Source organism: Zingiber officinale, chromosome 1A (assembly GCF_018446385.1).
Source record: "Zingiber officinale cultivar Zhangliang chromosome 1A, Zo_v1.1, whole genome shotgun sequence".
NCBI classification, from domain to species: Eukaryota; Viridiplantae; Streptophyta; class Magnoliopsida; order Zingiberales; family Zingiberaceae; genus Zingiber; species Zingiber officinale.
In genome coordinates, this window is record NC_055987.1 from 8,207,261 (window position 1) to 8,326,103 (window position 118,843).

Consider the following 118,843-nt stretch of genomic DNA (forward strand, 5'->3'; position numbering starts at 1 on the left):
AAACTCCTGCACACTTAGACACAGGGATCAAAACTAAACAGGACTGAACCTAACTTGGTTAATCATATCAAAACAACTACGGGATTCAACAACTATATCATTTTGCAAGACGAGATGCGGCGATTTTTGGTTTAAAATAAATTCACGATTCCGATAAAATTGGGATTCGAAGCAAATTATTTTCCTGTGTATTCACACGCTCCAGATCCTCTATTCAGATTGGAGTCACAATTTGACTAATTAATTGCAATCCTTATCGTGACATGGCCTATTCCCTCTTCCAAATTATCTTCTTCTTCTTCGGTGACGCTTGAGTTAGCAGAGATCACACATCAGAGAGCATCGAATATAATTAATTGTATAAGAAGGACAGGGAGAGTGCATCTACATCTACAGTAGAGATGGCAGACTGGGGGTTGGTGGCGGTAGTGATGCTACTCTTCGTGTTGCTGTCGTCGGGCGTCCTGTTTCAGTTGCCCGAGAATGAGCGGGCAGTGGAGTTCGGCAATCTCAAGACCAACGACTTCACCATCATCACCCACGTCATCATCTACTTCGCTCTCCTCACCATCCTCCTCATCGCCATAGGCCTCCACATACACATCCATTAGAAATATGTAGTAGTGATGAATGGTCGATTAAAGCTGTTATTTATTATATGGAAATCAATATGTTTGGTCATCTCTTTTGTGCACTGTAATTCATACTTTTTTTTAGAAAAATAAAAAATAATGAATCATCCGACCTTCATCCAACTCAGATTTCGAACAGGATCAATGGGTATTTAAACTGTTGACCCCGTTATGGGTCGGGGCCGAATCCAATCATGGTCAGTTATTGTTTTAAGTCATCAAAGTATTGTTTAACAAAACAATAATAAAAAACTAAAGTATCAAAATCAAAGAGAGTTTATTTTTAATAATCAAGTGTTTTCTGTTGGACCCCATGGTTATTTTGATATGATCAACCAAGGTAGGTTAGGTCCTATTTATTATTTGATCCCTGTATCTAAGTGTGCAGGAGCTTATGAGCGCAGGAAGTCGAGCAGAAGACGCAGCTAGCGAGAAGGACGGCACGGGAAGGGAGCCGACGGGCTCGGTGTGTCCGAAGGACGAAGGAGCTGCGAAAAAGTATACCGGTGGACGAGAAGAACGTGCACGACGTTCGAGGGACGAGAAACCAGGTTGGAAGCCTACTCGAGGAGAAAGCCGGAAATTGGGTTCGGATGAGCCATATTTTGGTTGGTCGCAATCACCCAAGCAATCGGAACTTCGGAAGGAAAAAGGAAGATGAAGACAAGCTGAAGAAGCTATTCGAGGCGCCCTCAACATTGAAAGCGCCCTCAACATTTAAGGCGCCCTCAACATTTAAGGCGCCCTCAATGTTGTTGAGGGCGCCCTCAACCTGGTCAATATGATCGTTTGCAATCGGATAGAGTTTTATCCGGTCAAACCCCTTGGAGGCTCCCTCAACCCCTTTGGAGGCGCCTTCAAGACTCGAGATAGAATTTCCAAGAGCTATATAAAGGCTCCTGAAGTTAGGAAATTATTCAATTAACTCTGTAATCAATTCCTAGTAACTTGTGAGCTTTCTTAATGTGTAAAAAGACTTCTCCGCCTACAGTGAAGGAGACTTTCTTAATGCGTTTTCCAACTGCATTGGATTAACAACCTTCTTGGTTGTAACAATGCCAACTCGCTGAGTCTTCCTACTTTTCTGTTATTTTGTTTTAATTTTATTATTGCTATTTTAGAGTTAAAAGTTTTGAGGAGGATATTTTTATTTTACAGGCAATTCATCCCTCCTCTCTTGTTGGCCTCGCTGCACCAACATTTTCTCCCCCTCAATATATCTAGAGTATTTAATATTATTATATACTTCAGGATATAGACAGTGGACGTATGTCATCTTTAGTGTAATAGTCAGGGGTTGAATTTTAGGAACTGACGATATTAGGTATGTACCTTATAGTTACAATTCTCATTATAAGCATCCATATCAGTTATCTTATTCAAAAATTTTATTTTAAATTTTGGATAGGATAATGAAATCTATTCCTTAAGTATTATAGAGGAGAGAGTGAAAATTAAATATCTAAATTTTAAAAATAAAATTTATTCCATAAATATTATAGCGGAGAGAGAAAAAATAAAAAAAAAATGAGTGTATTATGTAATAAAATATGAATATTTAAATTTAATAAACTAACTTTTTTTTGTTTTTTATCATAAATTGTACTTTATATAAGGTGGTTAGTGACGATATTTTCAGATAAAAAACAATTGATAGCTACAATATTTACTTATCTTGTTCAATATAAGACTGTAGTCCTAGCTATACTAGGATAGTAACTGCGAAACGGTAATACTACTGTTTCATAGTGAATGTAGCAAGAAGATAATAATATCTATACTTATGCACACAGCTATATCATTTCACAAGACAATGATGGGATGGAGAGATTTTTTATTTAAAATAAATTCATTTGTCCGATAAAATTGGGATTCGAAGCCCATGATTTTACAGTGTCCACTTCCTCTTCGCTGACTTCACCAGCCATATCTACACGCTCCCGCTATTCTTCGGCTCGGAGTCGCCATCCAATTAATGGCAATCCTTATCGTGACATGGTCCATTCCGTCTTCCAAATTAAGGCAGAACCTCTTATCATCTTCCAGTCTTCCGCTTGAGTCATAGAGATCACAGATCAGAGCATCCATCGAATATAATTAAGTATAAAAACAGAGCAGGGAGAGTGCACCTATAATAGAGGAGATGGCGGACTGGGGGCCTGTGGCGGTAGCAGTTCTACTCTTCGTGTTGCTGTCGCCAGGCGTCCTGTTTCAGTTGCCTGGAAACGACCGGGCAGTGGAGTTCGGCAACCTAAAGACCAACGGGTCAATGGCCTCTATTGGCCCGGCCCGATCCATTAGATCGAAAACCCACAAACCCGTTGGCTGGTTTCATCCTCGACTCGTGCCCGTTCTACGCCGGTCTGTTTTGTGTCGCCCCCTTTCCCTCTCCTCCCTTCTCTAGATTGGAAATGGCGGCGTCGCTTGCTCGTCTCTCGCGAAGAACCCTTGCTGCTCCAACCCCCATCCTGCCCCTCCTACGTTCCCTTTCCACTGAAGCCGTGCCATCTCCGTCTGTTTCGCCGGTGGCGCCGCCGCCGCCTGCTGTGTCGGATCGCGTGAGGTGGGACTATCGAGGGCAGCGACGGATCATTCCCTTGGGGCAGTGGCTGCCCAAGATTGCTGTCGACGCTTACGTCGCGCCAAACGTCGTTCTCGCCGGGCAGGTCACTGTCTACGACGGCGCCTCTGTTTGGAACGGCTCCGTCCTCCGAGGCGACCTTAACAAGATCACAATCGGATTTTGCTCCAACATCCAGGAACGGTGCGTCCTCCACGCTGCCTGGAATATTCCCACAGGTTCCCTCGTTCCTCTGACCTTGATTGACTAGTTTTAGTTTTAATTCTTTGGCGGAATTTTAATTTGATTTGGAACTCTGCGCTTGTATTCATATGTTCTCTATGACACATTCTTCTTTTCTTCCCAATTCGGCTCCCTCCGTGAGAACTGGCGCCTGCCAATTTAATAACCATGAAATATCCCAATCAAGATTTGATTTTTTGGAGATTTTTGAGACAATTATTCGAGAATTTTAACCAACAATGCTCGAAACTATAATCAAATAATTTTAGTGTCTAATACTGAACATTATAAAGATAGCCACTTGGATCTATGTTTGGGTGTTCAGTGAGCTACTGCTGATTGGTAAGATGCAGATGTCCATTAGATTTCCACCCATGAGCTATCCTCACAAAAGAAGAGGATATCACCATAGTGCAAGGATCTTGAATTTCAAATTATTGTCTGAAATTGGATGACTGCAACTCTCGTTTGGTATTTTTCTGAATTTTTGATTGATTTCTCATATGAAATTCTTATCGATTTAAGTAATATCTTTTGAATGTGCTAGCTTTCCAGAATCATTCAGGTTAATGTTTATGTTTTCCCTATTAAAGGACGAATTTTGTGTTGAATAGGATGATTGGTTTGGGACTTTCACCTTCTTTTAGCGTGGCCACTCCTCATTTATATTGTTGCTACTTGTAAATAATTCTAGCAACATGTCCAATGGACAACACATAGCCCAAGAGAAATATAGATGGTTAATATATGCACATGAAATATGAACCAAATTACTGCATCCGTTGTATAACCCAAAATAACTGTTATACTAAGAATGTGGTCAATAGATTCATAAATTTTGTTAACTATAGGAGGGATCACATTCTGCAAAGGAACTATACATGTATTGAACAATATTTTCCATGATTTTCCTTCAAGTTAATTCCTTTTTCCTTATTTGAGATTCATAAAATTGTTAATTCTAGAGCAGTCAAGATAAGGTTTGTGCATGAAGTTGAGGGGACATAGCTATGCCCTAATTATGGTGTGAGCATCATAATACATCTCTCAATGAGAGGCTGGATACTATAGCCAAACCTGATTGAAATCTTTAAAATTTTGCTACAAGTCTTGGATTATAGAATCAATTTAATTGATTGAGGAGCCAAAATTGGGTTTTTGAATAGCTATTTCTGTCTTGTTACAGAATAATACCCATGATCATACATAACATTTTTTAAGAATTTAAGATTAAAAGAGAACTGATCTTCATGTAGATTTAGTAGACACTAGTATGAGATCAAATTAAATAAATGTTTGTTGGCATTAAAGAAGAATTAAGAAGAATGGAAATTCATATATAAATCTTTCAGATCCTTGTAATGTTTGCTTATGCTGATTGTGAAGTGTTTTAATGGTTATTTGCTATAATCTATTGGTATTCAGTGATTGATGAAGCCAGGATATCTACATTGAGGAGCTTGGGGTTTGTGAAATTAAACTCAAAGAAAAGTTTCCTTGGGGTTCAGAATTTTTTAGCTGTGTTATATTACAATTTTGTTAGATTGTTGTTTGCTCAAAAAACACAATTACTAAGTGTAATGCACAAACATAATCTGGTCATGTCTAGATTGATAAGATGATTTTGTTAACTATAATTTTCATCATTCGAAATAGTTAAGATGGATAAAAAAAAGTTTTAGGTAGATCCAATTGCAAAAACACAGTTTAGTGATGTCAAGCTTGCTAAGAGTAGTCCCCACGGGACGGGCAGACGGTCATTGCATGGGGTGTTGCCACCAAGAGGTCTAGAGGTCAATTCCTAGCGGCCAGGGCGATCCTGTCCTCCCCCATGCAATGGTCATTGTTCAAAAGGCCAAAAAAAGTCACCCGTGGTTTACCTCTCTACAAATGACTATGGGACCGATTGCGTGGGCTGTCTAGGGTCAACATATGACTTTTTGCCACAAAGGCTGCTAAAAGTATTTTGTGAAACATAATTTTCATCATTTAGAATAGTTGAGATCAATGGACATTAGATCCTTGTAAGAGTTTTAGGTATCTCAAATATTAATGATAATATAATTAATAGGACAAAGAATGGGTGATCAAAGTTAGAGAGAAGCTTATGCAGTTTGTTTGATCATTGTGTCCCCCTTTGGCTAAAAAGAGTATTTTATAAGATGTAGTATGATCCATCATATTTATGGATAGAGTATTGGATTATGTAACAATATGTACAGAGAGTTAATGAAGCAGATTCATGAATGTTAAAATAGTTGTGTGCATTTAGTAAAAAAAGGTTAAAATAAAAAATATTCATGTTTAAAGAAATTAGGTACATCTCCAATAAATTAGAAAAAATGAGACAATAGATTGAAACGAAATAGACATATTGAAAGATGACCATAGATTCTTTAGTTAGAAGATGTAAGGGCTACAGGAAAACCAAAGAAAACATTATGTTTTAATTAATTTGAATGTTATTAATGATTTGCCCTGCTTAGAGTTGGTAGGATGGATGAAATTCGTTTAGCCAAACCCTAAATAGTTTGGTTATGACTTGATGAAGATGATGATAATTTTCATCATTTCCTGTACATGGACTTTGTTGGGCCCTACATAGCTATCATGTCAGTTAGATGAACAAAACATATACTTGTTTGTTAATGACAAATGTTCCAATACACAGTATGAGATCCTCTCACTCATAGGTTTTTAGAGAGGAATAGCACAACTGAATTTCTAATGGATTGTCTACCTGAAGATTGTTTGTTTTTCTCTTTCTTTAGATATGCTATTTCTAGATGTAACTGGATTCTGCTGATAGGACTTCAAGTGTTGTGATAATTTTATATTATCTTTTGTTGAATTTCTACTCCATTCTAACCAAGAGCGGATGTAGTTCATTTCTATTTCACCGATGAACATGTTGACTATATTCAACGGGCTCATCTCCGATATGTTTGTGTGGCAGGACTCCCAGCTGAAACATCAGTTGACCGTTATGTAACGGTCGGTGCTTACAGTCTCCTGCGCTCGTGCACAATTGAGCCAGAATGCATAATCGGTCAGCACTCCGTTCTCATGGAAGGTTCGCTAGTGGAGACTAATTCAATCCTCGAAGCTGGGTCTGTCCTCCCCCCTAACCGTAGGATTCCAACTGGTGAACTTTGGGCGGGCAATCCAGCTCGGTTTGTTCGAAAGTTAACCCATGAAGAAATAGTCGAGATTCCCAAACTAGCCGTGGCAGTTAATGACCTCATGCAAAGCCACTTCTCGGAGTTCCTTCCATATTCTACAGCTTATTTGGAAGTGGAGAAGTTGAAAAAGACCCTAAACATTTCTCTTTGAAAGAACAGCTTCAGTTCGAGTCCGAAGAATAAGCTTTTGGCAGCACTTTCTCTCTTTGCCATCTAAAAGCCAAATGTATAACGAGTGAATGTATCTATTCATACGGCTGAATTTGTAGCCTTGCCTTCTACCATTTGTTTCAGTGGCTTGTAGCTATTCCACCATTGGACATGGTACTTCAAGTTTTATTGTTCTGAGCAAGTGAAACTATTTTCCAAATAACTAGTAATGGAACTGATTTTGCTGTTCTAAGGGTTTTTCTTTTCTCAAGTAATTTCCCAATCAGTTTACTAATAACCCTGCTTAGAAATTTTTCCATTAATTTACCTACTTTATTTGCTTTCAAACTTAATTCCCCTTGCAACTCTTTGTCAACTTAGCATTTTTATATTATATAACATTTCAGAATTTTTTTTTTCATATTTGTTTAAAATTTAAATGGCTCTGCTAAAATATTCAATTATTTTATGAAGATTATTGATTGATTTTTATTATCTCAGGTAAAGAATGTACAGGTTGCAATTGATTTTAAATGACTCGGATGATTTCTGGTTCTTATTTGGCATTGAACCAGAGTGACTCGAAACTTTGTTTTTTGTTCTATTCGATTTTTAGTCTGCTATTAGGATAAATATCCTGAGCTAGGGATTCCCTTACTATTTGCCTTTCTACTAAGGCCTCTCCCCCCTCGCTCGACCTTGGGAGAAGCCATCTATGGACGCCTTGAGGGTTTGGAGAGTTTCATCGCATTTCGTTAGCTTCGCGTCCAGGGTGGCTGCTTCCTCTAGGGAGAAGGTTAGGGTTCGTGTCCGTTGTTGCTCCTCATCCGCAGCCGTTGCCGCCTCTGCGTCAACAGACTCACCTTCTTCAACCGCTGCCCCGACGAACTCTGACCGACGCCGCCGGAGCTCCTCCACAACCTCCGACCGGGAATCCATCCGTGCCATCCGTCTTAAAAAGGTGTTTTTTTTGCTGTCTTTGGAACTCTTCTATTGCTGTTTGTAAACCAAGGTTTTAAGTGCTGGCATCCAGAAAGTACATGGGTCGGTTTTCTACGAGACAGAAGGAACATTTCCATGTGAATATGTACACATGACATGCTGATGAACTGTTTGATCAGGTTGAGGAATTAAGAAGCAAGGGCCATGAACCATATGCATATAAATGGAGTAGAAGCCACACAGCATCTCAACTACAAGATATGTATAGGCACTTGGCGGAAGGTGAAGAACGCAAGGAGGATTTTGTGTCCATTGCGGGAAGGATTATTGCTCGTAGGGCATTTGGTAAATTGGCTTTCCTGACTTTACGAGATGATTCTGGGACAATTCAGGTTTGTTAGTTATATCATTATTGGATTACTTTAGTCACGCAAGCAAGCTCTATGTATATCTTTGTTCATATGTACAATGCTAAATTCAGATTTAGATTTGAATTTATTAGTTAATGTTTTTTTCCCATATCAAGGCCATCTGAAGCTCAATGGTGAATGTTCTTGTTAATGCAATAGACCTTTGAGTATTTGGTTGGATTAATGGCCTAATTCTCATCTTGACTACATTACTTATTTTTCCATAATACAATTTTGGTGATGCTAGATCTGAATTAGATGATCAATTTGAAATAGACCAGGTGTCTGAGATTCTACCTATAATCAAACATGGACACAGTCCTCAATGTGTTCACCATTAGCTTTACTCTTTTCTAGGTGTTGCTTTACTTTATAATTTTTTGCATTGGGTATGCATGTGGCTTCCTTTTAATTCTTGCGCCTGGTTCAGCTTTATTGTGAGAAAGAATGCCTACAAGATCAGTTTGAGCAGCTGAAGACAATTGTTGATATTGGTGATATTGTTGGAGTGAAAGGATTCATAAAGAAGACAGAAAAAGGTTAGATTATCTTGCTTTTATATCGAAAAATGTTGTTGGCTTTTTGCCTGAAAAACAAGCTGCACATCTTATAATCCATATTTTTCTTTGAACTTTCTGTCGGCAAGATTGATCTTACATGTTATTATGGCAATCTTTATTATATTTGTGGAAAAATGATTCTGAACCCAATCATAAGTCTAAAATATAGCCTTCTCATTCTTAAATTCTCACGTTAATTTTTTTCTCTTTTCAGGAGAATTGTCTATTTATGTAAAGGATTTTTATATTCTTACAAAGTCTCTCTTGCCTCTACCTGATAAATATCATGGTCTAACTGATGTGGATAAGCGATACCGTCAACGGTGAGCTTCTTTGTGTTGTGTTTAAAATCTACATGCTTGTTTAAAAATTGTTCTATGTAATAAATTCCAACATATAATAATGTTTCGAAGGGTTTCATGGACTGAATCCAGATTCTCCTTCTAAATTCCAACATATAATAATTTTTTGATAGGTTTCATGAACTTTCCAGATTCTCCTTCTGATTAATTTAGATAAGCCCTAGCTTCAGAATTAATATAAATCACAAAACATATTGGCGCTGTTTGAGCAAAATATTATTTTATTTTATTTTATTTTTTCAAGTAGTTTGGAAATGGCTATCCATTTCAGTAGATGAGATATATGTGATGAGTAACTTTCAGTTTTTTGCTATAACAACAATTTGATATTCCTTACACAGTCGTGTTATGTTTTCTTGGCAATTACTTGAACATTTTATTGCTATACACTAGAGTCTAGGATATAATCATAACACTGACACCAAGCTCGATTGTAAAAGGTTGAGGGCCTCATTAATCTTGGCAGCCAATGTAATAATATAAAAATCTTATGAGCATATGTAACAGACAATTTACTCAAAAACATCAAGGTATGGTCTGCTTTAACTGATCTGCAATAGTAGGTCTTGGTTTTGTCCCATGGTGGAATTTGAATTCAAGAACAGAAGCTTCCCTAATGATCAGCCAGTTGCTCCACCCCGAGCACTCGCTTAATTGTCGAGTACTTAACATGAAGAAGCCAACACCTTCCAACAAAAGATGCCTCTTTTTATAGTACATATTAAATTCATTTTACACCCATGGCCAGCTTTCTTTCTCCCTTTTGTGTGTATTTTGCTTTATTTCTTCCACTACATTGTAGAAGGACTAGGTCACAACAGCATATTTCATTACTTATCTGTTATATATCAATGGAGGGATACTATTTAAGTAGCCAGCCCCAAACACACTTATTTTTCTGGCTCTAGTTTTTGCGATTAAATTGTATTTTGGTGATTTCAAATGCCTTAATGAGTTAATGCTAACTTGACTTAAATTGTTTCTCGTGACTGTTCTGTAACTTTAACTTTTGTTCCAGGTATGTGGATATGATTGCCAATCCCGAGGTTGCTGAAATTTTTAAACTACGATCTAAGGTGCTAATTTTGCAATTTTTTCTTCTTATTGAGATTAATATGTTTAGAAATGATTTGTTGTAAGTGACAATGAACTAGAGATTTTAATTGCTCCTTTGTTGATTTTCTTAAAGACCATTTCTTTTGTTTCTATCATCCTTCTTGAACAATGTGAAGGATGTCTGCCTATGATAATATCGTATTTTATACTTCTATCACACTATAATTGGTCAAATTTATTGTGCAATTATTGATTTTTTTGTGTGCATTAATTGCAACAACAATGATGTTATGGTGAATTTTCCATCACTAGTTATTTGCAAACATCTTTTTAGCATGCTAAACTTTCGATGCCACTTTCAATTAGATCTATTTTATTGGAAATCTTTCTCCTCCTTTGTCTCTCTCACTTACAATTCAAATAGATTGGACTTGTCTATTTACCCAATTTATCAATTTTTGGGCACAATCATATCATATTTGATCTATTTTCTTGCATTTTATCATCTTAAGGTTGCTCCTAACTTCTGGAAAACTGCATCTTCCTTTGATCTTTTCTCTTAGAAGCTCCACACGATAGTCTGAACATTCTCATCTTTATTACACTAGTGTATTTTGCTTGTTTTATTTGAAATTAGAAAATTAGTCATTGGTGCTTTATGTTCCTTTTTTTTTCATTTGTTTGATATTAGAAAATTAACTATTAGTGTTGTGCTTGAATCTACCGTTCCATCTTTTGCATAATGGTTTCACCATCAATGTTTTCAAATAGCTTGTACAAATTACTTATGGAGAATCAGTATCTAGAAACCTTTTTTCCATTTGTTGTTGTAATTTTACCATATCAAAATTGAAAATTTTCAATAAAACTTGAGTTTAGATGGGTACAAATAATTTGATTGACCTTTTTGTTCCCTGTTGAGTTACTTTCTCACTGAATTTCTACCATGAGAATGCAGATTGTTTCTCAGATCCGCAAAACAATGGAATCTTTAGGCTTCATTGAAGTTGAGACTCCTGTATTACAGGTATTGCATAACACCAATTATTTTGCTTGTTAATTGTCAGCTTGTTTCTCAAGCATTATCATTTTGAAATATAGTTCAGCAAATTCCCTCAAGCTTTTGCCAATTCATTTTTTGTTGCACATAGCAATCGTATCACTAGCATGTAGCACTTGATCGTACTTATTTTTGATAGAATGTGAATTTTCTCATAAAATGCTTCACTGTTGTTTTCTTAATTAGCCATGTGTCAGATCATCTCCTGTCTTAATGAACTATTAGATAGTTGCTCATATCATGTTCTTTTTTTAATAAATCTGTACTTAATAATTTCTTATCCTTTCTTGAGGGACTATTTGATTGCTCTCATATTTGAAAATCTTGAATAGGGAGAAGTTGGGGGTGCTGAAGCTAGACCATTTGTTACATACCATAATTCACTTGGTAGAAATCTTTATTTGAGAATTGCAACGGAGCTTCATTTAAAGAGAATGCTGGTGAGTTTATGATGCATTCTTATTCTCAATTGTTTATTCTAGTTCTTGAAACTGAGCTTTCTTTTGTAATTTCCTCCACATGTTTTCATTGACACTTTAGTTTTATGGTTTTTGCTCTATGGAGTTGCAGGCTCTTAAATGTTTCTAGAACATAGCTGACTGTTAGTAAAACCCATTTAAGTACTTCTAATGCCTTAATAAACAATTACACTAATTATTTTATTTTAGTAAAATTTCAAAAGGAGACCTGATGATTCAGGAGAGAGGGAGAGGCGGGATTCTTGGGATAAAGTACAGTGATCATCAGTGCATAAGTGTTCAGACAATGTGCATAATTGCAGATCAACACTGTGCTAGTTGCAGTAGTTTATACAGGTTGATCTTGTGCTAGTGGTGATCTGTGATGGCACTTCAGCTTCATATCCTTTATACCTGCTGTGAATGGTGGGTTAGGACTGCACTTGATGGTTTCCTAGACTGATGAAGGTGGTTTTCTGTTTTCTGTTGGCTGTTAGTAACGGGTGTTGCATGACCTAGAAAGATTTCACTTCACACTTCCCTGTTCTATGCATGAACATCTGTCTAAAATTATAGTTGAAGGTATTGATGTTCTGAATTCTAATGTTGAAAAGACTTGAGTTAGTCCCTTTAAAGGTTGTTTTCAACAAATTTCTTCTTTGGTGATCTGAAATGTAAATTCTTTGTAATTATATTCTTTTCATGTTTAAGCTAATTAACATTTCTGTTCATGGAAAATACCTCCAGGTAGGGGGGCTTGAGAAGGTGTTCGAGATAGGGAGAATATTCAGAAATGAAGGCATCTCAACTCGTCACAATCCTGAATTCACCACTATTGAGGTCATACAGTTAAAATGAGGATGTTCTTATTAAGCTTGCTACATTTCTTTAAGAAATTCTGTTTTACTGGTGCTAGCTTCTTATAGATGTGTTATGCGTAAAGCATTTTTAGCTCGTCATATATTAATTTGTGCAAACAGTGAGTTTTCTTGACACTAGCTTTTTGTGGTAGATGTATGAAGCATATTCTGACTACCAAAGCATGATGAACATGGCTGAAGAAATTGTTACTCAGTGTGCTCTTGTGGTTCATGGGAAGCTTGACATTGATTATCAGGTAAACTTGTCATAGATGCATTCTTCATGACAATTCTTGCCTCATAGAGAAAGTAGGCACAAGCAGATATAATGTAACTGTAAGACTATGACTATGTCTTCACTTCAGGATTATCAGGTGAACACAAGCATGCTGCTCTCTGGAATTCTTATACTGTGAAAATGAAATAGCTACTGTTGTGCATGATGCATATACCTTGGCTGATGTGTCTGTGTCCCATGTTATGCTGCTCCCTTAAAATATATACTAAGTTTGTTATAGTGCAATCATTTCCGCAGCCTCCTACTTTGGTTGGTATGTTGCCTTATGTGGTTGAGATCAAGGATTAAAAATCCATGCATGTCAGTTGGCACTAGAGAAATATTTTGTTCAGCCCGCTACTCACTCATGGAACTTGTTTGGAATGATGAAACTCTTTAGTCACTTCGTGAATAAAAAAAAAATTGTGCTTTGTTTGTGCTACTCTGTACATATTCAACTTTACTGTCCCACGATACTTGACAGACAATGGAAAATATTTGTTCTTACTCTGCCATAAGATGCTCTCACTATTGGTTATCTCTGATTGATAGCAGAAAGAAAATTGTTTATCTTCCTATCATGATGTCTAATGTTTGATTAAGTTATATCTAATGTCTCAAAATATGTATCCTGATAGACTGTACTATTCATACGATATAGTTGGTATGGGTTCATCATAACTTATCACCATTTTTTGTTCGAATGTTCAGTAGTAATCATCTTATGATGCTATATACAAAGTTTTTCCAGCAAAATGTAGAAATTTATGGAATTTGGATATAGTTTCTAGTTTCAGGAGGTTGATATCTAAATGAATTTGTATAAAATTGTGTTCTTAGATCTGGTCATATTTCTTCTTTCATAATTCTGTATACTTCCTATTCGCAGCAGCTGGCATTTTGTACCAGTAAACAAGTCATAAAGTTTGTCTGGTGCTATACAGGGAATTCTAATATCTCTGCAGCGGCCATGGAGGAGGGAAACTATGCATAATCTAGTGAAACAAGCCACTGGTATTGACTTCTATGAATATGAGAACAACCTAGATGCTGCAAAAAAAATTGCAAGAGAAATATTAGAGAGCAGAACGGAAAGCAAGGATGGCCATCTGATTGAAACATGTCCATCTGTTGGACATGTTCTCAATGAGGTAGTGCCTATGTTTTCAGTTTTCACATACACTACAAAATGTTTAGCATCTCTTTCTTCATCTTTTGATCACTGTAATAGCTGGTTTTGAATGTTTAAGAATGGAGTCTACCAATTGATGTAGTTTTTGGCTCATTTCACCAGTGTCGATCTTAACCAATAATGCTTGGATTATAAGACTTTTATGTTAGTTTCTGTTCACCTATTAATTATATCATTATTTTTATTCGAAAAATGCCCTGTTTATCTTTTTAAAGGTAGCTATAATGATTATGTGAACTTTATCGGATTTGTTTTATGCTAAATTTCAGTTTCCTATAGATTAGCATGTCTCCATCACCAACAAATTTATTCATTTCTTCATTTGAAATATAATCATGATTACGAGCAACTTTGAAGGATTGTAGTTTCTTTTTGCTTTGGTAATTAACATTTTATTTCTATTGATAAGTATGACTTCATCAAATAAAATATTTATAGGGATCAATGTAGAAAAATCGTAAAAGGCTCTGTACTTAAATTAAACTCTTTTGCTGGCCTGGTTGAAGATTTTTGTACATCAATTACAGTGAGCACTGCTACAGATTTCTTAATCTTGAAAGAACACCTTGGGCACTACTGGGATAGATCCCACCTCTTATTAACAAAGACTGCACCTCAACTGCCATGGTGGTATATTGTGGTGAGGCTCATTAGTCGCACTCATGTATGATAAAGCATCTAAAACTACTTAGAATAGGTTCTACAAAGTCGTAGTTTAGTGTTATTTCAAGACTTATCTTACATCGTTTCCTTCTTATGTTTTGGCTATAGAAATATTCAGTAAACCATTTAAATTTAGTAATGATATAGGTTAACATGATCATTATTTTAGTAACAAATGACTTTTCTGAATTTGTTTTAATTGACATAGCAGATGATAATGCATTAATGGTAATAACAAATATTGGTTATACTTGGAAGTTGAGAGTGAGAAGCTGTGAGCTTAAATCTACTGATGTTAAATCAGTGTAATAGTGGAGTTGACACAAGTTAGGGCACTGGCAGGAAAATGTTCATGTTAGAGAGTGCATTCCCAATAACCTTAGATGGTGATAATGGGCTTACGATGGAGCTAAAATGAGATGAACTTTACTTGAGAAACTTATCTTTTAAAAAAATGAATGTGTAATATTCTTGAGAAACCTATATTGATCTCTTTTTGTGTTTAAACATGTAAATATTCTGCAGATAACATTTTCATATTGATTCAGATTTTTGAGACAATTGTTGAGCCAACTCTTGTACAGCCAACATTTGTACTTGACTATCCAATTGAAATATCACCATTGGCTAAACCACATAGAAGGTATAGATTCTAACTTTTCTCAAGGTATAATATTCTTTATGCCATTTTTATATGCTATTTAAATGTGGAATATTTTATCTTCTGGTTGTCTTCCTCACTAAATATATTTATTTCTGCTATTGGTTTATTGATGTATTTGTCATTCTGATTTTAATGATATTTGTTGTACGAAACATCTTGCTTATGTGTTTCTTTCCAGTTTGTTTCCCCGTTTTAGTAGTTGAGACAATCACCGTAGATCTTCTAAATTTGACTATTGCCTTAAGATTAGCATAAGTGATCTTTTGACATGGCTGCAACCAAGGTTTAAAATTTCGGTCCAGATCAGAATGATACGGTTTTAGTTTCGTATCGTGCTATGCCGATACCGTTTTGGTATTTTTTTATTTATATATAGTAATTATTATATAAATATGTTTATTGTGTATAATTTTAAAATAAGTTGTATATTGATTTTATATAAATTCTCAATTATTGGACAACTTAATATGGTTAGAAAAAATTATTAAATATAGTTTTCTTTAAAGAAAGTTAACATATCAATAAGACAATAACTTGAATTAAAATTGATACATTATAATACTAATACCAAAAGGAGTGATCAGTGACGTGAATTAGATGGAAGTATTGGTTCTTGTAACATTCTGCTTAGGTCAACATCATAGCTCTCCGATACCCAGATTAAATAATTATCCCATAACATGCAATATTGATATTTGATTTTTTCCACATGCCCATCAAGGTGTCTCGATTTTTCACTAGAAGTTGGATTTGAATTGACACCACTAAAATCGAAACTGGTATAGGCACAGGATAAGCATACGCCCCCGAACTCTAGTATGATGGATCACCATATGATGCATCAGAGTTATAATAAGAAGGTTGGAATCAATCTTTAAACTCTCCTGCATATCTTGATAATTATGGGCTTTATTTTGTTTGTCACCCTAATATTGACGTTGATATTGAATAGTTCTATTTCTAACTCCATGATCATAATCTTGAGTTGCATGTGTGTAATCTGTCTCACATGTCCATGGCTCCGGTGCTAGAGTAGGGGGAACATAATTTTTACCACAAGATGCATCATTACTATCATCACTTCCATGAGTACTTGTACTGCTATTAACATCACTATCCTCATTTCGAACTTCTTGTCGGACTTTAGTGTCAGAAGGTGATGATGTTATGTCATCATGTTCTTACTCATCAATTGCATTGATTGAATTTTCACTAATTCTCAATTTACTCCTCGTAAAAGCAGGAGGCTTGCCTTTTTCTTTCTTTTTAGCAAAAATTGTAGGAGCTTTACCTTTGCTTTTGTCTTTATCTATAGACTTTGGTTGGATTTGAGGTTGGGATGTTTGAGAACATCAAGACTGAGATCCAGAAAATCGAAATTCTTAATCAAAAGCTTCATCATCATCTTCTTCCTCACAGATATCTCTTCTAACTTGTATTTTTTCAATGAGTAAGAAATTGAGATGGTCATGGTAGGTCTCCTATTTCATCAAGTAATAAATTTTCAGCCTCAATGACGCTCCACCAATCCATCATTGGATCATTATTAGTTTGGACAAATGAGTTTAAATCACCACTTTTAGTTGAAGACGCATATTATAATAAACGTAGATCATCTTCTCCAAGTGACGATAAGAAAGGCGATTTCATACTTTTGTATGAATGAGGGAGAACATTAACCAATTTGTTTTACAACCACTTGAAGATGTTTGTGAGAGAATTCATATTGTAATCTTTTTCAAATTTAGAGCTAATCCGCCATATTGTAACCTCCACTTAACTATAAGATAAATAAGAATAAAATTAAAATAGTATTTATATTTGTTGACAATAATTAGTAATAATCTTTACTATATTTACCTGCATCCATTTTATATCTACGTAACACTGCAGTAGGATCACTAAAAGAACCATATGCCTCTTGAAAGAATCAATTTTCATTAATGGTTTCAGCAATTGATTCTCTATTTATTTGTAGTCTTGATATTACATGTCTGATGGTCACTAATAAATCATCATCTGTGTCAAGATTATAACGGTATTGATATGCCGGATTAAGATAATAACTTACAATAATTAAACATATACTTATTAATAACAATATTAAAAATTCTTTATCATTAAAAAATACGTAATTGTCAAATAAATATATTTTTCCATTAATCGTCCCATCTTGTAGTGACTATATCAATGTAATATAGATATTGATTATAAAAGTCTCTTAATTTCCTCTTTTCTTCATGAATTAGGTGGTAAACGTTGTACATCTATGACTTCTTGTCCATATCGACTTTTTGTAGAATAATGTACAAGGGTTCTACTGTTATAAGAATATCGATAGTCCCAAAATTTAATAGATATAATAATTTTTTGCACCTCTTTACCTTCGGTCGTGTTAGAATATCGAGAGACTTCCCAATCTTCAGATGAGAAGAACATGACCTTCAATCTGATTTTTTTCTGATTCAATGATTTTAACATGAAAAAGTGAGTGACAAACCTAGGCACAAAATCTTCCCATCAATAAATTTTTTCATTAATCTATGAACCCAATGATGATTATAAAGGAATGTTAAAGTTTGACATATTTCGCTACCGTCTTTATTATATCGAATTTACCGATATCTGCCATCATTAAATTAATGCAGTGTGCTACGCATGTTGTCCAAAATAATGTTTGATACTTTTACTCCAATAACTCTCCAGTCCTCTTAAAGTTGGCACATCACTATGTGTTTTGCACCTATCTCTTAAACTACACTATCCATCAAACGATATATGTAGGGTGCATCATGATAGTCTGTAGTTGCATCAATAGATTTATGAAATATCACCTTTCTATTGTAATATAGTAGAAAGTTGATAATGCTCATTCGTGTAGGTTCTGTCTAGCTATCACACATTTGCGTAATCCCATATAAGCTCTATTACTTCTTACATGATAGGATTCAAGTTTTGATCATCTCCACGTGTTCATCTAAATCTGGATTTGACAATTTCATATGTAGTCGGAGGTTGAATACCATGACCAGATTTTTGGATGTTCGACACCATGCTACACTAGTATGCGTTGTTTGCTGCATTAGGGGGAATATGATTAAAATAAAAAAATTTAGCAATATTTTGACCGATTTATTTCTTCTCTTTTGTATATGCATCATCAATCCTAGTTTGTTTGCTAGCTTGGTGTAGGAATGTTAGTGGATCAATATCAGCAATATCAACTGCACGTCTTTGTCCCATAGAAGGAAAAAACGACGAATACCACATTGTGTTGAAGTAATATGAACATTTGCACTCCTTCCCAATGTTGTTGTAGTAGTTGAGCCACTTCCACCAACATTAGCGCCACTTCTATGTCACATATTTTGCTCATAGTCATATTGAGTTCGAGAGGAACTGAGAGCTACTAAAATATTTTCGTCATTTGTAACTTCACCACTACTTTCAAATTCATCATAGATTGGTTCTTTAGAGCTTCAACTATCGAGAGGTTCATGTTGTCGTTGTTGTTTATACTTTAATGTTTTTTTGTCATTAAGTTCCTCTTTCATTGCTCGACAAACTTCTTAAGAAATTTTTGAACAATTAGAAACATCCGGATATCCACTAGCAAGATGTTTTAGACGTGTTACCCCACTACTGCATCCAATCATATTGCAATGCAAACATTGCCAATGGAATCAATTTTCTAATCAACGTGCGTGTCTCCAAGCAAGATCATGAGATTGTTGTTTTGGTACCATTACCTATGTATTATAAAAAATTAAAAATAATAATAACATCAAGAATGCCTTTATCATTGTAAAGTTACAAATTAAGTATATAAAAAGTAACTTCGTGAAAGCAATCTTCTATAACACATTTTTATAAAGTAAACGTGAAACAATCTTCTAAAAATATTAATTCAATTTTCTCAAAGTGCACACGATTATAAGTGTTTTATTAGGAATCATAAACTCGATAGCATACCTTTATCAAAATTTTTGAAATAAAGAACATATGATATTTCCTAGGAGACATTCTAAGACAAAAATATATATTTCATATGTTTTGAAAGCAAGAATCCTAAAAGTAAAAAACAGGTTAAATATTTTAATATTTATGGATCTAAATTTCAAATTGATTCTAAGACAAAAAAAAAATATTATCTATAATAAGTATATAAATTAATACAAAAATGCTACTTTATATATAATAATTATATAAATTAACTATTTATTTATTTCTTAGAATCAATTTGAAATTTGGATCCATGAATATTAAGATATTTAGTTATTTTTTTTACTTTTAGGATTCTTACTTCTAAAACATATGAAATATATATTTTTGTTTTAGAATGTTTCTACCTGATCTGCCTAGGAAATATTATTTGTTCTTTATTTCAAAATTTTTGATAAAGGTATACTGTCAAGTTTATGATTCCTAATAAAACACTTATAATCTTGTGTGCAGTTCTGATCATTCTAAATTGAAAAAGTTGAATTAATATTCTTAGGAGATTGTTTCAAATTACTTTATAAAAATGTGTTATAGAAGGTTACTTTTATGAAGTTGCTTTTTATATACTTAATTTGTAAGTTTACAATGATAGAGACATTCTTGATGTTATTATTATTCTTAATTTTTTATAATGCATAGGTAATGACACTAAAACAACAATCTCATGATCAAGCTTGGAGACATGCATGTTGATTAGAAAATCGATTCCATTGGCAATGTTTGCATTGTGATATGATTGAACGCGGCGGTGGGGTCACATGCCTAAAATAATATCTTGCTAGTGGATATCCGGATGTTTCTAATTGTTCAAAAGTTTATCGAGAAGTTTGTCATGCAATGAAAGAGGAACTTGATGTCAAAAAAAAATATTAAAGTATAAACGACAAACATAAATTTGTTGATAGCCGAAGCTCTAAAGAACCACAATCTATGATGAATTTGAAGGTTGAAGTTCCAAATGACGAAGATTTTTTAGTAGTGCCTCTCGAACTCAATATGACTATGAACAAAATATGCGACATAGAAGTGGCGCTGGTGCGGTGGAAGTGGCTCAACTACTGCAACAACATTGGGAAGGAGTGCAAATATTTGTTTTACTTCAACACAAGGTGGTATTGGTTGTCTTTTTTCTTTCTATGGGACGAAGATGTGCAATTGATATTGATCCACTGGCATTCCTACACTAAGCTAGCAAACAAACTAGGATTGATGATCGGTCAAAATATTATTAAATTTTTTTATTTTAATCATGCCCCCCTAATGCAACAAACAATACATACTACCGTAGCATGGTGTCGAACATTTAAAAATCTGGTCCTGATATTTAACCTCATTGCTTATGAAATTATTGATCTATATTTAGATGAACAAGTGAAGGAGATCAAGACTTGGATCCTATCATGCAAGAAGTAATGGAGCTTATATGAGATTACGTTAATGTGTGATGGTTGGACAGGACCTACTATATAATGAGCATTATTAACTTTCTACTATATTGCAATAGAAATGTGATATTTCATATAGACTATAATGATGCACCCTACATATATCGTTTGATGGATAGTGTAGTTCAAGAGATAGGTGCAGAACACATAGTGCAAGTGAACTTTCAGAGGGCTAGAGAGTTATTGGAGCAAAAGTATCAAACATTATTTTGAACACCATGCGCAACACACTGCATCGATTTGATGATGGCAGACATTGGTAAACTCGATATAATAAAGAAGGTAGTGAAAATGTCAAACTTTAACAAAATTCCTCTATAATCATCATTGGGTTCATGGATTAATAAGAAAATTTAATGATGGGAGATTTTGTGACTAGGTTTGCCACTCACTTTTTCCTGTTAAAATTATTGAATTAGAAAAAAAGTCGAATTGGAGGCCATGTTCTCATCTGAGGATTGCAACCATAGGTAAGGAGGTGTAAAAAATTATTATATTTGTTAGATTTTGGGACTATTGATATTCTTATAGCAACAGAACCCTTGTACATTGTTCTACATAAAGTTGATATGGATAAGAAGCCACAGATGTGCAATGTTTATTACCTAATTCATGAAGCAAAAGAGGAAATTAAGAGACTTTTACAATCACCACCAATTATCTACATTACATTGATATAATCACTACAAGATGAGACGATTAATGGGAAAGTATATTCATTTGACAGTTACGTATTTTTTAATGATAAAGAATTTTTAACATTGTTATTAATAATTATTGTAAATTATTATCTTAATCCGGCATATCAATATTATTATAATTTTGGCATAGATAATGATTTATTAGTGACCCTCAGACATGTAATATCAAGACTATAAACAAATAGAGAATCAATTGCTGAGACTATTAATAAAAGTCAATTATTTCGAGAGGCATATGGTTCTTTTAGCGATCTTATTGCAGTGTCATGCAGATATAAAATTGATGTAAGTAAATAAAATAAAAATTATTACTAATTATTGTCAATAAATATAAATACTATTTTATTTTTATTTATCTTACATCTAAGTGGTGGTTACAATATGACGAATTAGCTCCAAATTTGAAAAAGATTACAATGCGAATTCTTTCATAAACGTCTTCAAGTGGTTGTAAAAGAAATTAGTCAGTTTTCTCCCTCATTCATACAAAAGTACGAAAGCGTCACTTGGAGGATGATCTGCGTATATTATAATATGCGTCTTCAACTAAGAGTAATAATAGAAGAGAATGAAGAATAAGAGTGGTGATGTAAACCCATTTGATATTGAATTTGTCCAAACTAAGAATGATGGATTGGTGGAGTGCTGTTGAGACTGAGAATCTATTACTTGATGAAGTAGGAGACCCACCACGACCATCTCAATTTCATACTCATTGAAAAAATACAATCTATGAGGAAGAAGATGATGATGAAGCTTTTGATTAAGAATTTTGATTTTCTAGATCTCGGTCTAGACGTTCTCAAACATCCCAAACCCAACCAAAATCTATAGATAAAGGGAAAGCTCCTGCAATTTTTACTAAAAAGAAAGAAAAAGGCAAATCTCATGCTTTTACAAGAAGGGGTTAATTGAGAATTAGTGAAATCGATGCAACTAATGAGCAAGAACATGATGACAGTGATGAAACATCACCACCTTCTGACACTGTAATCCGACGAGAAGTTCGAAATGAGGATAGTGATGTCGATAGTAGTGCAAGTACTCATGAAAGTGATGATAGCGGTGATGCATTTGATGGTAAAAATTATATTCTCCCTACTCTAGTACCAGAGCCATGGACATGTGAGACAAATTACACACAAACAACTCAAGATTATGTTCATGGAGCTAGAAGTTGAACTATTCAATAAAAGAAAGTTCATAATTATCAAGATATGCAAGAGAGTTTAGCTAAGATTGATTCTGGTCGAAGTTCATTATACTCGCAGCCTTCTTATTATAACTCTGATGCATCATATGGTGATCCATCATACTTAGAGCTCAAGGATGTATGCTTATCCTATGTCTTACCCATTTCTATTTCAGTGGTGTCAGTTTAATTCCAACTTCCAGTGATGAATTGAGACACGTTGATGGACATGTAGAGAAATCAATATTGCATGTCATGGGATGCTTATTTAATCTGAGCGTTGGAAAATTATAGAGTTGACCTAAGAGAATGTTGTAAGAACCAATGCTTCTATTTGATTCATGTCACTCCTTTTGGTATTAGTAAGGTAACATATTATGATATATCACTCTTAATTTAAGTTATCGATAGATTAATTTTCTTTAAAGAAAATTATATTTAATTTTTTTTAAAACCATATTAAGTTGTCTAATAATTGAGAATTTATATAAAATTTATTTTTAAATTATACACAATTGACATATTTATATAATAATTATTATATATAAATTAAAAAAATACTAAAATCGTATCAGCACGGATCGAGATTTTAAACTTTGGTTGTAGTTAATAGGTCAAGTGATTTTGAGAACGAAATGTCTTTAGGATTCACTAGTTATAACAAGGATATCATGTTCAGAAATGCATGGAAGAAAGACCTGATTCTTTACTCGATGTTGCTTTAATTGAGTTGATAGACTGACGATGCTATTTATAGACAAGAAGTTGATACATTATAACAAGCATATTATGTTCAGAATCAAAGGAAATAAGAACCTGATTGTTCACATGATGTTGCTTTAACGTTAAGCCTATAGAGTATGCAAAGTTATCTTGTGTATCATTTAGTAGCTTGACAATGCTATTCTAAGCAGGATTAAAATCTTGAGCCGTAGTAGTCGGTATGAGTTAAAAATTTTCATTATGCTCGTTGCTTGACACATTAGAAGCTACAAAATCCATGGTATGCGAGTGGAAGTTAATGGTTGCCTTTGTGAGTTTATTGTGAGATGCTTTGTTTATCAGCATCTTCCACCTTCCATGAGAAGCTCTGGCATCTCTGAATAGTTTGCTGCATCAAAATGCACAATCTAGAGCTCATTTGAGAAGCTGCAAATTGTTCCTTCGTCACATCGCGCGAAGCTCCCCCTGATTTATCCTCCGCATTAGAAGTCACGTCACAAGAAGCTTCGTGCTAGCTCCTCCTTTGCACTGAAACCTTCGCTTCCTTGAATTCTAGCTTGTTGGTTTTACTCACATTTCTCCATCGTTGTATCGTGTGTTGTGGCTCACGTTTAGCCAATTGCCAGTGATGACTCTCAACTCCAAGTAAGCTTCTTTGTCTACTACTCTTTTTTGTCCTCTTCTTCTTTCGCTTCCTGTTCCTCCTTATTGGGGTGACTGGCACTATATTTGTTGGCATGGACCAAAATGGCAACAAACAATTTCATTTCCATCAGGGACCAAAACCATGACTCAGATCACAATTTTAAACCTTGATTCATAGACAAGAAGTTGATACAGTGTGGGATACCTGAACCAACATAATTCATTTCCTAGAGGCATCTTCTCAGCAGAGTAATTTTATCAAATTTGTTTTTCGCTCCTTGAAACTTCCTCTTTAATTGGACTTTTCTAATTATTGCGAGATTGTAAACTATTTACTTTGCCCTAGGAATGTGTGTAATCAGTGGGGAATAAACATGGGAAGTATGGAAAAGACTTGCCTTTTTATCATCTAAAACAATTATTCGTCTTGGTCATTGAGTGCTTTCAAGTTACAAACAAGCTCACAATTCCAGCAAAAATTGAGGAAGAATTTTGAAGAATCCAAAAAAATGATTCTTTCAGGAGCTCATTTCCTTTGGCTTAGTGCACTGGGAACTTAGTGGCTTGCAGTTGGGAGAAAACATCTCCCACCGGGAACGCTAACTGTGGACCTACCGCTGCTATACTAGGAGAGATCATACTGCATTATAGACTTGCTTTCCAGGTTATAATAGAATCCCTGACTCTTTGAAAAAATTGCTAGATTAGTTCACTCTTCCATTGTTGATAGTGTCAAAATATCTACTTTCACTTTAGGATATTGAATCCACCATTTGTTTGGTGATAGATTACAGAATATATGTTTTTTATATAGTCTTATGACAAGGTTAATCTTTGATAACTGTTTTAGTACCCTATTGCCGACGTATAGTGTAGGTGTCAAATTGGAGAGGAAAGAAAAATAAATATAACTATATACTGAACTTTGAACTTTATATTCCATCTAGAATGCTTAATTTTGATGTTACATTGTACAAACCGAAAATATGATAAATAAATAAATAAAAAATTTCAGCACATCTCGTATCATGCTAAAGGGGTGTTAAATATTGGCATGATACGATACTCATTGACATAATTGACATGACACAAGATACATTACGTATCTTGAGTAGCATCAAGATTAAAACATGTATCTGAACAATATATTTTGACCGTACTACCTCACATGGTACTAGTTTTCAAATAATGTGGCAAAAAGACGATTCGCTCGCTCCCAGTGCCCCCGCCAACCCGTCCTTAGGCCAACACGGAGGAGGTAAATCACGGGTGGCTACTAGCCATTAGTGCAGGTGGCAAGGCATGGGACACTAGTTTTCAAATAATGCTTCATGATATTACATCATAAGATCAGAAAATAATGGTTATGTGAATTTGTAATATTTTGCACTAAATATGCAATGCATTTTTTATGCTGATGCAGTCACAAAGGGTTGACTGAGCGGTTTGAACTTTATGTTTGTGGCCGTGAAATTGCTAATGCTTTCTCCGAACTTACAGATCCTGTGGATCAGGTAATTTAATCAATGTTTTTCTTTTTGATTCTTTCGAATCTCTACTTCTGTATTTAATCAAAGATTATTTCCAGTAAAAATGGTTTCTTATGGTGTTTGGTTAGCATAAAAGGCTAGGCAACGGAAATACATTCTAAAACATAGTTTAAATTTGGAAAAATGAGCTTTCCTTTCCAAAAATGGAAAATTATTTTCTGGAACAGAGAACCATCATCCTTAATCCTTTGAACAAATTGTATATTTATGAACATACCAATTTCATCCTTTTATGTCAATTATGACATCATAGGATGCCATATAGATATAATGATAAAATAGATTAATGGTCAGCCAGTAATAAACATATTTTATATTTAGAAAAAAAATTAATAAATATCAGGGAGGAGAAATAGATATTCAAATAATTTTGCATGGTTGATTTATCAAGAACAGGAAAAGTCGCTATTGCTTAGCTTATGCCTGTCAAAGCTTAGATAAGAAATTGGTTTTTTGTGATTCTCATGTTTTGATGATCAAGATAATTTTGTGGGTGACTGCTAAGGAACCAATCTTTCTGTATGCTTATAAACAAAGTAGTCTTAGCTCAAATCAGTTTATCAAATTTCTCAAGTGAGAATACGTCGCTTATCATCCCTTGCTAATTCACTGCAGCAGTTATTCACAGACTGTTTTTGGTTGAAAAACTGTTATGTTTATTGCTAAATGTCTAAATTCTGTGTGCAAATGGAGCAGAGGATTCGCTTTGAAGAGCAGATAAAGCAGCATAACAACAAGCGAGCAGCAATTGGTGCAAAATCTGTTGAAGGTCAAATAGATAATGATGATTACTCTTATGAAGTTGCACTTGATGAAGACTTCATAACTTCTTTAGAATTTGGCATGCCCCCAGCTTCAGGAATGGTATGACGATCTTTCCTATTTTCAAGTTATTCTATAAAATCCTTTTGCTAACATAATTAGCATGGCACATAGTTCTCATTTTCCATCAAATAATCTTAACGAACTTGGAACACAACTTTGTTTTTTTTTCCTGTGTGTAATAATTTTGATGCTTTAGTTGGAAAATACACTGAGGATGTACTCATGCACCCCTAGAAACACTTCCAAACACATGCTAACTTTATGAAAAACAAAAAATGAATTTGAAGATTAGTTGAATAGAATTAGATTGATGAAATTCATTAAGTAAATTTGCTATTGTTTCCAGTAAGTTAGAATTTTTGTCACGGTGCTTCTATCGAATTGGATCCTGGAGGTTTGATTTTGTTAAGTGTACTTGGACCTTATAATCTATGATCAGCAAGTCGTTCCTATCATGTTGCAGGGGCTTGGAATCGACAGGCTAGTGATGCTCCTAACAAACTCTGCCAGTATAAGAGATGTCATTCCCTTTCCTGTCTTGAAGATACAGAGCTAAGTCAACTCGAGGAGCAATGGTGAAATGTAAATTTGAGACCAGCAATTCTGTTGGGTGTGGAACTACTGCTCTTACCTGCCAGCAATTTTCCTGTTTATTTAATTTATGATGATCTTTGTTATAAAGTTAAGAAATAAGAAGTCAGATCCCTTTTTTTTTTTCTTATTTGGGGAATTTTAAATTTCTTACTGCAGAAAAATGTGAAAAAACAATAATGCATTAGCTGATTCCCTCGGATTGGGTGGTACTAGTCCAGCCGAGTCAAATTTTGTGGTGTTTAAACTTGCTTGGTAAGTTAACCGAGCCAAGTTGAATCTAAAATAAATCAAATTATTAAAATTATTGTTCAAGCTTGATTTAATTTTTTTTTATGAGTTTGAGTTTGGTTTGAATTTGGCTTGAGCTGGATCGTTTAAATATTATTTACGCTCTCAATTTATGATTGTTGGATTGTTTAAAAATTTTAATTTTAAGTTTATTCAGTCTGTGGTAATTTAAATTTATTTATTTATTTATTTTAAATTATTTATTTTTTTATTTATTTAACATCTCGATAAGAATTTTATTGATGAACATAGTTTATGGATATTATTTATGAATTTTATTTGTGAATATTGTTCAGGAATATTAATGAGTTAAATATGTATTTGAGTTTTTTTTTTATTTATTATACCATCCGGAATTGATTTTAAATTTTAATATATATATATTATATACCATGTGAGCACATATAATATTTTTAGTTTTAATTTTTTTTTAACTACATTATAATTTAGTCTCTAAATGCTAAATACAAAATCTAATTGGTTTAACTTGAGAGTTAAATAAAAATAAAAAAATTGCTTATTTAAGGTGTCTGGATCAATTCTTAACGTCCAGCAATATATATACTTGGACTAGAACAAGCGGATTTGCAGGAGCTAATGATGATTATTGCTTACAATTCTTTTTATGGCTATTTCATGAAAAGTACTTATTTATCATTTTAAATTCAAGCCAAACCATTTATTTTCGAAGCGGTTCCTCTTGAAATTCTTTTACTACTGTCATACATTCTGCATCCAGGCACTTTATTGGTAGTTCCTTCATCTTGCAATTGGTAGAAACAAATTCAAACTAAAGTTTATTTCCTGAGAAGGCCAAATTTAAAATCTTACCTCTTGAGCAATACACAGCATAAATTCACAACGAACAACTCTAAAAGGCGTGTATATTATCGAATTGGAGCAAAACAACAAATTAACAAATGGATTTACATTTTTTTAATTAATTAAGCAATGCCTATCAAACCCTTTGGTAAAAAAACATAGACAGAATGAGCATGTGTCAACGACAAAGTTCGATGCATAACTCATCTATCTGAATCTCAGTTGCATTAGGGAGGACGAAGCTTTGTGTTATTTGGGATCCTTCACATTTTAAGTTCAAAGAGATCCCATCTTGAGATGACTGCAAATAACCATAAATTGATGAGTTTTAGATTATAATTGATTGCATTCAACTTTTTTTTTAATCTTAGTATCTTCGTTAGGCAATTTTTTCTACAAAGTCAAAAAGGAAAAAAAAAAAATCCAATAAGATTGAGTGAGATATGAAACTGTCGTTAGCATGATTAAATATAGAGGGGGAAAATTACAGAAATCATACCAAGCAAGAAATGGTTGTTTCCGTACAACTCGACATTCGTGTGGGCACGCAATGTATATAATGGCACCAAGAACAATATTCATTTGCATCAATCCCACGAAACAACATCACAAGGCCTAATGTGAACCTGCATGATTCATTTATTAACTCTGCAGATCTTGATAGACGCAACAGTTCAATTGAGAAAAAAAGCCACAAGAACTACAAATTGCCAAGCAATGGATAGTGTGGGAAGGACAAAGAGGACCTAGAGTTAGGTGCATTAGTATGCTGTGGGACAAATACTTTCTAATACAATAAAATGGATGCGCACATGTGTCTTTGAATTGGATTTCATGAATCCCAATTTAACTGAAAATTGAGTAAGAATGTTTTCAAAGATGTAAAAAGCACATATACGTCTATAATTTACTGGATGATCAATAAGTCTAAGTGGATCGGTGGCAGAGGTACGTGATAGATTACTGAAAGTAGGAGGTCTTATTTCCTAGGGCTCAACTCTCCTCTTTCCCTCCTGTCAATGTATATCATTATGGCTTCTATGCTGCCTTACATTCATATTACATTCTCAGAGTATATGGATTCTCTTCCAGCTTTAAGTCTTAGTTGGAGAGATACCCTCACTTCTGTATCCCTGGTCTCTAATTTTCCAACCATAGCTTCAAGTTGAACCTCTAACGTTGGCAGGGATGGCGCACATGTTGATATGTTAGAATGGTCTAAACTGCAAGAGCTCCTTGTAGTATGTTAGGAATAGCCTCTCAAAATTCATCCAAAGCTTGAACTAGTCATGAAAAATTAGGCAAAAGCCTTCAAAGTGACAATTTGGTGGAGTGATCTGCAGTGTCTCTGTGAGCAATAAAATCCTTGTGGACATTATACAACTCTATTTCTAATGGCAATTGGTTAGCTGAATTGTGTATGGCTATAGTCATATTGATCCATCTTTGACTTCAGAAAAAGCGCTCATTATAATGCTAATGATGAAGTAACTACATGTCAATCAGTTCAATGAGGCTAGGTAAAGGTGGAAGCTTGAATCAGATGGCAAGTTCAATGAGGCTACGTAAAGGTGCAGCAGTGCTATCCTTACAATAATTCGTTAAAAAATTAAAAAAAAAATAAAGAATGGTAACCTAATAAATAAATGGCATGTTCAGACCTGGAGCAGCTGAACAGGGTGGCAGCTAAAATTTGGTTTCAGGTCGCTACATCCTTATGCATATGTAAGAAGATGTCTACTGTATCCTTGTTCAAGGCTGCTGCTTGTGGTCTGGAGGGCCCAATTATTTGTGTGTGTGTGTGTGTGTGTGTATAGATAAACCTAAAACCTATTTGGTCCACTAATCGTTTTCTAAAAAAATGTCATGTCGCATGAAGATTTTTTAGTTCTATAGGTGTCGAACTCAAAATGTAATAACCAAATGTTAACAGGTACATCCATCAAATCTATGAGTCAAACTTTGCAATAAGTGGATCCTTTAAGTGAAATTATCATTATTGAGTAGCTGATGTGGAGTTCCAATGTGGTTTCTAACTGGATTCTTGAGACTGGTTAAATGTCCAATCACCCTCAAAAGTAATAGAAAAAGGAGTTAATCATTTTGGGTCATCACTGCAAGTGGATTATCATTACGTTGGAACATCTAAATGTACTTCAACACACATCAGGAGGTACTTGAGTCTTCCGAGAAGGAGAGAACCTACTTAACCTCATAATGTTTAATAAAAGGTAACCCAATGAGATTTGGAATTCCAAACTTTTATGGGCAGCTCACAACATAACCTTGTTACTTTGTTTCAAAGCAACAACAGGCTAAGGTAATCATTTTGTCTTCATGCAACTACCGCACTTGCACCTACAGCTACAATCAGAGTTCAACTAGAAACTGCCAGATTGGACATCAACTGCTCAACGATGACGAGCAAATTAAATTGTAAACAACCCATTTAATTCAAAGATCTAACCAACAGAAGCTTCTGTGGAATGCACCCGCTAAGAATCACCTACCTAGTCGGCCACTATATCCCAACTATGGCTCTTATAGATACTTCAGCTCTCTTTTTGACAACAAATTTTCTTCCAAGTCCAAACTATCATTTATTCTCCTGCGTGAATATTCTACTGAATCAATCGCTATATTAAGACTCCATTGGGCACATGGCTTGCATTTTGCCATTTTTGGCTGTCAAGAATTCTGAACCCAAGCTAAAATACTAGGGTTCCATTTGCTCGAAGGTTGATATAACCAGATTCAAAATGCTACTACTTCATCCCATTTCACTTTGAGTCAAATTGGAAGCTCATATTGAGAAGTAACAATAACTGATAAAAACCAATAATTACCAACTGATAAACTACTGAAAACAATAGTTCAATACTAAATTAAGGAAAACACTAATTATACTAAAAGATCGTCCTAGTTTTCTCTATTTTAACCTTAATTTTTAATTATGTATGGTAAATAATCAATAGTAAGTCATAACTTTATTGCTTACCCAAATATTAGAAGCATGGTAGCAAAAATCCACAATACATACTGATAAGCAGTATACTTGGATTTCAATTTAGTTGCAATATATCCATGTGGAACCTTCTTTTTGTTGACCCAGCCAAATTGGGGTCGAATTAAGAGCACAAATCCAAGAAAAAATCCAGATATAAATCCACCAATATGAGCAAAATTGTCCACATGTGGGAGGATTCCAACAGCCAAGTTAAGTACAATAATCACCACAAGAGTGAACAATGCTGTTAACTGAAAAAGAAAATCAGAATTTTTAAAATAAGCTAGGACAGTATAGGTACCCAGACAATATTACCAGCAGAACTTATTTTAATTAAATACTAAATCTCTGAGATTACCTTATTTGTGTAGATTGTCCAATTGGTTAATAGTTCAGAAAGCATGGCACCCAGCAAACCAAACAGTGCACCAGAGGCACCTACAGAGACATTTGATTTGAGGAAGAGAGCAGATAACAAACTTCCACCAAATCCTGACAAAATGTATAGCACACCAATTTTTGCTGCACAGAAAGAAGAAAAAATTGAGATTCATATCCAACATTCTGTAGCAGATTATAGGTCTAAGAAATTGGTCCCAAACTCAATAGAGGATGAAGAAACATTTGACAATGATATAAAAGCATAAGCAACTAAAAATGAAGGAGATCGGGTTCTGTGTGAGATTTCTTCTGATATCCTCTACTAAGCTACAATGGAATAATGTTTTATGCAAAAAATCAAGATTCACCATCATTTGGTAGACTATTATTGGCCTATTAGAAAGAAAATACAAAATGCTAGTAGGTTACTTCGTACCAAATCCGAATTCTTGCTCAAGTCGTATTCCTATTAAGATAAGGCTCAACATATTAGCAAGCACATGAACAAGTCCAGCGTGTAGCCAAATGCATACAAGTAGGCGCCATCCTTGGTGCTCCTGGACCACTTTCTGCACATCTAAAGCCCCCATCTTCTTCAACCTGATAATTTCAAGTTTATTAAATATGTTAAAAAGAAGTATGAAATAACAAGCATTCATTTGTTTTCAACTAGGCACATTATGGTAAAAAGAAGTAAATAATTCATAATTGGCAACTATTTTAACCCATTTCAGCAAATAATTAAAAGTTAAAATATTGAACGCTTCTTCACTTATTTCTTGGTTGAAGAGGCTTTAGGAGTTGCTGTCTAGCAGATGTATCTACAAACAAAAGGTGCAAACTAAAATTAAGACGAGAATACTAGAGAATAAATGGAACTAATATGAGAATGTTCCCCTGCTAAAATCTACTAGCCATCCATATATTGCAGTCATTCAAAACAAATTACAAGGATCTCAAATGAGAAGCACAAGTATGACCTTTGCTAAACAATAACATCAGGACTAGAACTGGATTAAAACTAAAAAACCAATTGCCAGAATGCTTCAAATGTAGGAAATTGGATAGTCAAAATGATTTTACATTTTGAAAAAGGCATAACTATTGAATGTTAGTTTGTAGCAGTTTAAAATAAATAGATAATTTCTCATTCACATTATGAAGGAGTAACAACTTCATGCACAAAAGAAAAGAACCTTAAAGAGTTGAGGAACCAAGACAACATTAGTGACCTGATTTCATGTTATAGACTAGAATGTACTTCCAATCAGGATTAATTCACATTTCTGAGAATCATAAGTCACCATGTACTGTCAAAAAATTGCAATTCGAAATAGCTCAAAAGGTCAATCTTTTATCCTATTTTCCAAGATTAAGCAGGCAACAAATGCGACAAAAACTAACAATATGAAAATATAACGTAATTTATACAACTTAAGAAGGAGAAGAGGGCAACCTACGTGAAGGACGATGGCCCCAACAAGGGATTCTCCTTAATGGATTGAAAGGCGAACCTGCCGAGAAATAAGCCAACACAAAGCCCGGGGGTATTCTCGGGACAGTCGTTCACGTACATTATGACACCGAACACGGCGATGTTAGCCAGGACGATAGTCGGCGCCAACCAGGGAGTCCACCGCCGAAATGGCAGGCTGTCGGCCGGGAGCGAGCGACGCTGATCTGACAGCTGCGGCGGAGGGACCGGCGAAGAGGCCCAGCTGTGCTCGAAGTCCCCTGGCCGCATCTGGATCTTAACCTCGAACTGCGACGCGGCGGGCTCTTTCCCCATGCCCCTCCCGCAGGATTGGAAATATCAACGATACTGTCTAACAAATCCAGCAAACAAAAACAAAATTAAAAAGCAAACATCGATAAATCGAGGGATCAAAGGGAGGACGAGGAGATCGAGAGCAAGGAATGAGGGATTACTTGCCGCATCGCAATTTGAAGATGAGGCAATACCAAGGACAGCACGGAGGGAAAAGGGAAAAAACACGACGATGCCAGTTATTAGAATTCGTTTCTTGATTCCTACACCGCGCAAAACTTGGCTTTTCTCGTTTGCGGTGGAAACGCTCGGTATACCCGCACTTTGCGCAAATGTATTTATTATTATTATTATTTAAATAATAATAATAATAATAATAAGGACACTAGTAAACCTTGACTCGCTTACCTTAATTTTTTTTAAAAATGTTTTAAATAATATCCCATCGTGATCTTAAACTTACTATATATATATATTATTTATTAATTTAATAAAATTGTGGATTCAACGGTTCAACCGCTCAGCCGTGATCGGGTCAATATTTTTCTATTATTTTCTTTTCGCGACGGGTTGGTGATCCGTGTCGCCCCGGTCCGTACTTCTGCACTTTACGCTGGAGCCGCAAAGCCAACCTGCCAACCTCGTAACGTATCACCGCCAGGTCCCACCCGGTGACGCACGCCGCTGTCTCCACGTTGTCCCACCAATGTCCTCACGCCACCTCGGACATTATTTCGTCATCCGGCATGCCTTTTTCTGGAAGCTTTGGCTTGCCCATGTCCCTCTCACTTGATCCCCTCCCCGGAGTCTCTCAGATCCCGATCTGCCGTCTCTCTTCCACTCTAGAGCACCACGCCTCCGCCGTCTCTTCTCCCCCACCCATTATCCTAACCCTAAATCATGGAGTCGCCCTTCGTGTCGGGGCCTTCCGGCCCGAGGCCGGGCTCCTCCCCCTCCGCCAACCCCAACGTTGTCGCCGTCGCCGCCGCCACCGCCGCCGCCGCCCAGTTCGCAGGGCCACTGATGCCTTTTACAGCACCGAGCGCCTCCGTGCCGCGACCGTTTTCCGCTCCTCCCCCAGCGTCCTCCCACCGGGGGCCTCCTCCAGCCTTAGCGTCTCGACCGCCGCCATCGGCGGCTTTTGCGGCTGCGATCGCGGACAGTAACGGGCATTCGTTTGACAACCTGGATGCGCCTCGGATTTCCCAAACCACTCCGGCGCAGCGAACTCCGCCAGAGAACGCCCCGACGTTGGCCACGGCGCCTCCTTCTGTCGTCCTTCCTCGTGTTCATTCGATTGGAAGGAGCACGAATGCAGCTGCCGCGCCTGTGTCTGCGCCGTTGTCGCTTCCGTTTGCTAGGCCACAGACTTTGCAGACGCCCTTATCTGGGCCGCGGCCGACGCAGCCACCTTTTGCTAGACCGCCACCATCGCAGCGACCCATTTCCGTACCGCCGACCTCGCAGCCCCCTCTTTCCCGGCCATCTATTCCTCAACAGCCTGCCGCAGGACCGCCAACCTCACAGTCATTTGGAGGATCGTCGAGTTTGCAGCCCTTCAGTGCGTCGTCGACCTTGCAGCCGCCCTTAGCTGGAATCCCGCCTTCACAGCCCACCTTTGCCCGGTCGACCGTGCAGCCGCCTTTAGCTGGAATCCTGCCTTCACAACTCACCTTAGTCGGGCCGACAGCATCACAACCAACCTTCGCCGGATCATCAACCTCGCAACCACTTGGTAGGCCACCGATCCCACAGCCGTACATGGGAATCCCAACCTCTCAGCCATATGCTGGAAGGCCTTCTTCGCCACTGTATGAAGGTCCATTACCTACACGGCCATTCTCAGGGCCTCCGACCACAGGTGCTCCTTTTGAGGCGCCAGCTTGGTCATCACAACCACAGGAGGTTGGTGAATTTGATTTCTGAATAAATAAGTTATCCGCCTACAAATACATTAGCAGGAAGTTATTTTGTTTCTTTCTCTTACTGGTCATAAGCATCAATTTAACTTGATGCTCTTCCTTCTATGTCGTTTTGGTTAGCACCATGCAATTTTGTGGTTCGCAGTCGGTAGCAATATGTACTGAATTAATAGAATAAGAGTTGATGCCATGATAATCCTTAAATTTGGTGTTAGATGGCTGCTTCCGTGCCTGGTTTTGGTCAAACACCTCCTAGAATGTTCAGCATGCCACCTCGTGCACCAGGCCAAACTCTACCTTCTGTTCCTTCTGCTATGGGGCACTTATCTCTTGCAGGCTCACGAGTATCAATGTCACAAAAGATCAATCCTAACCAAGTTCCACGACCCCTGCCTAGTTCATCAATCATATACTATGAGACTCGACAAGGAAATCAAGCAAACTTTCCTCCGGTAGACACTCATCTGCTATCTTTACTTGTAAAGCATATGTCTACTTTTGTCTTATTCTCCTTACATCTGCTTACTAGATCTCCTATCTTCGTTAATGCATTTCCTCAAATGATTTCTGACTTTTCTGATTGTAGCCTGCCAATAGCAATTTTATTGCTAATGACACTGGTAATTGCAGTCCTCGTTTAATGAGGTGCACCATGAACAAGGTATGGTTTCTAGACATATTCTTTATGCAGGTTGCTCAGAATAAGTTCCTTTAAGCTTAACCAAGCTCATTATTTGATAGATACCATGCACGGGAGATCTTCTATCTACATCTAGCATGCCTTTAGCTTTACTAGTTCAACCATTGGCACTACTGCATCCATCTGAGGAGCCTATTGAAGTAACGTATCTCTCTTTTTTGGTCACGATGAGCATTTGTTGGTTATTACTAATGCAGCAACTACAAGTTGTAGCCTTGACATTACCATCATCTCTTGCAAAACTTAATCAATCAAGAACCAACCATTTATACAATAGAAGTTCCATGGTTCATTGTAAACTTGTGCTAAAAGCTCGAGCAGTTAGCAAAGCTACTAATTCATATAATGGGCCACCACATTGTCCATATAGGGGATTAATGGACGTGAAGCATTTCTGTTTCAACAAGATCAAAGTAGACTCATAAGATGAATAATATATGAGAATGAATGCATAACAAAGTAACTGTACACAAACATACTTTGACAAATTATATGATCTACTAATCATTAGTTCCATCTGTCAATACCATGATGTGAATGCAAACCCCCAATACTAATGAAGTAGAATCCACCTTGCTCTTCCAGGAATGGTATCCACACCTATTGAGGGCATGACACTAACAAAGACTGATCCACAATCATCTTTGTCAACTTGTTAATCCCATCGTTAGAGGAATTAAAACAAGTTTCAGGTTCAAAGACATGGAGACATTCCTTGATAACTGTTGTTGCATCCCATCAACGAAAAAATCCTGACCATCAACAACTACCAAACTTGGAGGGAAAATGAGTATAAGAAAAGTACTTCAACACTTAGAAGATAAGAACACTGCTGGATACTGCCATTGCTGATATAGTTGCAACTGATCAGTTTTTGTAAGGGAACAGGAAGAAATAAGGAATGGGTGAAGTATCACAAAACTGCTACAATAAAATGACTTGTAATTAGTGTCACCATTTGCTAAGTATGGACTTTGACATTGTTTTCCTTCAGATTTATAGTTAGACCATGAGCCGTAGGATCACCATGAGGTTGCTCCCTAAAACAACCTCTTCACTGTAGACTTCCTCCATGATATTATATTACCATCAGGCATTGATCATTTACTCTTTCATTAGCATTTGATTGTAAAGGCATTAAAAACAGGAAGAAACTCATAACTAAACTATATATCTTATTATCTAATAAATTACAGAAATATATATTTATAGTTATATGTTTACAAGAGATAAAGATAAGCTAGAGATAAAATAGGAAGATAAGCTAGCGATAAAATAGGAGATAAAATAGGAAGATAAGCTAGAGATAAAATATGAGATCACATAGGAAGATAAGATAAGATATTCTACACTCCCCCTCAAGCTGGATGGTATATGTTATACATCCCAAGCTTGTCTATTAACCGGTCAAACATAGGCTTAAAGAGAGCCTTTGTAAGATTGTCTGCAACTGTGATAGGTACATAGGAAATTTCAATAATGCCTTCATCAATTTTCTTAATGAAATGTAGGTCAATCTCAACATGCTTCGTTTTCTCATGATGGACATGGTTGTGTGAAATTGAGATCGTAGCTTTGTTGTCACACCAAATAATTATGGAACTTTGCTTCGGTATGTGTAGTTCTTCAAGGAGTTGTTTCAGCCAAAGGGCTTCACATATACCAAGAGTAGTGGAACAAAGCTCGGCCTCGTCACTACTTCTTGCTACAATAGACTACTTCTTACTTCGCCAAGTGACCAGATTTTCGAACACAAAAGAACAATAAAATGAAGTGGATCTCCGATCATTCGGACACCTTGCCCAATTAGCATCAACAAATACTTCAACATTTCTTGTGACATTCTTTCTTAACATCAACCCTCTACCAAGAGTTCCCTTTAGATACTTTAAAATTATGTTTGTAGCATTCAAGTGACATTGATACGGTGAGTGCATAAATTGACTAATACAGGTCTAGTGTGTGCAAGATAAATCAATCTACTAGCAAGTCATTAAAATATGCCTCGGTCTACTGGTGAATCTTCTGAATGAGTCTCAAGTTTTACATTTGGATCCATCGGTGTATCAACGGGTTTACATCCCATTAACCTGGTGTCTCTTAGTAAGTCGAGAATATATTTTCGTTGTGAGATGAATATTCCTTCCATGCTTTGAGCAACTTCCATTCTAAGGAAAAATCTAAGTTTTCCAAGATCCTTCATTTTAAATGTTGTTGCAAGATGTTTCTTTATCCTTTCCATCTCTTCAAGGTTATTACTGGTGATTATAATGTCATCTTCATAAACAATCAGTATGACAATCTTATCCTTTACTCTATGGTGAAATAGAGTATGGTCGGTGTGAGCTTGCTTGTAACCAAGTTGCTGAACCGTCTTGGCAAACCTGTCAAACCAAGCCTTAGGGGATTACTTTAGACAGTAGAGAGTCTTCTTTAGACATCAAACTGAGGCTTCTTTATTCTTGTTGAACTCAGATCCATGTACACCTCTTCTGCTAGATCATCGTTGAAAAAGACATTCTTGACGTCTAGTTGGTGAAGTGGCCAATCTAAGTTTGTTGCAAGAGATAGCAATACCCGAATAGTGTTGATATTTGCCACAACAGCAAAACTCTCTTGGTAGTCAATTCCATAAATTTGAGTGTACCCCTTGGCCACGAGACGGGCTTTGTATCTTTCAATCGAACCATTGCTTTTGCACTTAATCGTGAAGACCCCACCTGCAGCCAACCGGGTTCTTTCCTATTGGTCGATTGACTATGTCCCATGTATCGTTGTTTTCCAAAGCTTTGATCTCTTCATAGACTATTGTACACCAATATTTGTGTTTAAGAGCCTCGTCAATATTAGCTAGTATTGCTGTTTCTGAGAGATTTATTACCAAAGCACGCATATGTCTAGATAAATGAGAGTATCCTAAAAAATTTGAGATAGGATGTTGAGTACACATACGAGTACCTTTACAAAGTGTGATTGACATATCCAATTGTGGCAGCTTAGTATCATCAGGACCAAAACTTAAGCCAGGAGTGAGGCGATGGAGATATCAAATCAGACTTGGTTTCTATGTGCTTACTTCTGTTGTAGTACTAGTGTGATACGGGAAGATATTTGAGGTGATTATGGATTTTCGTGACTTGGAATTTCTAGATTTGCAGAAGGAGGGTAATCTTGAATTTCTGAATTTTGAATTTTTGGGTCTTGTGGAAGTAAGATAGATTCCTTATTTTATCGAGTTAAGATCTCCCCTGAGCTCGATTAGGAGGTGAATTTGTTTCCCAAAAATATTCTCAATTAGTTAGAGAAATATGTGATAGGGACAAATTTTTAATCAGAGACTCCCTTGGTAGAAGGCTTTGAATAAAAGGATTGATGTTTAAAAAAGGTGATGTCTCTAGAGATAAAATGTTTTCTCTTTGAAGGAGAATAACATCTATAACCTTTTTTAGTGGAAGAGTACCCAACAAAAACGAACTTGTGACTTTTAGGATCTAACTTAGACCTAATTTGATTATCAGTATTCTAAATGGCTGTTGAGGCGGCCGCCTAAGCGGGAGGCGGGCATCAACTGCACCGCCTTAGGCTGAGGCGGTGCTTTAGGCAGTAACTCACGTTTTTCCACCACCGCCATGCTTGGAGTCGCCACTATTGCCGTTTCTCCACTGCGATACGTCCGGATGCATGTCTTGGGCCCGACGACGAGTTTGGATGGGTTACGCAAGCCTGGACGCGGTGTCCGGGCCCTGCAACGCATTCGGACTCATCGCGACCCATCGCTCGAGCTCGGCAACGGACCCGGAGGCGTCCCACGAACCCGGCGATAGGCTTCGACATTGCTCGGACCCAATGACACGTCCGAACTCATTGCACGGTCTTTGTGATGTGTCAAACTTGTCGCCCGACTGAAACAGAGTACGCGGGTAAATTGTAAGTTAGGATTTAATTAAATTATTTTATGTTAAGAATTTTAATCAACTCCTAACTATGATTGAGATAATTTAAATAGAATTAATTAAAACCTAATAAAATTATCCTATTAATTTAATATATATAATTATTTTTAAATATTTAGATCAAATATTTAATTTTAAATTAATATAATTGATTAAAAGTAAATATTATAAAGAATAATGATTATTTATAATATTATGTATAAAAAAAGTAAAAAAATTCAACCGCCTAGGCGGCCGAGGCAGTAGGCGGTCACTGCCGCCATTTACAACACTGTTGATTATGAATATGAACGAAAATCGAGCATCCAAATATACGTAAAGGAAGATCAGAAAATATATGAGATTTTGGAAACCATTCTTAAAGAGTGGAAATTGGGGTTTTAAATTTTAACACCCTAGATCGTAACCGATTTATCAAATAGCAAGCAGTTAAAATAGCATCCCAAAAATATTTATTTAGATTGCTAGTAAAAAGTAGTATACGAGCAACTTCTAGAAGATGATGATGTTTTCTTTCAGATACACCATTTTGTTGTGGTGTATTGACATATGAGCTTTGATGAATAATAACCCTTTTTGAAGAAAAATCATTTAGTGAGGAATTAATAAATTTGGTTCCATTATTAGTTCGAAGAATTTGGATACGAGAGTTAAATTACGTGAGAATCATGTTATAAAATTACTCAAATATATGAACAACTTTTAGATTTTTCATGTAAAAGAAATATCCAACAAATCTGAGAATGGTCATTAATGAAGGAAATAAGCCACCTTTTATTTGAAATTGAAGAAATACGTGAAGGACCCCATAGGTCACTATGAACAGGGGAAAAAAATTTCGAAGCATGATATGAATGAATTGAAAAAGGAACCCTAGTGTGTTTAGCTAATTGATAGATTTCACACACAAAGTGATCTGAAGGAAGAAACAATGAAGGAAATAAGCGATGCATATAAGAGAAGCTAGGATGGCCAAGGCGATGATGGAGTAACTTTATTTGGTGGTGGCGGTGAGAAGAGACCAAACTACGAACAACTTAACAACAGGAATTTTCAGAGTTAGCACATAGAAAGTAGTGCAATCCAGCCACTTCAGCAGCACACCCAATCGTCTTTCCTGAGTTCCAATCCTAAAAAACACATGAGTTTTGGAAAAAATTAGCCACAATATCTGAACCCCGAGTTAGTTTGCTAATTGAGAGTAAGTTATATGACAACTTGGGAACAAATAAAATTTTATGCAGCAAAAGATTAAGACTAAGAGTCACAGTTCCAATTCCCGCTACTAGTAAATCAGATCTATCAGCCAAAGTAACAGTACGAGTACTAGAATATCGACTGTATGAAGAAAAAATAGTGCGAGTACCTGACATATGCTCAGAAGAACCAAAATCAATAATCCAAGACTCACCCGATGTGGCTGACTCATTCATAGTAGAGGAGGAAATACCATGAGTCATCAAGGATATAAAGGATGAGAACATTTGACCAATCTGAATGAGTTGGGCCTGGGTGAAGGTCAAAGATGATAAGATGCTGCATCGGATTTGGCTGCAACCGGAGGCATGGATCTGTCAAAGTCGTGGTGGTGTTGTTCTTCACGACGGACCTCTAAAAAAATAGAATCAAGACTCGGGAGCAGTTTAATGCTTAGGATGCTACCATGAACATAATCGAGAATAGGATTGAGTCCGGTCAAAAAATCATAGGTCCGTTCTTTTGCAAGTAATTTGCGATAGATTTCGTTGTTGGTAGTGACAGTCTAGGCTAACTGAGTAAAGAGATCAAGTTCCTACTAGAGTTTGGTTAGAGAATTGAAATATTGAGTGACTGTACAGTCATCTTGACGTAGATTTCTGAAACGATGTCGCAGATCGAACATTTGTGAAGAGTCCTCTAAATTTGAATAGGCTACGTTGACTGCGTCCCATATTGCTTTCGCCGTCGAATAGAGGAAATAAATCTCAGCTATGGTGTCGTCCATCAAGAGTAGGAGCCATGCCATTACCATGGAGTTCTGGATGTCCCAATTAGCAAAGGAAGGGTTGGTTGAAGATGACTTGGGAATAGAACCATCAAGATAGCTGAAACGTCCCTTCCCTCGTTGAACGGATCTGGACCATTGAAGATAATTCCGGCCAAAGAGCTTAAAGCTAGTGACTTGAAGGGTAAAGAATTATCAAAATTAGTGGGAGTAATTATGGGGTTTGATTGGCCAATGTCCTAAGACACATCGGAATCATTCATCCTGCTCACTTCTAAAAATTGAGTTTCCTCAAAAAATATTTTTTATTGCTCTGATACCATTAAAGAGCAATAAGTTGTTGCTTTGTTACCAAAAGGTCACGGGTTCGAATCCTAGAAATAGCCTCTTGTAAAAAGTAGGGTAAGGCTACGTACAATGGATCCTTCCCGGGGACCTCGCATAGCGGGAGCTTCGTGCACTGGGCTGCCTTTTTTTTATATCATTAAAGAACTAAAAATAGGAAGAAACTCAGAACTAAACTATATATCTTATTATCTAATGAATTACAAGACATATATTTATAGTTATATGTTTACAAGAGATAAAGATAAGCTAGCGATAAAATAGGAAGATAAGATAAGATATTCTACAGACTACTTTCTAGTATGTTTTTAAATATAAGCGAGATGATTGAAATGGAGGAAAGCATCAGGTATTTTTTTGTGATCGTAAAGTACCTTTAAAACTTAAAGGAAAGTTTTACAAATATGACGGTTAGACCTGATATGTTATATGGAGTTGAATGTTAAGTTATGATGTGAGCACATGAGCGGAAGATGAGCATTGCAGAGATGAGGATGTTAAGGTGGATGTGCGAACATTCAAGGATGGACAAGAAAAAGAAATGAAAATATTAGAGAGAAAGTCGGGGTTGCACCTATTGAGGGAAAACTCCGGGAGACACATTTAAGATGGTACAGATATGCATTTAGACGACCAATAATGTTCCAATTAGATGATGTGAAACTATGACAAATGTTCATATCAAATGAGGAAAAACAAGACCTAAAAAGACTTAACAATAAAATAAGATAAAATTCCAATGGCGTAGAATGATCCATATAGCCAACCCCACCTAATGGGATAAGGCTTGATTGTTGTTGTTTCTCATCTTGATGTAACATTTGGTGTCTATGATGAAATGTTGGATTGTGGCTATTGATTCGCATATGTACTATTGTCAATCTAAATATATTATTTGTCATGAACAAAAGGTTGATGCTTAGCCTTATTTTTGTAATTGAAATGTTTAACATACAAGCTTAAATTGACTATCTTTCATTCATACACAAGTTAAAATGATTATTGTCATGATTAAATTGATTTTTAGCCTTATTTGTCATGATTATTTAAATTGACTATCTTAATTGTTATTAATCTGCTATGTTTTCTCATAGATGTAGCTTGTACCATCTACCCTCTTCTTATGCCTTTTCTTTGGAGAAATATAGATTGTGGACTTTGGTGAAAATGGGCCTATCCGGTGTTCGGGGTGCGGGGGTTACATAAACCCTTTTTTTAAATTTATTGACCATGGGGAAAAGTTCATCTGCAACTTATGTGGTAAGTTTTAACATTTGGCTATGACACATAACTCTAGTCTATTTCTTTGGGTTTTGCTTTTTCATTTCCATTTATATAGAAGTTATGCAACTCAATCTTCTTACTGAGAATGTGCTCATCAATTTTACTCTTAGGAGGTTTCTGAAGCATTGACTACTTGCAGTACACCTTCATTAATTTTTTTTTGAGGTTTCTAACTTCTAGATATGGATATCTTTTAGGTTCTACCAATGTCACGCCACAGGACTACTATTCTAATCTTGGGCAAAATGGAAGGAGACACAATGCTGACAAAAGGCCTGAACTGTGTAGAGGAACAGTTGAATTTGTTGCTACTAGGCAATATATGGTGAGTCTCTTTTGGCTGTCTCTGATCTAATTCTAGATTTCTTAGTGCTCATTTAACTATTGACAAAGGTGCAAATGCAAATAGAATAATTTAATGAAAAGATAATTCCTGTGAAATAAGTATTATTCCACAAAGGTTGTTCTCTGGTGCACCATTTTGGATATCCGGTAAATATATTCTTTGCTTGCATCCGAACGATTGACTAACACAATGTTAGTAGATTGTGATTTAAGTAGGTTGAAACACTTTTTATATCTTGTGTAAGTGAAATCTTCTCTAAGCCATATGATTTAGTTCCTTGGAAGAGGAGTCTTGATGAGTTCCACAGTGGTGAATTAGCTCATCATTGATTGAGGGATAGGGACATTTCCTCCATGCACTGTTTAACCTCTATTACCTCTCTGATGCACTTTTTTTCCTTCTTATTTATTTAATTTCTCTTTTGAAAAAAAATAATACACAACCCTTCTCAGTTAGGCTTTTTATCCACCAGCATCACCACAACAACATTCACAAAATGACAAGAATTCTAGTGGTTTTCAACCTCCTTTATCTGGAAGAACTTAATCTCACAATCTTAATTAGCAAGAATGGACATAAACTTTGCATGGGAGGGAAAGCGAAAACGGAAGTGAATGAAAGAGAATGAAAGAATAAGAAAACCACGATTGAATGTAAATTCAGTTATGTTAATCCACAAAATCTTTTCCGAAAACATTAGTTCTCTTGTTTTGTTTCTCAATGAGAACCTTTGGGGAACAGTTCTTTTGTTGTCACACTTTTATTTTTGTAAGAAATTCTAGTCTTCATGGGTGTCAATCACAAGATAAAAGAATGATCATTTCAAACTCAATGCTCATTAAGCTATCATATGGTCTTTTGAGTTATGCTAATTTCTGTATTATCACCTTGTGTCAGGTCCGTGATCCCATGCCTGCTGTCTTTTTCTTCCTTGTTGATGTTTCAGTGAATGCTGTACAAACAGGTGCAACTGCTGCAGCTTGTAGTGCAATTAGTCAGTCTCTTGCTGATCTTCCTGTAAGTTTCTTCTTTTCTGCTGTTTATTTGTGGAGCCTCAATTAGCTCTTAGCTGCATTATTGCAACACACACCCAGTGAGGAAATACAAAGAATATATCCAAGTAGCAAGCAGATAAACTAATGTTATATTTGCATGGGCATGTTTATTTATGCACCTTAGATATTTGTTTCCAACAGAATGTTAATTGGCCAGATTTGGACAGTAACTTAATTATTTAACTGCATGTGACTATACCAATATGTTTTCTTGGTTCATATCATCTGCTTCACCAGAAGGCATACTCATCTGAGCCCAAATTGACATTAGAGTGTTGGTACAAGTATTTATCCATGCACATGAGCACATGAGCAAGTTTAGGATAGAATATTGGGATATAGTGTGTCCTGGAGCATGAAGCTTCTTGGTATGCTCATAAAGTTAATTAGAATCTCCTTATTCCTGCATGTAAATAACTTGACACTTAAAGAACCCTCCTCTAACCTACTCTTTCCCATATTTAATTTTTTTAACTTGATCATTTGCCATTTAGTTTAGATGGTTGAAATTTATACTGTTTTTCTTAACTAGTTGGGTATTTCAATTGTCTCCTGCATTAAAAAGACATCTTTTTTGCAGGATGGCCCTCGAACAATGGTTGGTATTGCCACTTTTGATTGCACTGTTCATTTCTACAATTTAACGAGATCCTCACAACAGGTATTCAACTAAAGTATCATGTTGTCAAGCATTTGATCAATGTGTTTCTCAGCTAAGAGTCAAAGCTTTTTAATTCTTAATGCCTGTGCATATCTTACCTAAAGTACTTGTATTCAAATTAAATTATTTGAATATTAAGTTTAAAACATAAAATTAATATGCAAAATTTGACAAGTTTGAAAACAAAGAAGAGTTATCTTGAAGAGGAGATATTGATTATCTTATTTAATCAATATCAAACATAAGAAATACAATCGAACTGAAATATATAGCATTGTAGTTTTTATTTCTGAACTGCTTAGATGAGATAACTAAACCACCAACTATTTGACTCACAATTGATGCAACATACTTAAATTCAAGCCTACTTATCTAAGCTTATAAGCTTTTTTATTAGTCCACAACTCATAATGTGGTACTACACTAGAGTATCACTACCATAATCTATGCTTTAGACTTGACATCCCTTCAAGACCCAAAGTCAAACTCACTGCTCGAATTCTTCCCTAGTAGGTGGCATGTGAAGCTCTATGGTGGTTACACCATCACACATGCCTTTTTGAATGCCACAATGTGTCTATAATTAAGTCTGTTTAATGCTAGTTGTCATGACTCGCTTAAATAAAACAACTAACCTAATAACTTGTTAAGCCGAACCACTAACCCAAATCCTTAAGCCTAAATTATTAGTAGATGACACCTCTAAGTTTATAACACTTTATTAGCTCACCATATGTAGTACTAAAATATGGTGCCACTATTTGAGTCTCGCCATAAATTAACTATATATGCTCATTAGAGAACAACTCTTTATACCATTTTAGGATGAGGTTTAGCTGATCACAACAGATTCTCAAATATTTTGTTAATCATCAAAATGACCCAATGTTTTCTCAGTACTTAATCTATAGATGTTACATTTGGATTACAAAGTGCATAAAAATATAGAAGAATATTTCTATTCAAATAAAAGTCCAAGACTGTTTTTTGTACTTTTGAATACTTTTGTTTGAGGATTTGTCTAGTTTATCTATATTTTATATTGCATGTAAGCTTTTTCAAGAAATGTTAGTGTACTTGATGACTTTTTCTTTATTCACTCCACCATGCATTTCTGACATAAGATAATTTGATGAGTAATCTATGCATTAGTCTTCAAGACTAACAGTGATCTGCATATTGCATTACAGCCTCTAATGCTCATTGTTCCCGACATAGATGATGTTTATACACCTCTCCACATGGATATAATTGTGCAGCTTACTGAGGTTAGTTGTCTTTGCCCTTTTGTTAAGATTACAAAGATGTAAATAACCACCCTTTTGTCTTTTTACTTAAAATCTTTCATGTTTCTGAGATTTCAGTGCCGCCAAAGTTTAGAACAGTTGCTAGAGAACATTCCAGGGATGTTTGGCAGCAACAAAATTGCTGGATCTGCATTTGGTGCCGCTATCAAGGTGATAATTATGTACTAGTATAAAAGTAGTGGTATCTCATTTTCTTTTCCTTTCTTGAATTGGGAACTATGAGTACACTACAAAAATTTTTTATTTCTTAAGAACTATTTTCTGCACTAAATCAGTCAAGAATTTGAGGGTCCTTGCAGCGATGAATTAAGGGTAATTTCATTTGTTTGCAGGCTGGGTTTCTGGCTCTGAAACCAACAGGGGGAAAGCTACTTGTATTTCAATCAGGTAACCAGCAAAACTCTTGAGAACTATAATCCCAACCAATCAAAGTAGCAGTCCTTTACTCCTTTACACACACGATCAACCTCTATGTACTAGCATATCTGAGATTGACACCAAATTATATGATTATAATGATAAATACTAGTCAATAATTAATCATATTAACATGCTTTTAAATCCCTGATCCTAATACCGGTGTAGAATTTTGGCTCTCATTTCAATTGTTTGTTTGATTATGTTTCTGCAGTAGAGGAACCATGAGTGTAGGTTTGGCTGCTCTTTTTTTAGATCCACATTGAAGTGAGGCCAGATGGAAGTTTTGAGGTGCAGGTAGAATCAACATGAGAGCATTCCTTGTTGTAGGTGGACTTGAATTGGTTTATTGAAGAACAATTTTTTTTCTGCATCAAGAATTGTCACACTCAATGACAGTGTTGTGTACATACTACATACTATGTGATATATTTCTTCATATCCTTTTCTTGTTCAAATTGGGATTCTACCTAACTCATCTAAATGTCAACAATTCTAGGTTATTGATGAATCATAAGCTCATATAAGGCATAGATTGAAGAATGGATCATCCCCATTGATTCCTTATGGAAAACAACTTTTTGTAGTGCCAAAATTGTTGAGAACATTGTAAACTGTACTCAGCTCATATTACTTGAATAGGCACAAGTTCAAGTCAACTGTCCACAAACTAAATTAATTTCTTGTGTTCCTTCTACCTAATTCATATAGGATCCTTTAGTTTTGCTGATATGATACTTGTATTGTGCAAGAATTTTACTTTTCTTCATTTTGCAGTCCTGCCATCAGTTGGTATCGGGTCTCTTTCTTCCAGAGAAGCTGAAGGAAGAACCAATGTCCCTGCTAGTGACAAGGTATGGGCACCCTTTGTATCCTTTGTTTCCCTGTCAAGATGATTTCTCGTTGTTAGTGTCATGCAACTTGTTTGGGAAGTGGTAGAATTATTTAGCAGAAACAAAAATAATTTGTTCAGTAAAAACAATTCCGCTCAATATTTGAATTTTGACAATGATTAATACCTTTTTATTAAGTGATGTGTGCCTTCATTTTTGTATTTGCTTGACACTGTTGTTGATGGTTTTTATTTATTTTCTCCAGTTAAGTTGCCAATATATAACAATGCCCCTGTGATGACTTTTGTATATAACTTCTTGAAGTTTGTATGAGTTTTCTGCTACTTGATTTGACATATAATATATAGTCAATGATTAGGTGTCAATTGAGGTTTTTGAAAATGTCTTATCTATAATTTTTCAATCTGATATCATGTGATTCCAGAAGGCTCATAAGTTGCTTCAGCCAGCAGACAAGACACTTAAAACCATGGCCATAGAGTTTGCTGAGCACCAGGCAAGTCACTTGGGTTCTTTCTTGTGTGTTATCCATCAATAAAGTGGAAAGTAAGTTTTTTGTCGTTCTTCAGGTGTGTGTGGATATATTTGTCACTACCCAGACTTTTGTTGACATTGCTTCCATTTCTATTATTCCAAGAACTACAGGAGGGCAGGTATTGCTTTTATCCTAATGCTATAATAGGAACTGGCTCACAAATTATACTAATGCAAATTGCTTTACACTAGAAGTTCTCAAATACAGCTCCAGTTAATATTAGTTAACCTAAATTCCTTATTAGAATCTCTCATATAATAGACAGTTGTTTTATCATTGCCCAGATGCACGATGAATTGATGGTTTATATTTAAAGAAATTCAAATGCTATCATAACTTTACTATCTTAGAGAAGTTAGATTTAGTCCAGCAGATGATAAGATGAGTAAGTAACAAAGGTTAAGATAGAATGAACAAGTTCAAAGATGAGCAGTATCTAGTCATACAAGATGAAAGCATTGGAACTCAAAGGTCTTAAGGGATTTAAGGAAGCCATATACGGATATAACTAATAATATACCTTCACATAGAGTTCAATAGAAAGATAAAGTCCATATAACTGGCCCCATATATAGATGGGGCTACATTATTTAATGATAATGATTTCTTTGGTCTCCCTACTGTAATCAGTGTGGTGATTGTATAACCAACTATTGCACTACATTATCTTTATTGGATTTTTTTATTATTCTTAGCAGATCCTGATTTTGAGTTTGATTTTATCTATAATGTTTTTGACTCAGTGGTAGTAGTCTCCTTTAAATACAAATCATAAAATCTACATTTCAAAGACAACTAATAAGAACTCTACCAAGGCAGAGAAAGTATCTTCTATTTTTCAGAAAATGGTCTTATATAAAATGCTTCAACTTCAACCTTCACTGGCATTGCTTTCAGAAAGAATCTTTTGCATCAAAACCTTCTGTCATTAATTTTATTGTTACAATTTGTGCATATTACATGATTTTCAGGCAGTAGGGTTATAGATTTACAGCTGCTGTTGTTCCTTTGTTATTAGGCATCAGCACATTGCAATGTTCAATGGTCATGAGTACTTTCTTTTTGCAAAATAATAAACTATTTACCTTGAGAAACCTTGTTCCTTGATGCTGGAGCTTGTGTCTCAATTTTCACTTGCATTGTTGCAGGTCTATTATTATTATCCATTTTCTGCTCTTTCCGATCCGGGTAAACTCTACAATGATCTTAAATGGAACATTAGTAGACCGCAAGGTTTTGAAGCAGTGATGCGTGTTAGATGTAGCCGGGTAAACTTGATTCTGCATTTAAAACTTCCTTACAACCTGTACCATGTTTGCTAGAAAATTTCCATAACCAGAACTATTGCCTAAATGTTTTATTTAATAGGGTCTTGAAGTTCAAGAATACTCTGGAAATTTTTGCAAAAGTGTTCCCAGTGATATTGATCTTCCTGGTGTAAGTAGCTACTTAATATTATCTTTCTAACTGATGTTAGCTAATTTATATTGTTTGATTACTTTAATAATTCTCCTAAAGCTACAACAACATCAAGTTAAATTCTGCTTTTGAGCATGATGATAAAGGTACTAGATTTGTTTCTAGAAACAATATGGTATGCACATGGAATAACTACTATTTCTTATGAAGAATGCATGTATAAAGCTCTGAACCATTTTGCAATAGTCTGTTGGACATTTATCTGTTCTATTCTTCTTTTTCATCAGTATTAACAAAACAGAAGAAGCTATAACTGCAATAGTTAAACCAGAGTTCCCAAAACATTGAAAAAAAAACTATAATGTTATAAATTTTTTATGCCCATATCAAATAACTGCATTAGATGTGTGCCCAACTATGTTACCACCACAATTCGTGCTTGTTAAGCATGCAGTTTTAAATGCCAAATTGATAGTGAGGAATCCTTCCATATTTTTGTCACATTGCAATTCAAGAATTGATAAGCTCTATGTTTGATAGCTAGACTTGGGTACGAGTGTCAAATATGTGTGTAGATCATTGTGTCTGATAAGACTATTGTTAGAAACTTTTATATGTAATCAAGGGTATCGAGTGTCCGCTCAAAAGTGTTGATATCCAACATGGGTATTGGAGGACCAGATGAAGGGTATAAATGTCAGAGTCCTATGTAGTGCACTTACTCTCTCACATCTGGGAAAAACAGAGGAAAAGTACCAACGCATTCTTATGAGACCTAGTGAAGATTATTGCATGGCAGTATGTAAGCAACTATGCAAGCTTTTCCTTGGGCTAACTTGCTGCATAGGCTCTCCAAAAGTTCTTGAAATCTCAGCATAACTGATGAATAAAATAGACAAAAATGTGTGGCGTGAATCATCTAGTTAGCTTTAACCTTAATGTCACTTCAAAGTTCAAACATATATGTAACTTGCAAACCGACCTTGATTGTGGTGCCATCAAGATGCACCTGGATGTTTGTGCTTACGCAATCAGTTTTTTACTCTCTTTTTTGACACCTTTGTGTGTCTATTGGATTCATGTAAAGGTTAATGTGATTTATCCTAACACCATTTCTGGTAGAATTCCAATATATATATATATAATTGGAGTATCTTATATTGACTATCTTAACGTTCCATGCATTAATTATTTTATTTCAGAGTATTTTTCATTCCTCTAATCAAGTCTTTCTTATCCAGATTGACAGTGACAAAACCATAATGGTCACATTTAAACATGAGGGCAAGCTCCAGGTGAATTCAGAATGTACATTTCAGGTTTGTGGTGGAACCTACATGAATACTGGGATTAATTAGTGTATCTCCCATGTCCTGACCTACTTTTGTTAATGATGTCCTGCTACTAAAGACATGATAACTTTGCAAGTCACATTTTTCCTTTGTCTAATATTTATAGTATCACTCGGTCATGCTATTTCTGCAGTGTGCACTTCTTTATACCACTGTGTATGGGCAACGAAGGATTCGAGTTATTAATCTCTCCCTTACTTGCACTGATAATATCAGCAGTTTGTGCCAATCCGCTGATTTGGATGCTCAATTTACTTGTTTGCTCAAGCAAGGTAAAGTTCTACTTCTACTATCTATTATCTTCACGAGTGCCTTCTGCTTACTGGAATTCTGCAATATAACATACTACAGTTTTGTTAATTCTGAAGCTTATAAGTGTATGTTTTTGCTTGTTTAGTTTTGAAAGTGCAAGTGTGCTGAATAAACTATAATATTTAATTCAGATTTAGCTAAATGTTTTGCATTTGTCTATGCTTGCAGCTGCAAGCAGCATCCCTATGAGCCCTCTTTCTCAAGTAAGGCAGCAAATCACTGATCTCTGTATCAACATCCTACATTCCCACAGAAAATATTGTGCAACAGTATCATCATTCAGACAATCTCCAGAGACCCTCGAACTATTGCCTCTATATACTCTAGGTATGTTTCTATGCATGACAAAGATTGGAGCATTTATTGTGTCATTGGTGTCATTGGTGTTCTTACTCTTTTCTACTTCAGCTTTGTCTAAAAGCGTTGGTTTGCGGAACGATGGAAGTGTCGATGATCGTTCATATTGGGTCAGCCGTGTTGCATCTCTTTCTGTACCATTAGCTATCCCATTAGTATATCCTAGGATGATATCACTTCATGATCTTGCTACCAAGGTCTGTATGGTTGGTTTCCATTTTTAATTTTTCCTCAAACAGACTATTGATATCCAATAATTAGCCTTGACTCATGATAATTCAAATGACGCAGGAAGAGAATGGGTCCCTTTTAGCATCTACTATTTTTCTCTCTAGTGAGCACATAAAAGATGATGGGATTTATCTTCTTGAAAATGGTGAAGATGGTTTAATTTATATCGGAAACATGGCCAACCAAGACACTCTTCAACAGCTATTTGGAGTTTCTTCTGTGGAAGGCCTTCCATCTCAGGTACCTTCATTTCTCTTGGATTTCTACTTATCATTGGCCTCTACTTCATTTTCCTTCTTGGCAATCTTCTTTCAATCAAGAATATTTGTGATGATTACTGATGCAACTAATACATATGCAAACTTGTCAATAATTTAATACCTGGCAAATTTTCCACTATTACAGCTCCAACAGTTCTAAACCATCAGTAGATTTAAGTTCTGTTAACCAGGCACATGTATAAGCAAACTTTAGGTTCTGTTATCCACTCACATGCATAAGCAAAACATCTTTATCTTGATCATGAGTGTTCATGGGCCTCAGAGTTCGTGAGTTGTGACGACACAAATCATGAGAATCCTAGCAGCGTTTTGGAACCAATTTTTGTGTAAAAGAATTTCAATTCTATACCATAAAAGAATTCTTAAGAATCATAATTTCAATTGTTATTTTGGATTTATGTTTGGAATCGAGTGAAAAAAATGAGAATTTGAATTCCATTTCCTTTTCCCTTTTGTTTAGAATCACAAGACTTGTTTATCTTAATATCTGAGGTTCCTTTGCTCATGTTTTTTTTGAAGGAATTCTCAAAGCAGATTTGACCAATTAGTATTTTCAATCTCTATTCTTTAGAAAATTGAATTCTATTCTTATTTCTTACTTTTCTTTGTCGAGTAAACCAGCAATCTGATACAATACCAAAACTAGAGTTATAATTTTATAGAACACCAAAAATAGGGTTGACTTGCTGGATATCCCTCTCTTTCACTTATCTATTAAATTTAAAACAACTTTGCAAGATGCAGCTTTAGCCGTGTGCAATTGTTAGCCATAGATTTTTTTAGACGTAGGCTAGTTACTGATGAGATGAGTTCTTTTATCAATGTAGCTTGCATTGCAACAATTTGACAATCCTCTGTCAAAGAAACTTAATGATGTACTTAATGAGATAAGACAACAAAGATGCTCGTATCTACGGTATGGCTGTTATTTGGCTTTTCTCATTCAGTAAAATAATAGTTCTATAGTTTTATAACAACAAAATTTTAAAATCCAATGCAGTTTGTGGGTTTGCAGAAAGGGAGCTCCTTCAGGTTAGTAAAAGTTTCAATCTCATAAATCAACATTTAGTTTGTTCAAGTATTTTGGCCTTTGTTGTTGTTTGCTTGCCACGGAACCTTTTTTGCTGCCGAAACAATCTGCCATCTTATTGTAGTATCACTTTTGGGCAGGCTTGCAATTCCTTTCATATATGGTTGACGACAAAACCCCTGGTGAACTCTCCTACGTTGAGTTCTATATGCACGTGCAGCAGCAAATCAAAACATTTTAATTTTGATCCGAATGTATGCTTATACAAAGACAATTTTGGTTATTGGCATTTTTTTGTTTTTCTGGCACCAAATTTACTGAGAGACAAGAACAAGAGGAGCATCAAATGTTTCTCGGTGCTCATGCTGAGTTCCGTCAGGTGAGTGGCCACAATTACTGATTCGAATGTTTTCAACTTAAATTCATGTACCATTTGATTTCAATGTCCATATACAGGACTATTATTTCAAAATAAGTCACCACAATGATAAAATTTTCCTTGCAATATTAGAGAATGGTTCATTCTATTTGACTAGTTTGGCTTGCTTGTTCAATCCAATCCATTTTTTTTCTCAGCTCTTCCCTTTTGAAGCTCACACAAACCTCTCAGTTCCTCTAGTTGCTTGGCCTGTCTGACTCGCTTGAGTCATTTTTGAATCATCCAATCTATTCTCGGCTTGCTTGATATTATTCTTTTTTTAATGCGAAATTAACATTAAACTAAGTAAAGATTAACCTAATGAATGAATTGGAATGTTAGATAAATCTATTAAGTCAATCCATTCAATCACATTGACTAGATCAATTAAACCGATTGGGGAAAACTAGGTTAGACCAATTGAATCATTATACAAATCAATCATCAAGTTAAGCAAGTTGAGAAAATAAATCGATGTTAATAAGGAAAATTGTAGATATTAAACATATCAAGCATCTTTAAAAAAATAAATTATCTAAAGAAAATTGGTTAATTAATTTTAAATTCAATTTGGCTTACTTCAGTTGCTTCATTAAAAAAAAAATTGAACAACACGATTTAATCCAGCATGACTCGCCTACTCCCTACCCTTATTACCTATTTTATTGATAAAATTATTAAAAGGACAATTTATATTGTTATCAAAAGATATCCTATTTTAAAAATATTAAAAGTTAATAATTGCAGTCAACTGCTCAAAACTACCAAGTGATTATAGAAAAAAATATTTTAATATTAATCAAATTATTAAAAAATATTAAGTAAAAGTAATTTAATTTAATCAAAATTTATTAAATATTACTGGAACAGTCATAATTGAAATACTTTTGATCCAAAATTTTAATCAAAATTACTATCATAAAATAATGGACTAGCATTACCTATCACCTCGTCTCATCCCTAAACACGTGCTGGGCACGTGTCTTCTGCAAAGTGGCTGTTAGCGGTGGGTGAGCTTGCGCATGCACTCACTCAATCAATCCCTATTAAAAACAATTCCACGCATCCAATTTTTATCGAAATATAATTATAAAAATTAAAAAAGGGGGGAAGTTGCCGTTCTTGGCTGTTGCGAAACTTTTCTCAAAAAAAAAAAAAAAAGTATTTTCCATTTTTCACCCAAAAAAGAAAATAGTGGGGAACGTTACAAATCCAACCTGTAATTTTCAATCCGCTTCAACCTTCCAATTCCTAATCCAGGACCAGCTCCGCGCCGCCGGCACCACCCTCCAACGGGGCTTCGTCGGCCATAATGCCGGCGTCCAACCATTGATTGATAGGTGTGCACTCAGCTTTGTGCGAGTACTTCCAGTGCGTCGCCTGGCACGCCCTCGAGCAGTACCTGGCGAGGCCGCAGGCCGAGCACATAGAGAACTCATGGCGGCGCGTCTCCGGCCGGCCGCATCCGCCGTTGGAGCACGTCCCGAGCCCCTCCCCGTTCTCATCTCCGCTCCTCGTCGCAAACCACTCCACCAAGAAACGGTTCGCCGGGTGAGGCTCCGGCGGCGGCGTGGTACGCCATAAGTCTAACCCTTCGGAGAGAGAGCGAAGGCGCCGGGTATGGCGGAGTGGTGAGGAGGGGGAGTAGTGCAGGAAGGCGGAGAACTCACGGGCGTTGGCCAGGAGGAGATAGTCGTTACCCTCAGAGACGTCGCGGTGAACTCCATGACCGTCGAGGAAGCAGTAGCCGAGGAGGCGCATAGCGTCCACGTAACAGAGGGACGCGGCCCGGGTGCAGAGGAGGACGCCGACCTTGGGATTTCTGTCGCTCTTCAATTTTCCGCTGCCGTTAAAATGGATGACCGCCAGGGAGAAGAGCGCCGCCGCGTGGTTCTTGAGGGCCGCCATAGCCATGAGCCAGACGCCACCCTCTCGATTCCTTAAGCAGTAGAATAGGATCTGCAAATGCAACAAAAGAAAATAATCATCGGTCTTTCCATTTCCACCAAATTAAAGAAGCCAAGAACCCTACCATGCCCAACATGTAACAAGCTTCCGGGCTTCCGGCATCGGCGCAGCGTTGCAAGAATCTGTTAGAGGAAACGGACCATCTGTTGGCTCTCACCGCGAGCAAATCCGCCGACGCCTTCGACAGAACCGCGGGATCGAGTCCCAAACGATTCAGCCTCTTACACCTGCGACAAATCCAAGAAAGAAACCCTGATTTTCCTCAATCGTGGAGCAAAAACAACACACAAATCGCCCCGAGAACCGAAGATGGGGAAGAAAAGGCACACTGTCAAGACGGAGATCAGATCGGATGGTCTCTCGGCGGAGGCACTCAGCTTGCAGAGGATGGATACTACAAGCTCGTCCGGAAGGCCATCAAAGAAGTCGCCGCTCTCCGCCGCACGGGGCCTCTTTCGGCCGGAACAACCTCCTTCTCCTCCGGATGCCCCTCTCCCATGCGTCAGTCCATTCTCTTTTCCCACCTCCATCACCACCGAAGCTCAATCGCCGGCGACTCTTGGCGGAGCATCAACGGGAGGGCTCTTCCGGATTCAAGGGCTCAAATTCTCTCCCTCATTTCCTCGTACGAGACAAAGCAGCTCCCTTTTATGTTAAGCAATAGAGCGATGCTGAGGGGAAAAAACACTAAAACGAACGACAATAAACTCAAACAATACACAGGTAATCTGAACCATTGGTAATTGATCTCATCGATCTCATACGACGGGTATGCATTGGGTAGACTAATAAGGACGGATTTATGCTTACTTTCTAATGGCAGGATAGAGAACTGATTTATGATCTCATCCGCACAATTTCGAAATTGTACTCTTTTTTTTACCTTATTTACGTTCATTATTATTATTTTAAAAATAAAATTACATTAATCCTCTTATTCTTACATTATTATAATAACAATTATAACATAATTACTATATATATATATATATATATAAACTATTGTCTCAAAGTACAAGGTAAAATAAAAAAATTCAAAAAAAAATGAAGTTAGGTTGGATTCAATATGATGCCTGTTCTCTACGTTTTTAGTGCCAGCTTTTGGATCCTTCTCAACACAAACCATTACTTCTAAATAACGGCAATTTTTTATTATCCGGAGGAAACGTTTTTTTTGTGGTTATTCTGCGAATAGATATTTCGTTTTAAAAATGAATCCGATCCGTTAATATAATCGAAGTCTACGGAAAAATATTAGAATAGGATTGGGAGTTTTTCTATTCGTGTCAGAGATTTTTTGATTTGGGTTGATTTAGAACCGAATTGCCTCGGCTTTAATTAAATTTTATTTTAAAAATTAAAGTGCTTTAGGTAAAAACTTATTGTACATGTAATATAATGAACGTGTTGTATATGTAATATAAGGAATGAATGAGTGCGTCAGACTCATGTAGTTATGTAATGCTAAGAATCTTAGTAACAAATTACTATAATAAACTCTTCCTCATAAAAAAAAATTTATATCAGATATTAAATTGATAAAAATATATATTAGATGTTAATCAAAGGCCAAGAAAGGTATACTATTTAATGTCGTCTGCTCAAGATATTTATGAAAAAAATTTCAACAGTGTTGTCAATCCTAATATGTGGGATTAAAAAGAACTGTCTATATTTTTAATTAAATAGTAAAATAATAACAGAAGGTTAATATGATAATTACGAAGTATTGAGATAAAAGTAAAAAATTTATAGAAAAAATAGTAAAAAAAAAATTAAAATCGAGTTGGTTCAAGTTATTTAGATTTGAGTTTAGAATTTTCAAATTGTGCTAAGATTCGAATTAAATTCGAGTTAAAATATTTTTATAATATATTTATTTTGATCCGATCCTAACCCATCTGATGTATCCGAATTAACACTAGCTGTTCGGAATTCGGATGAACGTTGAACCAACCGGTCCGAGTTGGTCAATTTTACTCGAGGGCAATATGGAAGCCCAATAATGTCGATCCGGAGGCCCAATTTGAGATGATCAGTTTTAAATGATATATATAATGAATTATGATTTATTTTTATTAACAGAAATTGTAGAATGAGAATGTCAGTGAATCGTCAACAATTTTGACTTCATAATTCTCCTACTTCGAACATTGAATCCTCCCTAATACGTATGAAATATTTAATTAGATTAATAATTCTAAACTTCGTCCTCCTAAACATTTGAATTCCCATTCTAAAGTATTCTTTTTTTATATGTTCTCACGTGTTCTCGTTTGTCTTCATCTAAAATGTCCGTGAAGTTGATTTTTCAATATTCAATTTTAAATACTGCTAATTCAAAAAAAAAATATTATATGAAATGCCGTCGGATTTAGATGAAATGTTATCCTATTTTTTTAGGATAATATTTAAATGGTGAGTTTCAAAGAAGATATATGCTTCATATTTGGTCACGTGTTCAAATATTGACAGAACTAGGAATTTAATACGAACAGACGGTTCCAATTTGACGAGTCTAATGAGTTAGGTCAGGAATAACGATGGATGGAGACCGGATCCTCGTCCATGTTTTTTTGAACGGATAGTCCACAATCTAATTACAGTTAAACTGTAAGTTCATTTTTTTCATATAGTTGCGATCGATTAGGGATGAGTATTCGATTAATTCGATCTATAAATTAATCGAAAATTGATTTAATATTAACTAATCGAATTAAATCAAAATTTTATTAAAATTGAATTAATCAAATTAATTATTTTAATTAACATCAAATTAATTAAATTTATTTAAAATAATAATAAAATTTTTTTTTATAAAATTAATATCAAATTAACTGAATTAACCGAATATTTATCTCTAATTACGATTAATCCGGTCGTCTTCCCACCATGACAACCTCCGAACGACCTCCATTGTCATATGTTCTGAAGTAAATTATAATCTAGAGGAAAAAATAAATCATAAAAATCACAATCAATTATAACCGGATAACATTATAACCACTATACCCTACCATAATTAAATTGTGCATCCACGTGGATCACCTCTTATCTTCTGCCCTGTCATTGTTTTATTTGTCCTTAATTAATTGTTTATTTTATTTTTCTTCCAAAAATAAAATAAATAAAATCGCATATATATATATATCCACGAAAGCTGATAAACTAATTACTTGCCGTTCACGTTCACGCCTCTCTTTTTTATCTGCAGCAATTTCCCACATTTTCCCTGCATCTTCCTCTCCTCGCAGAGATTGATTGATCGAATGGAGGGATACGCTCCAGTAGTGGCGCCGCCGCCGCCGCCGCCGTCATCTTCCTCGCCCTCGCCTCGCCATCAGCTGTCCTTATCATCTGCCGCTGGCGCCTCGTCGAAAGGCGAGCTAGCGAAGGCCGGCGGGGCCAAGAAGAAGGAGAAGACAGCGAGGAGGCACCGGTTCGCCTTCCAGACGCGGAGCCAGGTGGATATTCTCGACGACGGCTATCGCTGGCGCAAGTACGGCCAGAAAGCCGTCAAGAACAACAAGTTCCCCAGGTTATTAATTTAATTTAATTTAATTTAATTACCAATGCATTTATTCTTCTTCTTTAAATTTTTTTTTTCAAAATGAAAATTGTTGTTCATAAAAGATAATCAATCAACAGGCTGAATATCATTAAGCCGCATGCATAGCTGTAATTAATTAATTAAAGAGAAATAGAATAATTAAGCATGAGAATTAATTAATTTAGCTGCTGGTTTAATATATATGGAATCAAGCAGAAGCTATTACAGATGCACTTATCAAGGGTGCAACGTGAAGAAGCAAGTGCAGAGGCTGTCCAAGGACGAAGGCGTAGTGGTGACGACGTACGAGGGAGTGCACAGTCACCCCATCGACAAACCCAACGATAACTTCGAGCACATACTCAAGCAAATGCAGGTCTATGCCCAATTCTAGCTTGTTAAATAAGTAATTAATTAATTTCGTTAGTAAATTAATTAATTAGAAACTGGATCTTGTTTTGTAAATTAATGGAAGGTTAATTGATCGATTAAGTTCCCATGGAGTTTATGTTGTAGCTCCCTAATCATGATACTTTGGTACATTACGGTGCCGTAATTTCTGTTTTAGGATGTGAGGCAGCGTTTAATTATGCCTTTCATGAAAAGGTGCTCTTTACTTTTTTTTTTTTAAGGGTTAAAAGTAAATAGTACTGTAACATATGATAAAATTGTTCTAATTTAATTAAAATTATTATATATGAATTGCCCTTTTAGCAAATTATGTCATGAATTATAAATTATTTGAATTCAACTAAAATTATTTTAATTCGATCAAAATTACTTTGAAAATTATTGAAGTAGGTTCAGGAGTCATGTAAAATTGTAAGCAAAATCATTTTTATAATATAATTCTTTATACTAGAGCTCTTCTTTTCTTCCTATAATTAAAGTACTTTTATCTCCGTATACATGCAACAACTATAAAATTCTTATTTCTCTCTCATCTTATTGCATGCAATAATTACTGTGTTGCAAATTTTTAAAGGTGATATAGATGCTACAATATTGTAGCAGCTACTACATAATAGCCGTTACATGTTGTAGCAGCTTCTGTAGAGTAGCTGGCATAATGTGTAGTTACTATGTTGTAGCAGCTACTATACCGTTGTAGCAGCTTCTGCACCGTTGTAGCAGTTTTTGCACCGTTGTAGCAGCTTTTGCACCATGAGCGAAATTCGACGTGAGCTATCTGATGCGACCAAAATCTAATTTTTTTAAATCTCTCTCTCATATGCATGCAACAACTTTTCTCTCTCATCTGCATGCAACAACTATAAAATTCTCATTTCTCTCTCATCTGATTGCATGCAATAATTACTGTGCTACTAAATTTTAAAGGTGATGTAGCTGCTATAACGTATATCAGTGTTATTGTGTAGCTACTATGTTATAGCAGCTTCTGCATCGTTGTAACAGCTACTGCACCGTTGTAACAACTATTTCACTATTGTAGCATCTACTGTACTGTTGTAGCAGCACTGTTGTACAACTACTGCATACTAACTACTATAAGTTGTAGTAGCTATTGCATAGTAGCTGCTACGACGTTGTATCATCCCTACCACAATAATATTTTGCATATAATAATAGGAGAGAGAAGATAACATTTCATTTTTATTTAAAAAGAAAGTGAGAAAAGTTTTTGCATGTAGATGAGAGCAAGATTAAAAAAAATAGATTTTGGCTGTAACCCATGTCGGATTTCTCTCTAATAATTTTGGTCAAATTAAATTTTTAAAATTTGAGTTAATTTATTTTGACATATTATAGTTGTTATTCTAAGATACTATATATAATAACTTAGAGTAAAGATAATTTTAAAATTAGAAATATATTGAGACTCTGTTTTAACTTAGTAAAGGTAAAGAATGTTTTTTTAATGAAAAAAATAATTAAGAATGTTCTTTTAAGGTTTTATAGAATGTAATAAGATGATAGGCATTGAAATTTTTTCTTAATATTCAATATATTGAAGTATAGTATTGGTCTAATGGTCAAGGTTAACTAGTTTAAGTAAGCTTGGGTTGACTCGAACTTGAGTTTCATTGATGTGAAATAGAAATCAAGTAGGTTAAATAGAATCATATACTTGGCTTGGGAAGTCCAACGAGAAGTGGACAACAAAAAATTCAAGTAAGTCATAAAGAACCAAATACTTGGTGATTGGAAGTCTAACATGAAGTTGACAAAGAAAAAGTCCAAGTGGGTCGTGAAGAACCAAACACTTAATAATCAGAAGTCCAATGTAAAATTGTCAAGGAAAAAGTTTAAGTGAGTCACAGAGGACTAGACACTTCGTGATTGGAAGTCCAATGGGGATTTAGCGAGAGGAAAATTCGAGTGGATCATGGAGGACTGAAAACTTAGCACGAGATGAGAAAGTCTAAGTGGGTCAAAGTTGACCAAACACTTGGAGAAGAAGTCCTAACATGTTAAGGTTTGTTAGTATTAGCTCTAAGTGTCAATTATGAGATGATTGACACATCCTGATTAAACTCATTGAGTTACACTCAAGTGAATTCAACCATATGGATTCAGTATAATCCAAATTAGACTAGAATTAGACTCAACTGAATTCATTCATTAAAGAGGATTAATGGAGATTAATGAAATATTAAAAGAGTTAATTTTGAAATTGATTATTTATTCAATTTTGAAAATTGAATTCAAGAATGAAGAATTCAAAAATGATCTTAATGGAGTGTTAATGCTCATTAAGTGAATTAATGTTCATTAAGTATTTTCATTAGATGAAATACAAAAGTATATTTTTCTCTCATTTTCAAAATGGGGATTCATTCTTCTTCTTCTCTTCTCTTCCTTTAGCCAAAACTTACTAGAGGGTTGCTAGCACAACCTTAATTGTTGGTATTCTGCATTTTCTTGTGTTAGTGTGGATACTAGAAGAGGCACGGACACATGATCATGCTAAGATCCTTGTTGTCGGGAGATTGTGTTCATGCTTCGAAGGTAAAACTCTTTCTCATAAAACTTAGTATATGTTTTTGTTTTTCCTTCACATGGATCATCTGAAAGGATCTAGTAAGTTTTTCCGTTGCGCTTTCTGTGTGTTTAGCGCGCTAGATCCTAACAAATGGATCATCTGAAAGGATCTAGTAAACTTTTTCCGCTACGCTTTCTACGTATTTAGCTCGTTAGATCATAACAAGGTTGACCAGATACTAGACAACGGAAAGTTCTAGCAGACCACGGATGATGGGATGTTGGGTAAAGGAACCCTAAACTCAGAATATGAGTTTAGGGTTGGGCAATCGATTCGATTGGTGTAATCGATTTGCCCAAAGCAATCTATTGGTTCAATTGATTGTGGGTTATTTCGGGGGCATAATAGGGGTTGAAATCGTTTAAAGTAATCGACTAAGACAATCAATTGGACAATATGTTCTCCACTAACAGATGCTTGCCGAATTGATTGGCCTAATCAGATTAGCTTTGCTAATTGATTGGCCTAATCGATTTATTCTTGTCAATCGATTGATAATGTTTTCTCCTTGAAGAGAAAGTTTTGGAATCAATTGGCTTGATTGATTGAAAGCTATCAATCTATTGGTATGACTCAATAATTGATTGGTAAGGTGGAAAAGAACTATTGTTCAGGTTTGAATGGTCGAATCTGATGTAACAATCTATTGAGAGTAAAGTTAATACATTAGACGGCATTTTTCATGTCAAAAGAAACCCTAAAAAAGGGGATTTCATGAAGTTTTCAAGTTGTCAATTCTTGAAGATTCTGAAGCGAAGTGTTGCTCCATTTATGGGTCAAAAGATATATTTCTGAGCAATAAGAGATCAAACAAGGTGTTCATTGCATTTGTATTTTCTTTCTTATCTCTTGTTGTGTTCTTGTAAAAATAAACTTGCACGAGTCATTCTTCGCCTCCGAAAAGTTTCCAAATAGTGGATGTGATAGTTGGTGTTGACGATTTAGATTAATCATCTCAATAAAGTAGATACCAAGTAAATCAAAGTATTATACATGTGAAGTCGAGTTTGAAATAAAATTTTCACTGCATATTCAACAATAAGAAGAAATTAAAATTATTATTTACCCCTCTACCTCGTATGAGTCCTAACCTATAGAGTAACAAAAACAATATGCATAAATATCATTATTTGATAAAACAAAATAAAATCCGTGAGTTATTAAATAATCTATTTTTAAAGAAGTAAATTAATTTTAGAGGGGAAGATAAAAATAGACAACCTAAATGATCAAGCACTTTTTATCTGAAAACTAATATCTATTCACTTTTTAAAAGATAAAACTATGGTCAAAACCCATTTCATGATGTTGCAAAATGATCAACGTAAAACAATTCAAAGATAAAATTAATTATTCTCTCCCGAGTCTAACAGGGACAAAGACATTAAAATAAAAATGGAATATTTTAATTCCTCGTGTCGGTTAATTAAGTTAAACAACTTGCTAGGCACCTAATTTGGATGTGATTTAGATTATGTGGAACCCACAGGAATGGCCATTGATAAGGCTTGGGGTTGTTTGGGTAAGCTAACACACGGTAACTTATCCTCCCCAGTCCGGCGCTTTGGGACAGAAATCCTCTGGTCCAAGATCCTTGGTTCATTCCTGATTTCCTGTTCATTTATTGATTGGATGAATTAAATCCCACCTATTTAATAAGTGGGATTCAATTTATCCAACTAATGAACGGATAGGATCGCTTCTGGTCCAGAATTTTTTGGATCAGAGGATCTGACCTCGGTGCTTTGCAGTAGACTAATTCATTTTGTTATTTTTAGTTGGCATTTAGAAAATGTTTATAACGAATGATCCATTAGATTAATTATCTATTAAAAAAAATTATCTATTAATTTATTAAAACTGATTATACCTGAAAAATTAAAGAACACCCTTGTGTTATCAAGGCAAAAATAATTTTCTCCATTGAATTATACTCCATTGAGGTTTTATTAATTTACTCATATATTTTCTCTTTGAATTATTTAATAATTTTAATTATACGAAAAATTATTTATAGTATCCTCCTGAATGTAATATATATCTTACTTTTTTGAAACTAAAAAGGGCAAAAACACTCGCACACATACACAGAAGTATTAAATTACCTAAAAGGGTAAAAACACCGTAATTATTTAACTAACCAACGGTCAAAGGCGTTCTCCGTGACGGTAGTTAACGGTTTCTTTCCAACCGGCCCCACATCCCGTCGACGACCTGCGCTACCAACCCTGACACTGCCTCCGCCGCACCTGAAGCCGCGACCTGTGCCGACCCGGTGGCCGCGTTGGAGACGGCCTCGATTAGAGCCCACGCGACCGAAGTGACCGCGTTGGCGAGGAGCCCGATCGCGTGTGTCAGCGCAGAGCGGAGGAGATCCGCGACGAAGCCGAGGGCGCCGGCGGAGACCCACCAGGTAAGCTTGAGGAGCTGGGCGACGGCGAGCAGTAGTAGCGCCGCCGGCTGGGAGGCCACGAAGTAGAGCGTGCAGGCGAGGGAGCTTATGACCTAGAAGAGGAACTGGAGCAGAACGACGAGCGCCATGAAATTATGATTTTCAAGTTAGCTGTAACATTAATAACTAAGCATTTTCTGGGAGTCCATGAACGAATTCTTTATATATATATATATACTTCAAATACTCATATGTAAATTTTGAACTTTAATCTTCTAAATTATTTCTCTAAATGCATATTGATTGGAAAAAAAATATATTGAATCGATAAATAAAATATGTTGACTCGAAAATTGAGGATGATAATTAATGGCTTGGATTAGGTTGGGTCAAGGTCTTTGGACGCTATCCAACGAAAAAGATTATAAAGAAACAACTTGTGCTTAGAGTACAGGTTAAAGATATCATACGAAACGTCATCTTGCATACTTTCTTATTAATTATATTATATTTTTAATATAAATTTAGTATTTTTTTCACCTTTTATTCATTCCTATATGATTAAAAGAAACAAATATTTAACACTAAAACAATCTATTTATTTGCTTAATTACATTGACTTAAAATTAATTTACAATGACTTAAGAAATATGCCCATTAATATTTAAACATTCCTTTTAGTCTTAACTGTGCTTAGATCGGACCAAATATATTAAACGATTTTGGCTCAGCGACTTTCCCATAATATTTGATAAATCTGCTGCCCCGTGTTGGGGGGTTTTCTTATTTTAATTTTAGATACAACTGGAAATTGCAGAGATCAATGACAATAATCCAAGTCCTTTGTAACATCTGATGCACTAGTTTGGATAAGATGATTGAGGGGTGTTTGATTCTTTCCTACAAATAGGAATCGAAATGGGAATCAATATATTGTGGAATGGGAATGAGTATGAGCATGAATATCACTCTTAAAAACAATGTTTGGTTAGTTACATTTTTTCTATCGGAATAAATCAAAATTTACTTTTTTACATTTAAAGGGAAATAAGAGAAAAAATTAGATATTAGAGAAAGATATGATGAAAGAGAATGATGAGAGAGAAAGATGAATGTGAGAGAAAAATATGATGAAAGAAAATGATGAAAGAGAAAATGTGATGAGAAAGAATGAAGAGAGAAAAAATATGATGAGAGAAAATGAGAAAAGAGAGAGTGATAGGAGAGACCATGATGAGAGAGAAAATATGATATGATAGAAAGTATGATGGGAGAGGATAAAGAGAGAGAGAATATAATCAGAAAAAATGAAGAGAGAGTGTGTGATGAGAGAGATTGAGGAGAGAGAAAATATGATTAGAGAGAAAGCGTGATAAGAAAAAAAGAGAACAGTGAGTGTAATGGGAAAAATTGAGGAGAGAAAAAGTATGATGAGAGAAAAATATAATGAGAGAGAAAGCATGATGAGAGAGAAAGTGTGATGAGAAAAAAAAAAGAGAAAAGAGAGTGTGATGGGAGAGATTGAGGAGAGAGAAAGTATGATGAAAAAAAGAAGGAAGAGAGTGCGATGAGAGAGATTGAGGAAAGAGAAAGTATGATGAGAGAGAAAGTGTAATGAAAAAAGAAAAGAAAAGAGAGTGATAGGAGAGATTAAGGAGAGAGAAAGTGTGTGATAAAATGATGAGAGAGAAAATATGATGAGAGAGAACAAGGAGAGACAAATGATATAAAAGAAAAAATAAATAAATATATTTTGATATTTGATATTAAGGGAAAAAATTTTAGTTTTAGGTAAAGGGTATTTTTGGAATAAGAGAATATTTTGATTGATGAAAATAAGGTAATAACTCATTGAAGGGGAGGTACAATGGAATGAGTTATTACCCAATTTCAAAAATTCATTCCCTTATTTGTATTCTATTCCCATAATCTAAACATTAATAATGACAATCAATGATTCTTATTCTCATTCCCCACTCCTGAGTATGTGTTTTCTTTTCAAGAAATGAAAATTCTAAAATCAAAAAGAAAAAGAAAAAGAAAAGGCATTACTCGATCCACACTGCCAGCCATTTATTTTGTATACCCATCATCAACAATAACCTGAAACAATTTTGACTGAAAAAGAGGTTTAAAGCCTGTCTTTCTTACTTGCAGACTGGCTTGCTAAGGGCTGTCGCTCTTGCAGCCACTGATTATCTGGCATCCCCTCCTGTAGTGGTTTGCAGCACTTGGGAGTGCGTGGCAGTTGTAGTAAGGCACTCCAGGCTTGGTGCAGGGCACCACATCCCGTCTCAGGGCCTCATAGCTTATGTACTTCTTCCCTGTCGCTGCCCACAGCAGCCTCCTGCTCTCCTCTGAGCTCAGTTCACTTGCAGTGCTCTTCTTCCCCAGGAGGAAGAGGAGGAGGAGGAAGGAGGTCAAGAGGAGGCGAGTCTTGTTTGCCATTCTCTGCTGGATGGAGATCTGTGTGCTTCATTTGTGAGTAGTACAAGGCTTTAATGCAGTGAGTCGTCGTGTGTTGTTTGGTTTTGCGGTGGGTCACCCAGCCCAGCCCTAAAGAGCTCAATTCGGGAAGAAGGAATCGCAGTGGTGAATTTGGAAGACAGAAACTTTTTGGCTTCCAGCTACTCATTTCATAATGGACGGCGTCAGAGATCAACATGCACTCATTCAAGCGAGAATTCATGGTCCAGCCTTACCATGATTGATTGATTGAGTACCAAACCATATAATTCAGAAGCAAGATGAACAGGTGGATCAAAAAGTCTTACCTGTAAGAACATGATGCCAAAACAAAAGATGGTAGACGAAGTTACAGTTGCTCCTTATCTTTTTTGCTTAATCCTGGCATCCTCTCTTCATTCAGCCCATCAATGGGATTCGAACCTGGCCTTTCAGTTAAGAATTGTTGCCAGAATACATCGTTTGTTCCACCTGAAGGGGCCGAGGATGCATCGTTTGCTTCACAGGACACAGCTTCAGCATCATCAGCAGCAGAATCAGCAGTCATGTTTTGCATGCCTGCAACTGGCGTATTAAGATCATTATGTCTTTGAGTAGAAGATGAGAGATCGTCGGCATCGATTTCCATTGAAAGCGTTAAACTCAAACGGCATGGAAGAAGCACATCGTCTTCGTCAACAGCTCTAGCAAACAAATCATTCTTTGATGGAGAAACAGGAGCCCCGGCATCACGGAGCTGTAGTGTCTCAGACACCTGAGGGGGGCACTCCGGCAGCTCATGATCAAAGTGCTGCGTATTGAGGATCACCACATCAGAATCGGCCGGAACAGCTGAGCACAGACCTAATTTTAGCTTCTCACAGAAATCTTGATCGAGCATGAACCCGGTATCATCGCAGAAGCTGTTGTCGGAACAATCTCGGCAGTAATCCCCATCCGACGGCAATCTCCGCTTCCTGTTAATGGCTGAGACATCTATTGATGTGGCTGAGGCCATCTTCGTTAGACTTTCCATGAGCTGAGGGTTTTTCATGGCACGTTGCAGGAAAGCAACCATTTTGAGCTGCCTCTGCTCCATGTTCATCACCCTGCGTTCCAGATCCTCAATCTGGATCTCCGTCCCGGATTGTTGCTCCTTGACTTTGAATAAACTAGACTCGAGGCTCGACTTCTCCCTGCTAAGCTGCTCGACCTCATCTTCCAGCGCCGTCCTCTCCGCGTCAGGAAAAACACCTCCCGATGGATGGCTATGGCTGTGGATGGGCTTGCGCCGGTGGATGTTCTTCAAGAGGTGCTTTTGCCCCTTGACGAAGTCGTCGTTCGAGAACTCCCACCGCTCCGGGTCGATCTTCCTGAAGCCCTGCAAATCAAGATTCACAGGAATCGGAGGCTCGATCCACGCATCATTCGTAGAATGAACAGGGGGAGAAATTAGGGCGAGGGTTTACTATTCATACATAGGTATTGAGCTGTCGGATGAAGCTAGAGAAGTTGTTGTGCTTGAAGTAAGTCGGGAGCAGGCGGGCGGCGAACTCCGTGTGATTCCACACCACGAAGCTCGCATTGGTGGAGCTCCAGGAGACGATGCCGTTTGTGGAGGCGTCGTCGACCATTTCATACGTCTTCAGCAGAAAAGGAGCAGGCCCGCCTCCGGCACCGGAAGCGCCGCCTTCCATCTCTCGGCGAGGGGTTTGCCGGTGTTCAACGAATTGCTCGATCGATTGAGAGAGGCGAGAGAGATTGCGATGGATAAAACCAACGGGTGGAGCGTGGGCGCGCACCACGGCGGTGATTGCGTAGTTGTTTCTATTCCTCGTCTCATTTGTTTTTTTTTTCCAAAAATCAAAATAGCGACTCTACTTTATTTGTTAAAATAATATAAAACTCACGGAGTATCTGCTGCGTTGATTTTACTAACTTGTCGACATTATTTAAATTTAATTAATATTATTTCTAAAAATTAAAATTATTATAATTATATTTGTAAGATCTTCCATTAAAGAATATTAATGGCAGTATGAAGGGCCATTTCAGATTAGTGAAGATGCTATTTATTATAAATTTTTTAGTTTTAATGATAAAGTTTACTTTTATATCAATACTTTTTCTAAATCTTCATTCTCAATTATTTTAATTAAATCTAGCTAAATTTAATGAATGAGACGTGCTTAAACCAATTCTCCAACTTGTATGTCTTGCAATCGCCTACCTGCCTTGTTGATAACTTACAAAATATATTAGGACTATGTTTTTAATCTTTATAAGCATATTATCGCAATTCAGAATCATCATCATTATAAAAAAATAAGTCAAATGATGCAACCAACCTTAGTTCTCCCCAATTGAAATAAACAATGCTCATTTTTCATGCTTCAATGCTTCTCAGCAACCAGGTCCAGAAACTATTGTCGACTGCAAGCACAAATATTACTAAGATCATTACGAACATATACTAATTGCAAGTAAATCACTAATAGAGATTGAATTACTTGACAATTATCGACAGTAAAGGAATAAATGATACTCAGAAATTGGAATGCCTTCAGACTACAATGGTTCTCGCAATAGGTGAGAACAAGAAAATTGAGGAACACCGGAGATATCACTCTTGCACTCCCAACATTTCTGGTGGTATACAACATGTTTTCACGATACAAATGTATTCATGTCCTTAGAATTCTTACATATTGCAGCGATCGTAATCAGAGAACCATGAGGTAGGGTCCGTGTCTATGGATAATTCAGTGTCTCCTCTCTTGCAGAAAGGTTCAAACTCCTGCGCCAATGGATGAGTGCCCTTTCCTGCATCAAATTTGGCCTTTTCAGAGCCATCAGATTCAGTATTATCAGAGTCAGCCTCTTTGGAACCACCAGTTTCAGTATGATCAAAATTTGACTCAGTTGTGCAATTCACTGGAGGAGTTATTACATCAAGATTCTTCTTCAACCGCTCTATCTCTTGGTTCATCTTTTCAGTCTCTTTCTCTGCCAACAGCGCTCTTCTCTGCAAGATGTCCCATCAAACAAGAAATATAAGCATAGAAAAGGTGAAAACAAAACATCCGTTACTTTTCACAATGATCCTACATGAAATAAACAGTTAATCATAAGGTAACGTGACAATAATCTACTGGAAGGCATTTGACCTTATATGAAATTTACTTGGTAAAAAAGATTTATCGTAATTAAATGGACTTGAAAGCTAAAAAGCACATTTTTTGCCTTTTTTCAACAGGAGAAAACAAAATTTGGTTGGTGTTCCATCTGACGCTTTTTCTTATGTGAGAAAAGCATAGACAGGTTATGTTGTGCATGAAAATTTGAATAAAAAGAAGCAGCAGAAACACGGTTTGATGATGACGATAAGCAGCAGAAAATATGAATTCCTATATGCAAATGCATTTAACAGGAAAAAAAAAAAGGAAAATACCTCTGCAACTGCAGCAGCTTCCTCTGCCTCTTTTAGCCGTACAAGTACTTCTCCAGCAGCCTCTAGCGCATCAACAGTGTCAGCGAGTTGGGATTCAAGGGCTCTGTTTTTGTCTTGCCATTTTTGTTTTACCCTTTCCCTTTCTGCTTTCAAGACTGAAATTTCAGATGCAAGAGAGCTAATAAATTTTAATTCTGCTCCCCTAATCCCAGCTTCAGTTGCTGCTTCCATAACATCGTCAATGCCATCATTGATTTCCCGATTCCATGAAAGCAGGGTAGTGTGCTTCTCCTGAAGATCTGCGTACTGCTCTAGTATTCGAGTATGACTCTGCATCGCTGTTTGCAGTGCGTCTTTAAGCTCTTCAGTGCATTTTTTCTCAGAATCAAGTTCTTGTTTCAGTTTTTTAGCCAAATGGCGACTCCCTTCAAGTTCAAACCTAAGTTCTTCAACAAGAGAATACTTACTCTCCTTATTATCAACATCACTTTCACCAAACTCTGAGAATGTGCTGAGAGGAACTATAGTTCTTCCCTGATGAGTTAGCCGAAGCAAAGAACTTTGTTTTTGTGTTGATTCAGAACAAGTGGGGTCTATGTAATACAGCAATTGACTTCTTAAGTCCTGAATCTCTTCCATGAGAACATCCCTTTCACTCATTTCAAAAAAGTTTCTATAGCCATCAAGTTCATCTTGGACCTTTTTCAATTTGATATTTAACTGTAAAATTTCTGAATGATTCTCATATTTCTCTTTCAGAAGCTGCAGAGCAATCAAGAATTGAAACTTAATTGTTAAAAACTTTATAACGGAAAAGAAACTGGTAAGGCAACTGCAAAGACAGGAAATTAACTATGGAGACAAGGATTAGTAAGACCTTATGTTCGTTCTCAAGTGCAATGAACTCTCCCTGCATAAACTCTTCTGTTGGAAGAAGGCCATCCATCAGACTCTCTAGACGGGCAATTTTATCCTCACGAGTTTGAACAATCATTGCATTGCAATCTCGTTCATATTTGTACTGTTGGGCCTGCAAAGTCGGCATTGATGATAACCATATCAAACACTTGAATCAAATGAAATTTAATAAATGAAAAAAGACAAACACCAATAGTTTCAGCTGTGCTATTTCAGCAGCTTGCTCAGTAGTGAGATCTTCAAGTGCCATTTCACGCCTGATGGATCCCGCCAACACTTGTTCCACTGCCTATATAATCATTAAGAAGGTCTTTAATACATTTGACAAAATATGGGGAAAAAACCTAATTGCACAATATTTTAGATCCAAGGCAACAAAAGATTTAACAGCATTTGAACTGAAACCTACTTTTGGAACATGACTATTATGCTTATCATTTGCTGTTAATCCATCAGCAAGCACCAGCTGCATATCCCTGCTCCTGTTCACATTAGCACTTTCAACTCCTGAAACTTTCTGACAGTAATTACACATAATAGATAGTTCCAGTTCTTGTGAATCTTGTAGTGGCGTCTGTGTTCCAATGTCAACCTTGTTTATTTGAATAATTTGCCTGTCATCTGTAGGCCTGACAGTGAAAGAAGAGTCTCTCTGGACTGATTTGTGTTGCCACTTATCAATCATTTGTAGACCACATTGGAGGCTTGCAGCCAAGTACTCAGTTGGTTTAGGAGAATTCTTTGTCTGACAGTTGGAAGAACTTGAAGCAGACAACGTTGCTGTTGATAATGCATTTGTAATTCCTGTTGATTTAGAATTTCCCAATGTATTCCTTGGAGATGCTGATATTGACAATGACGTTCTAAGACTCTTCCTGCTACAAGCATCAATGACAGCTAAAGCACCCAAAGGAGGTACCTGAGGGACTTGGGTAATGTTGCAAGGCACTGTGCTAAGACTAGATGGTAATAGTGTGGAACTGAGAGAGAGAGAATTTTTAGATTGGTTTTCTACTATAACTTGTCCAATGTCTGTGGAATGGATTATTTCAGTAGGCAATTTATCATTTGGAAAAGTTTGAACCCTTTGATCATTCATTAATATTACACAGTTGTCATCCTGTTGATTGTTTAGACCATCAGTATTGGAAGCATAGGTAGTTTTTTCATCAGATTTTGCAGAGACTTGGACCAATTCTATTTCCCTTAATTTGGTTTCCTGGATAGAAAAATTTGAACAATCAAATACCAGGCTCCACAAAGAAGCAAATCATATGGTGCATAAAGGACCTTACCTTTGATATGGTTAGTCGTGCAGAAGCAGACTGTGGAGCATCAAGCATCTCAACATCATTCTCATCAATTTCCATTTCTTCATCACTGTCATCTTTGACAACAGGTAATGGTTTTGGGCGAACAAGGCTCATTTTAAGTATATGCAAACTTCTGCGAGCATTCCATGCTGTGGAATAACCCCCATTGTTGTCTGATGATCCATTAGATTTCATTCGTAGGAGTTCATCCTATTAAAAATATCATGCATTGAGCACTAGTCTGCAACAACAGAATTACTAACAAGATACAAGTACTTGAAAGAATAATTTAATACAACCTTTAATAGGCGTATCTGCTCACGGAGAACATTAACATCGTCCTGCATTACTTCATTAACAACTGCTTTGTTCTTTATTGATTTTGCACGCTGGGCAAACCTCAATGTGCTTAAAGTTTCATTCTTACAGCTGCATAAATCAAGAGTCAGTCAATGAACTCAGGATGTATAGATTTGACACCTTTAATTTTACCTTCTTAATGGTGAAATAGCACATATCATGGCTAGCTTTGCATTTCCACCAAGAGATTCCTGCAACAGAAATGTTAGTTTTGAATCACGGTATGGGATGTGCCTTTGTTTCCATGACTTTGAGACTTCAGCAAGAATATTAATCAAATTCCTGTGAGACACAAATGAACACCATAAAAACTTAAGTCAAAAAGCACAACCATGATATATGAAACCATGCAACTGTCAGAAATTCTCATATGATAATTCTTCTATGAAAGAATTTAGGATAATGACATATGTAGCATATAATAATCACAAAGATTTAACATGCTAAAGATAAAAAGGTTGGTCACATATAAAACAAAATAAAATTCACCTGGATATCTGTAAGCAATGTGATCAAGATCAGTTTGCTTTTAAACGAGATACTATAAGTGCATGATTAAAAAAACCAGTTGGTCATGACAATTTATGCTATGAATGTGAAAGGATGCTGGTAGACTTCTTCATGATTCAGGGCAACCCTAAAGCGACAACCAATCAAACCCAAGAGACTCAAAATCTAATAAGTTACAGGTAGATCACAAATCAATGTCCACTGAAAAAGTTTTTATTGTGATTTTTTTAATTAACTGACTATTAAAAGAAGATTGGTCGAGCAAAGCAAAGACAAATGGATGACAGGTAGAGACTCCGCCACTTTATTCTCAAATTGCTAATTGAGGCTTCTTAAGCGTCTTCAAATATCAAAAGGTCCCTCTGCCTAAGTGCATTAAAATTTTGGATTGGATTGGAATCCCTCTACTCTTTAACTTGGTATCATAGTTAGTCCTAATGATGTTGAGTTTGAGGGGGCATTTCAAAAGAAGACATGTCCAAAGTGGTAAAGAGGAACCACAGAAGGTAGAAACTCTAAGCTTTTATTGTCACTCGCTAAGTGAGGCTTATTAAGCATTCGTAAATACCAAACAGTTTCACATCTAATTGTGGTAGCATTTTGACAAATTGAGCTCACTTTTTGTCTTTAATGATGATATTATATAATTACAAATTAAATGCTCACAATTTTCAAATATATGTAAAAGCAACTGTCAGAATTAATGACATGAACTTGGAAGAGTGCTTAACCACTTATTCAGAATTCAACAATGGTTCTTGGCTGATGAGAGTGGCATGTGAATTGGATTTAGAATTTTTACAGTTTGGCTCTTATCTATAATTGGCATTAAAGGGAGAACTGCTAGGAGCGATCCTAGCAACAGAAGTTAAAGATTCATTGTGGCAGTGAATATATGCATTGATCACATCCAAAGAAATTTTCTCATGAGTTAAAGGGATGCAATTCTCTTTGAATGATAGTTGAGGCCTTGAAGGACATGGATGGATATACTAACTATGCCTGGTGCAGGTACAAGAAGACCCAATCTTATGGGCGATACTTTGATAAAACCATGAATTTATCTAAGACAACTCCAAACATTTCTCTCTACTCCACCAACTTTTCTGTGTTCATGTCAGCTACAACAATTGAACCCCTTAGAATGGTAGATCTTGAACAGACCATAATATCATGAATTTTTGTTTCACCCAAGTATCTTAATTAAATGAATCATAGTCTAGATAACAAGACTCACAAGTTCCAAATACATGCAACATATATGTGCATGATCATGATGACATTGGTATTCAAACCAAAACAACTCTTACCCAAGTTGCGATAGGGAGCGATTAATGTTGCTAGCCTCCTTTAATTGTTCCCCTGCTGCCCGAGTTTGCTTTTGCCTTTCAGACCCAGCCAAATCGACAAGGTTTATTCTGCTAGTCTTTATGCTGATTAAACCATCCACAGTGCTCTACAAAGTAATTACTGAGCTATTAGATTCCAGTGACAAATATCAATTTATTGAAACATTAAGCAATTAGATTGTAGTAGGAAAAGTATCGCATCAAAATGGAGGCAATTATTTTCTCTCAAGCTAGTCAGTAAAACACATACTAATACTACAGAAAGGCAATGAAATTTAGTCACTTGTCATAGGTTCACAGAAAAGCATGAGATTTGATATATATATATATATATATATAAAGAAAAAAAAAATCTAGGAACACAGCTACCATTTGCATCAGGCAAAACAAACGCAAACAGTTTTGAGTTCACTTTCAACTTTCATACAAGAAATGTTGATATTATGATATTAATCAAATTAAATTAATATTAAATTGCCAGAAAGGCAGGTAGCAATTTAACAAAAATTATATACATTGGGCATAATCAAGAAAAAAAATATCAGCAGTTCTCGACATTTCACCAGCACTAAAAAAAACAGTTTGCATCAATCCATGCTGAAATATACATCAAAAACCTCTACTTACAAGACATGACATACTATTCCAACATAGTTTATGAAAATTTAAAACATAGAAGCGAATTTGAACAATATCAGAAAGAAAAAAGACATTACCTTTGAATGGGACTCGATGATGCAAGTAAACACACAATGTGATCGGGAGCTTTCCATATTTATACGTGTTGCACCTATCCTCCTGTTTGCAAGCCCCTGCATGTGAATAATTAATCAGAGAGTGCATAAAGGGAGAAAAAAATGATTTTGCAAAGAAACATGTGAAACATTATGTAAATTTCACCTTCATCAATAGCTGATTTACATCGTTTATAGTAGATACATACTCTTCCGTCAAGAAATCAACATAAACACCAGTTTTAACATCTTCCCTGATCTGAAAGGTTCCAAATTAAAATAAAGGAGAAGAGCATTTTATAGATTAATAAAGAAGCAACAGAGGAACATTATGATTTGTCACCTGAAGATTCCTTCGAGTTGGCTCTAAAAGATCTGTGATTTGCTCATTGTAGATCTGTAAGTTCAATAACTATATGATCAACTAGCAATGCAGCAAATCTAGGAGGGACTTATATTAGCAAGTAAATGGAAAAGTAAAATATCAAGCAACATGGTAGACTTGCCTCCAAAAATGAGCAACGGCACTGGTAATTCAGCTGTTTATCAGAGTGCTTTGATCGTTCCTACACCAAAAACAGCTTTAAGCATGAAGCTATGGAAAAACTACCATAATGCAGAATGTTTAGAGGTACGCACTTCATCAATGCGAGAAAACAGCCTCTCGAAGACACGGGGTGTCAAACCTTTATCAATGCTAGATGAAGCATAGTCTGACAATGCACTGGGAGGCCCCCACATAGTATATGTCTTTCCACTTCCAGTCTGGAAAAAAAAATCAACAAAGCTACTAATTATGTGTTTTTTTCAGTATAAACGAAATTTTACTGGATTTCAAACACTGAAGCACCATCCACCTGCCCATACGCAAATATTGAGCTGTTGAACCCAGCCAAGCAGGTCTCGACCAATGGAAGCCCAACAAGTTGAAACATATCTTCCTGATGTTAATTACAACAAGACGGGGATCTGATGTGAAAGCTAAGTTCTAAAAATTAGAAGGGAAATATTTGTGACTTCAATTAATAAACTACCTGCGTGGATCTGATGTCAACTACTGAATCGAAGGTGAAGTTGTGATCAAAGACAGTGACAGAATTTTCAGAGACCTTTTCCACAATCAGATCGGCTTCCTCTTCCACCTTGTCTGGAGGTCGCATCCTCACTATCACCTAAGAAATTCAACAAATAACTCACAAAAGAAATTGATTAAGACTCGTCCCTCACCAAGTTTCCCAACAATACCTGGACGCCAGAATCCGAGGCTGACGAGGGGGAAACCCCATTCTCAGCTGGGGTCTCCGAGCTGAGCTTCCTCTTGAGAGGGTTGGCGCCGGGTTTGGAGGAAATCGGCGGGCGAGGGGGGAGCAGGCTACGGTTCTTGGCTGAGAGTGGCTTTCCGGAGTTGGCGGGGGACCTAAACGGAGACCGATCCGACGGCGCGGGGCAAGGGTCGACGTTCTCCTTGGGGATTCGAGGAGGCCGCTGCTTCTGCGACGAAGGAGTAAGGGCTTCAGAGGGCGAAACTCTACCGGTCCTTGGGCTCCCGAAGGCCTTCATGACGATGGAGACGACGGCGAGACCGAACCCTAGCGACGGGAGAAAGAGACGTTGTGGGAAGAGGGAGATGAGAGTGGGCGGATTTGAATTCGAGGAGGTCAAACTGATGATAACATTGCAACGACACATTTTTGTACCCGGGCGTGAAAGCTGTTCAAACGTTGAGCGTAAGATGATCCGCGGAACAGTTTTAGATCTGAGTTATTGGCGCCGATGTTTAACCACGGTCAATTTGTAGTGGACCGGTCGGGTCGACCTCGGTGGTCCGCAGATTTGGATTTGATTAATTCGGTGAGAAAAAAATTCTCTAAAATTTAAAATTAAAATAAAAAATTGATGGACTCATGAGTTTAACAAGTAATAAGTTCAAAAGCAACTTCACCCGCTCATGGTACTACCCCTAATGTCAAAAATATTGTATAATTCATTTTTAAAAAATAATCATTTTTTATTCCAGAGAATATATAAAATAAACATATATTACAATAATAAATAAGTTGAAAATTCATACAAAGTCAGTTACAAACATTGAACACATGAGATACAAAGAAATCATGGGGCTATCCTTTCTTTCCAACCCATCAAATCCATAACTCAAATTCAAAAATTTTTATTTTTTTATGAATTCATGAGTTGATCGGCCTAATCTATAATTCGTCGATTCGATTAGATTTAAAAATTTTCAAATTACTAAGATGATAATTAATTCATCCCGTCCTATCAAATAATTGCTACGAGTTGGGACCATCCCATCATGGATCAAACCAGCTCTATTGGAGGCCCCACATAGCAATGTTAGGAATCAACGTGGACCTTTATGGTTTAGCTAATCACAAACTCAAACCGGGTGTGTCCGATCCAAATTCAAAATCGACTCAGGTACTATAATAAATATAATTTATCCTGTCCGATAGTCGAGGTGACGGAAGCTGGGGTTGTGGCGCTCTGGTTGATCGTGTGTTACTCCTCGCGACCTTACAACCACAACTGCGTTAGTACCGAGCCAGGGAAGGGATCCCCAACGATGGTCCTCCGACGCTCAAGTCAGTTACCGGTGGTGTGTGGAAGTAAAGCAAAGTAGCGGACAGTACCAGCTGTTAGATCGAGAATTTATCAGAGGGGAGGGGGGGTGTGAATAGCGATTTAAAAATATCGACGTATAGAGTAGGCAGCGGAAAAATGAAAACACAATGCTAACAAAGTCGTTTTACTTGGTTCAGAGCCTTTGTCGACTTCTACTCCAAGGCCCGCACTCGTTGAGTGCTTTCGTTGGGCAATCACTAATAATTCGAAAGGTTTTTACAAATGCAGTACAGGAATTATTTAGTAAAAGAAAAACCGACAATAAGAGAATAAGACAGAAAAGAAACTTGCCGGAGAACCTTCGCAGCATCGCAGGAGCACAAAAGCGTAGATTGTGAGTTGTTCTTTTGCTTCAGCCTTCACCCTCCTTATATAGGAGGTTCGGGGCGCCTGGATACCTTCAGGGTGCCCTGAATGTGACGTTGCCAAGCCAACTAGGGTGCTCCATGTGGCGAGGCTCGTTTGGGGATAAAATTTACCTCCGGGCGCCCGGACCCTTGTTCTCCAGCAATCTCCTTCCTGCAAGAAAACATTAGTCCGAGGCAATGTAAATTATATATCCTGCAAAACAGAGTGTTAGCACAGTTTATAATAAAACATAATAGTAATTAGATTCCGTCTCCTCGAGACTAGAATCTAGTCATGATCTCAACTTAGATATCCGAAATGGATCTAAGTCGAATCGACGCCTAATGTTCCCTTCCCGGGAACGCGTCCTCACAGTCACTCCCCTCCAGTGACTTACCTTAACTTACCTGTCAAACGTCCAGTCAGCCCTTTGACCCATCTGGACTTCATTCCAGCTTTCCGGTCAGCCCATCGACCTAGCTGGACTTCGTACCAAACGTCCGGTCAACTCGTCAATCCGTCTGGACTTCGTGCCAGCTATTCGATCGGCCCGTCCTAGCCGGGCTTCGTGTCAGACATCCGGTCAGCTCATCGACCTGTCTGGGCTTCGCCGGCACACTCGATCAGAGTGTTAGATAACAACGAAACTAACTTAACATATTTTATCATTCATCAAAACTTGAGTTAGACTGTTAGTGCTAACCACACCAGCAATCTCCCCCTTTTTGATGCAATGCTAACCTGATTAAGTTAGTAAAAAAAATATGCAAGCAAAAAACAAGCATTTATAAGGTTGTTAAGTTAGCTTTGTTTTAAATTTTATTGTTTAACTAACTTAAATCACCTAACTCTCCCCCTTTGACATTCATCAAAAATAAACATAATAAAAATGATGATTGTAAATAACTAAGTAAAAGAAGCAAGAGAGAATATAAATACAAGTCAGATTGACTTGGAGAAGTTTAACATTGAACACTCTTGAAAATTTTGTTTTAAGCTTTATTTTTTATCTTTTTCAAAAATAGCTAAGTTTGAAAATTATTTTTAAAGATAAACTTTACAAAATTAACCAAATTTTCAAAGTAAGTTTTTAAAACACTTTTTTAAACCTAAGTTTTATAAAGACAGTTTTGCAAAAGTAAAGTTTTCAAACCAAGTTTATCAAATTTTAATACTAATTTTATTTAATTTTCAAACTAAGTTTGAACACTTTTCAAACATAAGTTTATAAATTCTAAATTTCAAAACTAAGCAGATAAATACGATTTTCAAAGTCAAATTTTCAAAACCAAGTAAGATTTAATTTTTAAAACTCAGTGTGAAAAAATTAATTTCAAAACTAAGTAGATAAATACAATATTCAAACTTAAGTTTAAAGAGTTTTAAAGTTCGAAACTAAATAAAATCACTTTTCAAACCTATGTTTAAAATCGAAGTTTGAAAAATCCAAATAAAATTTTGTTAGTGTTAAAAAGGTTTAATATGTTATTAAAGAAATATTTTTCAAAACTTAATTTCAATATAAATATGAAAATCATTAATCTTCCCCCTGAACCTGACATTACAAAAATTGTCTAACCAATTAGCTACTTACTGACTATTAGATGATAGTAACTTTCACTTAGTTAGTCGGGTTAAGTCTAATTGTAATCAGTTAGTGTTTGATTAAACTGAATAACTTAACCTGATTAATGTCTGTTTTGTATTTAACGCCCAGACTTATGTCGATGCACTGAAATAAGCATCTTAAGTCCAAGCAATTTGTCTATGCATCTCACATCTTTCTATGTTCGATAATCACAAGCAAAGGAATCCTAGGGTGTTGGTGAGATGCTCAAGTACTAGCCTAATAGGTACATGCTTTCTAAGGGATTAAGCTAGTCTAAGGCTAAAATTGTTTTTGAAATTCTAAAAAATTGAAGTTTTGAAAACATTAAAAAGATGTTTTACCCTAAAATTTAGAAATAATCAATTTTTGAAAACAATTTTAAGAATTTCAATGATCCTAGTATATTAAACACATCCCTAATTTTCTACGTAGATTGCTAAACTCACTTTCAGGGAAGGGTTTGGTAAATATGTCAACTTTGCACTCAATGTACTTGAGTTCAATATCTCCTTTAGTGATATGATCCTTGATAAAGTAGTGCATAATTTCAATGTGTTTGGTTCTTGAATGATGTACAGGATTTTTTATTAAATTAATTGAGCTAATATTATCAATTAACACTTTTACATTTGTAAGGTTTAAGTTAAAATCTTTTAGGGTGTGCATCATCCATAATAGTTGTGTAACGCATTCTCCTATAACTATATACTTTGACTCAGTTGTAGATAGAGCAACACAGTGTTGCTTTCAACTAAACAAGCTGACAAGTGACGGACCTAGTAGTTGACATCCACCACTCGTGCTTTTGCGATCTAATTTACATCTGACGTAATTTGAGTCAGAATACTCTATTAATTCAAAATTGTTAGTTCTAGGATACCAAATTCATACATTTGATGTTCCTTTAAGGTATCTAAAGATTCTTTTGACTTGAGTCAAATGAGATTCTTTAGCACAGGTTTGAAATCTAGCACACATACTAACTGCAAATAAAATATCGGGTCGACTTGCAGTTAAGTATAGTAGGCTACTTATGACACTCCTATAGTATTTTAAGTCAATTGATTTTTTATTGGGGTCGTCATCTAGGACTGTGTTAACTGCCATAGGTGCTTTTATTTCTTTAGTATTTTCCATCCCGAATTTTTTAAGTAATTCTTTGGTATATTTTTGTTGATAAATATAATTTTCTTCGTTTGTTTGTTTGATTTGTAATCCTAAAAAGTAAGTTAATTTTCCTGCTAGACTCATTTCAAATTCTTGTTCCATTAGATTTGTAAATTCTTCTAAAAATTCTGAATTAGTTGAGCAAAAAATTATATCATCTACATAGATTTGGGCTATAAATATATCCTCTTTTATTAATTTAACGAATAGGGTTAGGTCAATTTAACCTTGGTTGAACCCTTTAGATATTAGGTAAGAGGTTAATCTTTCATACCATGTCCTGGGTGCTTACTTAAGTCCGTACAGGACTTTCTTTAGTTTAAAGACATAGTCAGGGTGTTCTGGACTTTCAAACCCAGGTGGTTATCTTACATAGACTTCTTCTTTTATCAATCCATTTAGAAAGGCAGATTTAACGTCCATGTGATACAGTCTGAACCTTTTATGGGCTACATAACTGAGTAACATTCTAATGAACTCTAATCTAGCTACTGGGGGGATAAGTTTCACCATAGTCAAGTCCCTCTACTTGACTAAACCCCTTAGCAACTAGGCTAGCTTTATTTCTAGTAATTTCTCCAATTTCGCTTAATTTATTTCTAAACACCTATTTTATTTCTATTATTTTCTTATTTTAGGTGGTGGCACTAAGTCTCAAACCTCGTTTCGCTCAAATTGAGCTACTTCCTCTTGCATAGCTATGCCCCAATTTGGGTTAAGTAAAGATTCATCTATGGTTTTGGGTTTAATTTTTGAAATTAGAGAGATTTGACTTAGATTTCGAAAGGATGACTTGGTTTGAACCCTTAGGTCTGGATCACCAATTATTTAGTCGATTGGCTGATTTGGGTTGATTCTTATGGTTCTAGATAATTGATTTTCTTGAGTTTCTTGTTCCTCTTCATGATTTAAATTTTGATGGGGTTCCTTCTAAATTATTGTTTCCTTGAGTAGATTCAATTTGCTAAAGTTAGGTTTGTTCTAGGTTTAGTTTAGATTCCTCAAATTTTACATTTGTAGTTTCTTCAATTCTTAATATAACTTTATTGTATATTCTATAGCCCCTACTGTTCAGTGAATATCCTACAAAGATTCTATTTTTAATTTTAGAAATGAATTTTCCTAAGTGTTCCCTTGTGTTTAGGATAAAGGCTGGGCACCTAAATACTTTAAAGTATTTTATATTAGTTGTTTATTGTAATAAATTTTGAAAAAAGTTTTGTTATGTGTTTTATTTAGTGTTGTTCTATTTTGCACATAACAGACTATACTAACAGCTTCTGCCCAAAAGTACTTAGGTAGATTATATTAGTTTAACATAGTTCTAGAGTCTTCAAGTAGTGTTCTATTTTTTCTTTCTACAATTCCATTTTGTTGAGGAGTTTTAGGACATGAGAATTCGTGATGATATCCGTTTTCCAGACAGAATTTATTAAAGTTATGATTTTTAAATTCTCCCTCATTGTCACTTATAATTTTTTAATTTTAAGATCTTTTTCATTTTCAACTTGTTTGCAAAAGTTTGTGAAAAGTTCAAAAGTTTCATCCTTATTTTTTAAGAATTTTACCCAAGTGAACCTATAATAGTCATCTATTATTACTAGGCAATATAAACTTCCATTTATTGATTTGACCCCATGGGAGTCAAATAGATCTAAATGTAGAAGTTCTAGAATCAAGTTGGTTTGAATTTGATTAGTTGGTTTGCGAGTTGATTTCGTTTGTTTACCTTGTTGACAAGCATTCTATATTGTTGAGTCTAAGTTAGGTAATTTTTGGTAATTCTCTAACTAATCCATTTAATTTACTTATGGTTCTAAAATTTGTGTGTGACATTCTTCTATGTCATAACCAAGTTTCTTCTTTTTGTGTTAAATAACACTTAATTGAAAAGTGATTAAGTTAATTGCATAAATGTTGTCTTTCCTAAATCCTTTTAGACTTATTGTAGGGTTATCTAGGTGTTTGATTGAACATTCCGAAGATAGAAACCTAACCTTATATCCAGTGTCACACAATTGACTAATACTTAGGAGATTATACTTGAAATTTTCAACAAGTAGTACATTTGTAATAATGAAGTAAATTTTTAGCTTAATATTACCTATATCAAATACCTTGAGTTTGTCATTGTTTCCAAAGGCAACTGCTCCTAAGCTTTTGTAAGTTGGGTGAATTTGGTGTGATCTCCAGTCATATGTTTGGAGCAACCACTGTCCAAAATCTACATGGTTTCCTACAATAGGTAGGAACTAAAATTAGTCTAAGTTTAGTCTAGGTTAATTCATAAGTTGATTTTTAAAATAATTTTTAAAGTTTTTTAAAAAAAAATTAAGAGAATTTTTAAAGTTTTTAAAAGAATTTTTTAAAATATGTTTAAAAATTTTTTTAAAAAGAAATTTTTAAAATAATTTTTAAAGTTTTTAAAAGAATTTTTAAAATAGTTTTTAAAATAATTTTTAAAGTTTTTAAAAGATTTTTAAAAATAATTTTTCAAGTTTTTTAAAATAAATTTTAAAATAATTTTTAAAGTTTTAAAAAGAATTTTTAAAGTTTTTTAAAAGAATTTTTTAAAAGAATTTTTTAAAAGAATTTTTAAAGTTTTTAAAAGATTTTTTTAAAAAAATTTAAAGTTTTTAAAAGATTTTTTAAAGTTTTTAAAATAATTTTTAAAGTTTTTTAAAAGAATTTTTAAAGTTTTTTAAAGAATTTTTTAAGTTTTTAAAAGAATTTTTTAAAATGATTTTTAAAGTTTTTAAAAGATTTTTTTAAAATAATTTTTTAAAGTTTTTAAAAGAATTTTTGAAAATAATTTTTAAAGTTTTTAAAAGAATATTTTAAAATAATTTTTAAAGTTTTTAAAAGAAATATTTTAAAATAATTTTTAAAGTTTTTAAAAGAATTTTTTTTAAATAATTTATAAAGTTTTTAAAAGAATTTTTTAAAAATAATTTTTAAAGTTTTTAAAATAATTTTTAAAGTTTTTAAAAGAATTTTTAAACTAATTTTTAAAGTTTTTAAAATATTTTTTTAAAAAAATAATTTTTATAGTTTTTAAAAGAATATTTTAAAATTTTTAAAAGAATTTTTTTTAAATAATTTTTAAAATTTTTAAAAGAATTTTTAAAATAATTTTTAAAATAATTTTTAAAGTTTTTAAAAGAAATTTTTTAAAATGATTTTTAAGGTTTTTAAAAGAATTTTTTAAAAATAATTTTTAAAGTTTTTGAGAATTTTTTTAAAATAATATTTAAAGTTTTTAAAGAATTTTTAAAATAATTTTTAAAGTTTTTAAAAGAATTTTTTAAAACAATTTTTAAAGTTATTTTTTAAAAGAATTTTTTTAAATAATTTGATTTTATTTTATTTTATTTTATTTCGGTTTGGTTTGATTCGATTTGATTCGAAGTCCTTGGTCATCTTACCCGATCTATGTTTTTAATCAGGGAAATCTATAATTTTTGTGAAATGAATTAAGTTTAAATTTTATGGTTTGGTTTAACTTTGTGTTAGATTCAAGTTTAGCTTTGTGCTGAGTAAATAGATATTCTTTGGATAAACTTCTGGGATATGGTGAGTCACTTGGACATCATTAGAGTAACCATGCCTTCGAGGTTTTCCAAATAGTCCTATCCACTAAACTTAATACAAAACCTTGGTCAAACTAGTTAGGATCCGTAAGAGGTAGCTAGAGATTGATTGTACACTGTCGTTTCCAGAGCATATCCCTAAAACGAATTTGGTAATTCTGAATAACTCATCATTGATCTAACCATTTCCATAAGAGTCCTATTCCTTCGTTCTACCACACCATTCTGTTGGGGTGTACCAGGTGCAGACAGTTGGGATTGAATCTCGGCATCTGAACTCCTAAACTCTCCTAAGAGGTAGTCGCCACCACGATCAGACAGTAGTGTCTTGATACCTTTACCATGATGTTTCTCCACATCAGCCTTATATTCTTTGAACTTATCAAAACACTCAGACTTGCGGCGCATCAAGTAAATGTACCCGTATCTCGAATAGTCGTCTATAAAAGAGACAAAATATTCGAAACCACCTCTTGCTTAGATAGTCATAGGTCCACACAAATCAGAATGAACCAATTTCAACACATCTTTAGCTCTATACCCCTTGGCCTTAAAAGGTCTCTTGGTCATTTTTCCTTCCAAGCAAGATTCGCAGGTTGGAAAATTTTCCACCACTAATGAACCCAAAGGTCCATCGACTATTAGCCTTTGAATTTTACTCAAGTTAAAATGACCAAGCCTTAGATGCCAAAGATATGTTTGGTTTATTTACGAAGATTGCTTTCTCTTATTAGAATTAGAAGATGTGTTATTAATTGTCATTTGTTGTATCGTGGGAGTTATTGGATTTAGAGTATACAAATTGCCAATCAACGTACCAGAACAGATAACTACCCTATTTTTCTTGACAACTACTTTGTCATCAAAAGAAACAGAATATCCATCCATAAATAGTTTAGAAACTGAAATCAAGTTTTTTCTAAAACATGGTACATAAAGACAATTTTTCAAAATCAATATTTTATTTCTATCAAAAGATAAATAAACATCTCCCACTGTAATAGGCGCCACTTTTGTAGCATTGCCCATGTAGACGATAATTCGTCGAGTTTCCTGGAAACCCCGCAATGAATTGCAGACATGATCAGTGGATCCCGCATCTACACACCAGGTACCGGTAGATAACACCACTAAACACGTTTCAACCACTAGAGAATAAAATATACCTTTATTGTTCTCCTTTTTGTGAGGACAGTCCACTTTCCAATGTCTAGACTGCTTGCATGTGAAGCACTTGCCCTTCGACTTCTTTATACCTACATGCGGCCCAGTCCCTAGAGATCGATTCACTTTCTTTGTTGAACCAACTTGTTTCTTTTTATTCTTTCTGCCTTTTGGCTTAGAAGCAGAAACATTTTCAGCAATGTGAATTTGAGAACTTTGACAAAATAACCCTTCTGCTGCTTGAAGTTCTGTCAAAAGTTCCGCCAACGAATAAACCCTTTTGTTCATCTTGTAGTTCAGGCGGAACTGCTCAAAACTTTTAGGTAACGTTTGGAGAATGATATTGACATAGGTTTCCCCATCGATTTTTGCTCAAAGGACTTCCATCTCAATCAAAAGAGCCATCATTTTGATAATATGATTCCTTACGGGTGTCCCCTCAGTCATGGTGGTCATCATTAAGTTTCTTATAGCTTCCTGCCTAGCAACCTGATTATGGTGTCCGAAGAGTTCCTTGAGATTGCGCATCATGTCATAAGCAGTAGGCATGCTCTGATGTTGATATTGCAGCACATTTGACATGGAAGTCAAACTGTAACACCGCACCATCTCATCTGCCCTGACCCATTTCTTATGATACTCAATCTTCTCTTCAATAGAATCGCTATTAGGCAAGCTTGGACAAATCTCAAAAAGTATGAATTTGTAACCTTCAGCAGTTAAGACAATATCCAAGTTTCGTTTCCAATCAATGTAATTGGGACTAGTAAGTTTGTTTTCTTTCAATATAACAACAAGAGGATTGAAAGCCATTTGAAATCCTAAGAATCACAAAATATTTGGTCAAAATTTTAGAATTTAAAATAATATTGATTCCTCAAACAATATCATTTAAATTCACCAGCACCTCAAAACATCGTGAATTTTGTATGCCACGATAGTGTGGACGTATACAAATTCAAACATTTGTAAGAGGGGGTTTTACCCATTAATTTTATTATCTTGTCAACCTAACTTTATGACAAATAAAATTAATAGTTGATTTTTCTTCGGCCACACAAATAATAGCAGTGACTTCGATGGGGAGGATACTATTAAATGCGCCTAAGTGTATACCATTACTTGATACTTAGTCCATTAAATAGGATTGTGCCCCTTCAGATGGAGAAGATCACACAAACCTAAATAATTTCCTATAATCATCCATAAAGGGAGTTTAATCCAGTGATCTGCAAATAAACTCATCCGATGTGGAGGAAGACACTCAAAGGCAACGCGCAACTTTGAATGCATCACTTACAAACCAGTAATGGAGATCGTGGAATTTAAATAATTCCTCTCCCACTTAGTTATTTAAAACGAGGAATTTTAACATGCACACACACACACAGCACAACATAAAAGACAATAAATATGAAAAATAATTTTCCAACTATTATGGCTTCATCCATAGTTGTGCTCCGTGTGCCATTAACCCTAGTTGCCGCCAACGGGTCATGTTGTCGCGTATATCTTGCTTCCTTTTCCGCTGCGTCTCTGGTCCTCAAATAGCACCACACCTCGCAAGGATACGATCCGCGACAAAAATAAAATTTTACATTTATCAATCCTATATTCCACAAGGGAATGTACTGTTGGTTAGTCCTAGAAAGATCGTACCGGTTCCACTGTACAAAAATTTTGTACAAGTGTCGAACCTTTCCTAATTAACATATTGTGTTCTTTAGAAGTTAAATTAGGAATCGCAAACGGAACTTAACATTATTGATTCCAAATTTAACTTATCTGTTCTTAATGGTTTAGACTTGGATCGCAAGCGGAACTTAACACTATTGATCCAAACCCACCTACGTTATAAATTTAATTAAATATTAATTTCCAAAATTGGCTTCTAGGACTGCATGGCGAGACACATGACCTTCTTGGGTATGGGAGCATCCACCACCGCCTAGACAAATCCTTTTAAGAAAAGCTAATATTTAATTTCCTTATATAACTCTAGGTTTAACCAAAAAGAACAATCGAATCACAAATACGAAAAACAAAGAAAAACACAAACACGAATTACTAATTCGAAAAACTAGATCTAATGTCTCTTGTATTTGGAATCCATACAAAGAAAAATAACTAGCATGATGCGGAAAACAATTGCTAATTATACATTTTTTTTGCAAGCTAATGACCTCGAGATCTTCTGTCGTATTCCTCGTCTCGCCTTGGACGTCGTGTGGGCGACGATCCTCCAAGATGAACACCACCCAAAGCCTTCTTCTCCTTCTTCTAATTTTCGGCCACCACCACTACAAAAGAAAAGAGAGCAAAGGGAAAGGGAGAAGAGAGAGGGTCGGCCACACCAAGAGAACCACCAAGCAAAAGAATAAGAGTTGTGTCTTATGAGGCCTCCTCACCCTTTCTTTTATATTACTTGCCCAAGGCAAATAAGGGAAGAATTTTTACAAAAATTAAAATCTTCCTCTTGTTTTTCCTTTTATCTTTTTATTTTTCCTTTTCTTTCCTCTTGATTGAATCAATCACCAAATCATTGGATGATGATTTTATTTTTATTTTTATTTGGCCGGCCCCCTTGTTTGGGGACCAAGCAAGGGCGGTCGGCCCCCTTAAAGAGGAAGGAAATATTTTTTTATAAAATTTTACAAGAAGAAATCCTCTTATAAAATTTTACAAGCTCTCTTTTCTGAAGTGGATGTTAAAAAGGAAAGTTTTAAAAATTAAAACCATGTTTTAAAATTTAAAACTTATCTTCAAAAATTTCCTTTTTTTAACATAAATAGAAAATTTTAATTTTTAAAACTTCTCTTCCTTTTTTCTAAAACCATGATGATGGTTAAAAAAAAAGTTTTAAAACTTTTAAAACTCTCTATTAAATAATGTGACCTAATTCAAATAAGGAAAGTTTTTAAAATTAAAATCTCTCTTTTAAAACTTATAGTTTTCTACAAAGAGAATATTTTAAAAATTTAAAACACCCCTCCTATTTGAATTTATTTTGGTCGGCCCTTACTTGCTTGGTCACCAAGCAAGAGGGTCGACCCTCTTAAGGAGATGGTGGTCGGCCATTGCTTGGTCACAAAGCAATGGCCAGCCTCCTTTCTTGGACACCAAGAAAAGCTTTTAATGAGTGGTTTATAAGGCACTAATGAGGCTACGACAGGGACCTAGAGGAGAAATTAGTTTTGACCTTCCGATGAGCTTGAGTATCCCGTGTTCGCCCCGAACACACAACTCAAGTTCATCAACAATAACTCATTCCACTAGAGAGTTATTGTTGCACTACCACACCAATCCCAAATTACATTTATGGGATCCTTCTTATCATGAGTGTGTTAGTCTCCCTGTGTTTAAGATAGCGAATGCCCACTGATTAAGTAAGTTACTGACAACTCACTTAATTAATATCTAGCTCCAAGAGTAGTACCACTCAACTTCATTGTCATGTCGGACTAAGTCCACCTGGAGGGTTTAACATAGCAATTCTTATGAGCTCCTCTTGGGAGCATTCTCAACCTAGATTACTAGGACACAGTTTCCTTCTATAATTAATAGCACACACTATATATAAACCTACTCCATGCCTAAAAGGTAAGAAACCTTTCTTGGAGTTCTGCATGCTAAAACGAGCAAGGATTGTATCTATATATGAAGATTGAGATAAGCACAACATTTTTTTCTTGTGATCTCTTATAACTTTGATCCTAAGAATGTGTGCACATTCTCCTAAGTCCTTCATATCAAATTGTTTGGATAACCATACCCTTACGTCCAATAACACTTTGACATTGTTGCCAATTAACAAAATATCATCTACGTATAGTACAAGAAATACCACCAGGTTTCCATTACACTTCTTGTATATACAAGACTCATCCGGACACTGAATAAATCTATATGACTGGATTACTTCGTTAAACCGGATGTTCCAAGATCTTGAAGCTTGCTTTAGTCCATAAATAGACCGATTCAACTTGCACACTAGATGCTCTTTGCCCTTTTCAATGAACCCCTCTGGTTGCTTCATATGGATGTTTTATTCAAGACTTCCATTAAGGAAAGCTGTCTTGACATCCATTTGCCAAATCTCATAATCCATATGAGCAGCAATGGATAAGAGTATCCGGATAGACTTAGCATAGCTACCGGCAAAAAAGTCTTCTCATAATCGATTCCCTCTTTCTGAGTATACCCTTTCGCAACAAGCCTTGCTTTGAAGGTTTCTACCTTCCCGTCTGTCCCTCTTTTCCTTTAGTAGATCTACTTGCATCCAACGGCTTTTACACCATCTGGTGGTTCTACAAACTCCCAGACCTTATTAGAATATGTAGATTCTATTTCGGAATTCATTGTTTTTTGCCAAGATACTGCATCTATATCTTGGAGTGCTTCGTCATATGTCCGGGGATCAGGTTCATGTTTATCCGGGATCAAGTCTGAAGACTCTCCCAAAAACATGAATCTTTTTGGTTGCCTCACAACCCTCCCACTACGACGAGACATTGTTTGTGGTTGTGTATCATGTGTGACACGTGTTGCAGTCTCTTGTGGTACTTCATCTTGTACTGTTAGTACTGAAGTGGACATGTTCTCTCTCATTTCTTCTAGAATAATTTTACTTTTGGGCTTGTGGTCCATTATATAGTCTTCTTCTAAAAATTGGGCATTGGTGCTAACAATGACCTTCTGGTCTTTAGGACTATAAAATAAACCACCTTTCGTTTCTCTAGGATAACCCACAAACACGCGAACTTCTGTACGAGATTCTAACTTATCAACATCTGTTTTCAGCACATGTGCTGGACTTCCCCAAATTCGAATATGTCTTAGACTAGGGATTCGCCCATTCCATAATTCTGTGGGAGTAGAAGGTATTGATTTAGAAGGTACTAAGTTCAGAATGTGCGCTGCTGTTTTCAGAGCGTATCCCCAAAACGAATTTGGTAATTTTAAATAACTCATCATCGATCTAACCATCTCCATAAGAGTTCTATTCCTTCGTTCTGTCACACCATTCTGTTGGGGTGTACCAAGTGCAGACAACTGGGATTGAATCCCAACCTCTGATAAGTAATTCCTAAACTCTCCCAAGAGGTATTCACCACCACGATTAGACCATAGTGTTTTGATACTTTTACCAAGACGTTTCTCCACATCAGCCTTGTACTCTTTGAACTTATCAAAGCGCTCAGACTTGCGGCACATCAAGTAAATGTATCCGTATCTCGAATAATCATCTATAAAAGAGACAAAGTATTCGAAACCATCTCTTGCCTAGATAGACATAGGACCATACAAATCAGAATGAACTAGTTTTAACACATCTTTGGCTTTATACCCCTTGGCCTTAAAAGGTGTATTGGTCATTTTACCTTCCAAGCAAGATTCATAGGTTGGAAAATTTTTCAACTCTAATGTACCCAAGAGTCCATCGGCTATAAGCCTTTGAATCCTACTTAAGTTAATATGACCAAGCCATAGATGCTAAAGATATGTTTGGTTCATCTCTGAATGTTTTTTTTTTTCTCTTATTAGAGTTAGAAGATGTGTTATTAATTTCCAATTGTTACTTTATGGGAGAAATTGGATTTAATGTATATAAATTATCAACCAATGCACTAGAACAGATAATAACTCTATTTCTCTTTATAACTAAATTGTTACGAAAAGAAACAGAATATCCATCCAAATACAGTTTAGAAACTGCAATTAAATTTTTTCTAAAACTGGATATATAAAGACAATTTCTTAAAACCAAACTTCTATTCCTAAAAGGTAAGTAAACGTCTCCCACTGCAACAGCCGTCACCTTAGTAGCATTGCCCATGTATACAGTTATCTTTCCTTCAAATAGTCGTCGGGTTTCCTGGAACCCCTGCAAAGAATTGCAGACATAATCAGTGACTCCCGTATCTACACAACATGTGCTGGTAGACAACACCGCTAAACATGTTTCAACTAATAGAGCATGAGATATACCTTTATTGTTATGATTCCTACGAGGATAGTCCGCCTTCCAATGTCCTGACTACTTGTAGATGAAGCACTTGCCCTTCGGCTTCTTCATTCCAGCTTTTTGTCCTGTACCCTGAGGTTTATTCATCTTCTTTGCTGAAAAGACCTGTTTCTTCTTCTTCTTGCCTTTCGACTTAGAAGTAAAATCATTTTCAGCATAGTGAATCTGAGAACTATGACGAAATATACCTTCTACTACCTGTAGTTCTGTCAGAAGTTCCGCCAACGTATACTCCCTTTTGTTCATGTTATAGTTCAGGCGGAACTGCTCAAAACTTCTGGCTAACATTTAGAGAATTATATCGATCTGGGTTCCCCATCGATTTCTCCTCCAAGGACTTGTATTTCATTCAGACAAGCTATCATTTTGAGGACATGATCTCTTACGGGTGTCCCCTCAGGATGGTGGCTGTCATTAACTTTCTCATTGCCTCTTGCATAGCAGTCCGACTCTGGTGCCCAAAGAGTTCTTTGAGATTGTTCATTATATCATAAGCCGTTGATAAATCTTGATGCTGATGTTGCAATACATTTGACATTGAAGCCAAAATGTAATACCACACAATCTCATCTGCTTTTACCCATTTCTTATGATACTCAATTTCCTATTGTGGATGGCTACAAAAGGAAAGTTTTAAAAATTAAAATCTCTCTTTTAAATCCCTTGGAGGATGACTATAAAAGGAAAGATTTTAAAATTAAAATCTTTCTTTTAAATCCCTTTGTGGATGACTATAAAAGGAAAGTTTTAAAAATTAAAATCTCTCTTTTAAATCCCTTGGAGGATGACTATAAAAGGAAAGATTTTAAAATTAAAATCTTTCTTTTAAATCCCTTTGTGGATGACTATAAAAGGAAAGTTTTAAAAATTAAAATCTCTTGGAGGATGGCTATAAAAGGAAAGATTTTAAAATTAAAATCTCTCTTTTAAATCTCTTGGAGGATGGCTATAAAAGGAAAGATTTTAAAATTAAAATCTCTCTTTTAAATCTCTTTTAGGATGACTATAAAAGGAAAGATTTAAAAATTAAAATATCTCTTTTAAATCCCTTGGAGAATGACTATAAAAGGAAAAATTTTAAAAATTAAAACTCCCTTTTAATTCCCTTATGGGCGACTCCTTGCTTGGGCACCAAGCAAGGCTTGGCTGGCCACCTCTTGGGCTCCAAGCAAAGCTTGGCTGGCCCTTGCTTGGACACCAAACAAGAATGTAGCCGACCCATTACTTGGGCAAAAAGTAGACTTGGTTGGATACGAGGCTTTATACATAGAGGCTACAACAGGAACTTAGAGGAGAAATTAGCTTTGAGCTCCTGATAAGCTTAAGCTTCCTGTGTTCAACCCGAATACCCAACTCAAGTTCATCAATAATAACTCATACCACTAAAGAGTTATTATTGAACTACCGTACCAATCCTATATTTCATTATGGGTTCTTTCTTATCATGAGTGTGTTAATCTCCCTGTGTTTAAGATATCGAATGCCCATTAATTAAATGAGTTATTGACAACTTACTTAATTAACATCTAGCTCTAAGAGTAGTACCACTCAACTTCATTGTCATGTCGGAACTAAGTCTACCTGTAGGATTTACATGATAATCCTTATGAGCTCCTCAAGGAGACACCATCATCCTAATAAATAGGACAGTTTCCTTCTATAATCAACAACACACCATATAAATAATATTATTTCCCAACTTATCGGGCATATTGATTTAACGAATAAATCTCATCCTTTGATAAATTAAAGAAATAAATACTAAGTACATGTGCTTGTTATTATATCGGGATTAAGAGTACACACATCCATAATAACAGAGGTTCTGTTCTTTTATGCAGTCAGTATGAAAGAAATAACCTCAAATGATCCTGCTTAATACATACATAGTGTACTAGTGTAATTTATAGTCAAGATAAACTAATACCAAATTACACTATAACTATTCCAATGGTTTGCCCCAATCCATCTTGGTTGTGAGCTACTATTTATAATTTATAAGGAACTGATAACATGATCTTCTGTGTGACACCACACACCATGTTATCTATAATATAAATTAAATGGACAACTGCATTTAACTAAATACAGACATTTGACCAATATGATTCTCATTTCAAAGTAAATATTTGTATAAAAGGTTAGGCTTTTAGTATACAATATAACACCTTCGTGTAGCTTGATCAACTTGTCTCATAGTTCTTTCGCATTCTGGTGCGGTCCTACTCGGTTCAACTCTTTCGTCAGTCCGCATTGTAGCGTGTTGAGTGCTTTGAAGTCTGTTGACGATTTTTTCTTCATGTCCGAAGTCCACTGTTTCGGGTCCAATAGAATTCCGAAGTTGTCGACCGGCACCTTGTAGCCTCTGGTGACGCTGAACCATTGGTCAAAATCGGTCTTCAGGTAGACCTCCATTCGCTTCTTCCAGTACGGAAAATCATCTCCGTTGAATATGGGAGGACGTACTGTGTTGAAGCCTTCAATTTGAGACATTTTAATCTGCACACAAGTAAACAAATAGACACAAAGATCCCAAGATTAGTAGTGCAGAATAAAATAAAAGGAAACTAATAACTGAATTGGTGTTGCACCAATTCAGATTAATTGCAACGAAAAAGATTCCAAAAAGGTAATAATACCAGTTTGGAATATGACGAGAAACTGAAAATCGAAGAAAAAGAAAGAAATGAGTTTTATCCCCTGTCTGATTGGTGGTTGCACCAAATCAGAGCGGTGCCCGCTCTGATACCACTTGTTGGATCGAGAATTTGCTAGAGGGGAGGGGGTGAATAGAGATTTAAAAATATCGACGTATAGAGTAGGCAGCTAAAAAACGAAAATACAATGCTAACAAAGTTGTTTTTGTTGGTGCGGGTAGCACTAACGGTCTAACCTAGGTTTTGATGAATGACAAATAGGTTAAGTTAGTTTTGTTGTTGTCTGACACTTTGATCGAGTGTGCAGGAGAAGTCCAGACAGGTCGACGGGCTGACCGGATGTCTGGCACGAAGTCCAGCTAGGTCGACGGGCTGACCGGATAGCTGGCGAGAAGTCCAAGCGGGTCGACGGGCTGACCGGACGCTTGGCAAGAAGTCCAGCTAGGTCGACGGGCTGACCGGATAACTGGCGAAAGGTCCAGACGAGTCGAAGGGCTGACCGGACGTCTGGCAGGTAAGTAAGGTAAGTCACTGGAGGGGAGTGACTGTGAGGACGCGTTCCCGGGAAGGGAACATTAAGCGTCGATCCGGCTTTGATCCATTTCTGAAATCTAAGTCGAGATCGTGACTAGATTCCGGTCTCGGAAAGACGGAATCTAAGTCATACTGTTTCTGTTAATTCATACTTTATAAATTGTGCTAACAATCTGTGTTGCAGGGTATATTTTGCCTCGGACTAACCTTGTTTTGCAGGAGAAGGAATCTCTGGAAAAAGGTGGTCCGAGCGCTCGGAGGGGATTCGGGCGCCCGGAGGCAACTTTTATCCTCTGCGTCGCCTCGCCACGTGGAGCATCCTGACTGGACTTGCCACGTCGCACCAGGGCGCCCGGAAGGGATCCAGGCGCCCGGAGCAGCATATAAAAGAAGCCCCAGGGGTGGAGCTTCAAACACAACTAAGAACTCTTCGACTGCCTGCCCTGCTGCTCTACGCTCCTGCGACGCTAACAAAGCTCCGACAAAGTGCTCCTTCTTCTTTGGTTAATTTCATTGTCGGTATCACTTTGTTTCATTAGCATTTCTTGTACACCTTTTGTAATCATATTCGAATTGCTAGTGATTGCCCAACGAAAGTGGTCAAGGACCACGGGCCTTCGAGTAGGAGTCGTCACAGGCTCCGAATGAAGTAAAATCAACTGTGTTCATTTACTTTTCCGCTGCGTACTTTTACACTCGAGTTTTCGAATCGATATTCACCCCCCCCTCTATCGAACGATCACGGTCCTACAGTTTTACTTGGTTTAGAGCCTTTGTCGACTCCTACTCCAAGGCTCACACTTGTTGAGTGCTTTCGTTGGGAATCACTAATAATTTGAAAAGTTTTACAAATGTAGTACAGAAATTATTTAATAAAAGAAAAATCGACAATAAGAGAATAAGACAGAAAAGAAACTTGCCGGAGAGCCTTCGCAGCATCGCAGGAGCACAAAAGCGTAGATCGTGAGTTGTTCTTTTGCTTCAACATTCACCCTCCTTATATAGGAGGTTCGGGGTGCCTAGATACCTTCAAGGCGCCCTGAATGTGACGTTGCCAAGCCAACCAGGGTGCTCCATATGGCGAGGTTCGTTTGGGGATAAAACTTACCTCGGGGCGCTCAGATCCCTTCCGAGCACCCGGACCCTTGTTCTCCAGCAATCTTCTTCCTACAAGAAAATATTACTCTGAGGCAATGTAAATTATATATCTTACAAAACAGAGTGTTAGCACAGTTTATAATAAAAAATAATAGTAATTAGATTCCGTCTCCTGGAGACCGGAATTTAGTCACGATAGCAACTTATATATCTGAAATGGATCTAAGTCGGATCGACGCCTAATGTTCCCTTCCCGGAACGCGTCCTCACAATCACTTCCCTCCAGTGACTTACCTTAATTTACCTGTTAGACGTTCGGTCAGTCCTTCGACCCGTTTGGACTTTGTGCCAGCTATCCGGTCGGCCTGTCGACCTAGCTGGGCTTCGTGCCAGACATCCGGTCAGCCCGTCGACCTGTCTGGGTTTCGCTTGCACACTCGATTAGAGTGTTAGATAATAACGAAATCAACTTAACTTATTTTGTTATTCATCAAAACTTGAATTAGACCGTTAGTACTAACCGCACCAACAGCAGCAACAGTAGATTATTGCATACTTTCGCTGAAGCTTGAACCCCTTTATATAGGGCTCCTATAGCGTGCATGCACGTTTCCCAAGGTGTGCACGCTTCCCGAAGCTCTCCCTAAAAAGATGTATCGATAAAGTGTCCTTGACACAATACCTTAACAAGCCGAGCATATCTCTGAAATGGCAGGGGAAGCTTCTGCCAGACGATCTTCTGTCTGAATCGGTCGTCAACCATGCCACTTGTCAGCAGCGCATGCTTCAAAAAAGACAATATCCAGCTAGCGGTGTCCTTTACTGGGCTGAGCGGGATAGCCACTCAAAGACTAACCGCTCGGCTCGAGTCCTTACTTTCTGTTGGGATGAGTATATTATCTGGTCGAGCGAGAGGGTCGCTTGACCGGCGCTCCTTCTATCCTGAAGCATGATCCATTATCTAGACGAGTGGGTAAGCCGCTCGACCGTCCGTCTGTTTCTGTATAGCTCGGTTGTACATCCGCTCCGTTTTCATAGCTCTATATAAGGCTGAAAGGGGAAGCCGCTCGGCGTGCCCTTGTAGATAGTCTTTCTTGAGCGTCGGAAGCTCGGGACCTCGCCGAGCTGTTATGATATCAAATCAAGTTTTCATTATTCTGATCGGGCGAGTGTGCTCCCCGATCGACCAGTGGTATAGGGGTGTTTGACCGTCTTGACTCTAACCTCTATCATGACAACGAGATGGGGCCTCTCCCTTTATCATCACATCAATAATGTTTTCATTTATCCTTTAAAAGTAATAAATTAAAATAATTTATGAATAATATATTAGTGAAGCTATTCTTTTGTTTTGATCCATAGTGAAATTATATTCTTGTACTTCTTCCTCTTTTTTGTTATAGTGAAATCATATTGTTTTTATTTAATTGATCATCACACACGATTAGTTAATTATGGTTTTGTAGAATTATTTATGGCACACCAATTACCTTGCGGAACAGCACGCTGCCAGCCACCGTCGGTGATCGGGACCACCATTTTGAGTGCTGTGCTTTCGTCTGTCCTACTCCGCCACGTACCCTTAGCCATCCCGTGAATCGGATTCCGCATCCATTATGATAACCAACAGCAAAAACGAACGAATAGAAATCGAGAAACCCGTGGGCCATATTTGCACGGCCCACGTAGGTAGCTTGATGGTCGACGGAAGGTGAAATGAGGATTGCACTGAGTTTTGACACCCTCTAAATTCGGCTGTCCTCTCGTGAAATAAAATTGAATTTTGATTTCCTGTTTTGACCCTCCCTGCTGTCGCCCCCAATTAGATCGAGGAAGACAGCGAAAGCAGAGGGGAAGAGAGAGAGAGAGAGAGAGAGAGCGAGCGAGCGGGAGAGATCTCGTCGCTTCGATGCCTCCTCGGCCTCCCAACTACGAATTCCAAGAATGGTGGAACAAGGAGCGGCTCAAGGCTCAGGGCCTTCTCTCCCCCTCCACCCCTCAGCCTTCGACGGCGGGGGACGACGCCTCAGACTCCGTCGCCATCGAGGTAGGTACGCCTACCACTCCCGCCGCCGCCGGCAAGTCCCGAGGTCGTAGCCCGCGTCAGTTGTCATGGCTCCTCCTCCTCCGCCTCCACAGCTCTGCCTCCCTCCTCGCCTCCCTTCCCTCCCGTCTCGTAGTCCTCCTCCGCACCGCCGGCCGCCGGATCTACACATCCAACTCCAGAACCGCCCCCGCTTCCCGACTCTACCGCCTCATCCGCGCCTTCCTCGTCGTTGCAATCCTCCTTCTCGTCCTCGAGCTCGCTGCTTATTTCAAGGGCTGGCACTTCAGCCCCCCGTCCTATGCCTCGGCCGAGGCTCTTGAGTTCATTTATGCTAACTGGCTCATGATCAGGGTCACGTATCTCGCTCCTCCAGTCCAAACGTTGGCTAACATATGCACTGTGCTATTTCTTATTCAATCGGTGGATCGGGTAGTATTGACGCTCGGGTGCTTCTACATTAGACTCCGAGGTTTGAAGCCCGTCGCACAGATCGATTATGGAAATCAGCGAGAATTGGATGGGGGCAATGCGATAGATGTTGATGAGTATCCAAAGGTTTTGCTTCAGATCCCAATGTGCAATGAACGGGAGGTAAGCTTATATAGTTTCTCTCGCTCCTGCTGCTCTTATTGTATATTGATATTTCATTTCCTTTCTGCAATTTGTTGTCAAGAACATTCTATCCTGAGTATTGGGTATAAGTTCAACTTAGCCTTCCTTTAGCAAGATGAGAACCATTCATATTATTGTTTTGCTGAAGAATAATTCAACCAATCATCGAGCAAGGGAAATTATTTCTGCAAAGTGCATTTAAATTGCTTCTCCCTTCTGAAAAATATTTTAAATTTACTTAATTATTTGTGATCAAGATGCTTGCGGAGTGAAATTAGATTGTTTAGCTACGGTATAAAACATAGAATTCAGTATTAGAAGGAAGAGAGAAGAGCAAGAAACTCCATCCATTATGCCGTGATTACTTTCAATGAGAAATGGGGAGAAAAAGGAAGGGAAGGAGTGGAGAGTGGAAGGATGTGAGAAAGGTATAAGATTGATTACTTGGTGTTGGGAAGGAATAGAGAGAAAGGGGAGATGGGACCAAATTGGCCATTTCTTCTTCCTATTTCCGTTGCTTTTGCTCATGGAGCCTTTCTGCAACCTTTGCTTTAGGTTGTCCTTCATGTATTTTAGTTTTTTTTTATCAATTTGGTTGTATATGTTATTGTAGTTATTATGTTAATCAATGAGAGGTAATTGGATTAAATTCAAAGCATTTTAAGATAAGTAGAAAAAAAAAAGAGTATATACAATGTAGTTTTAGTAATAAAAAAAGAATTGATGGAATAGTTAAGATGGATATTCATAAATTTTTTGTAAAATGTTAGTTATCTAAAATTTATTATTAAATAAGAAGGTATATTGATGAATAGATAATTAATAAGAAAGAATGGATTAGCGAAAGGTCAAGGAGCTTGTGGAATTGTGATCATTCTGTCTCCTTAGGCTAAAAGAAAAGATTTATTAGACTACGTTATAGTGAACATATGGTTTAGTTTACATTGCAATTATGACGCTGACAGAACAGTTGTAGCTAGTATACTGTCAACAACTTTATAAAGCTATGATACGCGAGGATGTCTTTGCAATCATAATCTTAGCTTGCAACTATTTGCTTCTGTCATAACGGAATGGAAAGTTACTATCTTTTTGCACATTCGAGAAAGATACTTCATGAAATTAAGGGGGCAGATAGGAAGCATGGCTCAAACCAGTGGTACTTGTCTTGTGCATATGATGCACTGAAGGCATATACAACCTAATGAATCTCTCTATAAAGGTGGATATTTAATATTCACAATGCTATTCAATAATATATCTGGTTATCTTGAGACTTTCCAAGTAATCCTCTTTAAGGCCTTTAAAAGCTTGCAGGATTGAGTTATAATTAGGAACATAGCTTAATCAGCACTAGATAAAGAAATGTATAAAGATCCATACTTCAGACGTACTGGACAAAGAAATGCTTGATGTGATTTTAGACCATTTATTCGCCTAAATAGTAGCATCCTAGCATCAGCTATAGAGGTTGATTTGACTCGTTGTGTTATCTGCATCTGGATAATAGGTAAGTCAAACTTGTGTTTTGTTTTATTTTTTATTGTAGCAAATTTTACTTTGTTTAATTAGTGTCAGATCAGCTGATCATAATGGCTTGCATGACATATGAACCATGACCAATTTTATTAAACACAACAAATTTATTACTTCAAAATGCCATAACCTACCTAACCTTGTAACACCAGTCAGATCATGTCTTATCACATGATTCAACCTGTACAAAAATATTTAACCAATAATATACGATAACTCACTTAAATTCATCTAATCAAGAAGCATATCATCTAAATTCAAACATACTCTTTACCATATTCCCTTTTTGTGACTTCTTTTCTGGTGTCTTATTTCCTAATCGTCACTGTTACATTTACTCTTTACCACGTGTCCTTTCTGAGACCTTTTTTAGTAGGTATTATTTGCTCTTGCAATCTTAGAATGTTGTTACTCAAGGTTTATGATACATGCTCCTTTGAAGTATGTTTAATCATAATATGACAAGAGTAGTTTATACTTCACGGTAAATACAATGTGATATTTAGTTTCATGATATTAGGAACTCTATGGAAACAGTGGTTTTAGACTTTAATTCTTTCTCTTGTACTTGTATGATTTACTCAATTAAACCTAATTCTGAAAATAACATGAGTTTCTAGTTATTGTCCAATTCTTTTGCTAGGATTACTCTTGTTAGAATTATTCTATATTTTTTAGTAAATATATTGTTCTTTTAATTTCAGAATGCTATACTTTAATTCTTTTAGATTTAATTCAATCCTGAAACAGGTTTACCAACAATCAATTGCAGCAGTCTGTGCCCAGGACTGGCCTAGGGAGAGAATGCTTGTTCAAATATTAGATGACTCTGATGATGTGGAAGTGCAGCACCTTATAAACAGTGAAGTGCAAAAATGGCAACAGAAAGGAGTGTATATCATTTATCGGCATCGGCTTATTCGCACAGGCTATAAAGCTGGGAACTTAAAATCAGCTATGAGTTGTGATTATGTGAAGGATTATGAATTTGTTGCAATATTTGATGCAGATTTTCAGCCGGCACCGGATTTCTTAAAAAAGACAATTCCCCATTTTAAGGTACCTCTTCTGTTCTTCATCTCCACTAACAAAAAAAAAGGTTCTGCTCAAACTGTACAATTATCAATTTTGAGAAGTGAAATACATTATTTAACCTGGATTCCTGCTATTAAAGGGAACATTATTCATCATGCTTTTCCTTAATGTTGCGAAAATCTGATTTTCCTTGTCCACACTTGCAAAAATTAAGTTACTTTAAGTGTTTGAATAATTTTCGGACTGAAGAAATATTATCTGGTATCTCAACTCAGTTGAAGAACTTCATACACAAGACTACAAATGATATAGCATTAATGTTGGATGTTTGTATACTGTGTAGGGGAATGCTGATGTGGCACTCGTGCAAGCTAGATGGGCCTTTGTTAACAAGGATGAAAATCTGCTCACAAGACTACAGAACGTAAATTTATCTTTCCATTTTGAGGTTGAACAACAAGTCAGTGGTATATTTCTCAATTTCTTTGGCTTCAATGGAACTGCTGGAGTATGGAGAATAAAAGCTCTGGAAGAATCTGGTGGTTGGCTGGAGAGAACCACTGTCGAAGACATGGATATTGCTGTCCGTGCTCACCTTTGTGGTTGGAAATTTATTTTTCTCAATGATGTCAAGGTTCCTTGCAAGTTTACCTTTTTCTTAATTCATAGTTTACCCTGTACATGTCCTTACTGACATTTTGACAATATATTTCCTTCAAATCTTTACAGTGTCTCTGTGAACTGCCAGAATCCTACGAGGCTTATAAGAAACAGCAACACAGGTGGCATTCAGGTCCAATGCAGCTCTTTCGCTTGTGCTTTTCTGACATACTTCTTGCGAAGGTTAGGCTTCCTGTATCTATCCCTAAATTTTTCATTAAAAACCTTTATATGGATTTTGGACTGATGTTTCTCTTAATATAACAGGTTAGTTTCTTTAAGAAGGCTAATTTGATTTTCCTTTTCTTCTTGTTGAGGAAGCTGATCCTGCCATTTTACTCATTTACACTGTTCTGTATCATACTTCCATTGACCATGTTCCTTCCAGAAGCTCATTTGTCTGCTTGGGTTGTCTGTTATGTCCCTGGTATAATGTCTGTTATCAGCATACTTCCAGCGCCACGATCATTCCCATTTATAGTACCATACCTTCTTTTTGAAAATACAATGTCCGTCACCAAATTTAATGCCATGATATCTGGACTTTTCAAATTTGGAAGTTCATATGAGTGGATCGTAACTAAGAAATTGGGGAGGTCATCCGAGGCCAATTTGGTTGCGTATGCTAAGAACGATCCTGAGCAAAGTGTAGAAAGTAATATTCACAGAGCATCCTCGGAGTCTGGTCTCGCTGAGTTAAATAAATTGGACTTGACCAATAAGGCACAAAAAGCCAAGATGAATCGTATATATCGGAAGGAGCTTGCTCTTGCTATTATTTTGTTGACTGCCTCTGTGAGAAGCCTATTGTCTGCACAGGGGATTCATTTCTATTTCTTATTGTTCCAAGGAATCAGTTTCCTTGCCGTTGGGCTAGATCTCATCGGGGAGCAGGTAAGCTAATCCATGTTGCCTCACTTGCTTCCAGACAATCAACTTGTCATCCACAGCCGCCCGGTTTAAGTAACAAATGCCATGCCTCCATTGAGGTCGCTGACTGGTGGAGCATCTCTTTACTACCAAGAGGTGTCCACAATGGTACCGATTCATTCTTTCAAAGCTCACGTTGTATACTTCACTCAAAAGCCCTGCTCAAGTCACAACTGGATCAGAGTGGGTCCTGTGCTTGGTCAGGAAGGTTGTACAATTCCCAGTATATTATTTATTAGTCTTTTTTTTTTTCTTCTCTCCATTTCCTTGTCTGTTATTATGATTCAGATACAGATATGGAGTTCTCATTTCATTTTCATTTTTTTTTTCTCAATTTGGTTTTTGTATTTTATTTGGAAATGACTTATATGTACTCATATGACACAGGACAATAGCAAACTAGCATGTATTGAGGTATAGCAGTAATTGGTTGCTGTAAACTTGAAGAATTAAGAGTTTGCAATTACTTTTATTCTTGTTTAATATTCCATTTCTCATGCAAACATTTTCGTCTTATGAATGAGATATCCATGGTCGTATGTGATTCAAGCAGTGTGTTGTCGTTTTCGTCAAACAGCAGTCTCTTTTCTCCACAATTTTTCTTTCCATGCTGTGTTTTTTTAGTCGAGTATGAAATTTGATATAAGATCTTTAAAAAACATTAAATTAAAATAATTTCTTTTATCAATTTTATCAAATTTGAGTCGAGTATAAAATGTTATAACTAAAGTTTATTAAGAGACGACGTTAAGATAAATAATTCTAGAGGTATCATTATAATTCATATGAAATCTAGAGGAGCCCTTTGATTATGTTCTTGTACATTAAACGAGGACCCTAAATTGATAGGCCTTTAATTTACGTTACGTTAATCTCGAATCAATTTCCCTTCACGTCTAATATGGCAATTTATGTTCTGCTTTCTCATGTTTTCTTAAATGCTAAACCATTAACTCTTAAACCACGAACAAGTTATTAAGAAACAAAATCTCAATTATTTAAATTTCACACAAGAACAGGCCCAACGAATAACAGACATTATTACGACAAACCGATATTAATTATGACTCCACGCTTATTGATAATCAAACCTCCATATCTCATAAGCATGCAAAACATGATCGCTGACGAATTGGACCAACCACACGACGGTCCTCCTTGTCCTCTATCACACTGTGGCCGGAGCAGCCGCCTCCTCTGCCGGAGCTTCGGTTGCCTCTTCAGCTTCCGGAGCAGGGGCCTCTGGCTCGGCCTGCGGCTTCACCTCTTCATCCGGCTCAGCCGCTGCCGGTTCGGCCGCGGGCTCTCCAGCTGGCTCCTCTTCCACCTTCTCCTCCTCGGGCTCAGCCTCAGCTGCTGCTGCTACGTCGGCTGCCGGCAGTGCATCCTCTGTATCCGCAGCAGCTGGAGCTTCCTCTTTGTCTTCCTCTTCCGCCGCCGGCGCGGCAGCTTCGACCTCGGCAGCTACCTCCTCTGGCGCCGACGCTGGCTCTGATTCCACCTCCACGGTGGCGGGCGGGGCCTCGGTCGGAGCCTCCACTGCCGGAGCTGATTCAACCTGCAACATGCATATGATCCTAGCGCAATTAACAACCGCAATTCAAATGAAATTCGGAACACCACAGTGAGCTGACCTCGACAGAAGCCATGGAAGGTGGTGAAAAACTAAAGAAGAAGAAGAAGGAGGCGGAGAAGGAGAGTGAAGCACAGGAGCTAGATGAACGGTTGGGAGTTGGGGCGAGAGGGTATTTATAGAGGTGAAACCCCTCACGGCCATGAGAATCTTGACAGGCAGCAGCAAGCCACGTGTATGCTATTGGCTGGACGAGTCCAGCAAACTAGTTTACTCGATCCATGCTGCCACCACTATCGCGCATGCACGTACCTTCCTACCTGTTCGCATTATTTTCTTCATCCGTCGCATAGATTGCCTCGATCTGCGCGATCTCAGTTGGACATGGATCGATCCGTAAATTTGTTCATTAAAAGGACGAAGAGAGCGGGTCCCGCAGGAGGGAGGGTGGGGGGAGGGGCCGGGTCTGGCGGTGGGAGGTGGGCCCTCGACCATGCGAGGATGAGTCGACGCTGACGCTTTCGCTGAGCCGGGGCCCCCGCGCCGCTTAGTTGGGGCCCGCTCTGAGCCGACGTGCCACGGACTTCAGAATGACTCGGCCCGCCATTAAAATAGTTATTTAATTTAGTTGTTAATCTGAATGTTCATTGGTGCAGTAAAAGCTTATTTAACTTAATCACATGAGTCACAGCCACCTCAATAATTCCGCGGATGCGATGTGACATGCGATCGCAATGGAAACGGACAGGCACATCCGGTCACGCCTCACGACAAACCATACTCATCGAACTCAATTCCAACTCCAATTCCCAAACTTTTATTCAATTTAATTCGTTAATTATTATTTATTTCCACTCACAAATCTCAAGTTCACATCGTTAACTTACAAATCTCGATCGAGTAAAGCCAAGCCCAATTGATTAAGAATATAAAAAATATTTTTTTATTTTCATTGTTGGCACTCCACGCCGATCGAAGAGGAAAGGAGTAGCGCTTTGATTTGATCATCCCACCGAAAGGCTAACTATCAAGAATCTCATCCAGTCAGATCTATTGTGACATGTCAATTAATAATTACAAGGGCCATAGACTGGATCATTCGTCATGATGAATGTTTTCGAGCTCTTGAATAAGATTAATTATAAACGAGTCAAATTTGAATATAAATTTATTTGTTCAATTTGAAAGTTCATTTAAAACTTAGATTGTATATGTTTATATAGGCCATTATTGATATAATTAGATGCATACGAGAAGATGTGCCTTGATGATCCATCCTTCTTTTATCGATCTAGTTGGCGGTCATCACCACTTTAGCCGACACAAAGGCTCCTACGGAAGACACTCGTGCCGTCCATCATCACTCCTCTTAACGTGTCCATGACTTTAATGTATGAGCGATGACAAGGAACGAGATTAATTATGTGCACTACTAGTGAATCATCTCATCGGCCATGCCCATGTTCCTTCGAGTCCTTTTCTCAGTTGCGTCCGTTGTTTAGTGATTTGGAATGAAATTAATGGGCAGGGCCACTGTGCCTACCTGCCTGCCTTCGAGCTTGCAGTGATGGGAAAAGGACGGCCAGAATATTGATGTTGAGAATGAAAAAAAAAAAAAAAAAGATGAAGATGAGGGGAGAGTAAGGAATTCGATTTGGTGAAGTTGAGATCTAACAGGATCCCATGAACTCGGCCTGCAAAATTTGAACTTTAATTTTCACCCCAATTCATTGTTTTTTTTCCGCAGAAGATGGTAAAGTTTTCGAAATATTCAAATCATATATATTTTAGTTTCAAAATTATTAAATCACCTACTCAATTTTATTTTTATTCCTCGTCAAATCGATTGATTGATGTATATAGCAATCGATTTGAAATGTTTGTGTTAATAAATAGTAACTTTAATCGATCGCTGAATATAATCATCAATTATTTTTAAAAAAAAATTAAAAGATCTTTTATGATAAAAAAATTGTTACTCTCGACATGCAGTAGAAATCTTCTGGCCCATAAATTACAGACCAAGGAATGGTCCACTATATGAGGACCCTTGATTTGAATGGACCTCATCTTTAAGTAGGTGGGGTCCATCCAAATCAAGGGTCCTCATCAGTGGACCATCCCCTGGTCCGCAATTTGCGGACCAGAGGATCTGCTCTCTTCGACATGATGTATTGAATTAATATTTGAAAATAAGGATATAATCAAGAAAACTGGATGAACACGTAAAATCTAGTTTCATATCATTCCGAATTTATTATGTCCATCAATCAATTTTAACTAAAATCATTGATGGACCTAACTATTGAGAACTCGGAATGATATGAAATAAAATTGTATGACTCATTTAATTCTTTTGATTATATTTATATTCTCAAACATTAATTTGTTGCATCATATTTAGAGTAATGAATGTTTTAACAGGAATAAATTTTTTTTTTGAACATATTTGTGTTCAAAAAATTTGAACATTCAATATTGTATATGGAAATGATATTTTATGATATTTATATAATAAGAGAACTATATTAACAATAATATTTAATTTCATATGATTCCGAGCTCTATATATCTAGTAATAACTTTTTAAATATCAATATAGTATATTAATCTATTTGAAATGTTTATGTGATAATGAATGGTAACTTTAATAGATTAATATTAAAAAAAAGATAAAATGATTAAAATATTTTCTATAATATTAAATTGATTTTTGAGAACATGAATATAATCAGAATAATGAGACGAACATATAGATTCGATTGTATATTATTTGAAGTTATCTAGATCTATCAATCAATTTCGGTCAAAATTGTTGATGGACTTAAAGAGTTAGAAATGACATAAAATTAAGTTCTAGATGTTTATCTGATTCTCTTAATTATATATTCATAATCTCAAATATTAATTAGATATAATATATTGAAAATAGTAAATGTTTAATCGATTGCTACTATTATTCTAATGAATCTTATCCTAATCGATTCTACACTATATTAATTGATTTGGAGGGGTAATTGGATACCTAATTAATTTAATAATTTGAAACTAAGATAAGTAATTTGGACATTTCTAAAATTTCACTAATTGACTAATTTGCTGAAAATTAAGTTTGATAAGATGGAACTATATATAAAGATGTGGAATATGAACTGAAATAGAATATATACTTTGATTGCGTTGTTACAGTTGCTACTGTGTGCTTTCAGATGGAGGAAGATAGAACTTCATGGTCTCCAAAATAGTGAATTCGTACTACAGAATTTGAAACAAAAGTAACGAAATAAATGAAGGGGGCGACCTCCGATCCACCGGATCGAAGAGTGATCTGGAACAATTAATTCTGACGCGGTAGAATATATTAGTACGAGTCATAAATTCACAGGCAGATTCGTAAAAACACAGTAGTGCATGCCGATCAGTTTAGTTTTATTTTTATAACCAAACCAAACCAAAAAAAAAAAAAAAGGGTCAAAATTCTCATCCACATTATCCGGTTCGAGTGACATCAACAACTACATCAATTAACACGAAATTAATTAGATACTAATGCAGCGATAGAAGGAGATCCTTTTGATACGGGTCAATTGTCAAAATAGAAATCAAAATAAGTGAATCAAAGGATTAAATGGAGGACAATTGTAACGATCGATCGGGACAGTCAAGGTCCGACTGACGAGAGACATATTCGAGCCGACCATCTGTCTAATTAGTACGAAGTAACAGGATGTCAAAAGAGACCGGATAACTTGTTCGAACAGATGAAGACATATTACTACACAGTCATCGCATGAAAGAGCAACTGAGGTCGATAGAACGGAGGGTTCCGGCTGAGTGGCTATCCCACTCGGGCAAGCAACGGGACTTGATCAAGAATGGAGCGGAGTCCCGGCCGAGTGGTTATCCTGCTTGATCAATCAACGGGACCACTGCAGTATCTTTTAATATCCTTTTGGGAGATAGTGTTCCTAACACGAGACAAAGTCGATAGACGGATCGTACGAGGAAGTTTCTATTGTTTTGTCAGAATTATACATGCCCTGTTAATGTATAGTATCAAAAGTACTTTCTTGACAAGTCCTTTCATAGGATGTATTGAAGAACGTGCCCATATCTCGAGAAACGTATACGTCGCCCACCAGGACTCTATATAAAGGGAGGTCTATCATCGACAGAAATACGCATTATTTACTGTTTACGTTTACGTTACTGTTATTCCGTATTCCTTCTACACTTCTATTACTAACTTAACTCGGTACTTACGTTACTTAAATGCCGTTACTTATTTCGTAAAACGGAGCGAGGTCTGTACCTGATCAACAAATCCGCCACATTAGTAGCTTTCCCTCTTTCTACTTAATAGGATCATATAGAAACACGCTGATTAAGACCATCATTAACCAATGACAGTCAATTTAAGTCCCTACGGATCCGCCGATCCAGCGGTAGATACGGCGGTGGCTGCGGGCCTTCACTTGCGCCGCGCCCCTTTCCCACGCCGTCGACGTGAAGCAATCACCCACACATGGATGCACGTGCATGGGGAGGCGCGAACTGGACTCACGTACCTGCATGGGATCGGGAGCGAGCGACCAAACAGCAACTGCTCGATCTCTCTTGTTTATCTCAACTTCCTCTCCGGCTCTCCCTACGAAGAGACCTTCAGAAAATTAAAGAAATGCACAATAAGGGTTTGAAGGTGTGGAAACTGCATATGCATGGATATTAATGTCGACGATGAGTCGGACAGTGCTACTATATTTTCGATGTGTCCTCAGTCGAGTGCTTCATCAGTGCATGGTACCTGCTCTCTGCAGTCAATTAAACACTCGACTCCTAGCGCAGATCGATGATCAGGCTCAGAGTTTTAGAAGATGTAGCACGAAAGGAAGTGCGAAGGGACTGATGACACTGAAGATCCGTGGACTTTTGGAAGCACTCAAACGACTCTTTACGGCAAATTAGTATTCTTCTCCAACATCTCCAGTGCCCTTTCTTTCACAAGTCAACAACAGCGACTCCATGTCCTTCAGTCAAAGGACACCCTTCCCCTGCTTTAGGAACTTTTCAACTCCGATCATAAAGAAACACGCGGGAGCAAGCCCTGGCCTGGCTAAAAATGGTGGTCATCTGGAAATTTAAGAGTCTGTATTATATTGCTGTAATTCATGCAACGAACAAGCTAAGCACATGCACCATCTTTCTTTTACTTGATTTTACATAGCGATGGAAGAAGAGAAGAGCAAAAGCAAATTAAACAGACATACATAATAACAGAGGTGCATGCAATATCGACTGATCATGCAATGCAGTTTAGTCTCAGGCAACCAGACCACAAGCCCTTCGCCCTTCTAGGCTTATTGTGGAGGAGCTCAGGAGGGATTTTGTACAAATCCTCATCCACGGCCATTGGAGCTCTTCTGGGCCTTGCTTGTGCTGCCGCAGCATCATAAACCTTCCCCTGTTTCCTCTCTTGCTCTCTCTGCTGCACCTGCTGCTGCTGCTTCTGGTCTCCTCTCTTCGCCTTAACGTTGTTTAAGTCAAAGTCAATTGTGAGAACAATTAAGATCTGGAAAGCAAATTATTATTACGATCTATGGATCAGTAGCACCTTTCTGGTCCAGGGAGCCTCCTGCTGCTGCCGCCGCTTCATGCTGTGAGAAGCTCTGAAGAGATCGTCATAAGAGGGTTCTTCGCCATGGACGTGGCCTCTGACCAAACCGGCCTGCATCGCCGATTCGAAGTATTGCGTGATGGGGAGATCGCTGGAGTAGTCCCAGTCGCCGAAGGCCGGAATGTAGTGGTGGCGCCTGTTCATGGTGTCCTGCAATTAATTACCAGAAGATTTTAAAGACGACGACGACGATGAACGATTGTATTGCCTCAGCTGCTCAGGCCGAGCTAGCGAGCAGCCAGTGCAGTCTCTCTGCCTCTGTAGCCATTTTCACATACCTCCATCGGCAGACAGAAACTGGCAGATGGAAATGCGATCTGAGGCCCGACAGGCGTTTTATAGAGAATTGTTTTTTTTTTCTAAATTTTAAACCATAAATTATTGTTATGGAGCTTAAACTGTCTCCATCTCAACAGTCAGCGCAAAGAGGGGTTCATCTTAAGGTTTTTCTATTGTTTTTGGATGTCCTAAAGTCAAGGCACTTAAATTTAGGAATTAAAAAAAATTTATATTTGTACATCTCCCATAGTTAAACCTATTTTTTTTAATCCAATGTACCATATCAATACCACATCACAAAAAATCTACTAATAAATTTTCCAACAACCTTTTTTTTTTTAAAATAAAAAAGAAAATAAATTGAGTTTTCAATATAATTCTTGAACTAAACATCAAACCTCACCTTTATAAATCATATTTTATTTTGACCTCATCCAAGTTGATATATGGTAGGATACTTATCACATAAGGTCGCGGGGTCGAAATTCAAAGTAGTCGGAGCATAAATCCCTGGTCCCTGTGCAACTCACCCCACCTACCACATGCTCGCTCAGGATATTGTGATTTACTTCCCTCGTGATGACCTTGGGTCGGGTACGGAAAACGAACGATTTCACCTTTAGCCACAAAATATCTCTATCAATTCATCAATATAAATTGAGAACGACTATTAACCTTTAAACTAATGATTAAAATATTAAAAAAAAATATATGCTAGTTATTACATCATCCAGTAATATAACTGCTCGCAAAATTTACATTGGAACGCAGAGAAGCCCTCAAGAGATGTGTTGGGCCAGCCCAGTCCAGCCCAACTACTCTCGATAACATCAAACACAACATAAGTATTTTTCTCGCGCCTCTCTGCGGCTTTATTTTCCGACGAGATCGATCTTGACCCGAGAGAGCCGAGGGAGACGACGGGACGAAGTACACGAGTCGCAGCTCCTGGAGCGAGTTGGGAAGAGTGTAAACAGCGATAGCGATGTGCGGGAGGACTCGGTGCACTCTAAACCCCGACCGGGTCGCTAGGGCTTGTGGATTTGCTGCCTCAATCCCCACCCGCCAAATCGACCGGTGAGCGAAATCGTAATTTTAGTCTTTTTTTTTTTTTTTTTGTTGATGATTGGCTTTTGTTTGATTTCCGCTTGCAGTTATCGGCCGTCATACAATGTTTCGCCAGGGGCGTACCTGCCGGTGTTGCTGTTGGAGAGGACGACAGGGGAAGCGGAGGCGTCGCCTTCCATTTGTTGCATGAAGTGGGGCCTCGTTCCTAGCTTCACCAAGAAGACTGAGAAGCCTGATCACTACAAAATGGTATTGGAGCTTTATTAGCTTACGTTTGTTGACTTATCTTTTTTGATGCGGCACTAGAAACTTATGTGATAAAAAATTTACAAAATTTTAGGGGGTTCATTTGGACGTGTGGTCGTCAGGGTTTTTATAACGCTGATGTTTTTTTTCTTTGCCAAAAATATCAGTCGAAGTCTCTGAAATTATTAGCGAAAAAAGTTGGAAGTAAGACAGAAACAACACTATTTAATCTTTCTTTTGATGTGCGAGTTAGACTTTAGATTTGTTTTCCGAAGAATTTTGTTCCAGGTGGTTTGTGTTAATACTAGTCTGCACTAGTTCGAGGTTAATTTCCTTGGAACATTGACAGATGCTTGGTCTATCCTGATTTTTCTTCTCCACTATATCACTTTCATATTTTTTTGATCAGAATTGACCCATTGCCAAACTGTCTTTTAATTTTCCAAGATGTCAGAAGTAAGTCTGGTGTTTACTCATGGCCGAAAATACTCCATGAAAGTGGTGGAACATTGTTTGTAGGAAAGGATGATCTTTCCTTTAGTGCATTGTTTAGTTTTATGATTGGGCTTACTCTTCCACTGTTGTACTTAGTACAAAGTATATTGTTCTTTTGCAAAGTCAGGATTTTTTTTCTCCTAATATGCAGTTCAATGCTCGTTCAGAATCAGTAAAGGAGAAACCTTCCTTTTGCCGACTTCTACCTACTAATCGATGCGTTGTGGCAGTAGAAGGGTACGGCACAACTGAGTGACTTGTTTTTTTTTTTGTGCTGCTGTTTTCAAAATCCTTATCGCACTTTGTTTTTAAAATTAATATTGTGTTTGGATATGTCATTTCCACTGAGATTTTTTTTTTTTTCTGTGAAAGCAATCAGGATCTTAAGGTTAAGCTTCATGTTTGGTCTCATAATCTTGTTTAGTAACTTGTCATCATTGTAATACTGCATGAATATAGATTCTATGAGTGGAAGAAGGATGCTTCAAAGAAGCAACCATACTATATACATTTCAAAGACAGCCGACCTCTGGTGTTTGCTGCTCTCTATGACTCTTGGAAGAGTTCAGAAGGTCAGTTTATTGATTGTTTTTTCATGTGTCTTGAAAGAGACGTCTATGATGGTAAAGTTGGAAATGTTAATGGCAAAATATTTAAGCAATTGCCGCTTGCAGATATTTCTTCAGGGATCGAAACCTAAGTTCATTAATAAAATAAATTACACTGCCAAGAATAGAAATATCTAGTTTTTTATCCATTGTTTTTTCGTTAACCATTATATATTTTTTTAATTGTATTGAAAATATATGGCTATTGGCCAATTTTTGCTTTATGCTTTTGGTCAATTCACATACAGCTGACAGTAATTTCGCCCTCTTTTTTTGTTTATGTTATGATAATGTGGTGAAAGCTAGATGCAAGAACACAGTCATTATGAACATTAGATTACAAAAAGAAGATTGTAAAAGGAAAATGGGCAAAGGAGCAATGTTTAAGTCTGCTGGAGACATGATATGCTATGGTTGTAATCCTTGTGTATGGTTTAAAACATCGTATTTTGAGAGTGCTAATAAGAAATAAGCATATCTTAGCATTTATGGTAATGCTTAAAGAAGTGGCTTTAACTTAAGAATCATACACTTAAGCTCTTCAAAATTCATACTAAATCAGAGGTGCATCTTAATACTATATCCTTAATAATAATTATGAAGGTGTGTCTTAAAAGTATATCCTTAATAATAATGATGATAATAATAATTTCTATTATATTATTATTGTGTGTTCCTAAGAAGCAACATTTTGCTGAAGATATATAGCACAAAAGACCACACACTTTATAATTACAAAGATGCATCTTAAAACATATACTACTTTTGGAAAATGTGTTTCCTTTTAAGATTACACATTAATAAAAATAATAACTTTAATACTATTACTTATTATTATAATTATTATTAATGTGTAACCCAAAAGGGCAACATTTTGCTGAAGATCCATAGCTCATAAGACAACACATTTTATAATAACGAAGGTGTATCTTAATAACATGCCCTATTTGGAACTACACTACATATTTTAATGATTACATAGGTTTTATGCAAATTTGTAATCTGAAACAGAAGCATTTTATTGAAGATATGTAGCTCATAGGACAACTCACATGATAGTCACAGAGGTGTTCCTTAACTTGGAATCAAGCACTGTGCATGATATTGATTTGAATTTGACTTAAACTTCAAGTTGGAGATAGCTTATATCTTTTCATTTCATAAAGGCTTAGTTAAGATTGATATCCTTCTAGTGGTATCGCCCCTGTTGCTTTTGTTCACTTATTGTTGCCTTCCCACTTGATTATGTTTGCACACGTTTGACACCTGTTCTTGGTTCCAATATATTAAATGCTTTTGGTTTTGTTTTTTTTTTCCACAGGGGATATTCTTTACACCTTTACAATTTTAACCGTGGGTTCATCAAAGTCCTTGCAGTGGCTTCATGGTATGCTCATGTTCTTTTCCTTCAGATTTGCTCAGATTCATCAGTTTCTTAATTGTTATGGAAGAATCTAATTCACAAGCCAGTTACTCCTTGTCTAAAGGAATCACCTTTATAGAGAACTTCTAAACAATACCTTAGAAGACTTTGGATTGATGGGGACACTTGAAGCAACTCTCAAGATTCTTGGTTTGTTAGAATAAAAATCTAAAATTTGTTACAGACACATGATTTGATTTTATGATCATTTAGTATTGCTATGTTGAACAAAACATTAAGTATTTATAAAATGTAATTAGTACACGTCCCCTATCTCAAATGATTTATTCTGTATGCCTAAGAGCATCCCCAATGGGGTGTTAAATGAGCATTATAATGGCCATTTAACACCCCCTCTCCATTGTGAGTGGGCATTATAATGCTCACTCACAAGAGAGAGGAGAGAGGATGTTCAAAGGTTTGACCACCTTTGAACATCCTCTCTCTCAAATTTTTTTATTTTATTTTATTTTTTTTAAAATTGTAAATTTTTTAATATTATTTAAAAAATAGTAAAATTATTTTTTTTCAAGTAAGATTATTATTATTTTATTTAAAATATATTTAAAATATATTTATTTAATATGATATAATTTTAAGATGAGTGAGTGGACGGTGGGGCCCATAAATAATGAGTATTAATGTTAAAAGAGATGTGAGTGAAAAAGATATGTTGTTATAATGAATATGTGGCAGTGGACCCCATGCTTTTTGATGAGGTGGTGAGTGTTATAATGACGATGCATTGTGGATGCTCTAAGGCACATTAAACAAAGAAGCCAACATGGACTCCACGGAAAAGTTTTATGTGATTACCAAAACACTAGTGCAGTGGTTTCATAGTGCGAAATTAAGTTTTGGTTGTGATATGTTTTGTCCTGTGTCAACATTTGCTTATCAAATTAACTTCAACAAAAAGAAAAACCTATATGTACCTTGCCATTCAAGGGATTCTGTATACCCCTTGATTTCAAAATGATCACTTTTAAAAGAAAAAAGACTTTCAATCAAAACAAGATGTTTTCGTGGATGGATATTCATGAAAAACACACTACTTTGTAGAGTGAAAACTGTGTAATATTGGTTATTAAATTTATCTCGAGAAAAAAATTCCAAATAGTGGGACTATATCAGGTGCATGGCCTATAATCATCAAATTTTGGTCTATGTGCACTGTGCTTACGTCTTGGTTGTGCTTCTTCTTGTTTGAGCAATACAGTGGAATATGTTTGTATCTTAATTTGACAACATTCATCAACCAAAATTTTCATTTTTTTTATTTCTATTGTTGAGCTTCAATTTTAATGTACTTTGTTGACTCAATAATGTGTACTTAACTGCAGATAGAATGCCTGTGATCTTGGGGGATGATGTTTCTGTTGATGTATGGTTAAACAATGGCATGCCAAAATCTGAAATTGTACTTAGGCCATACGAGGATGAAGATTTGGTTAGTCATTATGCAGATGCTATTAACTTATTTTTTTATCAGACTTGTCAATATGCCCCCAAACTTGTTCAACTTTTGCAGCAATGAAATGTTATGCTCTCAATGAATATTTCTTCAGAAAATTTCTTTTTGATTATTCCTTTGCCTATTTTTTTTTTCTAGAAAGAAATTCCTGAAAGCAGTTCCCTTTCTTCTTCATTTGCTTTCATGGTGGCTTGGTTGCATGACTCAATTCTTTGATTTTATTCTTGTTTCAATTGATTCCATTGCATATTTGGTCTCAGTTGTTTGTTTGCAAACTGTTGAATAGGTTTGGTATCCTGTGACCACTGCAGTTGGCAAACCATCCTTTGATGGGCCTGATTGCATTACAGAGGTATAATCTTATCTTAACTTGCATCACTTCAAAAGTGAGTTATAAAATAAGTTTGATACTTATACAATCTCTCATAATTTAACTAGATGCAATTTTGATGCTTGTGTTTATCTTGAATGACCTCAAGATCATTATTTCATCCATAAGTGCTTCCTGTAGTCTATTAGTAACTGTAGAGTCACTAGTCTAACATCCTTGACAGCTTTCTAAAATCTGAATTTGAAGGATTTGAGTAGTGCTAAAAGGATAGTTAGCATGCTTACTCTGGGATAGGAACTCAAGAAATTTATTTCTTCATTATATGATCTGTATTAAGATCTTATGGAGATTATAATAGATCTGATGCCGAAGTTAGAGTTGGCTGATAATGAATTAATTTTAAAGACTTTAGGTAGTACTGGAACATCAAGGCGTATTTCTTAAAAAGGTTAAAGTTTAAGAGAAAGTAATAGTTGTCAATTCATTGTAGACTAAACCAAAGATGATCTATAAGGTTTACCCTTTAGAATTTCAAACAGGTAAAGTTAAATTTTTGGATATTAATTGGATAAATAGTATCATAACAACTACTTAAGGTTTATTCCTTGCTCTACAAAATGCAGATTAAGTTAAAACGACCTGTTGAAAACCAAATAGCAAAATTCTTCACGAAGAAAGCTGATGGAAAGAACCAGATGGAGGAAGAACACACTAAGCGTTTAGAATTATCTCCAAAAGGAGACAGAGTTGATGATACCAAAAAAGATGCTAGCAGAACCGAAAATGTTGCCAATTTTAAAGAAGAATCTCCTCAGAATGATATGTTTAATTGCATGAAAGAAGATTGTGAACATCACGTAGATGAAAAGCATAGCTCCAATGGTTTACTCAAGAAAGAAAATGTGTCACCAGATATCTTTGGTACCAAAAGACAAACCCAAGAAATACCTCTTGATTCTGGATCAACATCAGAGAAGGTCTCCAGTCTATTAAAGAAGGCACGGAGGGTCAAGAATGTTGATGACAAGCAGGCTTCTCTTCTATCTTATTTTGGAAAGGCATAAATTCTCATGTTTCTACGCGTTCCTTGTAGCTTTTGATGCCTGCCATATGCATATCGTATAACCAAGTTATCTTCTGACAGGCCCTTTTGTTGTCCCTTGGGTCGGTTCTAATGTGAATGTAATTACTGCATTTTTCATAATATCCAAATCCCCTAACGTATTCTCAAAATACCGCTTCTCTTTCTTTCACGCCATCAGTTCTTGATGGATGGATTTAGAGAATTTTAAATCAAAATTAATGTATTTTTGAAAGCATTTTTAATGTATTTGTCTACGGATTTGAATTTTGACGTGGTAATAAAGGGGGTTTATCCAGTGTGGGTCAATGATGGAGATAATAGTCAACGTGGAAGTCAAAGTCAAGATGATCAATGGTAGTCAATGGTCTCATTAAAGATGGTCGAGCGAAAATCGATGTCAACTGTCGATCAGGTATGAAGTGTTCGATTGATCAGGTGGCTTGTCTGAACAGAATGTCTATCCAACCAAGAGCACTAGGGTAAGAACATTAGATATTGATTATGGATCGGAGGAATGTTAAGGTGACTATGGGGAAAAGTAACAGAGGTCGATCCACTGGAGGAGTCCCAGCCAAGTGGCTACGTTGCTCGGCCGAATAGTGGGATCCTTCCCGTATCACTTAGTATCCCTTTGAAAGGTAATGTCGCTGACAACAGGGCATAGTCAACAGGCGAATCGTATATTGGAAGTTTTTATTGTCACGTCAGAGATCCACATGCCCTGTTAAAATATGGTGTCGGAGATACTTTTCTAACATATCCTTTTATAGGACGGTTGGAAAAACGTGCTCGTGCTTTGAGAAACGTGCACATTGCCTACTGTAACATTATATAAAGGAGGGTCCATACATCGACAGAGAAATGTGTTATTCACTATTCACACTTGTACTTTCATTATTGCTCTGTTTTCTATCGTTCTGGTGATTGACTTGAGCGTCGGAGGGTCAACACCGGAGACCCTC

The 118,843-nt window shown here is 36.3% G+C and overlaps 12 protein-coding genes across 18 annotated transcripts; 6 read left to right on the plus strand and 6 right to left on the minus strand.

Moving 5' to 3' along the window:
* Positions 1-2,954: 2,954 nt before the first annotated feature.
* LOC122017032 (gamma carbonic anhydrase-like 2, mitochondrial) lies at positions 2,955-7,020 on the plus strand. Its single transcript, XM_042574500.1, has 2 exons — positions 2,955-3,431; positions 6,392-7,020. The coding sequence occupies exons 1-2, from the start codon at positions 3,044-3,046 to the stop codon at positions 6,766-6,768; spliced, it is 765 nt and encodes a 254-aa protein (XP_042430434.1). The 5' UTR covers positions 2,955-3,043; the 3' UTR covers positions 6,769-7,020.
* Positions 7,021-7,397: 377 nt separating this feature from the next.
* LOC122017043 (lysine--tRNA ligase, chloroplastic/mitochondrial) lies at positions 7,398-27,266 on the plus strand. Its single transcript, XM_042574511.1, has 14 exons — positions 7,398-7,728; positions 7,889-8,101; positions 8,550-8,658; positions 8,894-9,002; positions 10,060-10,117; positions 11,056-11,124; positions 11,490-11,597; positions 12,363-12,455; positions 12,628-12,732; positions 13,697-13,903; positions 15,156-15,250; positions 25,403-25,493; positions 26,226-26,393; positions 26,818-27,266. Exons 1-14 carry the CDS (start codon positions 7,483-7,485, stop codon positions 26,908-26,910), a joined length of 1,764 nt encoding a protein of 587 aa, XP_042430445.1. The 5' UTR covers positions 7,398-7,482; the 3' UTR covers positions 26,911-27,266.
* Positions 27,267-28,045: 779 nt separating this feature from the next.
* Positions 28,046-33,513, minus strand: LOC122017048 (RHOMBOID-like protein 1). Of its 4 annotated transcripts, none has more exons than XM_042574528.1 (7): positions 33,376-33,513; positions 32,907-33,272; positions 31,883-32,046; positions 31,424-31,587; positions 31,057-31,316; positions 28,558-28,684; positions 28,046-28,359 (listed from the first exon to the last, which is right to left on the minus strand). In XM_042574528.1, exons 2-7 carry the CDS (start codon positions 33,233-33,235, stop codon positions 28,237-28,239), a joined length of 1,167 nt encoding a protein of 388 aa, XP_042430462.1. In that variant the 5' UTR covers positions 33,236-33,272; positions 33,376-33,513; the 3' UTR covers positions 28,046-28,236. The 4 variants fall into 4 exon arrangements, 3 of the variants coding, with proteins under 3 accessions (XP_042430462.1, XP_042430470.1, XP_042430455.1); XM_042574536.1 differs by having other exon boundaries at positions 32,903-33,272; XM_042574521.1 differs by having other exon boundaries at positions 32,907-33,513.
* A 468-nt stretch (positions 33,514-33,981) lies between these two features.
* On the plus strand, positions 33,982-54,052 carry LOC122017071 (protein transport protein Sec24-like At4g32640). 2 transcript variants are annotated; one of them, XM_042574550.1, is made up of 24 exons: positions 33,982-35,119; positions 35,352-35,588; positions 35,723-35,797; positions 35,878-35,976; positions 43,267-43,378; positions 43,600-43,727; positions 44,646-44,765; positions 45,384-45,464; positions 46,655-46,732; positions 46,829-46,921; positions 47,104-47,158; positions 47,966-48,042; positions 48,467-48,538; positions 48,612-48,695; positions 49,726-49,845; positions 49,946-50,014; positions 51,238-51,315; positions 51,482-51,620; positions 51,829-51,987; positions 52,069-52,214; positions 52,309-52,488; positions 53,357-53,445; positions 53,530-53,561; positions 53,700-54,052. In XM_042574550.1, the coding sequence occupies exons 1-24, from the start codon at positions 34,115-34,117 to the stop codon at positions 53,798-53,800; spliced, it is 3,429 nt and encodes a 1,142-aa protein (XP_042430484.1). In that variant the 5' UTR covers positions 33,982-34,114; the 3' UTR covers positions 53,801-54,052. The 2 variants fall into 2 exon arrangements, with proteins under 2 accessions (XP_042430484.1, XP_042430492.1); XM_042574558.1 differs by having other exon boundaries at positions 48,470-48,538.
* Positions 54,053-55,068: 1,016 nt separating this feature from the next.
* Positions 55,069-56,581, minus strand: LOC122017083 (F-box protein At1g67340-like). The gene is made up of 3 exons (XM_042574567.1): positions 56,273-56,581; positions 56,010-56,172; positions 55,069-55,936 (listed from the first exon to the last, which is right to left on the minus strand). The coding sequence occupies exons 1-3, from the start codon at positions 56,473-56,475 to the stop codon at positions 55,229-55,231; spliced, it is 1,074 nt and encodes a 357-aa protein (XP_042430501.1). The 5' UTR covers positions 56,476-56,581; the 3' UTR covers positions 55,069-55,228.
* A 2,548-nt stretch (positions 56,582-59,129) lies between these two features.
* Positions 59,130-59,994, plus strand: LOC121999532 (probable WRKY transcription factor 75). Of its 2 annotated transcripts, none has more exons than XM_042554202.1 (2): positions 59,130-59,483; positions 59,712-59,994. In XM_042554202.1, the coding sequence occupies exons 1-2, from the start codon at positions 59,215-59,217 to the stop codon at positions 59,887-59,889; spliced, it is 447 nt and encodes a 148-aa protein (XP_042410136.1). In that variant the 5' UTR covers positions 59,130-59,214; the 3' UTR covers positions 59,890-59,994. The 2 variants fall into 2 exon arrangements, with proteins under 2 accessions (XP_042410136.1, XP_042410140.1); XM_042554206.1 differs by having other exon boundaries at positions 59,724-59,994.
* A 7,341-nt stretch (positions 59,995-67,335) lies between these two features.
* On the minus strand, positions 67,336-69,194 carry LOC122017087 (heat stress transcription factor A-5-like). Of its 2 annotated transcripts, XM_042574591.1 has the most exons (3): positions 68,815-69,194; positions 67,666-68,717; positions 67,336-67,588 (listed from the first exon to the last, which is right to left on the minus strand). In XM_042574591.1, the coding sequence occupies exons 1-2, from the start codon at positions 69,031-69,033 to the stop codon at positions 67,707-67,709; spliced, it is 1,230 nt and encodes a 409-aa protein (XP_042430525.1). In that variant the 5' UTR covers positions 69,034-69,194; the 3' UTR covers positions 67,336-67,588; positions 67,666-67,706. The 2 variants fall into 2 exon arrangements, with proteins under 2 accessions (XP_042430525.1, XP_042430516.1); XM_042574582.1 differs by having other exon boundaries at positions 67,564-68,717; positions 68,815-69,193.
* Positions 69,195-69,863: 669 nt separating this feature from the next.
* Positions 69,864-77,630, minus strand: LOC122017099 (kinesin-like protein KIN-12A). The gene is made up of 17 exons (XM_042574602.1): positions 77,217-77,630; positions 77,006-77,143; positions 76,829-76,912; positions 76,611-76,736; positions 76,478-76,537; positions 76,315-76,368; positions 76,138-76,230; positions 75,954-76,049; positions 75,199-75,344; positions 73,511-73,660; positions 73,318-73,447; positions 73,001-73,228; positions 72,115-72,924; positions 71,896-71,994; positions 71,665-71,817; positions 70,788-71,549; positions 69,864-70,361 (listed from the first exon to the last, which is right to left on the minus strand). The coding sequence occupies exons 1-17, from the start codon at positions 77,529-77,531 to the stop codon at positions 70,038-70,040; spliced, it is 3,768 nt and encodes a 1,255-aa protein (XP_042430536.1). The 5' UTR covers positions 77,532-77,630; the 3' UTR covers positions 69,864-70,037.
* A 20,960-nt stretch (positions 77,631-98,590) lies between these two features.
* LOC122017108 (probable xyloglucan glycosyltransferase 6) lies at positions 98,591-104,116 on the plus strand. The gene is made up of 5 exons (XM_042574614.1): positions 98,591-99,444; positions 101,752-102,060; positions 102,380-102,670; positions 102,766-102,879; positions 102,964-104,116. The coding sequence occupies exons 1-5, from the start codon at positions 98,716-98,718 to the stop codon at positions 103,597-103,599; spliced, it is 2,079 nt and encodes a 692-aa protein (XP_042430548.1). The 5' UTR covers positions 98,591-98,715; the 3' UTR covers positions 103,600-104,116.
* Positions 104,117-104,598: 482 nt separating this feature from the next.
* LOC122017116 (fibrous sheath CABYR-binding protein-like) lies at positions 104,599-105,579 on the minus strand. Its single transcript, XM_042574625.1, has 2 exons — positions 105,261-105,579; positions 104,599-105,184 (listed from the first exon to the last, which is right to left on the minus strand). The coding sequence occupies exons 1-2, from the start codon at positions 105,273-105,275 to the stop codon at positions 104,795-104,797; spliced, it is 405 nt and encodes a 134-aa protein (XP_042430559.1). The 5' UTR covers positions 105,276-105,579; the 3' UTR covers positions 104,599-104,794.
* Positions 105,580-110,330: 4,751 nt separating this feature from the next.
* On the minus strand, positions 110,331-111,176 carry LOC121999559. Its single transcript, XM_042554225.1, has 3 exons — positions 111,152-111,176; positions 110,811-111,023; positions 110,331-110,723 (listed from the first exon to the last, which is right to left on the minus strand). The coding sequence occupies exons 1-3, from the start codon at positions 111,155-111,157 to the stop codon at positions 110,499-110,501; spliced, it is 444 nt and encodes a 147-aa protein (XP_042410159.1). The 5' UTR covers positions 111,158-111,176; the 3' UTR covers positions 110,331-110,498.
* An 838-nt stretch (positions 111,177-112,014) lies between these two features.
* LOC122017125 (abasic site processing protein YobE-like) lies at positions 112,015-118,030 on the plus strand. Its single transcript, XM_042574636.1, has 8 exons — positions 112,015-112,229; positions 112,307-112,469; positions 113,113-113,198; positions 113,421-113,533; positions 114,891-114,956; positions 116,336-116,442; positions 116,753-116,818; positions 117,421-118,030. The coding sequence occupies exons 1-8, from the start codon at positions 112,138-112,140 to the stop codon at positions 117,859-117,861; spliced, it is 1,134 nt and encodes a 377-aa protein (XP_042430570.1). The 5' UTR covers positions 112,015-112,137; the 3' UTR covers positions 117,862-118,030.
* The last annotated feature ends 813 nt before the right edge of the window (positions 118,031-118,843 follow it).

What these genes read in the sequence shown, in the direction of transcription:
- LOC122017032 (XM_042574500.1), top strand. Translation starts at nt 3,044, where the DNA reads ATGGCGGCGTCGCTTGCTCGTCTCTCGCGAAGAACCCTTGCTGCTCCA. An exon ending in TGCCTGGAATATTCCCACAG is followed by an intron (nt 3,432 to 6,391) that starts GTTCCCTCGTTC and finishes TTTGTGTGGCAG; the next exon opens with GACTCCCAGCTGAAACATCA.
- LOC122017043 (XM_042574511.1), top strand. Translation starts at nt 7,483, where the DNA reads ATGGACGCCTTGAGGGTTTGGAGAGTTTCATCGCATTTCGTTAGCTTC. An exon ending in CATAAAGAAGACAGAAAAAG is followed by an intron (nt 8,659 to 8,893) that starts GTTAGATTATCT and finishes TTCTCTTTTCAG; the next exon opens with GAGAATTGTCTATTTATGTA. An exon ending in GATAAGCGATACCGTCAACG is followed by an intron (nt 9,003 to 10,059) that starts GTGAGCTTCTTT and finishes CTTTTGTTCCAG; the next exon opens with GTATGTGGATATGATTGCCA.
- LOC122017048 (XM_042574528.1), bottom strand. Translation starts at nt 33,235, where the DNA reads ATGGGGAAAGAGCCCGCCGCGTCGCAGTTCGAGGTTAAGATCCAGATG. An exon ending in TGAGCAAGAATTCGGATTTG is followed by an intron (nt 31,588 to 31,882) that starts GTACGAAGTAAC and finishes CTTTCTGTGCAG; the next exon opens with CAAAAATTGGTGTGCTATAC. An exon ending in GGACAATCTACACAAATAAG is followed by an intron (nt 31,317 to 31,423) that starts GTAATCTCAGAG and finishes TTTCTTTTTCAG; the next exon opens with TTAACAGCATTGTTCACTCT.
- LOC122017071 (XM_042574550.1), top strand. Translation starts at nt 34,115, where the DNA reads ATGGAGTCGCCCTTCGTGTCGGGGCCTTCCGGCCCGAGGCCGGGCTCC. An exon ending in TTGCTACTAGGCAATATATG is followed by an intron (nt 43,728 to 44,645) that starts GTGAGTCTCTTT and finishes ACCTTGTGTCAG; the next exon opens with GTCCGTGATCCCATGCCTGC. An exon ending in TAGAGTTTGCTGAGCACCAG is followed by an intron (nt 48,539 to 48,611) that starts GCAAGTCACTTG and finishes GTCGTTCTTCAG; the next exon opens with GTGTGTGTGGATATATTTGT.
- LOC122017083 (XM_042574567.1), bottom strand. Translation starts at nt 56,475, where the DNA reads ATGGAGGTGGGAAAAGAGAATGGACTGACGCATGGGAGAGGGGCATCC. An exon ending in CTGATCTCCGTCTTGACAGT is followed by an intron (nt 56,173 to 56,272) that starts GTGCCTTTTCTT and finishes GATTTGTCGCAG; the next exon opens with GTGTAAGAGGCTGAATCGTT. An exon ending in CTTGTTACATGTTGGGCATG is followed by an intron (nt 55,937 to 56,009) that starts GTAGGGTTCTTG and finishes TTGCATTTGCAG; the next exon opens with ATCCTATTCTACTGCTTAAG.
- LOC121999532 (XM_042554202.1), top strand. Translation starts at nt 59,215, where the DNA reads ATGGAGGGATACGCTCCAGTAGTGGCGCCGCCGCCGCCGCCGCCGTCA. An exon ending in AAGAACAACAAGTTCCCCAG is followed by an intron (nt 59,484 to 59,711) that starts GTTATTAATTTA and finishes GGAATCAAGCAG; the next exon opens with AAGCTATTACAGATGCACTT.
- LOC122017087 (XM_042574591.1), bottom strand. Translation starts at nt 69,033, where the DNA reads ATGGAAGGCGGCGCTTCCGGTGCCGGAGGCGGGCCTGCTCCTTTTCTG. An exon ending in TCCGACAGCTCAATACCTAT is followed by an intron (nt 68,718 to 68,814) that starts GTATGAATAGTA and finishes CTTGATTTGCAG; the next exon opens with GGCTTCAGGAAGATCGACCC.
- LOC122017099 (XM_042574602.1), bottom strand. Translation starts at nt 77,531, where the DNA reads ATGAAGGCCTTCGGGAGCCCAAGGACCGGTAGAGTTTCGCCCTCTGAA. An exon ending in GCTATTTCACCATTAAGAAG is followed by an intron (nt 73,448 to 73,510) that starts GTAAAATTAAAG and finishes TGATTTATGCAG; the next exon opens with CTGTAAGAATGAAACTTTAA. An exon ending in CACGACTAACCATATCAAAG is followed by an intron (nt 72,925 to 73,000) that starts GTAAGGTCCTTT and finishes TTTTCTATCCAG; the next exon opens with GAAACCAAATTAAGGGAAAT.
- LOC122017108 (XM_042574614.1), top strand. Translation starts at nt 98,716, where the DNA reads ATGCCTCCTCGGCCTCCCAACTACGAATTCCAAGAATGGTGGAACAAG. An exon ending in AGACAATTCCCCATTTTAAG is followed by an intron (nt 102,061 to 102,379) that starts GTACCTCTTCTG and finishes TATACTGTGTAG; the next exon opens with GGGAATGCTGATGTGGCACT. An exon ending in CTGACATACTTCTTGCGAAG is followed by an intron (nt 102,880 to 102,963) that starts GTTAGGCTTCCT and finishes TTAATATAACAG; the next exon opens with GTTAGTTTCTTTAAGAAGGC.
- LOC121999559 (XM_042554225.1), bottom strand. An exon ending in AGGCTCCCTGGACCAGAAAG is followed by an intron (nt 110,724 to 110,810) that starts GTGCTACTGATC and finishes AACAACGTTAAG; the next exon opens with GCGAAGAGAGGAGACCAGAA.
- LOC122017125 (XM_042574636.1), top strand. Translation starts at nt 112,138, where the DNA reads ATGTGCGGGAGGACTCGGTGCACTCTAAACCCCGACCGGGTCGCTAGG. An exon ending in TGCGTTGTGGCAGTAGAAGG is followed by an intron (nt 113,199 to 113,420) that starts GTACGGCACAAC and finishes GCATGAATATAG; the next exon opens with ATTCTATGAGTGGAAGAAGG. An exon ending in GGCCTGATTGCATTACAGAG is followed by an intron (nt 116,819 to 117,420) that starts GTATAATCTTAT and finishes TACAAAATGCAG; the next exon opens with ATTAAGTTAAAACGACCTGT.